The sequence below is a fragment of the Rhinatrema bivittatum genome, chromosome 3 (genome assembly GCF_901001135.1).
Source record: "Rhinatrema bivittatum chromosome 3, aRhiBiv1.1, whole genome shotgun sequence".
NCBI lineage: Eukaryota > Metazoa > Chordata > Amphibia > Gymnophiona > Rhinatrematidae > Rhinatrema > Rhinatrema bivittatum.
Window position 1 is genome coordinate 260,514,918 of NC_042617.1, and position 144,179 is coordinate 260,659,096.

Consider the following 144,179-nt stretch of genomic DNA (forward strand, 5'->3'; position numbering starts at 1 on the left):
TTCAGTTTCAGAATCCGTACATTGGGCTTATGTATGGGAGATCTTTAAAGCTCTCCTAGAGGGTATCCTTAAAATTATTCCAGCCTAAATTCAGCTGTGTAAATCACTATGATCTTTTCTGGGCATTACCGTGGGCCAGGATGACAAAGTTGTAGATTTGTGGAGAGTAGAATTGATACAGAAATTGCTGCTTCCCACCTCTGTTTGATCTCCGACATGGTAACTCGCCAAGTCAAGTTGATAAACTACTTATGGTCTACATTACAGTAACACTATGAAGAACTGATTGTTGTTTGTTTGATTTCCTACATGGTTACCCGCCAAGTTAAGTTTATAAATTACATATTGGTTACTCTATAGTTACTCTCTGTTAGCTAATTCTTCCTGCTCTCTTGTCCTGAATTTGCATTACCCTGTTTTTTGTAACTTCCTCCTATACTTTTTGTTACCCCACGTTTTGCTGTAAAGCGGTTCGATAAGATATTTATCTTGAGCATCAGTATATTAACAAATTCTAAATAAATAAATAAATATTAGAAATCACTTCAGACATTCCTAGGGCTCACTGTGATTCAATGAAAATGTATACACAAGTGGCAGCCCTACTATACTCTGTTGAAATGTAAATATCACATTTGGGAGGAAGAATATTTAGAATCTGTAACTAAACTAAATTATATTTTGACCTCTGCCCCTGTCCACTGTAATGAGAATTACATCTCATTCCTGGTACCCATTAGGGGCAAAGACCTGAGAAAGCTAAAGACAGGACAGGAAACTGTTGGGGGTGGGGGAATTGACAGCTCCCTGCAGTATGAGCTAAACTGCAGGGCAGGAGGCGATGGGAAGCAGAGCTCAGATGCTGACCTGATTAAGGAGAAGGAGGAGCCACAGGGAGGAGGAGAACACTAGAACCAATAAGGAGGAGGAAGAGAGAGGAGAGGGTGGCTGAACAGGGACTCCCTAGCTACCAGGGAAACTGCAGAGGGAATCAGTCTGGAGAAGCACAAGCAGTGGAGTTAAGCAAAGCTGATGTGGCATCGAAGGTCGTGTAGCAAACAACTGGAGGGGATCCTGAGGAAGAAGCCCAACTGGACACAGGGACCCTTACACCAGCTCATCCAGTTCCCATGCAGGATTTTTACCTAATCCCAATAGCTGGACAGAACACCATAGGTCAGCATTTACACAGCATTTAGATGGGATGCATTATCCAATTGCTTTCTCTCCCAGACTCCTCTCCTGAACTAGAAGTATGAATCTGTGAAAAGCATATGCTGGCATTTACACTGCTATGTAGACGTTTGCATGCATCATTGGTGTTCATACTGCTCATATCTGCAGTCACCACATCTCACTTAAATTCATTAGGAACAGCAAATTAGCAGGGAGTAAGATTATGGCAGAGCAGGGCAGACTGTAGGAAAATAGCCCAGGAGATTATTTTCAAAATAGGCCATTGGGTTGTGTGTCCTTTCTGTGCAGTACATGCTTCAATAGCTCCCAAAAGCATAGCAAGTCGACCCCTAAGTACATCCAGTGACCTGGAACCAATATATCTCTAACACAAATTTCATTCACTCATCCCCTTCTCCTTTCCCCTTTCCCCCTTCTCTCTTCCTCACCCCTTCCTTTTTCCCCTTCCCTCCTTCTCTCACTTACTCATCCCCTTCTCTCCCCTTCCCCACCCTTCCTTTTTCCCCTTCACTCCCCTTACCCCTTCTCTCTCACTCACCCCCTCCCATTAACTCTTTCCCTCTCACTCACTCACACCTTACCTCTTTTCTGCTCACTTACCCCTTTCTTTCTCACTCACCCCATTTCCTCCCCTTTCCTCCTTCCCCCTCAGTCACTCACACCCTTTTATTTATTTGTTGATTTTGAATACCATCGTTTGGTGGGACCATCACAACGGTTCCAAATATGATAAATTAATTCAATAAATAGTGAGCATAAAGTACAATTATAATTCATAATAATAAAAATAGAAAAAAAATAAAATTGTAAAATTGTTATTACTGATAGTAAAACTAAATAATATGGAAAAAGTAATAAAATAATTTAAATCATTAAAACATCATAAAAGGATAAAATATAGAATAAGACAAGCATAATAAAATGCATAATATGTTATGTGGGATCTTTCTCCTTCCTTCCTTTCCCTGTCATGTATACCTCCCCTCATTCACAATTCCCTTTCTTCCCTCTCACTCACTCACTCAGAATTTCTCTCTTTTTCTCTCCCCTCCCCTTCCTTTTCACCCATTCAGCTCAATTCCTTTTCTTTCCCTCCCTTCTCACTGAGAAGGGAGGGAAGGGAAAGGGTTGGGGAGCTGAGCTGAGTAAGGGGAAGAGAAGGAATGAGAACTTCTCATTCCCCTTCCTTTCCATTCACTGCCACACCTTGCTTCTCCTCATGGAGCTCTTCTTCCTGCCTATGAGGGATGGAAACCCCATGGCCATGTCATCTTCGGCACTGCCATGGTTCTTTACTTTTGCCTGCGTGAGGTGGGAACCCTGCAGGTGAGTCATCTTCAGCGCTGGGGTTGTCCTTTTGCTCTTCCTCAGATCTGTGCTGCCACAATTCCTTTCTTCTTGCCCACGGGTTCCTATATAGTTTATGAAAACATCATTACCACCACAGTTCTCTTTTTCCTGCATTCAGGGGGTGGCAACCCCATGCTCATGTCATCAAAACTGCTCCGCTGATGTTGCGCCTGAATACAGAGTGAGGCCGCCACAGCAGGAGAGTTTGGGGAGGCACTGTTGTCCACCCCAAAATATTGCTGCCTGAGGCAGCCGCCTCACCCTTCCTCATGATAGAATCACCCTTGACTACAGGGCTTGGGTTCTTCAGTGGTAACATTAATACATCTTGGTGGGTCATCGGGCCTTGAAATTTCTTTGCTGCCAGTCTTCTGCAGCTCCTTTGGCTCCTTCTCTTCCTTAGCTGTTGCGATTCCTCCCATGGCCGGAGCCACGGGAGGACTCTTACCTCTGTCTGCTCCCCTGATGCTGCTTTCTGCGGCCCAGAGGCCGCCATCCTCCCGCAGGCCTGGAGGCCTGCTCTTCAGCAGCAAGAGCTGTCCACCATGCTCCGTTGTGGCAGGAGCTGCCAGCACCCTCTTTCGCGGCTTGGGCCACTGCCCATGCCGCCACTCGACAGGCCTGGAGGCCTGCTTCGCAGCGGCAGGGACACCGCCTTGCTCCGCCTCCCACATCGGGGCCTGCACAGCCCAGCTCCTCCCTGCTTCAGCGTCTGCAGGGCCGCTGTCCAGGGTCCTGCAGACTTCCTCTTCCTGCTCCTCCTAAGGGGCAGGCCTGCAGTTCTCTTCCCTACTTATAAGGCCAGCCAGGTGTGGCCCCCTGGAGATTCCTCCCTAGGCATTGTTCTTCAAGCCCTACAAAAGGGCTCCTTGCTCATTCGGTCTTTGCTTCAGCAAGGGGTTTAGTCCTCCCTAGGACTCCTCGTCTCCAGCTCCTGCCTGGCATCTCTGATTTTCATCCATGGATCTTCCTGATGTTCCGCTCCAGTCCTGATGAACAACTCATGCCTCCGGAGATTCCTTGCTTTTAATCTGCGTTCCAAGTTCCACATTTTATCTACTCCTGAATCCAGTCCCATTTCCGGAGGATCCGAGGGGTTGCTTCACTCCTATGCTATGAGACCTCCCAAGCCTGTCCCGCTCCCCACGTGGTCTGTGACCAGCCTTCAGGCTGAGTAGGGTGTGTAGGGGACAGCGTGGTCCCCGACCATCCTCTGTGCTGTGTAGGGCGCCTGAGGACCTTGCTCACCCCTTCTGTTTCTCCGTCCAAGTCTTCAAGGATTTTCCTCATCTACTCCAAGTCTTCAAGGACTTTCCATGTCTGCTCCAAGTCTTCACACCTGCTCCACGTCTTCAAGGACTTTCCTTGCCTGTTCTAGCCTCCCAGTCTTGGACTGGTTTCACCGCAAGGGCACACACTCTCCTCGTCCCGCACTGGAGAGCTCCCAGTAGCGCTCCATCCCATCGCAGCGCAACATCCTCCTCCTGTCCAGCTCACTCCTTCACCTCTGGCAAGCAAGATGATGGTCCAACTGTTACAAGATATCACCTAACTAGTTTAGAAATAACCAAATAGTTTAGCATAACCAAAAAGATACTTGTTTTGCCATGTAGCAAACAAGAATTATTTAGTAACATTAATCTGATCATGCTGAGAACAGAAGAGGAACATTGTAAATACAAGGCCACATGACTTCTCTGAGCAGTACATTTATTACTGCCTGGAGACAGAGGGTCATTTTCAAAGTCGTTTCCATGGGCAAAACAGTGCTTAACCTACAGAAATGGGCTTGGCATTCTTTTGGGAGCTGTTGACACATGTGCTGCAGGGAAAGTGCATATGAGCGTCAGATACCCCATGGGCTGGTTTTGAAAAAATTCCCTGGGCCAATATTTTTCTGTAACCCTCCTCTGTTTACCTGTGACTGTACCTGTGATTTCTTGGATTCTCCTTTTTTTTTTTTTTTTTTTTTTATTGGCGTGCACTATTCCAAATATGTCTGCTGTGAATTTTCACCTGCAAATTAATCAGTACGTCTTTTGTCTTTTTCTTACTGAGACTTGATGGAAGACTTTCAGACAGCCCAAGGTGTTGAAAGACTACCTTTCCCTTCCTGTCAGGAAATGATACCATTCTACAAAATGGCTGCCACTGCCAGTCAATCCAAGGCTGATGCCACAATAATGGACAGCAGCCATTAAAAATAATTCAGCCTCAGGTTAACCGGTGGCAGTGGGGCAGGAGTGACAGGGGATCGATCCTGCACTCTAAACACCCTGTGGACTCGTGACGGGGTAAGGACTGGGGTGGGGGAAGGTCAGGTGAGGGGGGAAGGGTCCTAGGGACATGTTGCTATATGAGTTTGGTGGGTGGGTGGAGGTTTTTCTTTTAATAAATTGATTAGGTGGCTGGGGGGTCTTTACATATCTATTGAGCCCTCAGAAGGGGAAGATGAGGACACCAGCAGTATCTACACAAATGTTCTTGTTTCATAAACACACACACTGACACACTTACCTGTACTCCCTCACACTCATGCCCACTCATACTTAGTGCACACTCACATCTACTCCTTTAGACACATGCTCTTTCACACAGTTACAGGCCCACTCATACTTACTTCTCTCCCTCTCCGCCTGCCATACACACTCAAAACATAGTCACTCATTTTCTCTCTCTTCTGCTCCAAGCCCACCAGAAGCAATAACTTCCTTCTTCATCTTCTGGCCAATCAGAGTGACAGGAAACTTCTTCCTGCTTTCTGCCCTTGTGGTGGACTGGAATTCTCTTTTTTCTTCTTCCTGCCCATGCGGCCAATGCTCCTTCATCTTTATGCCTGCACAGGCCCAGTGATTTCCTCTTTTGGGGTCAACACAGGCACTTCCCTGCTGCACCCACAGTTTTCTGACGTTGTCCTGGAGACCCAGCAATTCCTCTAAAATTTCCAGACCAAATGCGGAGAGTTCCCAGATATGGGCATTTGCTTAAGTGGGTTTTCTGGGTGGGGGGAGGGATTGTTTTCATTTTCTTTGGTTTTTCAGGGATGTTTGTGTTATTTTGATTGGGGTAATAGGAGAGGGGTTAGAAGTGTGCTGGGATCTGGTTGGGGGGGGGGAGCATGGTGTACTGGGTACGGCTTAGGGAGGGGTCAAGACTGCTCAAGCTGGGCAGATGAAGAGTGCTGAGATTGGGCTGGAGCAGGGTATGCTGGGGTCAGTCTGGGACAGCAGATCAAGATTTGCTGGGGCAGGATGTGTTAGGGTCTGCTGGAGTCAAGCTGGAGCAGGAGTGTCCTGGGGTCAGGCTGGGACGAGGGATCCGAGTGTGCTGGGGAGAGGATGGAGGAATATACTGGGAGTTGGGCTGTGGGGAGGTCAAGACAGTTCCTGAGTAGGGCTAGGAGTAATGGTAAGACTGGGTTAGTGCTGACTAAGCTGGGGACAGGCTGAGGAGAAGGGAAGAAGCTTCTGGAGTAGAGCTGAGGAGGGTGGGAGTACTGGGGGGTTGGATTGGCGAGGAGGAGACAGAATATGGGTCTCTGCAGTGTTTTGATGGGTTTTAGCTAATATATATATATATATAAAATATACTCATGGACCCTATCTTGCGGTGGAGGTCTCATGAGCAGTTGGTCATAGGACCCCTGACTACCTCCAAATACCCTTGCCACTCCATAGTCTAGCTGGTGATTCACCTTTTGTCCAAGTAGGTCAAGAGGTGGCAAGCCCCCTATCTGAAACTTAAGCCTCCGTCATGCCCCCCAGCACTGTAGACTTACCTGGAGACCCTGGAGCACTGCTTGCTCCAGGTGAGGGGGGGGGGGAATACAGAGGTGTGGGGTGCTGAGGATGTGGGGACCAAGCCTGGGCACATCTAAACATCGCTCCTGCACTGCCGCCATTTGTTTGCGATGAGTGCTGCGCTGCAGATGGGATAAAGCCGCGATGGAGGCTGCATCAGCCCCCGGAGGCTGAAAGAGGCAGAATACAACAGAGATACAAAGGGGGAAAGGGGAAATTGCTGAGATCGGGCTAGGGAGGGGGTGAGAATGCTGGGAGAGGAGAGGGAAGAATACTTAGTCAGGAAGAGGAGATAGAAAATTGCTGGGGTCAAGGAGGGGAGGGATGGAAGAATTCTGGGGTCGAGCTGAAGTAGAGAGAGCAAGTTGGGGCCAGAATGAGGAGGGAGAGAAGGCTCAGGTTAGGCTGAATGCTGGGGTCAGGAAGGGAAGAAGAGAAAAATGGCAATGTCGAGTGGAGGATGTGGAAGAACACTTGGGTGGAGAGGGGAGAAAGGGAAGAATACTGGGATAGAATTGGGAAGGGTAGAGAGAGGAGAGGTGTCGATGAAGAGAGTGTGAGAGAAGGAGGGCATGTGTGTGTGTTAGAAAATTCACCTAAAAGAGTTGGGAGAGGGAGGAGGAATTGAGGGGTGAGGGACAGAGAAAAGAGTGAGAAGGGGAGGGAATGATGGGATAGGAGGGGAGAGGGAGAGAGGGAGGAGGGAAGAGGAGCAGGGGACAGAAGGGGTGTTTAAATACAGATATCAATTTGACCAGGTTTGAGCTAGTGTATATATATATATATATACACACTATAAATATAAAGAATGTTTATTGTACATTTTATAAACCAAAAGGATAAAAGTGTTAATACTTTCAAGAATAAATAATCACATTTTCTCTGAAAAACAGAGCACTCGTGCAAACTCTTACAAATCCCCTTGCAAGGAGTACATTTAAAGAACAGTTTCCACTTAGTGAAAGATAATAGGTTTGAATTTTAGCACAACATATATTAAACATTTTTAATATTAAAAAAAACAAAAAAACCCAAAACACTTCTCTCTCTATATATCCCATTTCTAAAACGGTTTCTGCTTTTGAATGTCTAATACTCTGCTGGCTGTGGAGGGCATTACTGTCCGTGCTGATTATCCTGCTGATTTTTTGGATCCCTGCATTTCAAGCCTGGACACAGTCTTTGGAAAACAGAGGCCCTTGATTGGAGTGGGAGTGGGTAAGGGTGTGGAAATGAAAACAGGAAAGACATTGTTGAATTTGTTGGGGGTCTTAGTTGCTTTTCCCAGAAACAGAGATGTTGGGGGCCGATAAGGACCGCTTGCTCCACCCAGTCTGCGATTTGCTCCTGAGCTATCCCTGTCCTCCCTGCTGCCACTTCCATCCCCAAGATCTGTTTTCAGAAGATTTGCTCAGCTAAGAGTTAAGCTGGACAAATGTTTGGAGGGTTAAATTATTCCCCTCCCCGCCGAGCGGGGAAATTTTGTCATCATCCCAACAAAGTTTAACTGCATAAAAGAGGCGGCACTGGAAGGTATTCCTGGGGCATGGTTACATCTTTAGCCAGGCCAGCTAAAGGCTAGCTGGTCAGATAAAATTGCTGCCCTAAGGTTATCCAGATAATTTTAAATGGGCTATTTTTATTCTGGTGTATTCAGCAACACTTTGAGCTGGATGAGTGGCACTGAATATCCAGCTAAAGTTAACTGGATAAAATGATCTGAGCAACGTACCTGCTTGGTGGGTACTTGACCATGGACCTCTTTGTGTTTATCCCATGCATGCGTGAATTCTGCCACTGATTTGATCCTATCACCTCTGCAGGAAATCTGGTCCCGTTATCTACCACCCTGTCAGCAAAAACGTACGTTCTTATACTCTTTTTGAGCGTTTCTCTCTTCCTTTTACTTCACATGACGACTCCTTGTTGTGGAGCCTTCCATTCTATTGAAAATGCCATCCTTTCGCTATCTTAAGGAAGCCTGCTAGATATTTGAATGTTTGTATCATTAACTTTCCTTTCCTTTTCCTTCTTTTATTTATTTATTTTTTTTACAAAGTGCATCTTTACCTTTCCCTCCATTTCCCTTCCCGATGGGCCGATACAGTAAAATCGCGGGAGAGCGGGCGTTTCTCCTGGCACGCGCTCAGGCCACTCTCCTGTACGCACGCTACAGTATTTTAATTTATTTAAATTAGGCCCGGCGGTAAAAAGAGGCGCTAGGGACACTAGCCTCTTTTCGGACAGGAGCGGCGGCTGTCAGCGGGTTTGACAGCCGACGCTCAATTTTGGTCGGTTCTCGAGCCCGCTGACAGCCACGGGTTTGGAAATTGGACGCCGGCAAAATTGAGAGTCCGGTTTTCGATCCGCCAGCCGCAGGCCCATTTAAAATTTTTTATTTATTTTTTAAACTTTCGGGACCTCCGACTTAATATTGGCTGCACATTTTGCTTTCTGAATCGCGCGGGAATACCTAATAGGGCCATCAACATGTATTTTCATGTTGCGGGCTCTATTAGGTTCGGGGGGGGGTGTTTGGACATGCCTTGTGGACGTGCTATTACCCCTAACTGAATAAGGGATAAAGCTAGCGCGTCCAAAACGCGCGTCCAAATGCCGGCTAACAGTGTGCTCCAACAGAGCACACTGTACTGTTTCGGCCTCCTAGTCTCTTGCATTTCCCCTAAACTTTATTTTTCCTTGGATCATTTTCAGAGGTTCAAAATGAATAAGAAAGAGAGAGAGAGAATGGATGAATAAGTATAGTCCCAAAGAAAGACAGACAGACAGTCACCCTCCAAGCACATCAGCCTCTTCTGGATTACCACTGTGAGACAGCTGAAAGGCAATCGGAGAAGGGCTGGATGCAAATCTTTGGTCTTCTTTCAATCTATTCGAGTGTGCAACTGTGTAATTCAACTTCGTTGGCTGCAGATGGCAGTGGCACCACTCATATATTAAGGTCACAAAAATCCCACGCAGTGGGATCGAGACCCAGGCTAAACACTGAAGACACACAAATGGCTGCACTTTTTTCAACAAATAGTTTGCTGGTTCTTGTAGTTCAGTAAATGTGCACTTGGAATATAGAATTCTGTCTTGGGGTAAGCTTCAGAGGGTTATGCAGCGTGGTGGTACCTCCGTTCACTCGCAGAAAACAATCTCCATGAGCAGAAGGGTTTAAAATATCATCATATAATATTGCACAATAAAGTACGTGCTTGGGAGCGGTGGTGTTCTTTTCAAAAACTTTGCTAACTTTCGGTTAGCATTCTTCTTTGAAGTTGTTTACTGGACTGTTCAGCTTGTGCAGAGTTTTTTTAATCCGCAGGGCAGTCAGTCTGGCGGAAGGGCTCTGGTACCAGCACTCTTTCATGATTTTAGCTAAAGCTGACACAATCTGAGGGAAAGAGAAAAAGTCCACATCAGAAAGAGTTCGAATGCAGCATCATATAGGGAAAGCGCTCTCAGAGAAGTGGGGTACACGGATAATACTATAAAGAATAAGGAGTTTGGCATGGAATGGTTAAGGTTGTATAATAAACCATGTGGTTGTCCTTAGTCTCTCTTAGCTATCCCCTGCCTAGGGAGTGCTCGCTGGGGCAGATTCACCCCCATTAAAGATTTAAGAACATAAGAACATCAGAAATTGCCATGCTGGGTCAGACCAAGGGTCCATCAAGCCCAGCATTCTGTTTCCAACAGAGGCCAAACCAGGCCACAAGAATCTGGCAATTACCCAAACACCAAGAAGATCCCATGCCACTGATGCAATTAATAGCAGTGGCTATTGCCTAAGTAAATTTGATTAATAGCCATTAATGGACTTCTCCTCCAAGAACTTATCCAAACCTTTTTTGAACCCAGCTACACTAACTGCACTAACCACATCCTCTGGCAACAAATTCCAGAGCTTTATTGTCATTGAGTGAAAAAGAATTTTCTCCGATTAGTCTTAAATGTGCTACTTGCTAATTTCTTGGAATGCCCCCTGGTCCTTCTATTATTCGAAAGTGTAAATAACAGATTCACATCTACTCGTTCAAGACCTCTCATGATCTTAAAGACCTCTATCATATCCCCCCCTCAGCCGTCTCTTCTCCAAGCTGAACAGCCCTAACCTCTTCAGCCTTTCCCCATAGGGGAACTGTTCCATCCCCCTTATTTTGGTTGCCCTTCTCTGTACCTTCTCCATCGCAATTGCATCTTTTTTGAGATGTGGTGACCAGAATTGTACACAGTATTCCAGGTGCGGTCTCACCATGGAGCGATATAGAGGCATTATGACATTTTCTGTTTTATTAACCCATTCCCTTCCTAATAATTCCTAACATACTGTTTGCTTTTTTGACTGCTGCAGCACACTGAGCAAACGATTTTAAAGTATTATCCACTATGATGCCTAGATCTCTTTACTGGGTGGTAGCTCCTAATATGGAACCTAACATCGTGTAACTACAGCAAGGGTTATTTTTCCCTATATGCAACACTTTGCTCTTGTCCACATTAAATTTCATTTGCCATTTGGATGATGAGAACAGTTAATGAATTCAAAAGGGCATGGGCCAAAAACTGAGGATTCCTAAAGGCTTAAAGAAAGGAATGGTGTAGCATTTCTACATAGGGTGACTTGCATGGAGCGGCAGTAACTACATATGAAACTTGCTGGGCAAAGTGGAAGGACAATTTGATCTTTATCTGCTGTTATTACTATGTTGCTATATTATGTTGTTAAGATAAATATTCATTTCTCTTGTTAAAAGAAAGACATTGCGGAAGCCCTGTATATCCCAAAGATGATGAATAAAACTTTACATGAATTTTCAGGTCTCGTCACCGCTGCGCAGCGTGGAATACTTTAGCAACTTCATAACAATATGCAGAACCCACGTTATCCTGTTCAGAGCTGCAGAATCAATTTCCTGCTACCATCATCATCTGTCATAAGGAGCAGTTAGAGGAGAAAGAGGGCCCCAGCAATTCCAGAACCAGTGGCCCTGGAACAAGGAGGAGATGGGGGATGAACCAAGATCCGTCTCAGGTTCTTAAGGAAGATGTTGTCTCAAGAAGCCTTTGATTTATGCCTAATTTATATAAGAACATGCCATACTGGGTCAGACCAAGGGTCCATCAAGCCCAGCATCCTGTTTCCAACAGTGGCCAATCCAGGCCATAAGAACCTGGCAAGTACCCAAAAACTAAGTCTATTCCATGTTACCATTGCTAATGGCAGTGGCTATTCTCTAAGTGAACTTAATAGCAGGTAATGGACTTCTCCTCCAAGAACTTATCCAATCCATTTTTAAACACAGCTATACTAACTGCACTAACCATGTCCTCTGGTAACAAATTCCAGAGTTTAATTGTGCGTTGAGTAAAAAAGAACTTTCTCCGATTAGTTTTAAATGTGCCCCATGCTAACTTCATGGAGTGCCCCCTAGTCTTTCTATTATCCAAAAGAGTAAACAGATTCACATCTACCCGTTCTAGACCTCTCATGATTTTAAACACCTCTATCTTATCCCCCCTCTGCCGTCTCTTCTCCAAGCTGAAAAGTCCTAACCTCTTTAGTCTTTCCTCATAGGGGAGCTGTTCCATTCCCCTTATCATTTTGGTAGCCCTTCTCAGTACCTTCTCCATCGCAATTATATCTTTTTTGAGATGCTTAATCATTAAAATTTCTTTAAGCTTACCGGGTACGTTTTTTGTTAAATCTAGTGTAGAACTCTGGTAGCTGCATTAGTTCTGAAGGAAGATGGAGTCTGCGCAGGTTGTGATACCATGATAGGACCAACAATAAAAGGATGGTGTAGTGGCTGAGTTTGAGACTAAACAGGCTCCTTCTTTTCAGACTTTATTTGATTTAGATTCCGCTTTTTCAGGCACTTCAAAGCGGATTACATTCAGGTACTGGAGGTGTTTCCCTGTCCCCAGGGGGCTCACAATCTAAGTTTTGTACCTTAGATGTCATCAAAAGCTTATGCACACTACAACATCTTTTTGGTTAAGTCTAATAGGTCATATTTTGTTCCTTGCCATGTATAGCTGATAAAGCATATAAGGGTTGAAGTGCGCATTGTGGTCTTAGCTCTGTGGAGGAATGGGGGTGTGCTTGACATGGGCAGTACATGTAATGGCAAAGACATGAATAATGTTTAATGATGCCCACCACTCTGGATTTGTGATTATGAGTGTGTCTTGGACTCAAAAGCACTTGTGCTGTATAAGAGGATTCTAGGGGAGTCATGTGGTGTGGTGATTTTATTTTATTTTTTTTTTTTGGGGCCTCCGACTTAATATCGCTATGATATTAAGACTGAGGGTGTACAGAAAAGCAGTTTTTTCTGCTTTTCTGTACACTTTCCCGGTGTTGGCCAAAATTAACTCCTGCCTTTGGGTAGGCGTTAATTTCTGAGAGTAAACTGTGCGGCTTGGCTGCACATTTTACTTTCTGTATGGTGCGGGAATAACTAATAGGTTCATCAACATGCATTTGCATGTTGCGGGTGCTATTAGTTTTTGGGGGGTTGGACACACGTTTTCCTCGTGTTATCAGGCTTATTTGGTTTGGGGTAGTAGCCGCCGTAACAAGCAAGCTACTCCCTGCTTTTTTGTGAAAATGCAATTACTTTTTTCCACATTTCCTCTTGCCGTTGAAGCTTAGAGCAATGTTGGAGTCACATTAACCACGTGTATGTTTATTGAATAAGGGTATTATCTCCAGGTAGTAGTCGTCATTCCCGCGAGCCACCCACTCTTCATCCACGTTCTCTAGACTTTATGGATCCACAGTGTTTATCCCACGCCCCTTTGAAGTCCTTCACAGTTCTGGTCTTCACCACTTCCTCTGGAAGGGCATTCCAGGCATCCACCACCCTCTCCGTGAAGAAATATTTCCTGACACTGGTTCTGAGTCTTCCTCCCTGGAGCTTCAAATCGTGACCCCCTGGTTCTGCTGATTTTTTTCCCCGACGGAAAAGGTTTGTCATTGTCTTTAGATCATTAAAACCTTTCAAGTATCTGAAAGCCTGTATCATATCACCTCTGCTCCTCCTTTCCTCCAGAGTGTACATATTTAGATTCTTCAATCTCTCCTCATTAGTCATTTGATGAAGACCATCCACCTTTTTGGTCACCCTTCTCTGGACCGCCTCCATCTTGTCTCTGTCTCTTTGGAGATACGGTCTCCAGAACTGAACACAGTACTCCAGGTGAGGCCTCACCAAGGACCTGTACAAGGGGATAATTACTTCCCTTTTTTTTACTCTATATTCCTCTCTCTATGCAGCCCAGCATTCTTCTGGGCTGCAAAGAAATTAAAAAAAATAAATAAATCTCTATGCAGCCCAGTGTCATCTTCTGATAATTGTAAGGGGCATGAGGTATATACTGAATAAGATGCTGATAATGGTGAGCCGTGGAGAGCACTCCATTTTAGGGAACCTGGTTTGGAGGTATTTGTGTTCTGCTGGAACGGAAGGTTTTGAACTTGATTTTCACTATTCCCTTGACACCTATGTAACCCTTAGCAGGGTGTCTAGTCCCAAAGGCACACAAACTTATTTATTTTCAGGGGCTGCTCTGGCTAGTGCTCCTCCCATGGCTTGTACTCTCTATCCTAGAGGTAGATTCTTTTGATGGGGGAAGCTCTCGCTTATGGCCCGGTCAGTGGAATGTCATTCCCTCTGTCTGCTGATAGCTGCAGCATCCCAAGGGGAGAGATGCTGGGAGAAACCAGGCAGGACAAGGCACTGGGTGTTAAAAGTTTATTGATTTGTTACAAGTTCAAATTAAAGTCCATTTTATATGCAGTTACATCTGAATGTAGTACAGATAGGGGTGTCTCTCCTAGGTAGGTGTTCTGTACTTCAGCAATCTGAGCAGAGCTCAAAAACTCTCCCAGCGGCCTGCTGGGGAATCCTATTGGGAGGTCCCCTTGAGCACAGTCCTTCCTGAGCCTTCAGCTCATTCTTGAATACCCAGCTCTGTGTCCTGGTCCCATACGGGTACGATCCGGATTGGAGTCTCCGGGTCTTACTTTGTCTCCTTAGTTGTTTTAAAATGGTGACTCCTTGTGCAGAAAAATCTTAGGATCGAGAACCTGCTACACTAGCCTGGCTTCCAGTGAGGAGGAGTGGTTTAAAAAACCTCCTCACAACAAGAGAGAAAATTACTTCCTTAATCCAAAATCTTCCCTTGACTAGTATTTTACCATCACACTGAAGGGGTGAATGGGCTCACTGGTCTTCAGTCCTGGAATGAGTGTAGGGTCAGTGCTAGTTGTTTTGTGGCCCTGTGCAGACAATTATTGTGCTGTCCCCCCCTCCCCCCAACTTCATTCAGTCTCTGTCTCAAGCCTGCCAAAAAAAGCTAAGCTCCTTCCAACGATCGAAACTTTAAAACTAATAAGGATAAAATAATTAATTTTTGTTTTCCAGTCACTCAGAGTGTAGTGGATTAGTGAGAGAGGGATGCATAAATGTTCTCCTCTCTCTTACACATATGCTCATATGCTCCCTCTCTCTTACACACATTCTCAGACTCACACGTTCCCTTCTATATATACTTGTTCATACATGTTCCCTCTTACATACACACAAAAGATTCCTCTCTCCCTATACATGCTCAGACACTTACACGCTCAAAAACACACACATGTTCAGACACACGCATGAAGACTGCTTAGACCTAACACCTATTGTATAAGCGTTATACAAATAAATAAATAAATAAGAACACCTTAAGCTTCAATACCTCAACCTTTAATATAAACTGAAGAATTTACTTCTCAAAAAAACTTGCTACTATTTAGACCTCTTATTCCATCATCCCTAGAGTTTGCATCTTTCTCAGTGCTTCCTCACACACAAGCTCCCTCTTTCACACATATTCTCAGACACACACACACACACACACACACACACACACACACGCACATACTCTGCTTCTGCTCAGACACACACATACCCACACCCACATGCTTACACAAGGCCTCTCCCAACTGACCTGGCCCTCCACTTCTGCTGTGGGGCAGGCTGGGAACTGCCTTGAGCTTTTTTTCCTCCTGGTCGCCTAGAACCATCATCCCTAGAGCTTGCATCTGTCTCAGTGCTCCCTCACACACACATACATGCTCAGACACATACATGCTTACACCAAGGCCTCTCCCAGCAGCCCTGGCCCTTCACTTCTGCTGCCAGGTTGGGAACTGCCTCGCAGATGTCTTTCCTTCTGGTTGCCTGGGAACCACGTGGTCCTGCAGGCTGCAGCTCCTCATCTTGGCCGAGAAGCTCTCTAACTCATCTGGGCGTGCGGCCCTGCAGCTCCTCATCTTTGCTGTACAGCATGTTGGGAACCACTGCACAGCTGGCGCCCTGCAACTCTCTTATTTGCCGTACAATGGGTTGCCAACTGCCATGCGGCCCTAGAGGTCGGCTCCTTTGCTGTGTGGCAGGTTGGAAACTACCGCAAAGCCCTGCAGCTCTCTCATCTTTGCTGCGTGGTGGGTTGTGAACAGCCACATGGCCTTACGGCTCCTCCTCTTCTTCACTGCGGCCCTGCAGTTCTTCATCTTTGTTGCAGGGCTTTGTGGATCCTCCTCCTGGCAGTGTCACCAGCAGCTCATTCAACTCTGTAGAATCCCTCAGGTTGCCACCCCCGCAAGGCCGCTGTCCTGTGCAAGTGCACGGCTTGCATAGTGGGTTGTGGCAGCCCTGGCCGAGAGTCCCAAAAGGGTTCTGGCAAAAATTTCCTTACTGCAGCTAATAATAGATAGATCCCTCTGGCAGGGAGGGCACAGAGTAGGTCCACCTCAAAAAGCAAAAAGCCTTACCAGAAGGTTGACACCAGACATCTTGCACTGTGTCTAACCAAAAACTAACCAGTAATCACATCCCTGATAACAAAATGGCAGGATTAAATACTGTAGGATTGAGGCATCCAACCACAGCCCTCTAGATGGGAGAGACTGATGGAGGATGGATGGAGGATGGATGGCTCATTGATAGTCCAAGGAAGCAAAGAGGTAGGCGATCTATGATACCGTCAGGTGAGTACAAAAAGAATAGATGCCTTAATCTTTTTCAATACTTTATTGATGCAGAGACGTTTCAAATCAATTGATTTGAAACGTCTCTGCATCAATAAAGTATTGAAAAAGATTAAGGCATCTTGGCTCATTGATAGTACTGAAATACCTAGACTGGAACTTAGGGATATATATAGTGGCATACTGCAGGGTCTGACCACACCTAGGTTACTTAGTCTGATCACTATGATTTTGTGGTCGATCATGTCAAATGCAGCAGAGAGGTCAAGGAGTATCAGGAGACCTAAAAGAACATTTTCTTTACCTGCTAATTTTCGTTCCTGTAGTACCATGGATCAGTCCAGACAGTGGGTTGTGTACCCCTTCCAGCAGATGGAGTCAGAGCAAAATTGTAAGGATGGCCCCTTATAGGTTAGAGTGCCCTCTGCGTCCCTTCAGTATTAAGAATATCCAAGCCATTAAGAACACCATGGGATGGATCATGAACAGATAACATTAAAACCGTAAAACTAGGACTGAGCATCAAGGTGGCCCAGAAACTTGCAAGCATGAACTAGTAGGCACAGAACAGAATTAGGCAAAAAACCAAGCAGTAGAGCTGAGAGCAATCGGATTCCCAGATCCTTAGGGAGGGCGTCTGGACTGATCCGTGATACTGCAGGAATGAAAATTAGCAGGTAAGGAATACTTTTCTTTTCCCTGTACGTACCCGGATCAGTCCAGACAGTGGGATGTACCAAAGCTTCCTACACAGGGTGGGCCTCTGATAGCCCAGCTCGAATAACCTGTGCACTGAAAGAACCAAACACCGGTGACTGTACATTCAAGCGATAGTGACATGCAAATGTATGCAACGACTTCCAGGTTGCTGCTCTGCAAATTTCCTGAGGAGAGATGGACTGGCTTTCCGCCCAAGAGGTGGCTTGAGCACGAAGTGAATGAGCCTTGACACCTACTGGAGGAACACGACCCGACCCGATGTACGCGGCAGAGATCGTGGCCTTGAGCCAATGCATAATGGTGGCTTTGGAAGCCTTGTGCCCCTGGTTGGGCCCGCTCCAAAGGACAAAGAGGTGATCCAATAAGCGGAACTCGTTAGTGGCCTCCAAATAGCAGAGAAGGACGCGCTTAACGTCAAGGCGTCTGAGGTCTCTGGAATCAGTGTTTGAAAAAGACGGGAGTTCTACCGTTTGATTCACATGAAAAGTGGACACCACCTTTGGCAGGAACGCAGGAATCGTGCACAGTGATACTCCAGTGTCGGAGAAACAGAGGTATGGTTCCCTGCATGACAGCATTTGAAGCTCCGATATCCTCCAAGCGGAAAAGATAGCTACTAGGAAAACAGTCTTAAGAGTGAGATCTTAAGGGAGGCTCCTGACAATAGCTCGAAAAGTGGACCGGCCAGGATCCAGAGGACCAAATTCAGGCTCCACGAGGGTTAGACACAGTGGGATGGTGGTTTGACATGCTTCGTGCCTCACAAGAACCGAACGATGTCGGCATGAGATGAGAGAGGAGCACCATCCAAGTGACGCACTAGGGAGCCAAGGGCCACCACCTGGACCCGAAGAGAATTGTAGGCCAAGTCTTTGTCAAGTCCCTGCTGCAAAAAGGCGAGGATATTAGCGACCGAAGCAAGCCTCGGGTGAACCGGCACGGGGTTACACCAAGTCTCAAAAACCTTCCAGACTCGTACATAAGCAATGGAGGTAGAGGGTTTGCGGGCTTGGAGGAGGGTGGAAATCACCGCATCAGGGTAACCGCGCCATCTTAGCTTGTGCAGAAGCGATCTGCCTGGTCGAAAAATACTGGTCCTTGACGTAGCAGGTTTGGAAGCTGAACTAGTCGCAGAGGTCTGTCTATCGTTTTGTTGATTAGGTCCGCCAACCATGGTCTGCGTGGCCACTCTGGTGCCACGAGAATCACCGGCCCTTGGTGGGCCTCTATTCGTCGAAGTACTTTCCCCACCAGGGGCCACAGAGGAAACGCGTAGAGAAGGAGGTTTCGCGGCCAGGGTAGAACCAGGGCATCCACTCCCTCCGCGCTCTCTTCTGCGACTGAAGAAGCATGGAGCCTTTGCGTTCCATTGAGTAGCTATGAGATCGAGGTGAGGAGTTCCCCACTGACGGAAAATCATCTGAACTGCTGCTTCGGACAGTTCCCACTCTCCGGGATCCAAGCGTTGCGGCTCAGGAAGTCCGCCTGAACGTTGTCTACTCCCGCTATGTGAGAGGCTGCTAGACAGGCGAGGTGGACCTCCGCCCATGCCATTAAAATGTCCGTTTCCAGGGACACGTGATGGCTTCTGGTCCCTCCTTGACGGTTGACATATGCCACAGTCGTCGCGTTGTCGAAGAGAATCCGTACTGCTAGGCCCTGGACCAGGGGGAGAAAACGTTGCAGCGCGAGGTGGACCGCTCTGGTTTCTAGATGATTTATTGGCCATCGTACTTGGTCGCAAGTCCATTGACCCTGCACCAACAGACTCTCTCACTCGGCCCCCCAGCCGGATAGGCTGGCATCTGTGGTGACGATCACCCATTGAGAGATCTCCAAATCCACTCCCTGCAATAAGTGGTCGAGACGAAGCCACCAGAGCAGGCTGGTTCCGGCAATGGTAGCTGGGCTTGAAAATCACGAGAGACTGGCTTCCAGCGAGAGAGCAATGCACGCTGCAGCGGACGCATATGAGTGAAGGACCACGGAACTAAATCTATAGTGGAAGCCACAGAGCCCAGGACCTGGAGGTAGTCCCAAGCCGTGGGGAGTGGAAGGCAACTGAAGCGCTGTACTTGAGTGAGGAGGGCTTGCGCCCTGTCCTGCCGAAGAAAAACCTTGCCCAACCTGGTGTTGAAATGAGCCCCTAGTAAATCTATTGTCTGAGAAGGGGCCAAACTGCTCATCGCCAGATTGATGACCCAACCGAGAGAACGGAGGAGCTGGAGAATTCGGCCAACTGCTTGCTGGCAGAGATCCTTGGACTTCGCACAGATAAGCCAGTCTCCAGGTAGAGGTGGACCAGGATGCCTTCCTTCCGGAGTGCCGCCGCCACTACCACCATCACCTTCGTGAACGTGCGCGGCGCTGTCGCCAGCCCAAATGAGAGCGCCTAGAACTGGAAATGCAGACAGAGGATCTTGAAGTGGAGATAGTGCTGGTCGTCCTGGTGGATGGGTATGTGTAGGTAGACCTCTGTCAAGTCCAAGGAAGCTAGGAACTCCCCCTAGTGTACCGCTGCGATCACGGAGCGCAAGGTTTCCATCCGGAATCGGAGAATCTTGAGGTATCTGTTGACCATCTTGAGATCGAGGATGGGCCGAAAAGAACCTTCCTTCTTGGGGTCCACGAAGTAGATGGAATAGTGGCCTGACCCTTGTTCCTCCAAGGGCACCGGGAGGGTGGCCCCTAAGTCCAGGAGATGATGCAGTGACTGGCGAACTACGCATTGTTTGGACACTGGTCCGCAAGGGGAGAAGACAAACCGATCTCTTAGAGGTTGAGCAAAGTCTAACATGTAGCCGTGCTTTAGAATATCCAGGACCCATTAGTCTGATGTGATTTTGACCCACTCCTCCTAGAAGAGGGACAGCCGACCCCCTATCTTGGGTGTCAAAGAGTGGGCCGGCAACACATCATTGAGAGGACTTTGCAGGAGCACCTTGCGAGAGACTATCCCTGGATGATCTTTGTCCCCAAAAGGAATGGGACCAGGATTGTGACCTGGAGGAGGGAGTCCTCTGTGGGAGAGTCCGTGATTGGCGGAAACGACGTTGTCCCCGGAAGCGGGAGCGAGTGGCAGTGAAAGACCTGGCACTGCGAGGATGATCCTTGGGTAACCTGTGCACCTTGTTTTCACCGAGGGATTTGATGAGCTGGTCCAGTTCATCCCCAAACAGTAACTTCCCCTTAAAAGGCAAGGAGCCCAGCTGAGATTTGGAAGAAGAATCCACTGACCAGTTGCAGAGCCAAAGCAAACACCTGGCAGAGACTACCGAGACCATGGACCTGGCCAGCACCCGAAATAGGTCGTAGAAGGCATCTGCCCCATAAGCTATGACTGCTTCCAGGCGTTCTACCTGCTGAGCCTCCTGCGGAGAAAGCTCCTGGGTACCGAGAAGCTGCCGCACCCATCAAAGACCTACTCTTTGCTTAAGGGAGCTACAGACAGCTGCCCTGATTCCCAGAGCGGATACCTCAAAAACCCTTTTGAGGTATACCTCCAGTTTGCGATCCTACATGTCCTGGAGCGCTGCACCCCCAGTGACGGGGATAGTTTTCCGTTTTGTGACCGATTTGGGGACCTTGAGCAGATCCAACGAGTCTTCAGGAAGTGGTACAACTTGTCCATCGCTCTGCTGACCTGTAGAGAAGTGTCCGGAGTATCCCACTCCCGTGACAACAACTGGAGGAGGATAGGGTGAAAGGGAAACGTCTTGGCTGGGGGATGGAGGCTCGCCAGGACTGGATCTCCCTTTCTTGACGTTGTGCTGGGACCCGAAGTGTCTTGTGGGGCCTCAATGTCCAGTTCGTCGAGCACATGGGGAATGATGGGATCCAGCTCATCCCTTTGGAAAAGACGTAACACACGAGGGTCATCACCCTCGACTGGCGTGGACGGGGCGAGGTCGTCCAGATCAGGGTCTGAATCCGGATCCTGGTTAGGGAGATTGGGACCGGACAGGTGAGCGACCACCTGTACCCGGGAGGATCCTTGAGGTAGAGTGTCTGGCACTGGGGGTACCGGCCCCCCAGCAGGCCCCCAGGGGAGAGCGGGCCCCGGGTCTCGTGAAAGCCCTGGAGGTTGTAAGGGAGCCCCAACGTTCCTAGGCCCTTCTATCCTGAAAATCTTGGCAGGAGGAGGGGCGGAGGCAGGATCTATTGTGCATCAACAGGATAAAGTCCGTAGAGAATGGTGGGGGTGGGGCTGGTCCCAGTGGGGGGTTCTCCGAAGGGTGGTCCAAAGGAAGCTCTGGTGCTGGGGGGAAAATCGCAGGAGTCAAAATTGGCGGCGCCAGAGGAAAATCGCCCTCAGGAATGGAGTCAGGCTGCTCCGGGGCAAGCAGAGAAGGAGGCAAGATGGCCGCCGTTCCCGCGACGGCTGGGAACGGGGCTGGCCTGTCTAAGGTCAAGCACGCGATGAAAAATGGCCCCCTGGGCTCGAGGTGCCTTCCCTGCTGGGGAGGCAACGAGAACATAGGCCATTGCGGGAGAGCCGCGATCCGAGCTCCCTGCAGGCACAGCATCGCGCCGGGTGCGGCATCGGAGGGGAAAACAGGGGCCTTCAAGAAACTCCCTCTGGAACGGCAGCAGCCACAGGCAAGCCTGCGCTGGCAAAGTAAGGGGGGGGGGGGGGCACAGAGGAACGGCGCCTCTCTGTGAGGGCTGCTCTGAGGGAGACGTCTCAGAGCAGCTGGCCAGAGGGTGAGAGGTTGGACCACCAACGTGCACCCCAGCCTAGAGAAGGAGGAAAAGAGGATTCCTGTGAAAGAAAGAAAGAACAGAACTTACCCCAACCAAGCTAAAGACAAAACAAGGAGGGAGTACCCAAGTCCTGACTGCAAGTTTCACAAACTAGAAGGAGAATCCTTCAGAAAATCCTCTAAGCTAGAAACTCCTTCTTTATAATTTTTTTTTTTTAAATGATCCATCCCAAGATAGCAATTTAGTAAGGCAAAGGTGTGACCTTCCTCTGCTGGAGTCAGAGTAATACAGAAGGGACGCAGAAGGCGCGCTAACCTATAAGGGGCCGTCCTTACAATTTTGCTCTGACTCCATCTGCTGGAAGGGGTACACAACCCACCACTGTCTGAACTGATCTGGGTTCGTACAGGGAACTTACCATGGTCCATATGCCATCTAATAGGGAAACTAGGACAGTTCCTAGCACAAATTCCTAACTGGGTTGGATCTAGTTTGTTAGTTTTCTCTAGGTAGTCCAAACTCTTGGTAAGTACAGATTCCAAGAGTTTGGACAGTATAGGGCAGGGGTGCTCAAACCAGTCCGCAGGACCTCCCCAGTCAATTGGATTTTCAGGATATGCCTAATCAATATACATGAGAAATATTTGTATACATAGGAGGTAGAATATGCAAATACATCTTATGAATATTCATTAGTGATATCCTGAAAACCTGACTGGCTGGGGGTGGGAGGGTCCCCAAGGGCTGTTTTGTGCACTGCTGGTGTAGGGGTGTTTATATTGAGCAGTAGCTGGCACCTTTTTAAGTGTCTAGTGAAGGTATTTTTTAATATAGGATGTACATTATGAAAGGTGGAAGGAAGGCAAAATGATTACCAGCATGGTTAAAAGGTGAGGTGAAAGAGGCTATTTTAGCCAAAAACATAATCCTTCAAAAATTGGAAGAAGGACCCATCCGAAGAAAATAGGAAAAAGCATAAGCATTGTCAAGTTAAGTGTAAAACATTGATAAGACAGGCAAAGAGAGAATTTGAAATGAAGTTGGCCGTAGAGGCAAAAACTCATAATAAAAACTTTTAAAAATATATTCGAAGCAAGAAACATGTGAGGGAGTTGGTTGGGCTGTTAGATGACTGATGGGTTAAAGGGGCTCTTAGGGAAGATAAGGCCATTGCAGAAAGACTAACTGAATTCTTTGCTTCTGTGTTTACTAATGAGGATGTTGGGGAGATACCAGTTCTGGAGATGGTTTTCAAGGGTGATGAGTCAGATGAACTGAACCAAATCACTGTGAAGCTGGAAGATGTAGTAGGCCAGATTGACAAACTAAAGAATAGCAAATCACCTGAACCAGATGGTATGCATCCTAGGGTTCTGAAGGAACTGAAAAATGAAATTTCAGATCTATTAGTTAAAATTTGTAACCTATCATTTAAATAATCCATTGTACTTGAAGACTGGAGAACGGCCAATGTAACCCCAATATTTAAAAAGAGCACCAGGGGCAATCCAGGAAACTATAGACCAGTGAGCCTGTCTTCAGTGCCGGGAAAAATAGGGGAAACTATTCTAAAGATCAAAATCATAGTGCATATAGAAAGAGACATGGTTTAATGGAACACAGTCAACATGGATTTACTCAAGGGAAGTCTTGCCTAACAAATCTGCTTCAATTTTTTTGAAGGGGTTATAAATATGTGGATAAAGGTGCACCGGTAGATGTAGTGTATTTGGATTTTCAGAAGGCATTTGACAAAGTCCCTCATGAGAGGCTTCTAAGCAAATGAAATAGTCATGGGATAGGAGGCGATGCCCTTTTGTGGATTACAAACTGGTTAAAAGCCAGGAAACAGTAGGATTAAATGGTCAATTTTCTCAGTGGAAAAGGATAAACAGTGGAGTGCCTCAGGGATCTGTACTTGGACCGTGCTTTTCAATATATTTATAAATAATTTGGAAAGGAATACAACGAGTGACGTTATCAAATTTGCGGATGATACAAAATTATTCAGAGTAGTTAAATCACAAGTGGATTGTGATACATTACAGGAGGACCTTACGAGACTGGAAGATTGGGCATCCAAATGGCTGATGAAATTTAATGTGGACAAATGTAAGGTGTTGCAGATAGGGAACAATAACCCTTGCTGTAGTTACACGATGTTAGGTTCCATATTAGGAGCTACCACCCAGGAAAAAGATTTAGGCATCAAAGTGGATAATACTTTGAAATTGTCGGCTCAGTGTGCTGTAGCAGTCTAAAAAGCAAACAATGTTAGGAATTATTAGGAAGGGAATAGTTAATAAAATGGAAAATGTCATAATGCCTCTGTATCGCTCCATGGTGAAACCGCACCTTGAATACTGTGTAGAATTCTGGTTGCTGCATCTCAAAAAAGATATAGTTGCGATGGAGAAGGTACAGAGAAGGGTGACCAAAATGATAAAGGGAATGGAACAGCTCCCCTATGAGGAAAGTCTGAAGAGGTTAGGGCTGTTCAGCTTGGAGAAGAGACGACTGAGGGAGGATATGATAGAGGTGTTTAAAATCATGAGAGGTCTAGAACAGATAAATGTGAATCGGTTATTTACGCTTTCAGATAATAGAAGGACTAGGGGGTAGTCTATGAAGTTAGCATGTGGCACATTTAAAAATAATCGGAGACAGTTCTTTTTCACTCAACGCGCAATTAAACTCTGAAATTTGTTGCCAGAGAATGTGGTTAGTGCAGTTAGTGTAGCTGGGTTTAAAAAAGGTTTGGATAAGTTCTTGGAGGAGAAGTCCATTACCTGCTATTAATCAAGCTGACTTAGAAAATAGCCACTACTATTACTAGCATTAGTAGCATGGGATCTACTTAGTGTTTGGATACTTGCCAACATACCTGGGAACGTTTGACTGCCAGTCACCCTGAGATTACCATGGATTAGCGGGGGGAGGGCAAATGCACAGTGGGACCAGATGCTCACAAATTGGCTCTCATAAACACTCTTACATATTTACATTTACTTTCACTTCTCAATCTCTCACGTTCTCACATGTCCATTTACAACTTTACTTCTGCCATTCTCCCACCAACACACACTCACTCACTCACATCTCTCCCTCTTCCATACACACATGCCCACTCACTTTCACACCCATGCTCACTTGCACTCAGCTCTCTCCTACTCACCTACATACACTCTCAGATCTCTTCTTCCTACACAAATACACACTCACTCACTCTCACAGACATGCTCATTCATTCTCTCTCCCCCCTTTCAAAACACACTAACAACAGCAGACTCTAACTTGGGCTCCTGGAGCAGCAGCAGCCTCTTCCTTCTCCTCCTGTGCTGCGGAAGTGGATGCTGCCTGTTTCTTACTCCTCGTTTGATGCACGGGCAGGAAATCGCAATGTTGATTGACCAAGGCAAACAGGATGGGGCGGGCAAGTGGCTGGAGACTGGAAACAGGTTGTGCAGGAGCAGGTGGTGTCATGAGGAAGTGAAGTTAAGAGTTAAAAAGGTCCGGAGATGGTAGAAATCACTGTCAAGTTCCTCCTTTTTCAGTCGCGCAAGACCAATGACGTTTCTTTCTTCTTTCCGGGACCAAGCAGATTGGTTTTGCTGCAGCACCCGGAGATTTCCGGTATTGGCCCGGAGAGTTCCCAGGTATGCTTGCCAAGTACTTATGGCCTGGATTGGCCACTGTTGGAAACAGGATGCTGGGCTTGATGGACCCTTGGTCTGACCCAATATGGCATGTTCTTATTTCTTTTTTTCCTGCAACTTTTTCTTTATAACACAACCAGCAGTCACAGAGGGGAAAAAACAGAGAAATACCTCCCCACCCCCTTAGATCAATACAACAAACACAGACACAGCAGTATAGAAAGTAGTTTACAGCGAACTTCCACCTTCATCGGGCCTTTTTGGCCTAACATGTAAACTCCTGTATTGTTGTTTGTTAGCATCCCACAGCCCTTCCAACCATGCCTTATCAATATCCATGTCACTTCTACACAGCAAAGCATAATGGATATACTGGGTGAATGAAAGCAAAGCTATTGAAAAAGGATCTGGAAGGAGATAGTAGCCATGTAAGAATAATGATTAGCACTTTCAGCTCCACAAATAAGCTGTGAGAGATGCCTATTTAGGACTGCAAGCCTCCATGCAATTACTTCCACAGCTCTGAGAAGACTGCTCAGGCAAAGCCTAACTAGGAATTATCTTTGAAAGACAGTCTAGGCCTTTATAAATTGCTCTGTAAGGCATAGGGATGTGAACTCATTTGAAACAAATGAGTAAAATACAACAAATGATATTATTTTTGTTTCATTTGAGGATCCCAAAAAACAAATGGTAGGGTCCCACAAATGAAACAAATGTTCAAGTCGTTCATTTATGTTTCCCATTCAAGTCTATGGCTCTGAACTGCTGACTGAAAAAAAAGCAACTGGAAACTATAGCAACCAACTTTTGCCTGTGTGACCTCACGGCCTTGTCAGGGATGGAGGCAACAGGAGCTCTCTCCTGAGAGAGAGAAAACCACTGTTCACTTTCTCTCACTTCTGCTACAGCTTGCCCTACTTTTTGTTGCTTTTTTCCCTTTGCCTAAAGAAAGCAAGCTTTTTTTTTTCTGCCTCCTTTCCCCTCCCCCGCCTTCTGGTCACTTGCAGAAAAAGGCCAACTGCTCTATCTAGTCTGCCCAATTATTCCTGTCCAAACTGCCAAGGATATGTCCCAGCAGTTGCTGGACACGACCTAGAACATGGTTAGCCTACCACCTCCCAGCTCAGCCTTGGGGATTTGAGGAGGTTCCGGGTGGGGTGGGAGGAGAGAGGGTAGGGGATCCAGATAGGGTGGGTGGGCAGAAGGCCAAGAGCCAGGCCTTTGATTTTAATATCTGGTGGAAGGCCTTGGGAAGCCCTCTGGGAACAGGGTAATACCTACAGTACCTGAATGTAACCTGCTTTGAAGTGCCGAAAAGCAGATTACATCCAAACCATTGCCTGTCACGATTTACTGCTCAAATTGGAAAAAGCCATGATTTCACCTTCCTGAATAGCAAATAATTTGCTTCCTTTTGCACCTGCAAGTTAGCAGAATTCCACAGCTCTAGACCCATTACAGAAAAGATCCTTTCCTGAAATGTAACTTTATGAATTTGTCAAACTGATGGTATCTGTAATAGAACCCCATGTACAGATCGTAAATTGTGAGCGTGAGTGTGTGTGGAGGGGGTTTTGAGGCCTACTTAACGGAGATTTTTTTTTTTTTTTTGCACTTAACAGGCTAAAAAACTTATCCAGTCAGCAGAGGGAGTCATTTAATCCCCAGATGTGTCTGCTAACTCCTGAATGTAGCTGGACAAATCCTTTTGAATATGGGCCTCTTTAATTTTTAATTTTTTTTTTTTTAAATAAAGATAACGGGACAAATCTGTGTCTCTTGAGAACATCTTTAGCACTATGACTATGCAATACTCACGGTGTCAGAATGCCAGTTGTTGGGAATTCTTGGCCTCTGTTGATCAGTACAAACAACCTTCTTCATGTCTTCAAAGCTTGGATCGCTTGGGACAACATCAAAAAAAGGGGGCTTGTACTCTTCCACCATCCCTGCAGAAAGCAACATTTGATCATGATATTAATATAGAGGAAACCACAACAGCCAGGGATCCCGGCACCAGTCTTGCAGGTTTATTTCTGGGTGCAGAAAACAGAACATTGGGCATAATTTCTTTTATTTATTTGATTTATATTCCATCTTTCAGATACTCCCAAGCGGATTACATTCAGGTACTGTAGGTATAATACTCGGCCTGAGGCAGAACTGCATGGAGAAAAACAAAAAGGCGTCCCTAGCGCCTCTTTTTTGACAGGAGCAGCGGCTGTCAGCGAGTTTGACAGCTGACGCTCAATTTTGCCGGCGTCTGTTCCCAAACCCGCTGACAGCCACGGGTTCGGAAACCGGACAAAATTGAGCATCCGGTTTTCAACCTGCAGGCCCATTTTTAAAATGTTTTTTTTAATTTTTAATTATTTTTTACTTTGGGACCGACTTAATATCACCAGAAATTAACGCCAGCCTTTGGGTAGGTGCTAATTTCTGAAAGTAAAATGTGCGGCTTGGCTGCACATTTTACTTAGTGAATTGCGCGGGAATAACTAATAGGGCCATCAACATGCATTTGCATGTTGCGGGCACTATTAGTTTCAGGGGGGGGGGGTTGGACGCTCATTTGATGAGTTATTACTCCTTACTGAATAAGGGGTAAAGCTAGTGCGTCAAAAACGCACGTCCAAACGCGGGTTAACAGTGCACTCCTCCGGAGCGCACTGTACTGTATCAGCCTGTATGTGATTGTGCATATAGATTTGCACGATAAGTCCAGCACCAACTTGCTTATATTGCTGTCCTCTGTATTTATCTCAAGAGTGCTTAAATTTGGTGTGGAAAACTACAGGCCCCTCTGTAATAGTTTTATACAGCGGTTCAAGCATGCAGGATATTAGCAAGCACTAAAAATACAAGCTAAGGGGGGGCCTTCAAAGGAAACAGAGGGTGGGACTAAATGGTCAGCTTTCCAAATGGAAAAAGGTCATTAGTAAAGTACCACAGGGATCAGTACTGGGACCTGTGCTGTTTAATACATTCATAAGTGATTTGGAAAAGGGAAAGAGAAGTGAAGAGGTCAGATTTACAGATGACACAAAATTCTTCAATGTTGTTAAAATGGCAGTGGATTTCAAGGAACTGCACAAGGACCTTGTGAGACTAAGAGACTGGGCATCTAAATGGCAGATGACATTTAATGTGGAAAAGTGCAAAGTGATGCCCATAGGAAAAATAATCCCAACTACAGGTGCACAGTGTGGGTTCTGTTTTGGGAGTCACTATCTAGGAAAAGGACCTTGAAGGATAATACATTGCAAATCCTCAGTTCAGCATGTGGAAGTGGTCAAAAAAGCAAATAAAATGTTAGGAATGATCCAAAAAGGAATGGAGAATTAAACAGAAAATATATTCCCTCTCTATCAATCCATGGTGTCACCATATCTTGAATACTGTGTGCGGTTCTGGTCATCTCATCTAAAAAAAAAATATATAGCGGAACTAGAAAAGGTACAGAGGAGGGCAGCAAACATGATAAAAGGGATGGAATATCTCTCCTATGATGAGAGGCTACACAGGTTAGGGCTCTTCAGCTTGGAAAAGAGGCGGAACATGATACAAGTGGGCCTCGGGAGTCTGTGCCCCTTCACATTTGGGTCAGGCCCCCATTCCTAGCGGCAGGGTCACTGCAGCAATTAGATGTTCTGGAGGCATTAGAATCACTGCCAGTCCATGATAAGTAAATAAATTATCCTCTTGAGCTTTGAGAAGGCTAACTTGAACAGGGAAACACTACTGCCCTTAGGCTAGACATGTACATTTTGAAGCCATCAAAGTATTTTTGTTTACTTTTGACAGGTAATTATCACCCCTACTCTCAGCCCCTTAAAGGGTCAGGAATGCTTGGACTGTGTGGAAAGCTGGAATCTTGTTTACATAAAGCAGCTCTGTTAACCACATACAAAGTAAGAAAAACAGCGTAGACAGGGTAGGGAGAGCGTGAAGAGACAGGAAATACAGAATGTTGCCAGAAATGAAAAGGGTTTTGTAGCCACTACCTTGAAGATTCCACATAAGATAGGGTAAGGAATGGGGATGGGGCAGGAGTTGGTCTTCGTACCCACCCATGGTAACCTTGGGCTCCCCCCCCAAAAAAATTCAGTTCTGGCTACGCCCCTGGTTTATAAAATCACAAGTAGGGAGGAATGGGTAAATAAAGGATGATTATTTGCCCTTTCAAATAAAACTAAAAGAAGGGAACGCTCCCTAAAACTAACAACCAGCAGATTTAAAACTAAGAAGCAGATTTAAAACAAGGAATAGAAAGTACTTTTTCACTTAGGGCACAATCAAGATGTGGAACCTGTTGGCAGACGATGTAGTTAAATTGACAATATTATTAGCCAGGCAGACTAGGGAAGACCATTGCTTATCCTGGGAGAGAGTAACAAGAAATGGATATACTCTTTAGGATCTGCTGGGTACTTCCCAGAAATCTGATTGACCACTGTCAGGAGACAGGATGCTGAATTCGATGGACCTTGGTCTGACCCAGAATGACATTTCTTATGTTCATCAAGTAGTTTTGTAAGTTAAAGCCTGGGGACCAGATGAATGCTGTCTCCACAACCTGTTTTGGAGTTTCAGCTTTTCCTGCACCGGGGTCAAGTTGCAGGGGTTCCTGAAGTTACTGCTTTCCTTTGCCAGCATACCAGACAGCACAGGAGCAAAACATTGCTTAAAGAGATGAGTAATAGGGATTTAACCTTGGGGTACCAATACCTGTGCTGCATCACAACGCAGTTCCACTGAAACAATACTATTTCAAGTGCCTATGAATGCCATGAATTTATTGTTAATTTTTAGGAGGAAATTTTATCTGCCTGCATTGTTGCTCGGTACTTTTTTTTTTTTTTTTTTTTATTTATACTTTATTGAGTTTCTCAAACATTTTTTACAATGAGAGAAAAGGTATAATGTAAAAAGAGCAGGCAGATACATCCACATTTAAATCAAAATAAAGCAAATACTTTTCCTCTTTTTTACATAAAAGTCCACTTTATAGGGGAGATTATTTAAGAAAATAATATAAGCTCGGTACTTTTTAACCACACATACTCTGTAGCTTTTTTTTTTTTGGGGGGGGGGAGGGGTTTAAAGGGAAGCAATGTAGGTACTTTAAGAGTGCATTAAGGGGATGACTTTCAAAGCGTGCCTAGAACTGTAAAATCTGCAGGTACTTGTTTCATAGGGGAAAATGTTCCCTTTGAGAACAGAGTTGCACAAACTCCCTGCACAGACCTGCAGCCGCTGTACTTGCGGGAGATGGTTTCCCAGTAACACCATGCACACACATTACGGGTTCACCTATGCTCAAAGGGGGTTAACACCGCCCTGACGCCATGGTCTGGCACGACGTGCATACTTTTATATCCAGAAAGGGAGGGCCATTTTCAAAGATCATCCCTCCCCTTTGTGCACCTAAAACACTGTTTTATGAGCAAAAAAGGGCATTGAAAATTGCTTCTTATTTGCGTGGGTGGTGAATGGAAGGAGGTGGCAAAACAGCGCACATACTTTTGAAATGCCAAAAGGCACATACATGCATTTTTTTACTCCCCCGACATAAACGTGCCAAAAAGGGACACCCCCTTTTCAAATGGAACTAAAAGTTTGCGTGCTGTGAACCCCCTCCGTGCACTTTTTAGCTGCTGTGATGAGGGCAGCGCTCAGACAGGCTGTGGAACTTGTCCTCATAGTCTATAATTTATTAAGCTGAAGCAAATCCCTCCTTATGAGATAATCAAGACAGTTGTACTCCATCCTCAAGTTCCTGCTCTTTCTTCTTGAGATTGTACTGTACCAACTGCACTGCTCTGGAAAGGCCCATCCGTGCTGCGCTCTGTGGTCCAATTAATTCTCCATCCTTCCCCAGTCTCCAGAATATGAAAGTCAAGCTTGTCACGTGGCCGTGTCCCGGAGGCCCTTTCCTGGAAAACCTAGCGGACACTGCATGGCAATTTTCCAAACCCTGCCCTAATGCTGCTTGTTTTCTAATCAGTCTGGAACAAACAAGGAGCTGATTGAGTTTGAGGCCTTCCTTTAATCACAAAGCTGGGCGCTGACACCAGATTGCAGTGTTTATAATTTACAACTTTATCGTCTGCGAAAAACTAGACCAACTGAAAAGCTTCTCACTCACAGCCGTGATTAGTGATTATTTTCTGCAGAGAGAGCCAAGTCCGTGCTGGAAACAACGAGCTTAGATGCAGCCTGAACTTGGCTGCTTCTGCAAGGGGTTTTCTGACTGTGGATCCCTTCCTAAATAACGTGCATTCATTTTCAAACGTCCCGCACGACTTGTGCCACAAACGCGTGCAATTTAAAAGAAAACGGACTTTCACAGTGAAAGCTTATCCCACCAAATCTACCCTGCAGAGTTACACCTGCTATTAGGGATGCACAGAATTTTCCTGGAAATGTCCGTGCAGACAGCTGAATTTTTACAACGTGCACACGAAAATCCTAACCGCTGCCCTCCCACTCTGCTGCCAGGAACGCTTCCCCTCAGTCCAGGTGAACCTGCGGGCAAATATGACACATGCACGTGAGTTTACTCGCACATTAGGTGAGCAAGTTTGTAAAAGACCATTTCTGCACCTAAAAACACTGTTTTACAGTGAAGTCCCTTTGAAAATTACCCCCAAATGTATCTAAAATCGGGGAGGAAATTAATGCTCAGACCTGTGGGGTCCAAACACAAAAAGGGTCCCCTCCCATGATAAAACTCTTGAAAAATATATATATTTTTTTGCCATGTAGAATAGTTAGAATAACCCCGTATTCCATTGTTTACTGGCATATGCTAAAACTTAGCCAATCAGGTGGCATTTAAAGGAGGGGCACCTCCTACTTCCTGAGGAGGAGGAGGAGATCTGGAAGAACTTGTTTGGTGATCAGGGCTTTAAAGAACAGGAGCACAACAGAAAGCCAAATCTCTCGTTCGCAAATGAATTAAATGAAAATGTTAATCATGGCTCGTTTATTTATTTATTTATAGAATGGGTCTGCTTTAAGAAACGTGGTCCTCAGGGTTCTCCTTTGTAACTTGTGGCAAAATGGCATTTTGCTAGAAGTAGGAGGGGGGTATTTATATTTATGCTTAAAATCTGAAACAAAATAGAGCAGCCGCCCATCAGAGTGTAAAGGGAGGGAACCTTCCAAAGCTCAGCTGCTTCCAAGCCCCATGAGTGCTCTGAAGCACCTTCAAGGTACTTTTCAGACTTGGTCGGTTTTTCTTTGAAAATTAGCTAGGTTAGGATACAGAGGTCCTCACCGACTCTGCACCTGCTTTACAGTCCATGCAAGAAAGCCCAATTGGGGATTTGAAAGCCTCGTCCCCCATACGTACTTTTCTTCCTCCAACCTGCCCAGGGACAGCCACTATCTCCCACGGCTCCAGCCAGCTGCCTTTGTGGCTCGATTTAGCCGCTGGCTAGGGCAATTTTCAGCCCCAGAGATTTACCTGGGTAAATCCCTTTGAACATTTCCCTCAAAATGAAAAGCAAAGCACAACATAATATTTGGTATTAAATGTTTGGTTACTGATTGACTAAAATGCTAGTGCCATCTCAACCAATAGGAATTGTGTCCGTTCAATAATATAAAAATACAACAACAAAAATCAGCAAATGCCTTCATGGTGTGGTGGCAACATGTCTGGTTTCAAAATGGCCGTCAGATCATCTTCTGCCTCTTTCTATTCATTTGGAACAATAAGGATAACGTCAGCTTTGAAACTAGAACATGGGGGGAAGCTGACAGTCGCTTTGGAGTGCATGGTTAGGAGTGGGATATCTTCAAAGGATACTGGCAAAAAAGGGGTTGATTAGAATCTGAGGCTGATTTTAAAATCGTTGCTCGCGCAAAAATGGCCACATACACATGTACCTGGGCTGCACGCGAGCAAAACAGGTTTTAAAAGGCTGTGAAGTACGCACATATATTCCCATGCACGCGTCACAAATAAGAGGACGAAAAAGGTGTGGAGCATGGACATTCCCAGGCGGGGCCAACAGTTACGCGCATAGCTCCGTATTTTAAAATCAGAAACTGCGGGCTTGCGTCGGCTTGTTATCCGCATAACTCTACTGCTGCTCTGGATGAGAAGTAAGTTTGTAGATATCTCAAGTTTTAGGTCTTACAGGAAGGTGTCTGGGTCAGTTGGGGGGGGGGGGGGGCGAGCAGGATGAGGAACCAGAGGGGTCTGGAAGACCTTGTTATTGACTGGGCAAACTGGTGAACTAACTGGAAAAACTGTCTTGTCCTTTGCCTACAGACGCGTGTAGAAGCTGGGAAAGTCTTAGGAAAGATACGGGAAATACGTTTTCTTGAACAATCTCTTAAGATCGGGCGCATATTTATGCGTGGGAGGGGTATTTAAAAACATGTGCCCAAGCACGTGCACGATTTAAAACTGCAACATACGTGTGTGTATGGGTGAACACGTGCTCATTTTAAAACTATCCTGCATGCCAAGAGAGAGGTTGTGATATAGGCAGATGTAACCCAGGTGCATTTAAATAAAGAGCAGATAGAGATAAATAATTCCAAACTACCAATTTTAACTGCTTGGTGGGCTTTGAATACAATTAAAAAACATACAGGAAGTCCTCGGACATAAGTCACAATTGGTTCCTGAAAATTGTGTCTTAAGTCAAAACAACTTAAGTCAAAGCCACTTTTCCTATAGGAAACAATGTTACACATAGGGGATTGGTTCTGGTACCAAGACCAGATTTCTCAGTTTTCACCAAAATAACTGCTAGGCTAAGACAAATGCTTGCAATTTTCATAGGACAGATTGGTTTGCCCAAATGCTAGCATTTTAACAGGAGACACTGGTTCCTCAGATCATTCCTCCCTCTGCCTTTCCATTTGCCATTTTCTTCCTCTGGAACTCATCCTCCTTGCAATGTACCAGTCACCTTTTTTCTCTTGACCTTCAAGTCCTGTAAGAAGGCAACACTTCTTCAGAGAAGAAATGAAACCAGAAAATCTCCAACTTCAGTGCTAAATAAATGACTGACTAAAGAATAAATATGAAGGAATTTTGTGCTAGCAGGTCTGCAGTTGTAAGTAACATGTCCTTGATTCTAGTCACTTTGCCTCATCAGAAGCAGCTTGAAAGTGAGGTGTCCTGAATCTTTGAACACAGTGAGTGCAGAACCGGCAGGCAGGCAGCAGCTGAGTAGCGATTGCAGTGTGAGAAGCGAGCTTTTTCCAGCGGGGCACTGATCGCTGACATTGGCACCCCATTGCCACCAGGGCCTCAAGCCGTATTGCAAAGTGAAACCTCTGTCAGTGGTCCAGAGCAGAGAGTACACGTTCAACAATGTAAGTCAAGGACATTGCAAGTTAGATACCATAAGGATGAGGACTTCCTGTACTTTGAATTTTGTATGTGAGAATGCCAGAAGATTAAAAAAATAAGATTAAAGAGTTGGAACGTATGGACCTGAACAAAGATGTAGACAAGCAGGCATCTCAGAGACCTTGTAGGAGGAGGATAACCAATGCGACACTGTTATACCAACTACAAATTATATTGAAAAGGGACTGAACATTGAGGTGACCAAATTCTTAGGTGACACAAAATTATTCAAAGTCATTAGATCACAAGTTGATTGTGAGGAATTGTAAGATGATCTTAAAATGCTGGAGTATTGGGTGTTAAAATGGCAGAAGAAATTTAATGTGGACACGTGCAAAGTGATGCACATAGAGCCCAACTTTCAAACATGTCTATGTTGCCCCATATCTGAGTATGGGGGTAATTTAGGAAAGCATTTTATAATTTGCATGTCCCCAAAGCACATGTCTATATTTTAAGCACATGAAAGTATGTGCATACTGTTTCGCATGTGCACACTTCTGCTTTCTCAAGGTCAGGCTCATTGCAAGATATAGGCCCCTGCCAGAAAACACAACTTTTCAATGGGGGACATGTCCATGTTGGCAGACCTCATTGCATGCAATGAGACCCTCCTCTACCCCATCTGTAGGGTGTGCTGGATGGCAGTGGATGTGCAGTGGTAGTCACAAAAACAAATAGAGTATTAGGTATTATTAGGAAAGGAATGTAAAATAAAACAGGATGATATAATGCCTCTGTATCGATCCATGGTGGGACTGCATTTTGAGTTTGTACAATTCTGATTGTCCCATCTCAAAAAAGATATAGTGGAACTTGAAAAGGTAAGGAGAAGAGTGAACAAAATAATAAAGGAGATGGAATGGTTTCCCAATAAGGAAAGACTAAACAAATTAGGGCACTTCCGCCTGGAGAAAAGACAGCTGAAAGGAGGTATGATAGAGGTCTTGAGTGGGATGGAACAGGTAAACAGGGAACAAGTAGTACTAGGCCTAGGAGTAGCCTAGTGGTTAGAGCAGCAGGCTACAAACCAGGGAAGCCAGCATTCAAATTCCACTGATATCTCTTGTGATTGTGCAAGGGATGTACATTGCCTCATGTACAAACTTCAGAGTGAATCCTCAAAGGAGTTACATGCATGAAAATAGAATAAATGTGCGTAAGGAGTTTATATATGCTATTTTGTAAACAAAAAAACACACTTAGAGGTAGATTTTAAAAATATACGCTGGATTTTATAAGATACGCACGTAGCCGCGTGTATCTTATAAAATCCGGGGTCGGCGCGCGCAAGGGGGTGCACATTTGTGCAACTTGCATGCGCCGAGCCCTGCGCGCGCTGCCCGTTCCCTCCGAGGCCGCTCCGAAATCAGAGCGGCCTCGGAGGGAACTTTCTTTCTACCCCCCCGCACCTTCCCTTCCCCTACCTAACCCACCCCCCCCCCCCCGGCCCTATCTAGACCCCCCCTACCTTTATCGGAGAAGTTACTACTGCCTCCGGGCAGTAGTAACTTACGCGCGCCGGTGCGGCAGGCCCCGACACAGGCCGCTGTATCGGGGCACTCGGCCACACCCCCGGACACGCCCTGATCCCTGACCAGCCCCCGACTGCCCCTTTTTGCAAGCCCCGGGACTTACGCGCGTCCCGGGGCTTGCACGCACCGCCGAGCCTATGCAAAATAGGCTCGGCGCGCGCAGGGGGGGTTTGGGGTAGGTTTTCGGGGGGGGGGTACGCATGTACCCCTTTGAAAATCTACCCCTTATTTTTTGTTTCATGCGCACAATTACCTGTGCAAAAAAGCGACAGTGTAGTGGCATTCTGAGGCAAGGCCAAGAGGAATGCATGTAAATTGCTATTTTGTAAGAGAGTCATGCAAATTCATTAGGCGACTTATTCGTGCAATCTTGCTAATTATCTTGCGCAATTGATATCAGACCGTCTGCTCTTAGTTGGGTGGGAGATCTGGGGAGAATTCAGGTGAAGAACTAGGAGGGTGTCAAAGACCTATAGAAGGAGTGGGTGAACTGGGGGAGACATTGTCAAACTAGTGATTTCAATTATAGATGCATGCTTTAAAATATATCAACTTCTGCGTTTAAATCAGGGTTTTACAAGAGCAAGTTATATATTTTTTTTCGCATATAAAATATATGCGTGTATGTTTATAAAATAGGTAGGAAAGGTGCATGCTTTAAATGCATTGCAGGAATTTGCACACAACCAAAAATGCACGCATATGTTGGAAGGGGTAGGCTTATGCGTATTTTATAACCTACGCATACCTGATGTACACAGGTTATAAAATACTGTAGTAGATCTCTGCCTGGCCATATACGCGCGTATATATGGCCGTGCAGAGTTGTTTGAAAGTTTATCCTCCAAGATTGTAAGCCCTCTGGGGATAGGGAAATACATACAGTACCTAAATGAAATCTGCTTTGAAGTGTCAAAAGGTGGAATATAAAGAAAAAAAAAGAAATATCAAATTTAATTAATAGGTTGTATATTTAAGACAAACCAGAGAAAGTATTGTTTTCACTCGGTGCACAATTAAACTGTGGAATTTATTGCCAGAGGATGTAATGAATGCAATTACATAGATGGGTTTAGAAAGGGTTTAGATGGATTGCTGGAGGAAAAAGTCCATAAACCATTATTAACCATGTAGACTTTGGAAAGCCACTGCTTATCCCTAGTTATGAACAATAAGTATAGATCCACTCTTTGGCATCTTGCTGGGTACTTGTGACCTGGAATGACCGCTGCTGGAGACAGGATGCTAGGCTAGATGGACCTTTGGTCTGACTCAGTATGGCATTTCTTATGTTCCTGCATATGATCCAAAAGCAGCAATTTCAAAAAACCACAATTTGAGAATGCACATACATTCTCCTACACAGATGAGACAATTTCTCTGAACTCATTTGTCACACATACTTTGTGGTATAGTGAATGTTACTAGAGGGAAATGAATCACAGCTTTTTGTTGGTTAATACTTAACCACTGAAATGGATGTCTTCCAGCAACGGAGGAGGAAGACTTGGTGGTGGGATCGGAAGAAGGGACTTAAGTTGTCTTGTAAGTTCATGGGTCATCTCTGTATAAATTTAAATGTTCTTCTTGAATAATAAGCTATTGACTGCTGTCATGATACCAGAAACTGGCACTAGGTCTTATTACATTGGATCACATGGCAATCTATATTAAGCAATAGCCCTGCTTACTTTATTTAAAATATAAATTTGTTTCCTAGTTGGCTAAATCTCTCTGGACTCTTTGTTCAAAAACATAACACAGACAATTTAAGGTCTAGTGATCACTGTATAATGTGGTTCAATTTTAAACTCAGAGCTGAACTGAATAATCACTTGGACTGGATGGTACACATCCCGGAGTGTTGGAAGAACTAAAAAATGAAATTGCAGCTCTGCTATTAGTAATCTGTAAACTATTATTAACATCAGCTACAGTACCTGAAGATTGGAGGGTGGCCAATATAACCCCAATTTTTAAAAAGGGTTCCAGGGATGACCCAGGAAACTACAGATCATGAGCCTGACATCGGTGCTGGAAAAATGATTGAAACTATGATAAAGAACAAAATTGCTGAACATATAGATAGTCATACTTTAATGAGACAAAGCCAACATGGATTTAGCCAAGGGAAGCCTTGCCTCACCAATCTGCTACATTTTTTTGAAGGCGTGAATAAACCTATGGATAATATTTAGCCAGTTGATACCATTGATATATCTGGATTTTCAGAAAGCGTTTGCTGAAGTATCTTATGAGAGGATCTTGAGGAGAGGAAGTAAATGTTCTATTGTGGATGGAGAACTGGTTAAAAGATAGAACACAGAGAGTAGGACTAAATGGTCAATTTTTTCAATGGAGAAAGGTGAATAGTTGTGTGCCCTAGGGATCTGTACTGGGGCTGCTGCTTTTAACATATTTATAAATGACCTAGAGATGGGAACAACGAGTGAGCTGATCAAATTTGCTGATGATACAAAATTATTCAAAGTTGTTGAATCAGAAGAGGGTAGTGAGAAATTGCAGGAGGACCTTGTGTGACAGAGACTGGGCATCCAAATGGCAGATGATATCTAATGTGGACAAGTGCAAAGTGATGCACGTAGCGAAGAGTAACTCAATAATAGCTAAATGGTGCAAGGTTCCAACTGGGAGTCACTGCCCAGAAAAAAGATCCCAGCATTATCGTGGATACTATGTTAAAATCCTCTGTTCAGTGTGTGGTGGCACTCAAGAAAGCAAATAGAATGCTAGGAATTATTAGGGAAGGAATAGAGAATAAAAGAGAGAACATCTTAAAACCTCTGTATCACTCCACGGTGAGTCTGCACCTTAAATATTGTGCGCAATTCTGGTCATTGCATTTCAAAAAAATAAAGTGGAATTAGAAAAGATAAAAATAAAAGAGTGTGACCAAAATGATAAAGGGGATAGAATGATTCCCATATTAGGAAAGGCTAAAGAGGTTAGGTAGCTTCAGCTTAGAGAAGAGATGGCTGAGGGGAGATATGATAGAGATCTATAAATTAATGAGTGGAGTGGAATGGGTAAACGCGAAATGATTGTTTACTTTTTCAAAAAGTACAAAGACTACGAGCCACACGATGAAGTTATTAGGTAATACATTTAAGACAAATAGGAGAAATATATTTTTACTCATTGCATAATTAAACTCTGTAATCAGTTGACAAAAGATGTGGTAAAAGCTGTTAGTATAGCTGGGTTTAAAAAAGGTTTGGTCAAGTTTCTGGAGGAAAAGTCCATAAATTATTAAGGTGGAAATAGGGAAATCCACTGCTTATCCCTAGGATAAATCTCAGAATCTATCAACATTTTGGGATCCTACCAGCCATGTGTGACCTGGACAAGCTACTGTTTCCAATACTGGGCTTGATGGACCTTTGGTCTGACCCAGTGTGGTGAATCATGTTATGTTAGGACAAGGATCAGGACTTCAGGATGGCTGACTTTAAGATGAGTGATTGTATAAAGTATGGGCAGGGAACTTCAGTCCTTGAGTGCCACAAGCTGGTCAGGATATCCAGAATGAATATGCCTACGATACATTTATGAGTAATGGAGATAGAGCATACAAATGCATCTTATGAATATTCAAGTGTGGATATCTTGAAAATCCAACTGGCTTGTGGCACTTGAGGACTGGAGTTGCCTGCCCTGGGATAGAATAAGCCTCATTAGAAGTCCAGAATTTGACGGCTGGATAACAACCATGGATGACAATAAGAGAGACTATAAAGAGAGCCACAAATTTCTGCATAAATCAGAGGGAGAGAAGAAAAAAAAAAGAGACTAACATCATAAGTCTCCAGGATCTTCTGGGGAAACCCTGGGATGTCTGCTTTCTCTCCTGCTTCCTAGGCCTGTCGGAGTCTCCTGGCCTCATGCAGTATGGTCTTGGCAGTCCACAGCACTGGCAGCACCCATCATCAGTACAGAACAAAAAGACAGATGCGTGCACCAGGGGATAAACATTGTTGTGCAGTTTGACCATCTTAGTGGCAGCTTCTCTTTTCACGTCACACAGGAATCTGGTACTGAGAGGCTATCAGAAGAAAGGCTTCCGTGGAGAATGATGGTGGGAATATGCAGAGAGACAGCTGCGGAGGGGGGAGAAAGTTTGAAGTAGAATGGGTTGTAAGCTGACTTGGCTCATTTCTCAGCTGCAGAAGAAGGAACAATATCCTGCAAGCACTCAAGCTTATATGGCTGACAGCTGGGAAATATTTCTAGAGTAATGTAAATGGGCAACTGGGCAGGCTGTGTAGGCCAAATAGTCCTTATCTATTGACATCTACTGTAATATTTTCTCATAATTTTTACATTTGTCTAAAAGATGCAGACTTCTTATTGAGGTCATACTCTTTTTTTTTTTTTTTAAATCCCCTCTTCAAGGTCACTCTTTGATATATTTAAAAATACAAATAAATGCTAAACGTGTTAGTAGCAGGGGCGGTTCTATAACGAGGTAGGGTGAGGTGCCGTTTCAGGCGGTAAAATTTTTGGAGTAACAAAAAGTGCCCTCCAAAATGCTCAGTGGCTGCTCACCTCTATCATATCCCCCCCTCAGCCGTCTCTTCTCCAAGCTGAACAGCCCTAACCTCTTTAGCTTTTCCTCATAGGATGCGGCGACCAGAATTGTGCACCTTGATTACTGTGTAAAATTCTGGTCGCCGCATCTCAAGAAAGATATAGTTGCGATGGAGAAGGTACAGAGAAGGGCGACCAAAATGATAAAGGGAATGGAACAGCTCCCCTATGAGGAAAGGCTGAAGAGGTTAGGGCTGTTCAGCTTGGAGAAGAGACAGCTGGGGGATATGATAGAGGTGTTTTAAAATCATGAGAGGTCTAGAATAGGTAGATGTGAATAGGTTATTTACTCTTTCGGATAATAGAGGGAGCACTCCATGAAGTTATCAAGTAGCACATTTAAAACTAATCGGAGAGAGTTCTTTTTCACTCAATGCACAATTAAACTCTAGAATTTTTTGCCAGAGGATGTGGTTAGTGCAGTTAGTGTAGCTGGGTTTAAAAAAGGATTGGATAAGTTCTTGGGGGAGAAGTCCATTACCTGCTATTAATTGAGTTGACTTAGAAAATAGCCACAGCTATTACTAGCAATGGTAACATGAAATAGGCTTAGTTTTTGGGTACTTGCCAGGTTCTTATGGCCTGGATTGGACACTGTTGGAAACAGGATGCTGGGCTTGATGGACCCTTGGTCTGACCCAGTATGGCATGTTCTTATGATCCCCTGCCTCCTGATACATATTTAGCTAAACGTCAGTGGGGTTCCAACCCCCTGCCAGCGAACAAATAGGAGAAGACCCTGCTCGCTGCCAGCAGCAGGAGGAAGAGGAGAGGCTTCATAACTATCAGTGGTAGGAGGAAGAAAGCAGGCCTCAAGCGCCACCAGTAGACCCCATCCCACTGGCAGTGAAGGCAAGAAGATGCCCATGCGTGATACAATCGGAGCAGGAGGAAGATCGGCATAAAGGAAGCGCTAGCCCCGTGATTTTTTAATACCGGCACAGGAGAAGGAGCAGCAGCTGAACGGGCTCCCTCCAGGTCAAGGTCACATCATACACAGGCCTCTTCTTGTCTTTGCTACCAATGAGATGGGGTCTACTGGCAGCCCTCTTCTTTTTATTTCGTCCGCCACAGTCCCCACTCCCCTACCTGTGAGGGCCAAGCCTGGGCAAGAGGAAAAGAAAAGACTTTGTGGCTGCCGGTGGAGCGCCAGCGGCAGGAGGAAAGAAGAGGCCCCCAACTGCCTGCTGAGCTCATCCCTCTTATTGCCACAACTGAAAGGGGAGATTGAGCCTGATGGACAGCATGTATGGGTGTGTATGTGATAGAGCATTGGTTTGCATGAGAGAGAGCATCAGTATGTGTATGTATGAGATAGTATCTCTGGGTGGGTGTGGGTGTGTTTGCACGCATGTGTGTATGAGAGCATGTGCCTGTGTGAGCATGTGTATGGGTGAAAGTATGTATATGTAGGCGAGAGCATCTGTATATGTGAGAGCATCTGCGAGTGTGTGAGAGACACCATCTATGCATGTGCCTGAGAGCATGTGTATGTATGAGAGGGCATATGTTGTGTGTATAAAAGAGCAAGTGTGAGAGCGGGTGTATGGGTAAGAGCATGTGAAAGTATGAGATAGAGCATCTATGTGTATGTGAGTGTATGTATAATCATGAAAGAACTTGTGTGAGAGAGAGAGGAAGGAGAAAATTACCTCGCTCTCCCCTGTTCCCCTCACAGAAATCTCAGGGTGACCGGAAATCAAAAGTTCCCAAGAATGGAAAGCAGGAATATTTTATTCTTACTAGTTTTAATTATTGGATACTATTTAATGTGATTGCTAGTATGAAATATTTTATTGGTGTTTGGGAAATGTTTTTATATGAAATTTAATTACTGGATGTTCTATTCATAAGCTGTTTTGAAACATTTATTCTTTTTATTAATATGGTTTTACTGTTATGATTGTTTTATATTTTTTGTTTGATGTTTTATGAGGAATGGAATTTCTATTTTGCCATTGTTGCACTTCATATAGGCCTGTATTTATCAAAATGCACTAAATATCACCTGTGCTAGAAAAGGGGCATATTTTATGGTAATAAAACATTGCCAAATCTCATCTTCGAGTGAGTTTCCTCACTCCGAGGGTCATCAAATCTTCACAAGAGAGCTGTTCGTATGTCTCACTTTGAATGTCAAAGTGGCCCCTAAGCCCCTATACTTATACCTAAACCTCACCTCGAGTTACTAGGTGGGCCTCCCATAGAGATATAAATACGTATCTTGGGTGAGGACATTATGGCTAGTGTTTGTTTCTCTCTCTCTCAGCTGGTGCTCTGGGAGCACATCACAAAATGCAATGAAGCATGGCGTAACACTACTGAAAAAGATATAGCTAAAATCAGCATTAAAGCCGTGCGATAGGACTTTGCAAAATGGTTAACCCAGCCCACTCCCGCCCCTAATCCCTCCTCTTTTTCTGATTTGCATCGCACCATACGTTATGGTGCAATCGCATGCATTAACGGCGATAAGCCCTTAACGCCTGCAAAAACGCCTTATAGCATTTTGATAAATGACCCCCATAGTTTGGCTTGTGCTTTCCAGTTCAGTATTTGTCTACATGTTTGTTTATATTTTATAATCTCTTTATTCTGTATTGGGAGAGAGTCTGTATGTGTTCTGCATGTGTGTGTTTGGTAAATTCATTGCAGATTTATTGTGGGTTTCTTATGTTGCTTTACCTATTGTTTGGAATCTGCCTTTGTAATTTTTTGTAACATTTAATTTGTTTGTGTTTTGTACTTTTAGAGATTTTGTTGATTGTTTTGCTTTTTGCTGATTTTATTATGTGCGTTTATTGTTATTCACTAAGATTTTTGTATTAGTGGACTACAAAGTTTCAAAGTAAATAAATAAATAGGCAAATAAATGTGTGACTGAGGTGAGATATCCTGCTAGTGTGAAGTTTGTGTAGGGATCTATAGTAGCCTGGCTTGTTCTGTTTTCCTAATAGGAAGTGTATTGGTGTTTAGGGCCTGCTGTAATATTTGACCCTGGCGGGGTGAGGTGGGGTGGGGCTGGGGGAATGCCATTCTCATCGCTCGCCTCAAGCAGCAGATTCTCTGCAGCTGTCCCTGGTTAGTAGCACTTGTGTCTGATGACAAACAGCACACGAGTACACCAGATCCAGAATAACAGGTTGGTGGGGGGAAGGGGGGGGGGGGGCTCAGTAGTTGGTTAATCTGATTCAAGAGTGAAATAAGCAAAAATAAAATCTGAATGATAAAAATAAAGGCTCGATCATTTTTATTGGTTCTAACCGCTGATTTAATTATTGTTTTAAAAAATATTGCATTCATACTTTAGAATGAATTTATTACAAGCTGGAATCCAAGAGCAAAATAAGTACGTACACACGCACATGAAAAAGTGTAGGGCCAGTGTATATGATTGCCATAGCATCATCTAGCGGTTGATGTGATTGCAGTACATTGGCAATTTCTTACCGTTAATGACCGTTCTTCTGGCAATTTCCCACAGCACCAGGCCGAATGCCCAGACATCTGTCTGCTTGTAAGATTCAAATGAGTCGGTGCGGATTGTTTCATCCAAGACTTCAGGCGCCATGTATCGTTTGGTGCCAACTCGAGGGTTGTTTCCAATATCTAAGTAATCGCTGGTCTGAGAATGCATCACTGCTAGACCTGCAAGAGAGCGGAAGAGCCCAGCACTATTAGCAGAACCTCAAATTTGTCAGCAAAATTCTGAAAGACCGAGATTTATATCCCACACACTCTAGCAGCATAAAGGGGGTGGGGGCCAGTTAGGAATGGTTGCAGGGGTTTGAAGGCTCACAAGCTAGATTTTCCCAGGGAAACACCCCACAGGCTTTCTTTCTGACAAATCAGACCAGCGGCACACGACAGGTACTTAGCATCCTCCTACATGTGCAACCGCTTTGAAGCCACGTGCACGTGTGGAAAATCACACGGGGCTTGCAAAATGAAAGCCCTGTGCCTACCTTCCCTTCCCTGATCTAACCCTGCCCCCCCCCCCTTTTTTTGTCACAGATAAAAGTAGTCTCAGAGTTGACAGTGTGAGTACTTTTACCTGCGGGGAAGTGTATATTGTGTGTGTGTGTGTGTAGGACTGACTTTCGGCAGTCCCATTTCTGCAGATAAAATGCTGTTTAACCCATAAACATTACTTTGAAAATTGCCCTCCAAGAGCCCAGTATATTTAATAAGTAATACTTAAAACACTTCCAATGAGGCCCATTCTCACCCAGATCTGCGATGCAGCACTGTTTATTCTTCTTAACCAAGATATTCCTGCTCTTCAGATCCCGGTGTGCTATGGCGGGTTTCCCCTGAGTTCCAAAAATCTCAACATGAAGGTGCACGAGGCCACAGATGATGGAGAGTGCCAGCCAAAGGCACCCCTCAGGATCCACTGTGGTCCTCTGAAGGTATTCATATAGAGAGCCGCTCTCGTGATAATGTGTGATGAGCCACAGCTGGGTGCTGGAGTTCCTCGACGTCATGTCGGAAGCAATAAAGCCTAGAAAGAAGCACAGAAAATATTCATCATGTCGCTTTACGGAAAACATTTCTATGTCAAATAAAACGAACAGGTGTATAAAGTACTTGCTCTGTCAGTGAATGCTACACGGAGAGCCTCACTGCATTAGGATCCACCACACTCACACAACCATTGCCCTTTTAGCAGACCTCTAGGGGAGTCTTTTGCCATATTGCACCAACGTTATTTAACAATATCTCCTCCGACATGCGCTTAGTGAGTGATTATAAAAGCTTTAGGAAAGCATTCAAAGCTCACTTGTTTAAAGAAACTTTTAGACGATGTCCTATATTGTACTGTATTTTAATTTGTTTTTATGGTATGGTATGTTGCTTTAGATCTTAGTATGTTGCAATACTTTGGTAAGAGTGCGGAATATTAAGAAGTTGTAAATATATAAATAAATCCTCCATAAGAAGTGCCAGGCTGGGTCAGAACAATGATCCCATCCAGCCCAGCACCCTGTCTCCCACCATGGCCAGTGCAGGTCACTTGGAAGTAGCCGGCAGGTTCCCAATGGGAAAATCCATTCCATGTTGCTCTCACCCAGAAGAGGTGGCAATCTCCAAGTCTATCTAGCTAATTTGTTATTGGACCTGTCCAGATCTTTCTATCCAGCTATTGCATTAGCCTTGACAAATTCCACAGCTTAATTGAGCGTTGACTGAAAAAGTGCTTAATTTAAATCTGTTATTAGTTAGTTTCATGAAGTGTTTCCACCCCCCCCAGTCCTAGTACTATCTCTGAAAGGGTACATAACTGTTGCCTATTAACTTGCGATTTTATAAAAAAAATCTTTTGTATCCCCTCTCAGGTTTCTCCAAGCTAAAGAGCTTAATCTGTTGAGTCTTTCTTCGTCAGGAAGCTATTCTATCTCTTTTATCATTTTTTGTTGTCCTTCTCTAGTATCTTTTCTTGGGATGGAGCAACTAGAGCTGCCTATGAGAGCGAAGATGTGCTTGCACCATGGATCCATTCCAAGCAATTATGATATTCACAGTTTTATTCTCTATTCCTTTCGGAATAATTCCTAACCTTCTAAATGAAGGTAAGTAACCCTTGGTTTCCTTACCAAAGGAATGTGCTAACTTGCTGGAGAGGTTCAGAGAGAGACTTAGTAAGCAGAGGGTGGATTTTACTCCCCCATGTGGGAGACTAAGATGGTGTAGCTTTAGCCTTTTTGACCACCAGGCAATGTTGTAAGGCGTGGAATGTTTTACTTGGATTTCCTGAAGGCAGGAGCTCTCTTGTCTCCTGTTACTTATTTTTCTGACTTATCCCAGAAGAACTGTCTGTTTTTCCGTTTTTGTGGGTCAGCTTGTCAATCAGTCCTACTTCTAATTGATTTTTGCTCTTTTAATCCAGTTTTGGAGACTTCCATTGCGAGACCCCTTTTGTGAGGATTAGGGTGTCCCTGTGTATGGTTGAATTAAGGGAAGGAATGAATCTGGCAATATTCTATCGCTCCTCCAGGGAGTAAACTTGCCTGTGATCCGATGCAGAGGAGTTTTGATCTTTGTTCATCTGCCTCCATACTCCAGCAAAGGTTGTTTTTGTTTTCTTAAAACACACCAGATAGTGTGGCGCTGTGTTATTTTTGCTGGAAGGTATGAGGAAACCTCCAAACATCCCAAGGGCCTTAAAAGACTTTCTCCCCTCCCACCCCCCTTCGAGGGGTATCTATTTGCCCCACTGATCCTAAATGTGCCCCAGAGTTCTAGAAGCTGGTGGAACAGGAACCGCATACATTTTTAATTGTTATTTCTGCTCCATGTCTGATCTGTTTGGTTTTTTTTTTGGGTTTTTTTTTTTTTAAAGGAGTCGCTCAGTGACAGAATAATTACCACATTTGTAAACCTTCAGTAATTTCAAGAAAAAAACTATTTATTGAATTGGCGGTTGCTACTTACCCAGAATATTCTCATGTCTCAGCAGCACTGTGTTATAAATTTCTGTTTCTCGAAACCACGACTGTTCATCTCGAGAGGAAAAAATCTTCACTGCCACATTCTCTCCCTGCCATATGCCTCTCCACACTTCCCCATATCTTCCTTTTCCTGCCACATAACAACAGCCCTGCATCAAATTCCTTAGTGGTGCATTCCTTGCCTTGTGAAGGTGACATTTTTCATTTCATATATCTTTCTTTCTTTTTTTTTTTTGTCATTTCATTTTGTTGTTTATTTCATTTTAAATGGAAAAAAAACAAAAAAAAAAAGAAAAAAATAGCCCCAAAATGAAATGAGAACCTTTCAAAGGTGTGGCCTTCTAGAAAGGCTGCACATTTAGAGAAGGAGAGAGGATCTTTATCATCCACACCATAGCACCTCCCTGTGAGGCTGCTCAATGGTTGCTTCCTGTGTCTACAGAAGACAGAGACCCTTAGAGCAGTGGTTCTCAACCTTTTTTCCCCATCATGACACACCTGACAGATGATGCGCATGTGCATGACACATTACACGCTACATCTAACAGATATACTAAAAAAAAAAAAAATCCTAGATATTTTATTGTTGAAAATGATGCAGGTAAAAGGTAATTTTTTAAAATTTCAATAACTGCTTATAAATTATTATTAAATGTTATTTTTTTTCCACAAACATTTTAATCTTTGCTTACTGCATCAGTGAGAAATCTGGGACCGATATGCATATGTAGCACACAGTTTTTCAATACAGATAAACTCTCATGCCTTTTACTATCAACCTCAGAAAGTTCTGACCTCTTCTGGAGTTTATACAGAGCAGATTTAGGAAATTTCCCCTTTCAACTCACCAAACAAAAATATATTCAAATCCTAATATCCCCTCAGTAATAGAAGTTCAGAATCCCTTCCCTGCCAGCCACTTTGTGAAATAACTTGAAAACCTGCTAAAAAGACATTTAGAAATTATATAGCATACCAGCCATACCATAAGAGTACTAACACCAAGGACTTGAACAGCAACAACCTTACCTATGAAAAGCAAGACTGCAAATATAGAACACAGTACACTTACTATTGGAAAAACAACGCAAGCCAGACTGTTATAGATCCCTACACAGAAGCTACATCCTAGTTAGCAGAATCCTTCACCTCTGTCAAACATGCAGACTGACTCTTATCTAATGCAGAATAAAAGACAATAAATTATGAACAAGCATACAGAGAAAAACAAACTTCAAGAAGCATGGGGGAGGGGGAGGTGCGGTGGGATACAGCATGCCTGCAACATTTCTGGCTTGGATTGGTGGATTGGCAGGAAACACCAAAGAATATAAAAATCAATATAGCCACCAACAACCTTGGAATATAATGGAAAAACTGCTAAATATTTAAGTCAAAAAATATATTTGAAAAAATATATATAAGAGAGCGGTGGTAGTTTCATACATATGCTGTTTTTGGTACCATATAGGTTACCCAGCATTATTCAAAATATAATCATTATCAAACCACCGTCTAGCATAACTTTTTAAAATTTGCAGTGCCACAACAAAAAGGTTTTGAATGACTTTTTTTTTTTTTTAAAGAAATTTGTAACTTTCAAATTCTTAAATAAATCGCCATTCAATACAACTATATTATGTTCAACATTTCTAGATTAAATCACTCATAGTCTTATAGCAAACCACTGTTGCCTAGGATTGCGATGTTTAAATTTGATACAACCATAAGAAGAACATATTCAAGCTTGTTCCCCAGATGGACCAGATGGACCCAGATGGACCATTAGATGATAGAGGGGTTAAAGGGGCTCTTAGGGAAGATAAGGCCATTGCAGAAAGACTAAATGAATTCTTTGCCTCCGTGTTTACTAATGAGGATGTTGGGGAGATACCAGTTCCGGAGATGGTTTTCAGGGGTGATGAGTCAGACGAACTGAACAAAATCACTGTGAACCTGGAAGATGTAGTAGACCAGATTGACAAACTAAAGAGTAGCAAATCACCTGGACCGGATGGTATGCATCCTAGGGTTCTGAAGAAACTAAAAAATGAAATTTCTGGTCTATTAGTTAAAATTTGTAACCTATCATTAAAATCATCCATTGTACCTGAAGACTGGAGGGTGGCCAATGTAACCTCAATATTTAAAAAAGGCTCCAGGGGCGATCCGGGTAACTATAGACCAGTGAGCCTGACTTCAGTGCCGGGAAAAATAGTGGAAACTATTCTCAAGATCAAAATCGTAGAGCATATAGAAAGACATGATTTAATGGAACATAGTCAACATGGATTTACCCAAGGGAATACTTGCCTAACAAATCTGCTTCATTTTTTTGAAGGGGTTAATAAACATGTGGATAATGGTGAACCGGTAGATGTAGTGTATTTGGATTTTCAGAAGGCATTTGATAAAGTCCCTCATGAGAGGCTTCTACGAAAACTAAAATGTCATGGGATAGGAGGCGATGTCCTTTCGTGGATTACAAGCTGGTTAAAAGACAGGAAACAGAGAGTAGGATTAAATGGTCAATTTTCTCAGTGGAAAAGGGTAAACAGTGGAGTGCCTCAGGGATCTGTACTGGGACCGGTGCTTTTCAATATATATATAAATGATCTGGAAAGGAATACGACTAGTGAGGTTATCAAATTTGCGGATGATACAAAATTATTCAGAGTAGTTAAATCACAAGCAGACTGTGATACATTACAGGAGGACCTTGCAAGACTTGAAGATTGGGCATCCAAATGGCAGATGAAATTTAATGTGGACAAGTGCAAGGTGTTGCATATAGGGAAAAATAACCATTGCTGTAGTTACATGATGTTGGGTTCCATATTAGGAGCTACCACCCAGGAAAAAGATCTAGGCATCATAGTGGATAATACTTTAAAATCGTCGGCTCAGTGTGCTGCAGCAGTCAAAAAAGCAAATAGAATGTTAGGAATTATTAGGAAGGGAATGGTTAATAGAACGGAAAATGTCATAATGCCTCTATAATCGCTCCATGGTGAGACCACACCTTGAATACTGTGTACAATTCTGGTCGCCGCATCTCAAAAAAGATATAGTTGCGATGGAGAAGGTACAGAGAAGGGCAACCAAAATGATAAAGGGGATGGAACAGCTTCCCTATGAGGAAAGGCTGAAGAGGTTAGGGCTGTTCAGCTTGGAGAAGAGACGACAGAGGTCTTGAACAAGTAGATGTGACTCGGTTATTTTCACTTTCGAATAATAGAAGGACTAGGGGACATTCCATGAAGTTAGCAAGTAGCACATTTAAGACCAATCGGAGAAAATTCTTTTTCACTCAACGCACAATAAAGCTCTGGAATTTGTTGCCAGAGGATGTGATTAGTGCAGTTAGTGTAGCTGGGCTCAAAAAAGGCTTGGATAAGTTCTTGGAGGAGAAGTCCATTAATGGCTATTAATCAATTTTACTTAGGGAATAGCCACTGCTATTGATTGCATCAGAAGCATGGGATCTTCTTAGTGTTTGGGTAATTGCCAGGTTCTTGTGGCCTGGTTTTGGCCTCTGTTGGAAACAGGATGCTGGGCTTGATGGACCCTTGGTCTGACCCAGCATGGCAATTTCTTATGTTCTTAAGGAGTTTCTCCGAAACCTGGCCAAGTCAGGACTTTAACAAGCGTGGACGCTATAAGCTAAGTAGATAAAGCACGGTGGTTTGCTTTAAGACTATGAGCGATTCAATCTAGAAATGTTGAACATAATATAGTTGTATTGAATGGCGATTTGATATAAGAATTTGAAAGTTACAAATTTCTTTATAAAAAAAAAGTCATTCAAAAATAATTTTTGGTGAATAACCCTGGGTAACCTATATGGTACCAAAATCAAGCGAAAACAGCACATATATGAAACTACCACTGCTCTCATATATATATTTTTTTCAAATATATTTTTTGACTTAAATACTTAGCAGTTTTTCCACTATATTCCAGGATTGAAGAAAATGCAGCAACAGGGAGCGGTGATGAGGAATTTTGAGTTCCAGCTCCTTACTCTGCCCTCTCTTCAAGCAGCAAACACATGAGGCTGTTATAGAAAGCAGAGGCTTGCTATGTCACATTTTTGGTGCCACACCGGTGTGTCCCGACACATTGGTTGAGAACCACTACCTGAGTTGAAAGTCTAAGGGAGAGGAGTGGTTTTTCCCCCCCCCCCCCCCAATTCCCTTTTTCCTGAAAAACTTCTAGACCCATTTCAGTGGGACATGGATTTGTGGATATTTAAGAGACTGAATGATTTTACCTTTGGAGGTGACAGAAGAATCTTTATTTTGGATCTTCAGTTGTAGGAAAATTTCTTCACCCTTCCTTTCAAGTTTTTGCTTCAGAGATTTTTTTTTATTTCCCCATCTGATTCACTCAGTGTTACGATTCTGCTTGTGAGCTAATCTCACAAGCAGTCTCTCACCTTTGCAGCGTAGCCCAGAGGCCACTGCTGCCGTCGCTGCCATGAACACCACTGACCACTCCTCCTTTCACGTGGCCTGGAGACCACAGACTATCCCCTTCTATGCGGTGGGCCGGCCGCCGCCGACACCAGCCATCCGACGCCATTTCTTGCGGCCTGGGAGCTGCTGCCATCTTCACGGCCCGGAGGCCGTCGTCGAGCGCCACCACATTCCTCTTCGTGGTCTGGAGGCAACCACCGGGCCTTCCACGCGGCCTGGGAGCTGCCGTCCTCTTCTCTTCAGCAGCCTGGAGGTCACCTTGAAGCTCCTCTTCCGTGGCCCGGAGGCCGCCATTGTCCGGGAGCTCTGGCGCGGCCTGGAGGCTGCGCCGGAGCTCCTCTTCATGTGACCTGGAAGTCGCCATCATCTTCAGTCTTCTCTCTTTATGCAGGAGCCGCCTCAGATGCCTCCGGCCTGCTTCAGCTCCTCTTCATAGCATGGCCACTGTCCGAGGTCCTGCCTTCTTCCTTAGATGTGGGCCGTGCCTCTTCAGGCCTATAAAGGGCCAGTCCTTCTGGCTCCTCCTTGTAGTGTCACCGAGGAGTTTCCTCTTCAGCCCTACAAAAGGGCTCAGCCTTCAGTCAGTCTTCACAAGGAGTTGGTCATGGAGTCGAACCTCTCCTGGATCGTCAGTTCCAGCTCTTCATTCCAGGAGTCCTCTATGATCCTTCTTCACTTCTTCAAGGCACTCTGTTCTTCGTTGGTCCTCTGACTTCATCCATGGTTCCTGAACCTCCGTAGTCTTCATTCCATGTTCTGGTCTCTCGTCGGATCCCGTCCTCTTGTCTTCAGATGTCCCCATGTCCTGACGTCTCCCCATCTCTGGATGTCCTGACGTCCCCTTGTCTTCAGATGTCTAGAAGTCTGGCTTCTGATGTCTTCATCTGTCATGTTCCGGTCATCCCCGTGGTCTCCTCTCTAGAAATTCTCTGATGTCCAGATGCCATAGATGTCCTGATGTCCCGAGGAACCGGTGTCCATTCATAACTGATGTCCTACATTCCAACCCTGATGTTCCAATTCTTGCATCTGTTGTCCTTTGTCCGGTTCTGATCCTGAAGTACTGTCCCATCCTCAAGCTCCAGGTTCAGTTTGCTCACCCCGATCTTTGTCTTCAGCTGACCTTCCTGGGAGTAAACCCGTTTCTATCTGTTGTCCGAGTTTGTGGCTGGAGCCCTCTTCCGGAAGGATCTGTCTTCGAGCACTGCCCGGATTTCTCCTAGTTCTTAAGCCTCTGTCTTTGTCTGAGTATCCCGAGTCCTTATCCTCGCCTGAGTCTTTCCAAGTTCCAAATCCTCATCGGAGTATCCGGAATCCTCACCTGACTCCAGAATCCACTTCTGATCTTTACCTATGTCTGAGCATCTTCTGTCTGAGTTCCATACCATCACACGTCCTCGTCTCGTCTGAAGTCCCAAGCTCCACGTGCTTCTTTCATATGAGCCTCCGAGCTTCCTCACCTTCTTCAAGCAATCAGCCTAGTCTAAGGCTGAGGTCTCGTCTTGTTCCAAGCTTCAGTATCATCGCCTGTCCTCGACCTCTGTCCATCCTGCCGCATCTGCCGCTACCCAGTGGCAGGTCCGAAAGGGCTATCGAGTGGCCGGAGGGCTACCCCAGAGACCAGCATTGTGTTGTTGGGTCTCTACCGGTGCATGCAGGTTCGGCAGAAGTTAAGACGTGGTCAGCCTGCTCCTCCCATGCTGGGGTATATATCTTGCCTGCTGCGGCGCTTCCACGGAGCTCCTCTCTGCAGTTGCATCATGGTCCATGGGCACACATCCCCCGGAATCGGGAGCACTCCCTAGCGCTCCCTCCCACAGATTCCAATACTCAGCCTGAGAGAGTCAGTGACCACATGGGCAGAAATCTTGGAGAAGGTGAGGATACTTATCCAGTTATCCAGAGGAAGCAGGAGAGAGGAGAAATAATGGCATCCACAAGGTGCTTACTTATAAGCTTACACCCAGCCGGTTACACTAGAATCTCAAGGAGATAGCTAACCAGTAACAAAGAGAGAGAAGTGAAAGAAAGGATCCAACCAGAGCTACACCATTACTCAGGCACTGTTTACAAGGAACTCTAAATTGGAGGCAGCGTCCATTGTGCAGACAGTTGGTATAGCTGTTAGAAGCCCTAAAATTTCAGAAAGGAATAAAGGGGACCCCTCCCCCCCCAGCAACAGAAAGGAGGGGGCCACACATAGTTGCTGTTTCATGTATTCGTTTCTGGATTGTGGGTTTACCAAAGGAAAAGTGTGTTCTGCATCAGATCCATTTTACTGTACAAGTGCTTCAGTTTATGTTGGAACACCAATCAAGTGTCCCGCTGGCTCTTTTGAATGCACTTGGTGGCTGATGCACCTAATGCCTTGGACCCTGGAGGATATCCTCCCCTGATAGAGAATCCACTGGGTGGGTCTTGAAGAGAGTGGATTGTAACTGTGCGTGTGGCTTAACCTCAATATCTTTGGGGGCTGACCCTGTGAATCTTAAAGATTTCCCTAAACTAAGGGTTATAGAAAAAAACCAAATGAAACAAAAATTTCAGTGTGCACCACTGCTAATTCAACTCCTTTTGTGTGCATAGCTTAAAAATCAATACATTTATATGTCCACTTAGCCAGAGTTGTGGTTAGCCTATGGCCAAAATGGCCTTGACCATAGGTGTCACTGCTCAAAGGCATTGGCGCCCCACCACATGATTAACTGAACTGCGGTGTGGGCTGGTGGTGCCGAACAAGCATGCGCTCTCTCTTTTCCACCCCAACCCTGGAGGGCACTATAACCGAGTCCGGCTGCTTCTGCCCCCCTGTGCGGTGGCCTCTTTCCTCTATTGAGTCTCCACAGAACCGTGCCTGCAGAATCCAGACCCCAACAAGCCCTTTATCGTCGAAGTTGATGCTTCAGATGTGGGTGTAGGGGCTGTGTTAAGCCAAACAGGAGACTCGAAAGTCTTACATCCCTGTTCGTTCTTCTCACGAAGATTTTCTCCTGCCGAGAAAAACTATGGGATCGGCGATAAAGAGCTCTTGGCAATAAGAAAGTGCTCTTTTGGGAGCACGATTCCAAGCTGGCTGGCCATCCTGGCCAACGCCGTACCCTGCTCAAGATACAGGAGCTATACTGGTGGCCTACTTTCAAAAAGGATACCTATTCCTACGTGGCATCCTGCACCAATTGTGCTAAGAACAAACCTACTTCTGGACAACCGTGGGGTCAGATGCAACCACTGCCAGTTCCAGATCAGCCCTGGTTGCATATCGCTACTGACTTTGTAGTCGATTTACCTACTTCCAGAGGAATGAATACCATCTGGGTGAGAGTGGATCAATTTAGCAAGATGGCACATTTTGTGGTGCTTCCTGGCATACCTTCAGCCTTGGAGCTCGCAAAGTTCTTCATAAAGTACATATTCCGTCTCCACGGACTACCTTCTCACATCATATCTGACCGTGGGTCCCAATTCACGGCACGATTCTGGAAGGCCTTGTGCAAGTTGTTCGACATCACTCTAGACTATACTTCAGCCTACCACCCGCAATCGAATGGCCAAACAGAACAGATGAATCATATTATGAAGCAGTTCATTCGAGCCTGTGTCACGTCACGACAGAACAACTGGGCCAAATTGCTTCCATGGGCTGAATTCTCCATCAACTCTCATCCAGCAACATCTACTGGATTGTCACCATTTGAAGTGGTTTAGGTTCGTTCCCCAACACTGCCACTTCCACTGAAGCTCTCAGTAACGTCCCCAGCAGCTCATTCTACTGCTGATATCATCCATAATCTATGGGTTCAGACAAAGGACATGATGATCAAAGCAAGTGACCGTGCTAAGAAATAATACGATGCGCACCATTCGCAAGCTCTAGTCTTCAAGCCAGAGACAAGGTCTGGTTGTCAACCAAGCACCTCAGACTTAAACTACCCTCCTCTCGGTTGCTCCTCGCTAGTGGGACCATTCCCAGTCCTTCAACGTATTGGCAAAGTCACCCTACCGTCTGAAGCTACCACCTGGTCTCAACATCCTAATGCTTCCATGTTTCACTTCTGAAACCACTCATACTCAGCGAATTTCTTCAAACCTCAAGATCCACTTGTCATCAATGCAGAAGATGACTTAGAATTCAAAGTCAAAGAGGTCCTGGATGTTTGTAAAAGAGGCAATACTTTTTGAATATCTTCTGAAGTGGGAAGGTTTTGGCCCCGAAGAAAACTCTTGGGAGCCTCAGACCAATATTCTGGACAAAGAGATGCTTCGTCAGTTCCACCTCACGCATCCTTCAAACCCCAAGCCTGGTACCCGAAGAGGAAATCGCCCTTTGAAGGGGGGGTACTGTTTGCAACCGTCGCTGCCCGACGTCTCCACTACGCCCACCTTACCTCTTTGGCGACTCCCTCATTGCCTGTTGGAAGGTTGGCTGCCGTGGCGTCATCTTGCCGTTCCCCTCCGGTGTCCCCGGACCAGCTGGACGCTGCACACCGCTATGTTTCCCAGCAGCCTAAGGGCACGCGAGCGGCACGGCCCCGACTCAAGTACAGCAGTGGCGCGAACCTCAGGGGCGTCCCCTGAGGTGACATCATCTTCACCGGATATTTAAGGTCTCTGAAAACGCTAACGTATCGAGTTAGCAAGGGCTTTTCTCCAGGTATCGGCGGATGGATTCGCTCTCCCGCATACCTTGCTACTCTGCCTCCTCGGACTTTCCAGGGGTACCCGCTCCTCGGGGGCCTCGCTTTCTCTTTGCTTTTCAGATCGCAGTCTGGAATCGGCACTCGCTCCTCGAGGGCCCACGTTCCCGGACTTGCTATTGAATATCACTTCTGCCAGGAAGTCATCGCTGCCTACAACACCAACGAGTTACCATTGCTCTCTCAGAACGTTCCCTGGAACCAGGTACTCGCTCCTCGAGGGCCTACTTCATTCCAGCTCCTGGGCTGCTAAGAGACTGCAGTGTGAGTGTTACCATCAAGGTTCTGTTCCTGAACTCTGCATACTCTTGCCTACTCACTGTATTCAGTTTCTCTACAGCTCAGTTATCCAGGATCGCTTGTTTCCAGTATCTGAGGGACTACAGCCCAGCCGGGCACTTCCAAGCTCAACTACTGCCACCTCTGGTGGTTCCATATACTGTTAATAAAAGTACCAGTGTGTGTCTGTCTCCATACTCTGAGCCTGACCGGTGGTTCCTCTCGGGATTTCCCCCCGGGGGCGTGGTCATCTGCCACTGGCCAAGGATCCACCCACAACTACCATGAACACTAACACAGAGTAACGTAGTTGCAAGCACGTCACTGCTTTAGCCATTTCCACTGTGGAGGGCTGGGAAGGAAGGCATTTCTTCTGTGGCAGGCCCAGAGATGAGAGGAACCTCTGCAGCGTTCCACCCCCCAGGAAGAGCTGCCACCCTCAGTCCCCAGCCCCGGAGTCGCCACTGCTGTCGCCCAGTCTGTACCCAGGGAGAGAGAGATTGCAGCTGCTGCTACCTGCCCGGGAAGGGGGAGGGAGGGAGGGAGGGGGATTGGGCAAAAAGGCCAGAGATAAGAGGAGGTGGAGGGGGGAGAAGGAGGAGGTGGGGGAGAAAGTTATAAAAGGAGAATAATGGCAAAAACTGTAAAAAAAAAAAAAAAAGTTGAGCAGACAGATACAGAGTTTCTCCCAGCTCCTAAAAAATTTGGCTGGCACCTAAAGTTTTTGAAAAATGTTCCATCCTTTCCATTTGTCTGTGCGGTGCTGTGTGGCTTTTCTGGGTGTGGTATCTCTCTCTCTCTCTGGCTATGCAGTGTGTGTGTGTTGTGTGGTCTATCTGCTTGTCTCTCTCTCGGGTGTCTGGGTTTTGTGGCTCTCTCCTGTGCACGTTTGTCTGGGGATGGTGTTTCTGTGCCTCTGTCTGTGTTTGATAGGTCTGTCTGTCTGTGTTTGGATGTGGTAGTGTGTTCCTGCTTGCATCTGTCAGTGTTGTGTGTAGTTTGTCTCTGTGTTATGGAGGGAGGGGGGTGTCTGCTCTCTCTATATCTTTCTGGGAGTGGGATATTTAGGTTAGTTTATTATTAGTTTGATTAATTCCCTTTTACAAATCAAAGTGATGTACAATAAAAGGATTAAAACACAATAAACAAACATCAATGAATAAAATCTGTGTGCGTCCCTGTCTTCCTTTGTCTGGGGTGTGGAGTTTCCATGTCTGTCTGGATGCGAGGTGTCTGCCTCTCTCATGTCCATGTTTGTGTGCGAGTATGTGTGTGTGTGCGCATGTGCTTGCTTCTTTCAACAGCTCCAGAGAACAAAATGGGAGGAATTTGAGCTCCTGGTTAGCAGTGTGGCTCCCTAGTGGTTACACAGAAACAGACATGATGGCAGAAAAGGACCAATGGTCCATCCAGTCTGCCCAGCAAGCTTCCCGTGGTAGTATCTGCTGCACCATGCAGGTTACCCCCATGTATCAGTCATTTTTGCTTGACGTGAATTGCTTATGGACTTGGCCACAGAAGCAGTCCTGTGTTTTTTTTTATTTAAATGTCCGAGCATCAGTATCCCAGACTAAAAAAAGTCAGGGTTCATGTTGGTTGTCTCTGAATCCAAATTTCTCTTTCAATTCTCACCCCCTTCTTTCGAAGCAGAGAGCGATGTTGCAGTTGCATTCAAAGCATCAAGGCTTATTGGTTAAGGGTAGTAATCCCATGCCTTCTGTTAAGTGTAGTAACTGCTACTCTGTGCTGGTTACCCCATGCTCATCAGTTCCGCAAATCATAAAAGTCGGAGCCCTCGTTGGTTGCTGTCTAAATCTAATTCCCTTTTTCCCTTGCCATTGAAACAGACAGCAATTTTAGAAGTACCACAAAAGTATCAAGGGTTATTGGTTAAGGAAGTAACCACCGCACCAGCAAGTTACCCTCATGCACACTTTCTTCATTTCCTTTAAGACTTGGCTATAGAAGCAGTCCTGTGCTTTTTCCCTTTTGTCTGCATAACAGTATCCCAGACCATGGAAGTTGGAGGTCTCAGATGTTATCTGAATCAAATTCCTCTTATCCATCTGCCGTCTAAGCGGGGAACAATGTTGCAATTGCATTAGAAGCATCAGAGCATGCTGGTTAAGGGTAGCAATCTCCATGCCTTCTGCTAAGGGTAGTAACCACCATACCAGCAAGTTATTCCCCTGCATGCTTATCTCATTTCTGTCCTCTAGCCTTTAGAGATCCGCAGTGTTTATCCCATGCCCTTTTGAATTCTTTGATTGTTTTCTTCTTCACCAGCTCCTCCATAAGGACATTCCAGGCCTCCTCCACCCTCTCTGTGAAGAAATATTTCCTGACATTGGTTCTGAGTCATCCCCCCCTGGAGTTTCATCTCATGACCCCTAGTTCTATTGTTTTCTTTCTAATGGAAAAGGTTTGAATCCATACATCATTGAAACCTTTTAGGTATCTCCTTCACCTCCTCTCTTCCAAGATATACATATTCAGATCGTTCAGCCTCTCCTCATAGGTCTTCCAATATAGATCCCACACCATTTTTGGCATCCTTCTCTGGACTGCCTACATCCTGTCTGTTCTTTTTGTGATACGGGCTCCAGAACTGAACACAATACTCCAGGTGAGGCCTCACCAAGGACCTGTACAAGGGCATCATCACCTCCTTTATCTTACTGGTTATTCCTCTCTCTATGCAGCCCAGCATTCTTCTGGCTTTAGCTATCACCTTGTCACATTGTTTCGCCATCTTCAGATCTCCAGACACCATCACCCCAAGATCCCTCCTTGGTCCGTGCATATCAGTCTTTCACCCCCCCCCCCACCCCCCATCACATACAGCTCTTTTGATCACTGCATCCCAGATGCATGACTCTGCACTTCTTGGCACTGAATCACAGATTCCAAATCTCAACCACTCTTCCAGCTTTCATAATTCACTTTTCATTCTCTCTGCTCCTTCAGGCATGTTTACTCTGTTGCAGATCTTAATATCATCCACAAATAGACATACTTTACCTTCTATCCCTTCCGTAATGTAGCTCACAAAGATATTGAACAGAACCGGTCCCAACAGTGATCCCTGTGGCACTCACCTTAACACGGCTCTCTCTTCAGAGTAGGTTTCATTACATGCTGTATCCTATTGGTCAACCAGTTTGTAATCCACACCACCACCTTGGCACTCACTCCCCAAGTTTCTCATTTTATTCGCAAGCCTCCTGCGCGGGACTGTATCAAACGTTTTGCTGAAATCCAAGTAGATCACATTAGGCAATCTTCCTTGATCCAATTCTCTAGTCGCCCAATCAAAAAAATCAATTAGATATGTCTGACAGGACCTTCTCCTAATGAATCCATGTTGTCTCGGGTCCAGCAACCCACTAGATTGTAGATAGTTCATTATCCTTTCCTTCAGAAGCATCTCCATTAATTTTCCCATCGCTGATGTAAGGCTAACCAGCCTGTACTTTCTAGCCTCCTCTCTGCTCCAACTCTTGTTAAGCAGGACCACCGCCGCTCTTCTCCATGTTGCATTCGTCAGTCTCAGACGGCTTCGACCTCTATGCCTCACCTTTCTTCCTTCTCTCTCCTCAAGCCTTGGGAAGATGGTTGCTGCTGCGTCTTCATGCTGCTCTCTGTGGTGTCCCCGGATCGGCAATGGTGTTCACCATGATTTTCCTGAGGACCTCCTAGGGTGCGCACGCCACCCACGTCTATATCCAAGTCATGGCGGGAACCTCGGGGGCGTCCCCTCCGAGTGATGTCATCACTTCCTGGTATTTAGCCTGCCCTTGATTTGCTAACGAACTGAGTTAGCAAGGATTGGATTGCCTCTGGTCTAAGCTGCTCTGCCACGTCCCAGCTGCCGCAGGAAGCTCTCTCTGCCTTTCGGGGTAATTCTTCACTAACCTGGGTACCTGCTCCTCAGGGGCCCTTCTGCTCTATTTCAGGTACCTATCTTGGGATACCGGGTACTCGCTCCTCGAGGGCCTGCTCTCCCTAATCTGGTGCCTGCCACTTAACAACTTCTGCCTGCCAGGACCTTCAACTATACAGCTTCTGCTTCACTGAGTACTAACCCTTTCAAGTCTGTCTCATCTTCAGCTTCAGCGCTCTGTATCGACATCCGGGACCTAGCCCTGCTACGCCACACTGCCTGTCACCTACTCGAGTGCGAGACTGGTCGTCTCTGCTGAGGACCCCTGGACTACTTCTGCTGGGTTACCTTCACTGCTGCCCGCTCCCCGGGCAGTACCATTAAGCTATACAATAAATACAACTTCTCTGTGTCTGTGTGTATAGAGACTAGGCTAGTACTGCGGTTCCTCACAGGGCTCCTTCCCGTGGGAGTGGCCATCACCGCAGTACCCAAGAATTCACTCCAACACCTCAATCCCATGGCACCACACCCATTTCCAGGGATCTACTGAAAAGGTCCTTGAGCGTGCCTGCCAGCACATTTCTGAGCTCCCTCAGTATCCTGGGATGAACCTCAACCAGCTACATGGCCTTGTCCACTTTCAGTGGTTTAGCAACTTGTTCAAGAGCTGATTAATTGTCAAGAGAATTTGACACCAGGCCAAGAATCTAGGATATCCTTCATGCATGTATGCATATATCTCTCTTTCTTTCTCTCTCTCTCTCTCTCTATATATATATCTATATCTAGATATATAGTGTTGGATAACACTATAGAGAGTTTAGAAGCAGTGTGAATGAAGAATGATTGACTAGGGCAATTGATAAATATATGTCTTACTGTGCCAATTTTATTTTTTGAATAGTTTTGATATTCTTTGCCATTGTGAAATAAAGCTTGCAACATTAAGCATCTTTCAAATCATTTAAAACATTAGTGGTGTTATTTACCCTATTTTAGGGTTCTCTGACTAATTGTATGGATGAAAGGGGGGCTGCAGCTGAAAAGGTTTGCTCGCTCATGCTCTACGGAGCCCTGTACAGTTCAAAAGTCAGCTGTTCATCTGTGCAGTTCAAACAGCTGATATCTGAACCATATGGAGATTGATAGAAACAGAGCCCCACAGTTAAAATAATTGAGCTCAGGTTTCAACCACAGGGCCGAAAGAGAAAAAGAGGTGCTGTGCCCACAGCAGAAGCAGCCAGACCAGGTTACAGATGCCAGCCTGGAAGCTCTGTAGGAAGGTGGGGCAGAGATCAGATGAAGAATGGGGAGGGGGGAGTGAAAGAGCAGGAGACCAATGGGGAACTGAGTGGGGGTAGAAAGGCAGAGGAAGAATGGGGACTATCACTTGTGGGCTTGGGAGGAGATCTGGTGAGGGGAGAAAGCAGGTGAAGAATGGGGACTTGGGAACCAGAATCAGAGCAGGAGAAGAACGAGGACTCGGTGACTAAGGGGGAAGGGCAGAGTGTGGAAAAATGGGACTTCAGGTACAGAGCGTGGGAACTGAGGAAGATCAGGGACTTGGGGATTGGGGGTAAGGAGAGGCTCAGGAGGTCAGAAAATTTGAGATAAAGTGAGAGAGTGGGTATGTGGAGACAGAATAAGGAGAGCAGAGCAAGGAGTTGGGGATGCAGAAATCAGGGACTCCGAGACTGAGCAGGGATTTGAGGCAGATAGTAGGGACTTGGCAATTGAGTGGGAATGAGAGGGGGTGTATTAGAAGGGCTGGAGAAGGTGTGAGTGAAGATGTGAATGACTTGGAATACTGGAGATGGTGTAAGAGGCAGTGGAAAGGAGTTGGATACTGTGACGGTAAGAAAGGGTGGGAATGGGGTTCTGAAGGCAGGGAAAGAGGGGTAATAGGAGCTTGATAGAGGGTAAGAGACAGAAGAAAGGCACCAGAGGCCAGGGAGTGTATGAGTGAAAAGGAAGGAGCTGGGGCTGGTGACAGAATGAAAAGCAAAGGAAGGTAGATGAGGGTTAGGGGGGGAATGGGAAGGGGTGATAGTGGTAGCTAAATGAGAGGTGAAAAGAAGGAGACTAAGGAATGGAAGGTGAGGAAGGAAAGATGAAAGAAATAGTGATAAAAGATTAAAGGGAAAGATCAATGTCAGAGACTGAAGTAGGAAAGGAAGGAAAGAAGACAGGGAGAGAGAAGAAATGGAAAATGGAAAGGGGATCCTGGAAAAGAACTTACAAGAAGACCGAAAAGAGAGCCCCTTTGTGCATGCAAAGATAGGAGGAGGGTCATAGAGTGAAAGATGGCCAGACTGAACATGACCTGGACATAAGGGGCTTGTTTTGTTTATTTACACAAAATAATGCCTAAAAAAGTATTTGCCACATCAGAAATCCCAATGGATTCCCAGTCAAGGATTTGGGGTTTAAAACAAATAAGCGGTGAGTCGTACGCTCTCCAGTCGTATTAGAAGCAGAAGGAAGAGGGACATGCTAATCTTTCTCCACAGTTGTTTGGGTGCGCATGCACATGGGTGTGGGTGTGTACTGATGAAGGCCGATGCGCTCTTGTCACTGTTTGAAAATAGGGCCATAGGAGATCAGGAGAATCCTTTGTAATAAGTGATTTCTTACCTACACATTCAACAAGTGTGATCTGTCGGGCCACAGTTCTTTGGACAAGAAATGGGAGCCCAGAGCCACTGCCAGTGGTGCAGTAATCATCCAATAGATCCTAAGAGAGACAAAGGGAAAATCAAAACAACACCACTTTCAACTTAAATTGCCCAGCACATCACCAAGAAAACACTCAAACCTCTCCCTTTATATTTTCATTCATTGGCGGACAGAGGGATGATAAAATTGCTGAACAATAGTAGTAACTGCAGTAACGTCTCAGGGTGAAGAAGTGTGTGAGCAGGGAGAGAATGATGCCCTCAATGTTTTTGCTTATTTAATGCACAAAAAAGGACTGGCTTGGGCCATCCTGGGGCCTCCGGGACAGTGTTGTACACTGGCCATGTGGGCGACCTGGGCTGGATCTTTGCCTTAGGGGCCTCCATACTCTGGGCTGGCTGGGGATGCTGCAGAGGTAGTGCTCACAGCCCCTGGGATAAGGGGGGGGGGGGAAGGGAGTCCTAATCATTGCACAACAGTGATAACTCGTGCTCAGATTTAGGGACCACAAATACAGGGGTTCTGGAAGGAGCCCAGGCTCGGACCTCCTGGCCGAGGCCTATCGTTGCAGTGACTGGACTAAATGAGTTGAAAGGGGGTGGGGTGTGTAAAATAGGGAGAGATTCCCCAGCTCACAGTGCCATAACCCAATTGAGCTGGAAGTCCAAAGGGAAAGAAGGAAACTGCCAGTCCAGAAAAAAATTAAACACCATTAAATAGAAGGCCCTGACCAATGGGGCAGTGGCATGCAAATCTCTCCCCATGAATATTCGTTAGGGATATCCTGGAAACCCGACTGGTTGGTGGTCCTTGAGGACCTTGCCCACCTCTGGTGTGAGGTTCATGGCTGAGAGGAAAGGCTGATGTATTGGAGTTGGGAAGTGAGGCAGGGGTGAAATGTCCTTTGTTATGCCCTACGATAAAGAAAGATTTATCTTCATTTCTCTCACAGCTCCTGAGCTCTGATGCACTTGATCTTACATTTCGAGAGGAGCTCACCCCAAGCGTGCTGTCACCAACGATTGATGCCTTCAACATGTCTGTATCGCCCAACTCATGAAGCCTGGTCAGGAGTCTTTTCCTGTGATGCCACCTCGCTCTGCAGAAATAGACTGTGACAAGGAGCAGGAGGAGCAGAATCACCAGCAAAGGAATGAGAATCAACTGGAGTTGTTTTTTCGCAGGAGGATCAGGCTCTGTGGGGAGAAAGAGAGGTGATCTGGGACTGAAAGAGGTTTACTGTAAATATCCTCTACGTCTTCTACCTGTCAGGAGAAGGCTCCAGTTTGCCACAACCCCTTCAGGGCCAGGATCTGGATGAAACCTTTCAACTTATGTTCAGGGCCCACCTTTATTTTATTTTGGTTTTCAGTCAGTGACATCTCTGCAGTTTGTCACTGAGACTCCACTCATGGCATCCAATTTAATGATAAAAAAAACAAAACAAAAACCTGTCCGTCCTGTCCCCCACAAAAATAAAGAGACCAATTTAAAGTTTGGTAGCACATAATGCACTGTGCCATTACCTGTTGCACAAACCTGTGCTCTGAAGATGCCCAGCACCCCAGGGCACATTCCCCCCCTACAGCAGCTGGATTCATGCATGGTGTAATGAGGCCAGCTGCTTTAGTCTCCGCTGGGCAGAATTGCTTTTAAAGCAGTTTCTAGAGCAGGGCTCCACAAACGCCGTCCTCAAGGGCCGCATCCCAGTTGGCTTCCCAGGATTTTCAGCATGAATATGCATGAGATCTAATGGCGTACATTGGAGGCAGCGCTCATAGAACAGGCCTCATGCATATACCTGGTGGCAATCCTGAAAACTAGACCGGTTGGCGGCCCTCGAGAACAGAGTTTGGGTGGGGAGAATTCCTGTTCTAAAAGGACAAGAGACTTCTGAAAGATGACACTGAGGTTCAAGCACACCTGGGAGGGAGTGGGGGAAAGAGATGAGAGAGAGGCGTTTCCCTTTTATTAAAATATATTTTAAGAAGGAAGAATATGTAAGTGGCAATTTAAGTCAGTGTTTCCCAACCCTCTCCTGGAGGCACACTTAAATAGGTTTTCAGAAAATGCATGAGAGAGATTTGCACCCACCAGGTCTCCAGTTATTATGACCACCGGCTGCAGCAAGCCGCGACCGGGGCCGTTCACTCACCCTAGCACCAGGGCTGACCGCCGATGCTGAGGCCGGCGTCGGTGGTTTCTTCAGAAGCAGCGGCTGCTGCCTCAACATGGCCGCGGCGTCTTCCCCGCGCGGCTAAGCTCCGCCCCCTGAAGTTCCCTAGGGCCGTGCGGGCGGCTGCAGTCTTCATTTAAAGGAACCCCTACAGGAAGTAGGTTGGTTCCTTCCTGCTAGCCCCAATCTTCAGGGAACTATTTAAGGCAAGGTCTGAGCCTTCAGACCTTGCCTTGGCTTCTTGGCTCCTATGTTTGTTCCTGATCGTGGTTCCTGCTTGTTTCCTCCGTGCTTGATCTCTGGACTGGCTGCTGTACTTTCTTGCTCTCGACCCCTGGACTGGCTACAGTACTTTCTGGCTCTCGACCCCTGGACTGGCTGCGGTACTTTCTGGCTCTTGACCCCTGGATTGGCTGCTGAGCACTTTCTGATCCTGGCTCTTCGACCTGCTGAAGGCGTCAGCGTCTGCTCTCTCGACCTGCTGGAGGCGCCAGCTATCTGGAAAACTAGACCTGCAGGAGGCGCCTGCATCCAGATTTTCTTCAACCCTAGAAGCAACTCTTAGGACTGGCCTCGCCTTCCGACAGTGGGCCTTACGGACATCGCCGGACCAAGGGTCCACTCCTCTAGTCATAACACCAGTGTTATACAAATCGGTCTCATGCATACTCTTTGTGGCAATCCTGAAAATGCAACTAGTGAAATGGTAAACCGACGTAAGCAGTACAGAGTTCTAGTATCTGTAGCGGAGCTGAAGAATCGAAGGCCTCTACATGGGTGGTGAAAATGTATATGTTGGACCAATGTAAGAATTATCTGCAGGTGATACAGGGCTCATCCTTTCATCATCTAAAAATGACCCAGCATCACCTCAGGATAATTCTCATGTTAGTCCAATAAACAAAAAAAAGGTTTCACAGGCTGCAAAGAGGTTAATTTTTAAAGGGCTTGATATTCAAACATAGCCATGTAAGCCGGATCAGATTTATCTGGCTAAGTTACAAGGAATGTTCAGCCCGACTATGCTGCTGAATATCCCTGATTAAATCACTACTTAGCTGGATTAAGTCCACTTTGGGTAATTTTAGACCCGTTATTGAGCAGGTCCAATTTATCCCCCAGCAACCCACCTAGGTCCCGCCGGCTGCCAGAACCCAAGAGCTCAACTTGCAGGAAAGGTGGCTGGTATAGGTCAAGTTCCAGTGTGTCCCATCACAGGGCGCATCCGCCAGCTGTCGGCTGCTCTCCGAAATGCCCATTTTCCACCCACCACTTAGCCAGATAAGTGTTTATCCGGTTACGTGGCGGCTGCTAAACATGGCCAGATATTCAGCCACCTCTACTTAGCTGGATTAGTGGTTCTGAATATTGACCTTAAATTATGTGCCTAAACCCTTGAACGCCTTTAAAACTGACTAGGGCTATGAGACTATATTTAGACTCAAAGGTAGGCGGGGCCACCGGGGGCATGGAAAGTAAGCTGGAGATGATTTCCAGACCTAAGTGCCTAACTTAAACACCTACATTTAGGTGAGTGAACAGCAGGTAGATGCCTCCATTTCAGGCAACTAAATTAGACCAATTTTTATCCTGAAATTTTGGATGCCTAATTTCAACTGAAATTTCACTGAAATTTAGGAGATTAAAAACTGAGGTGGCCAGGCCAGGCACTCTGCTTTCTTTGAATATTGGTCTGCTTGAGGCCAGCTTCCTCCAGTACTAACAAGGTTACTGCTAGTACTCTGTGTTGTTTATAAATATGTTACACAGTGTAAAAAAGGGCCTGGTTTGTTTTTTTTTAGATTCAGATATTCAGAGACGTTTTATAGCCCTGTGGACCAGATTCTAGAGAGCCCGTATGCAATATGCACAATGTAGACTTTTGCATGCGAGTTTAGGGGTCTGGCTCTCCCCACTGCAACGAGGAGATGGGTCATCCAGCAGCACTTCCTCTGCATTGCGACATTTCAACCAAAATTATATAGAGACCCACTGAAGACATGAAGCAATTCCATTTAGTCCATTCAGCAGTAAAAAAATAAGATGCCCCTTGAATGCACGGGACAATACACCTCTGGCCCATGAAGGGTTCTGCTTACCCAAACTTTCTCTCGATAGACAAGAGACCATGAGGAAAACAAATCCTTATGTTCCATGCACCTTTTGGATGCTAATTTTTACAATTTCCTACCCTCCCTTTTTATTCTAGAGAAAGCATTGCAGCATTTTTGTCTGTGCAGAGTTACAAAGGATTGGCATTAGAAAGATAAAAGAAAAAGAGGGACACGGTACCGGCCTGGTGGATAGTGAGGTTGCCATTGCACATATCGGCGTCACAGCACTTGGTTGTAGCAGTTCCTTGAACCGTGGACTTGCACTGCTCCATCAGGTGCTCAGAGAAGCAACCCTTGGTCTGCTTGGTGAATCCATCTGCGTTCTCTATGGTCACAAAGCACTTCCGTCCCCGGCAGGTATCTTGGGTGCACCCTGGCCCGTCACAGATGCACTGCCATAGATCTTTGGGAATGAGAGAGAGAGAGAGCGGCTTAGATCTAGGATAGGAATTTTGCCAAGAATCCCAAAAGACTTGTTTACTCCTCAACAGTCCGACTCAGTCGCATGAAATGCAGGAGTAGTGACGACGTCACTCAGTGGTTTTTAAATCATACACAGTTATCCTTCCCTTAAGAGGAAGAATGCATGGCTGGTAAAGGCAGAATTTCCAGCCAATAACAATCAAAAGGGTCCAAGTATTTGTTTCACTACAGTCAGGATGATTAGATTTGACTTTGAAAGAGCTTAGAGAATGAACTGGGGAGCCAGAATAACTCACTTACCATTTGCAAGACATGTTGGGATAATCAGAATTGCCATGGAAAAAAACCAGCTGCCGCCTTGGAGCATTTTCACTATAAAAAAAAAAAAAAAAAAAAGCATTGGTTACTTGGTTAATCTGCTTCAGTAAACATTGCACATTTCATAGTGGAGAATAAACAGATTAGGGATTATGATTTATCAAGAAAACATTCAGTGGGATGAGAACAGTATGTCCACCATGGGGCTTGTGCTAAAAAATGTAAATCACCACAATTCCTGTAACGTTTGTGAAATATATAATTCTGAGATCCTTTCCTTCCACATCGGATTCTTCTCTCTGTGTTAGAAAAGGGTGTATGACGGGGTATGTACCGAGACTCTTATATGGTGGAATATAATAGGAGGAAACAATTTGGGATGTGCATTCTATTTTCCTGAATAGGAAAAACGTGACAAATGAGTCAAGTTTTGGTTTGGTTTGTTTCAACTGAACCAAAAATTTTACTCATCCAAAGATTTTCAGATGTTTAATTTTTGGATTTTGCTGCTTCTTTGCTGGAGTAGCTGCCAGCCTCTGGAATCTCCCCCTTGTACCAGTGATATAAAATTGTTATGTCAGGAGGGCCTGCCAGCCACCTGGTATCCCCCTTGCACCTACAATGTAAAATTGTTATGCCAGGGGAACTGCCAACCTACCTGCAACCCCCTGTACACCCCACCCTCAGGGTTGGTGCAAGAGTGTTAAGCACTCTAGATAAGTGATGATGAACTCCCGTCCTCCAGTGCCACAAACAGGCCAGGTTTTCAGGAAATCCACAATGAATATGCATGGGATTGATTTGCATGAGATTGTATGCAAATCTATCTCATTCATATTCATTGAGAATATCCTGAAAATCTGGCCTGTTTGTGGCACTCAAGAACTGGAGTTTGCCATCACTGCTCTAGCTTAGTGCCTCTCCTCCCCCGCCTACCGGTTACACCCTCCACACACAATTTTAAAAAAATTGCATTTATAAAAAGATTTTACATGAAAAACAACATGTATATTATATTTATTTATTTATTTATTTATTGTTTTTGTTATACCGAGTTTCATGATAGGCATCACATCAACCCGGTTTACAAATAACAAGGAGTGTAAAGCATAACGTAACGTAAAAACAATATTTTCAATAAGAACCTTGAACTTTAAATACAGTGAATCAGAAAAAGGGAGAGGGAAAGTTACAAAAAACAAGGAAAATAAACTTGGGATGGAAGGGGAGAAATTGAACAGCACAATATTTACATTTCAGCCTATTGATACATTAGAATAGCAAGTGAAAAAATAAGACTATGAAACGGTACATAGGTAATCAAATGAATAAATATGACAGTTGTGAATGGTAATAGTATGATAAATATTCAGCAGGAATTAGTGAGAGAGGGTTTGAGGTTTGTTGATTCGTGTTTACATTCCATTATTGCATACGAGTTAGTGCTAGTGAGAGGAGGTTTTATTCAAGGCTTGGAAATGCTTTTTTGAAAAGCCAAGTTTTTAGTCTTTTCCTAAATGTTAAAGAGCATGGGCTCTTGTCTCAAATCAGGGTGGGATCGAGTTCCAGAGAGCTGGACCTGCCTGATGAGAAGGCTCTGAGACTCAAGGATTTATGTTGGTAGGTTTTGGCCTTTGGAATTTTGGAGTGACTCTTTGTAGTGTTCCCTGATAGGCCTGGCGGAGGTGAATTTTTTAAGTGGTATTTGTAGGTCAAGTTGCGTGTGTTGGTTGATAGTTTTGTATATGATGTTAATGGTTTGTACATGATTCTATAGTGGATCGGAGCCAATGGAGGTTTTTGAGAATAGGTGAAATGTGGTCAATTTTCCTGGAATTTGTAAGGACTCTGGCTGCAGAGTTCTGAACCATTTGTAAAGGTTTGGTGTAAGAAGCTGGGAGGCCTAATAGTAATGAGTTGCAATAATCTAGTTTGGAAAAGATTATTGCTTGCAAGATTGTTCTGAAGTCCTGAGTGTGAAACAGCGGTTTTATTCTTTTCAGGATATGTAATTTGTAGAAGCAATCTTGGTGGTTTGGTTAATGAATGTTTTGAGGTTGAGACGATTGTCTAGGATGGCTCCTAAGTCTCTTACGTGGGTTGATTGAAGGAGTGTGGGTGGTTTAGGAAGTGTGTTATTGTTTTCCGGTGATATGAAGCAGGAATTCTGTTTTCGAAGCATTGAGTACAAGGTTTAGACTGTTGAGGAGAAGTTTAATTTCTAATAGGCAACTGTCCCAGTATTCCATTGTTTTTGAGATTGATTCTTTTATAGGGATTACGATCTGTACGTCGTCTGCAAAAAAGGAAATGTTTCAGGCTTAATTTTGTAAGTAGTTGGCAGAGTGGTAGCAGGTAGACATTGAAAAGGGTTGGGTGAAAGTGATGATCCTTGCGGCACTCCTCTATTAGAAGGGTGGTATTGGGATCTTTATTATGAATTTTGACTCTGTATCCTCTGTTTTCTAGAAATGTTTTGAACCAGTTTAGTGTGGCACCTGTTAAACCAATGTTTGCCAGCTGTTTTAGAAGAAGGGCGTGGTTGACGTTGACGTTGACGTTGTGGTGCCAACCAAAAAAACCCTGTAAAGAAGAAACTGGAACCGATATGATATTAGGCCTATAGTAACGCATGTTGGGTGTGGGCTTGGCTCTCAATAAACTGAGAGTAAAACAAAATTACAACAACATGTAGCAACCTCCCATACCGACGCAGCACTAATGCCAGCACTCAAGCAGTAACAATCCTACCTATGAAAAGGAAACACTCCAAATATTACAACGGCCCTAAAACACCAATGCACCTCTTATTAGGAAAACAGAACAAGCCAGCCTGCTATAGACTCCTACACAGAAATAACACACTAGCAGATTACCTCACCTCAGTCACATATGAAGAGCACAGAGAGACCCACACCAAATACAAAATAAAGAGACCGTAAAATAGAAACAGAAATGTGAAAACAAAATAGTGAACTGAAAAACCACAAGCAGCCAGACTGTGTATACAGTGCAACAATGAAAAAAGAAAATCACCAAGCCTCATAAAATATCAAACAATAACATCAAAAAATATAAATCTTTAATCATAACAGCAAAATCAGCCTAATAAAAAGAAATATTTCAAAACAGCTGACAAAGAGAACAGTGTCCAAAAACTGAAAACTCATAAATATTTTCCAAATACCAATAAAAATATTTCAGTACATCAGACACATCAAATAGCAGCCAAAGCGATAGTTAAAACTAATAAGGATAAAACTAAATTAACCTCTCTTCTTACCGGGGAACCTTTGATTTCCAGAATTGTCATGGATTAGCAGTCGCTGGAGCACTGTTGCTGCATTCAAAGTTTTTCCTCTCTCTCTCTCAACCACAGACGCATGTTCTTTATACACATGCTTGAATCATAAATACATACATGCTCTCAATCACACTCACAGACACACACACACACCGCTCGCTCCATTCGTTTTGAATCTCAAACGCATCTGCTATCAATCACACTCCTAGGATCTCTCCATACATGCTCAATTACACACACACATATTTCACTCACTCTCCCCCACCAGCACATGCACAGCAGCAGCCTCTTCCTCCTTCAAGCTCTCAGGCTCCAGGCCTCTCTTCATGTCTTCTACTGCATGCGGGATGGCTTCTTCCACAGCCCTCTCTCCTCTTTTTTTTTTTTTTTTTTGGCCGCAGGCGGAAATGGTCCTCCACCCGCAGCCCTCTCTCCTTTCTCTCTTCAGCTAGCCTAAGGGTCATGCTTGTGGTTTTTGGTGCCCCCCTAAGGGTTGGCGCTGGTAGTTAACCACCTAGTTCAGCTAGCGGACATATCGGCCCTGCCCACCCCTTTCAAAATGTTGGGTAAGATGCGCCACAACACTCCTCTGACTCCTGCCAGAAGCCAAACACACACCCCACCTACCCAAAAGTGAACCTCAATACCAAAATCTTCCATCCCAATCCCTTCCCCCCACTCTCAAAAGGTTCCACTTGAAAGGATCCAAAATCTAGCTGGCAGGACATAAGCTTTGGTCCTCTTGGCTAAGCATCCGGCGTGTTAGAGTGAGCCTGTATGTACACTAACAGAGCTGCCATCAGGGAATGCTGGATGCTTAGCCGTGAGGACCGAAGCATGTGTCTTCCCAGTTAGCCTTAGATTCTTTTCAGCTGGACTTCTTGGGAGAAGGAGGAAAGGGAGTGTTTCGTTAGTAATTTTCATGTCAAGTGGGTGAGGTGTCTAGCCCAACATTTTCACAGGGACAGGGTGCAAGGGGGGGGGGGGGTGGTAGCTTCCCCTAGTATAACAATTTAAAATCATGGCTGCAAATAGCGTGCACTATTTACCAAAACAAACCAAAACTCCCCCATGGAAACAAACCAAACAGAACCAAAATGAACTGAAAACATTTTGCCAGCACCCCCCCGAAAACAATTCTGTGCTGAGTTTCTGTGGCTGGATCCGCTCTGCAGTGTTCTGCTTTAAGCAGTCAGAGCCAGCCTGAGCAGTAGGGAGTCATGAGCTTTCACTGCTGGGATTCCCATATCAGGCCAGCGACATCAATCCTCATAGACATTTCATCAGTTCAGCTCTGCCAAAGGTCTCGACTGCTCTGTGCGGACAAATTATTTCTGAAAAAACGGAGTTGCCAACGTAAACACGGTAGAGAGACTTCAGGCCTCTCCAGCTCTCTTTTCTTTCGTTTGGATCTATTTCTAATTGACGAGACCCAGAGTCCACCAAGTCCCCAGCTTTCTCCTATATTGTCTAAAACATTCCTAGCATAAATATTGATGCCTTTTGGTTTCCTGCAATTCTTTCAAAGCCCCCACCCATCTCCAGGCCAGCCAGCAAAGGAATCAAGATTGTTTAAGATTTTAGCCTTGATGGGAAAACAGTGTCACGAAAAGTGGGCTGAGCTGAAAAAAAATTTGCCTGAGACCAGATGTGAGATCACTATACAAAAATAACTTCTATTGTCTCCCCTCCAACCCTCTCTAGGGAAAACTAAACCTTAATACAAGTATTTCTCATGAGGGATTTACTGCTCCAGAGGGGCATAGAGCTAATGGCTGCTGCTGCTTGTTCTAATTAGGAATTATTAGTTTGGCTCCTTTATCTGTGGCATCATTGCACAAATTACACTAAATGATAGAAAAAAAATCTCACTCTCTAGATGGCAGATAATACTGACAGGACTCATCTAGTCTGCCCCCTTTCCTTTTCCTACTGCAGACCCTAATGGTCTCTGGCTTTTCCACTGTCAAGGACAGGGTTGGCCAACGCTGGTCCTCAAGGCCTGATTTTTATGACATCCCACAATTAATATGCATGAGATAGATTTGCATGCATTGTCTCCATTTCAAGCAGATCTCTCTGTACATATTCAATTGTGGTATCCTGAAAAACCAGCCTGTTTGTGGTGCTGAGGACCAGGGTTGGCACCCATGGTCAAGGATCTTCTGTGTTCAGTCCCAGGCTTTCTTGAATTTTGAACTATTTTTGTTCTCCATCTCTATTAGATGCCCGTCCATCCTTTCTGTGAATAATATTACTATTATGTATGGCGGCTTGCGAGGATTGACCCGCGAGCCATCTCACTTATCCCAACACTACTGGCAGTCCTTCATGCCAGAATGCTGCCAGCTCCCTAACTCCGCCGAGCACAGCCAGAGGATGTAACCATGCCGCCTTTCTCTGGCTTCCCCTAGGTGCCCACGCACCCGACCTCTCTGCTCCTTAAGGGCCCCGCAGCAAGAAAGCAAGCCCTGGCACCCTTTGATCACATCATTGGCCTTCCCTCTATTTTAGATGCTTTTTGGGAGCAGTAGATGCCTCAGCCAATGGGTCTCCTGTAGTGCCTTGTGCCTCCAGTGCATGTTGCTTGTGTTCCTGCATTCCTGTGTCCCTGATTTGTGTTGCCTTATCCATCTGGTCCTTGTCCTTGATTGCCTTGCCCTGTTCTCATCTCTGCCTCCATCTTCCATGTCCTCCCTTGGCTTGATCTCCCGATACTGACCTCTGCTTGGACCCAGATCACTTCTTGCTTGCTGCCTGGAACTGACCACATCTTGTCTGCTACCCTGCTCCAACCTCTGTCCCATCTCCAGTGTCTGCTACCCTGCCACTAGCTCTGACTTCAACCTGTGTTTGGACTATCATCTGCCTAATCACCCCAGAACCCACCTAGGTCCTGACGGCCGCCAGAACCCAAGAGTTCAACTTGCAGGGAAAGCTGGTGGGTATAGGTCAATGTTCCAGTTTGTCCATCACAGGGCGCATCTGCCAGCTGTCGACATGGGCCCTAGCGGGTTTGCCCACCAAGTTGCACCAACCACACCACAGCTTTAAAGGCCAGAGAGGCCATATTTCTTTACAATTTCCTTATGTTCCTGCTAAATATATTCCCCTCCTCTCCTGATTCATAACAGGGAACCTTGTTCTATAACTTCCTTTCCAATGAAAAAAAACACTCTTGTGGGTATTATACCTTTGTATTTATGTGAATGCCTTTATCAGGTGAAAGTTAAACTAATATTAAATAAAGCAATGAAATCAGACAAGATATAGCTCATGATATTCAGGGAGCTTATGGGAGCTGGCAGCACCACAGACAACCCTATTGAGTCATTTGATGGAGAAAAAAGCAGATCTAGAGGACTGAAGATGGGAAGGATTAAGTGGGAGCGGGGAGTAGGCTGGCAAAATAGGCTAGTTAGCCTGACCTTGTTGGAGGAGAAATTAGCGGACTCATTATCAAAGGAAAAGCCTGAAATATCTGAAGTCTAACGTATTATGGCAACATGGATTCATCAGGATGCTCAACAGGAGAAAGTAATGTCAACAAATCTGATAAACTTTCTTTCCCAAATGCCCAAGTAATTAGATTCCACCTCACTCAAGCAAATTAGGCAGCATTAGGGGTGGATCCAGGGGTAAGCAAACTCTAGTCTGTGTGGACACCAATTTGCCCAGGTTTCAGGATATCTGTCATGAGTATGCATTAGATAGATTTGCATACAATTGAAGCAGTGTGCATGCAAACCTATCATGTATATTCAAGAGGAATATCCTGAAAACTTGAGAGGGCTGGTGTCCATGGTGACCATGGTGTCCATGGTGACAGGAAATTGCCTACCCCTGAATGGGTCTTACAGTGGGTTAGAAACTGCACTGATAGGCAACAGGAGGTGGTGGTAAACAGAGTTCACTGCAAGAGGAATGTGAATGATGGGGGGTGCCAGAAGCATCAGGCCTCAGGTTACTGGATCTTCAATTATTTAAAGAAGGTTCATTAAAGGAAAAGCTTTTTCAGCTTTCTTTAACACATGAGGTCCATGAACAAATAAAGTGATACAAAAAACCTTTTCGGCCCACTGACTCTTAAAGGAAAACACTGTTTTGATATTAAAGTTGCATACAACAAAATGACAAAAACTGTCCCCTCTCGTTTACCCTGCTCCTAGATCAACTGATCCCTACTTGCTTCAGAAACCCTGTTTTCAAAGAGGTACTCCCATTAAAACCAGCTATGCTTCGTATTCCATAATGAGCACTGCGCTCATCACAACGAGGAGTTTTACATTTCACCAAATAAGATTCTCCAGGTTGGCTGAAACAAGACAGAGCATTTTTGGTGGCCGCTCCTATTTTTTGGAATTCCCTCCCTGAAAGCCTACAAATGACATCTAACTCGAAAAACGTTTAAGTCTATGTGCAAGACATTTTTATTTCAATGAGCTGTTGACTGATATGTTTTATTTATTGGCAAGCAAGGGTAGGGCCATTGGACATGTTCTTGAGTTGTTACTGTCTCATTGTATTGATTTATGCTATTGTCTGTTTATATTGCTTGATTTTGTGTTTTGTTTAATATTATCTATTTATTGTTTTAGGTGTGATATTGTATTATGTGTGTTTTTATGCGAGTCTGCCTAGAGCTTTGACAGGTGGTGACAATTTGTTTATTTTATATTTACATTTTTTGACACTTCTAAAGTGGATTACATCCATGTACTATAGATATTTCCCTGTCCCCAAGGAGCTCACAATCAGGGATGATAACTTTCAAACTGGCACATGGGCACACATGTGCGCATACACATCGGCCTGCACCCAGGGACACGGCAATTTTATAACATATGGGTGCATATGCGCGCATGTTATAAAATACCCTGGCTGCACGCACGTGTGCCAAATTTTAACTGGGCACGCACATGTCATAGGTCGGGAGATTTTAAAAGTGGCGTGTACCAACATCATTGCTAGTTAAACCAGCTCGTCCCATTTGCCCAGTTAAGGGAGAGGTCCTCCAAACTCCCCTAGTTTAATACCCTTCACTCCCCTCCAGTTAGCCCCACCCCTTAACCCCCCCCCCCCCCACCCCCCCCCCCCCCCCCCCCCCCCCCCCGCAGATCTGCCTATTTTTCTTTATTTTATAATTCGCACCTCCTCCATAGCAGAAGTAAATTTTCGCGGCAGGGGATCTGGGCGTGCGCCCAGGTGCCCACATCTCTGGTTCATGCCCCGCCCCTTTTTGAAAACTTTAAAGTTGCATGCTCGCCCTGCGGGAGCTACACGCATATCTGGGCGGGCTTTTTTAAAATCAGTGAGGCTGTGCGCGAGTCCAACTTATTTGTACAACCCCTAATTCATGCGTGTGCCGGACTTTTAAAATTCACTTTTAAGTTCATACCTGAGGCAACGCTGGGTGAAGTGACTTGCCCGAGGTCACAAGGAGCAGCAGTGGGATTTGCACACTGGCTTCACTGGTTTGTAGCTCGCTGTTCTAACCACTAGGCTACTCCTCCACTCCATATGAAGTTTGCAATAAATAAACAGATAGAAATGTTGGTTCACCCAGGACACCACACTCCAGAATTCCATCCCAAGAACCTTCAGCTTGCAGTCTTCAATGCAGCTTAAACCACCTGCAAGCTGAGTGCCAGCGTCTTGTCTATTGATTTCTGCTCTGAGATTTTCTATTCCTAGTGTATTACTATTTTCCAGTTCCCACTGTCCTGCTATCAGGACTGGCTTAGACGGGATTTCCAGCTGGGGGCCCAGTGTTTGGCCTCTGAGCCACCATAGGGCAGTGATGACAGTACATTAAACACAGATGAGGAGATCTTGCATTGACTGTTCGCAGAGCAAGGAGCTGTGCCCCCCGGAGAACCACATTATTCCCAGGGACTAGAAAGGAGGAGATTTCCGGGAACACTTTCTAGGTCCAAATACTTGAGGACCGCTGAGCTGCTGTTAATCTCAGATACTGTGATCCATGAAAACTGCCATGTTGCGAGTACTTGGCTATGTTGATAAGAATACCTGAGATCTGACCTGAGGAACTTGACCTGTCTGTACATGTACAGATCCCCTTGGGATCTCCACTAGATGGCCCTCGTCTAGGAACATGGGGGGTAGGAGTTAGGAGAGGAGTGTACCATGTCTTACAGCACACCCTGTTAAGGTTTGTCTAAAATTGGGAGCTCTGAACGGGAGTTCAATGTGGCATTTTTGTTGGATTTAGAAGAAACGTAACTTTCTTTGGTTCCTGGTCTCTGGTAGGCCAGGCCTCACGGTCTGGTGTTCCCAGAAGAGGAAGGAGGCGGTTATAACCTGCTCAGTCCACAATCTGGCTGGAGAGGTTGCCACAGTGTTATTCTGTGGATTTACTTAAGGAAAAAGTATTTACTTTTGAATTTTAATTTTTTTTTTGTAGTTTTGTTGATTCCCTGGTCCTTAGTCATGGGGGAAAATCCCCCTGCTTCTGAGAAGGATCAGGACAAAGGAAGATCTGCTGTTCCCTCTCAGACCCAGGAGATGGAGAGTGGAGTGTCTGTTTTAGTAACTGAATATTTTTGTGGAGATTTTTTTTCTTTTCTTTCAGGAGAAAACTGGCTGCCACTCTTCCTGACCACGTGTGGGGAAAGAGGAGGAGTTTATTTTCCCCACTGCTCTGGACCTTTCATCTGAAAGATCCTGATTACCATTTGAAGAGGAGTAAGTATTGGTTTTTTCATCTGGAGACCCCCACCGAAGGAGTCATTGCCCCAGAGCAAGAGAGGAGATTTGGGAGTTTGGAGACTCTGAAATACATCTAGGGCAGTGGTTCTCAAACCTTTTTCGGTTGGAACACACCTGACAGATGATTCTCACATGTGTGACACACTGAACACATGACAGTCATGGGGCTAAATGTAAACATGCACTCTGTATCCACAGGAACCCCCTGATCCCCTAGCAATGACTGCAGAATTGAACTAGGACATTCCCCGTACAACTCACCATAGAAAAAAAGATGTTCTGGTTCTGGTACCATCTCAGTAACAGCAATACTAACTCCCTCTACTACCAGGCACAATAGTCCTACTTACACACACACACACACACACACACACACAACCAACCATCACCAAATACAGAAAGACCACAAATTACAAATATGAACACAGAAACCAGAATGGAAACTCAAAAAAGCCACTCTGCATGCAGTGCAAAACTGGAGAAATGGAAACTGAAATATAGCACCTAACACAGCCCCAGGATCTGCAATAATGCACACAAACTAATTTGCACAAAGTTACACCTGTATTATTGAACACACTCAAACAGTAATAACCCTATCTATGAAAAGGCAACACTACAAATATTATACCAGGCCCTAAACACCAATACACCTCCTATTAGGAAAACAGAACAAGCCACAACTGTAATAGACTCTACACCAGAAACTAGAAGCTTGCAGAATACCCTTACCTTAGTAACACATACAGAATACAGACAGACTCTCACCAAAAACAATAAAGTGACCATAAAGTTAATGTTTTTGTTTTCCATTGTTGCATTGCATACAGAGCATGGCTTCTGCTATTTCCAGTTCAGTTTTTGTCTGCCACATTTCTAATTATACATTTCTCAAGACATAAAATAATTGTAAAACTATGGACCAGCTGCAGCAGTTCACTGCATGGCTGAATTCTCAAGATTCGAACCTCCAGTTTACTATGATATATAGCACTGAAGAACTATCCTTTTTGGATATTCAGGTTCTGAAACAAAGTAACAGAATTAGAAACATCTCTGTACCATAAACCATCTGAAAGAAATAATTTATTACATTATTTCTAGCTTTCAACCTACTGGTTTAAGAAATAATGTACCAGTAGGTCAATTTTTAAGGATTTGAGTAAGTGATTACTTGAACGGGGTTATCCTTTGACATCATCAGAAAAGTTTACAAAACATGCAGAATGGACTAGGCTTTTACTTGATAGAAATACTTCTACCAAATCATCTTTAGTGTGTGTTTTACAATATTCTCCCCTAGGACAGCAGGATGGTAGTCCTCACAGATGGGTGACATCAGATGCAGCCCGGCACTGAAAACTTTCTTCAAAGTTTCTAGAACTTTGACTGGCCACACTGAGCATGCCCAGCCTGCCACTATCCGTGTATCCATGCGAGGGCCCTCTTCAATCTCTTTTTTGACGTGAAGTAACTGCCTCATGGTGGTGGAGCTACTGCTCTCACAGGCCAATTCTGTAAAGTGCGCTCGGCCGTGCGCACTGTTTAACAGGGGTTTGACCGCGTGATTTCAACGGGCGTCTATAACCCCTTGTACTGTAAGGGGTTTAGCGCCTCGAATAAGCGTGGCCAAACCCCCTGAAAACTATGCATGTTGATGAGGCTATAAGTCAGTTCAGCCCAATTCCAAAAGTAAAATGTGCAGCCAATCCGCACATTTTATGCTCAAAAATTTAAACACCTGCCCAAGGCAGGCGTTAATATGAGCAACCCGGAAAAGTGTACAGAAAAGCAGAAAATACTGCTTTTCTGTACACCGTCCGACTTAATATCCTAGCAATATTAAGTCAGAGGAACAAAAAATGTAAAAATAAAATAAAATGTGTCGGACCAGTCCAGTTAAGAGAATGGACGCTGAATTTTACGGTGTCCATTTTCCTAATTGATCGCCGTCAGCGGGTTCGAAAACAGATGCTCCTAATATTGAGCATCTGTTTTCTTGAACCTGCCAAGAGAGCCACCTCTCCTGGGCCAAGGAGGCGCTAAGGGGACGTAATAGTCTTCAGCGCTTCCTCTTAGCGTGACCCCTCGTTTAAATATAGGACTTGCACGCCCAGGAGAGGTGGCTGGGCATACGTCGGAGATCAGGTGCTCAACATGTAGTGCCCACTCTCCTGCGTTTTTGTTTTTTTTTTTTTTTTACAGAAATCTGCCTTTAGTTTTTTCTCAAACTACTGTATCCAGTTTTTTGGCTTGTCAGCGTCGTGTCCCTCTTTTCCGGTCGGTGCCCTGGCCAATGCACTAGTAGGTCTCTTTTCCCCCCCTTTGTTGCGGGTGATTCCTGGCATGTCGCCGACGGCCATTGACTGCTCGTCTGCAGTTTTTCATGATGTTGTCCGGTTTCGACGGTGCCCCCAGTACCCGTGGACCATGTCAATTACTGATCTGCATGAGGTTTGATCCTCCTGCTGGGGGGCAGAGGATACGCGGACGTCATTTGTGCGATCAGGTGATCCCCAAGGGCCATCGTGCACAGCTGGATAAAATGGAGAAACCTTTTAGGCCCAATAAGTCTGCTCCATCCACTCCAGCATTAAAGGCATCGACACCTAGGAGCCGTTGGATACACCGCCCCTTTCCATGCCCTTGGCAGGCCAGTCTCTCTCAAGAGGAGCCAGTGATAAGCAGTCTCCGGTGTCGTCGTACTCCAAGGCATCGGGCTCTTCAGCTTCCTCGGTGCCAGGGAAAGACCAGGCTGAGCATCGCGAGAAGTTCAGCAAGCATAGTTACCAGTCGCCTTTGGCGCATGGCTTCGGATCTGGTGTGGCATCAGCGGCTGCCATGCCGCCACTGAAGCGACCCCGTGAAGAGGAGTCGTCATCCTCTATCAGACCCGGGAGTCTCAGGCGTTCCCCACCAGCATTGGTGCTAGACACCAAGCCTCCTCGGGGCTCCAAGGAGGCTCTGGTAATGCCTTTTCTGCCATCTGTCCTAACTTTGCCAGACTTTCAGAAGGAATTGGACCACAGGGTTCAGATGGCAGTGCTCTGAGCCCTGCAGGGTATTGAGCCGCCTCTGGCATCGGCCCCCATGCCGGTGCCAAAACCTGCACCGTCTCTCTTGGCGCCCCTGCTAGAGAGAGTGTCTGATGTCCTGCTAGGTGTCCTTCTGATGCAACTGGTGCCTAGAGGACCATCGGTTCCTCAAGTGGTCACCGATGCCCTCCTATGGAACGATTCCCATATTGGGTCCTCCAAGGAGGAAGATTTACTATGACCATCAGCACCTTTGGGTCCACTTGCCCCAAGACTGGAGTTCCTGATCCTGTTCCTGGGCCATTGGGGATCTCGGTGCCTTTGGTGTCCTCGGGGCCATCAATTGCCCCTCAGTGTCAAAACCAAGAAGCTTGGACAGGGGCATCCATGCCAGCTACCAGGGGGCCCTTAGCGAGGAAGAGGCCCCCGTATGATCCCTGGGGTGATGATACCACGGAATCTTTTTTCTGAAGACTCCGGTGAGATCCTTTCGGAGGCTTCGCCCTCCAGATGAAAGGCATTAATCTAATCCCAGAGGAGACCTCCTCCTTTGCGGGCTTTGTCCGAACAATGGCTGAGGCCATCCCTTTTCAGCTCTTCACAGGAGAAGACACTCAGCCTAAGATACTGGAGGTCCTCCAGTTGGTTGATGCCCCAAAGGAGATAGTGGCTGTCCCAGTCTATGATATTTTTAAGGAACTTCTCCTTAGGATCTGGGAACATCCTGAATCCATTCCTCCCATTAATAGGAAGGCGGATGCCATCCATCTAGTCCAACTCGCACTGGTGTTTGAGAGACACCATCTCCCACACCAATCCATGGTAATGGATTCCGCTCTCAAAAAAGCAAAGCACTCCCGCACCCACACCTCTGCCCCCTCCATGCAGGATCACAGGGTGCTGGATGCCCTAGCTAGGAAGGTGTATCAGGGCTCATCGCCCGTATCTCCTCCTACCAATTATATATGACCCAGTATAACCGGAACCTGTGGAAGCAGGTCCAGGAGCTGTCAGAGTATCTGCCACAGCAGCAACAGGATGTGTTCCCAGCATGGTACAGCAGGGTCTGGAGGCAGGGAAACATGAGGTGAGGTCCACCTACGATGTTTTTGAAACAGTAGCGAGAATGGCTGCAGCAGCTATTGGCACCCACAGGATGGCCTGGCTCTGCGCTTCGGACGTCTGCCCGGAAGTCCAGGAAAAGCTGGCAGACCTACCCTGTATGGGAAAGTATCTCTTCGGGAATAAGGTCAGGGACAGGGTGGCCCAATTGAAGGGCCACCATGAGACCCTTCAGCAATTGTTGGCTAGTACTTCTGACCCACCAGCCTCAGTAAGGAAGTCCTCACGGCAGGGCTCGAGGAAATCCCTTCATCAGAGGAAATGTTATCCTCTGGCCTCACAGGCTCATACACCTTGCGCTTGTTCCAGGGGTCGTTTCCGAAAGCAGCGGACACCCAGACCCCAGCCAGCCACCCAGCAAAGCACTGCTATGGAGTTCTGACTGGGGGAGAGGGAGCGCGAGTCAGTTTGCCATATCCTCAGCATCCTGCCCTCCAGTCAGGGGCAGGCTGAGTCATTTTGCCCCCAGTAATATCGGACCAGTGAGTTCTATCATTCACCGAGGGTACTGGCTGAATTTCAGGAATGTCACTGCAGACTTTCCCCCATGTCCATTGTGGGTTTTGTCTGCTATTCAGGAAGTTCTTTTGACAGAGTTTTCCGCCCTGTTGATGGCAAGAGCGGTAGAACCCGTTCCCCACCACAGCAAGGGCCAAGAGTTCTACGCTTGGTATTTCCTAATACCAAGAGAACTGGGTGCCTCCACCCTATTCTCAATCTGAGGGCTTTGAACAAATTCCTGCAAAAGAGAAAGTTTAAGACTGTTTCATTGGGTACTCTGATTCCACTCCTCAGAGAGGAGACTGGCTCTGCTCCCTTGATCTGAAAGATGCCTATTCCCACATAGTGATCTTCCTGAGTCACAGGAAGTATTTTCGCTTTGTGTGGAAAAGGACCACTTCCAGTATTGGGTGTTACCATTCAGCCTTGCGTCAGCCCCTCGGGTCTTGTACCAAGTGCCTGGGCAGTGGTTGGGGTGTACCTCAAGGCGTCAAGGGGAGCATGTGTTCGCCTACTTAGATGACTAGCTGATCAAAAGCGTCTCCCAACAGGTTATGTCTGTACATCCAAGTGCTGCAATCTCTGGGATTTGTCATCAATTACCCCAAATCCCACCTCTGCCTATCGGCCTGCCTAGACTTCATAGGAGCCAAGGCATTTCTACCCTGCGATCGGGCGTTTGACCTGTCGTCGCTGGCGAGTATAGTCCGCAGCCGCCCACGGATTTCTGCTTGTCTGCTGCTTCTTCTTTTGGGTCACATGGCTGTGTCTGTCCATGTCACCCCGTTGGCCTGCCTGTGCATGCGTGGAGTGTAATGGACCTTATGGTCGCAGCGGCAGCAGGTGTCCCAGGACCTCAAAGTGCATGTCTCCATCACACTACTCCTTCAGGTCTCCCTGTTCTGATGGGAGAATCTATCCAACCTGGAGCAGGGTGTCCCTTTTCAGGTTCCCCCAACTCAAGTGGTGCTTACCACCAACACCTCCCCCCTAGGCTGGGGGGCGCATGTGGATGACTTCCACACGCAGGGATGGTAAACTGCTCAGGAGTCTCAGATGAACTTCCTGGAGCTTCATGCGATCCGTTATGCCCTTTGGGTGTTTCGAGACCGCTTGTCCCACAAGGCAGTCCTGATCTGGATGGCAATCTGATTGCAATGTGGTACATCAACAAATAGGGAGGCACTGGATCGTTCCTCCTCTGTCAGGAGGCGGTGCAGATTTGGTTCTGGACTCTGTCGCAGGGTATGCTCCTGAGGGCTATGTATCTAGCTGGTACAGAGAATGTAGTGGCGGACCGTCTGAGTCGTGCATTCCAGCCACATGAGTAGTCCCTGGATTCACAGAGTTCCTCAGTGGATTTTTCACCTCTGGGAAACTCCGGATTTGGATCTATTTGCCCCCCCCCCCCAATTGCAAGGTGAGCAAGTTCTGCTCCCTGTTCAGGATGGATGGACTTCCAGCTTCAGATGCCTTTGCCCGACATTGGGGCACAGGTCTCCTGTATGCGTATCCTCCTCTTCCGCTGTTCATGAATACTCTCTTGAAGCTCCAGTAAGACCGGGAGACCATGCTTCTCGTGGCCCTGTACTGGCCCAGACAGATTTTGTTTCTGCTCCTTCGGAATCTATCAGTCAGGGAACCCATCAGTCTGGGGACCTCGCCCGATCTGATAATGCAGGATCTGATAATGCAGGACTGCACCATCCAAACCTCCGAGTGTTAGTATTGAAGGCCTGGATGTTGAGTGCTTAGTGCTGCAGCCCTTAGACCTCTCTGACGTCATTTCTCAGGTGTTGATAGCTTCTAGGAAGCTTTCCAACAAGAAGTCTTACCAGATGAAGTGGAGAAGGTTCGCCGTCTGGTGCAAGGGGCTTGGCTTCGATCCCTTCGCCTGTCCCACTCTGAAGTTGCTGGACTATCTGTGGTACCTCTCTGAGACTGGGTTGAAAACCACCTCGGTGGGGCCCATCTGAGTGCCATTAATGCTTACCAACACAGTGTTGCTGGTATACCCATCTCGGTGCAGCCCATAGTAAGGCGATTTATGTGGGACCTGCTTCAACTGAAGCCCTCCCTCCAGCCTCCTGTTTCCTGGGACCTCAATGAAGTGCTGGCGTGGCCCATACAAGATCCTTTCGAGCCTATGTGCTCCTACGATCTGAAGTTCCTCACCTGGAAGGTTCTCTTCTTGGTAGCAGTCACTTTGGCTTGTAGGGTTAGTGAGCTTCAGGCCTTGGATAGGTATCCACCCTACACAAAATTCTTTCATGATAGGGTGGTCCTGCATACGCATCCCAAGATCCTCCCTAAGGAGGTTACTGATTTTCATCTCAATTAGTCTCTCGTTCTGCCCATCTTTTTTCCAAGGCCCCATTTGCACTAGGGCGAATGGGCTCTACACACAGACTGCAAGAGGGCCTTAGCTTTCTATTTAGAATGCACAGCAAGTCACAGACAGTCCACTCAGCTCTTCATATCTTTCAACAAGAATAGATTGGGAGTTGCAGTGGGCAAGCAAACTCTATCCAATTGGCTGACAGATTCTATACCTCCTTCTGCTATGCACAAGCGGGCTTTCAGCTTGAAGGCCATGTTAAAGATCACTCTGAGACCTATGGCGGCATCAGTGCCCCCTTGTGGGCAGTCCCCGTTGCCAAAATTTGCAGGGTTGTGACGTGGAGTTCTCTATGCACATTCGCTGCCCACTACTGCTTGAACAAGGATGATCAACAAGACAGTAGCTTTGGACAATCTGTCCTTCGCAACTTGTTCCAGGCTTAAACCCAACTCTCCCTGCCTAAGGCCCATGGTTTGGATTCAGGCTTCTCCCTATCTTACCAACAGCACCGCAGTAAGTTTTTGTGCCCGTTCGGTGTTGGTTGATCATACTTGTACCAGGGAGCAGCTTGTAGCTTGGTATTCACCCATCTGTGAGGACTACCATCCTGCTTGTCCTAGGAGAAAGCAGAGTTGCTTATCTGTAAGGTGTTTTCCTAGGACAAGCAGGATGTTAGTCCTCAGGAAACCCACCTGCCACCCCATGGAGTTGGGTTCTTCTTTTGTTTTATTTTATTTTTTGCTCGTGAATTCTATATTACGAGACTGAAGATGGACCCTGCGAGAACGCGTGGATAGTGGCATGCTCAGTGTGCCAGTCAAAGTTCTAGAAACTGACAAATGTTTTCCGTGCCGGGCTCCATCTGATGATGTCACCCATCTGTGAGGACTAACATCCTGCTGTCCTAGGAAAACACCTGTTACAAGTAAGCAACTCTGCTTTCCCACCTAGCGAGTATAATTACTTCTATTATTTGTAAGCACTGGCAGTTATTAGCACTATATCCAATTTTTGAGAAACCTCCTCTGTTGCATATAAAAGAAGTAGAAATATTAAAGACCTAGTTGTACATTCTTTTCTACCTTTAGAAATACCTTCAATATCAACCCTTATCAGTGATCACAAACCGTGTGGAAAATGTAATTTTTGTGACCAATCTATTGTTGGCGCGCAATGGACTGAGCCAGTCTTGGGAAGAGTAATTAATCTTAAAAGCAGTACTGACTGCTCACCTACCCAATGTTGTGTACTTTTTGCAGTGCCCTTGTAACAAAGTTTATGTCGGCCAAATAAAATGCTCTATAAAGATATGATTAACTGAGTACAAGAGCTGTCTCAACACACGTAAAATTCAGGCTCTATCATATCCCATTATTTAGCGCAAAATCACAAATTTGAAGATCTGAAATGGGGTATTTTAGGACATGTTCCCAATGGGGTAGATTTTTAAAGGACTTAGCTCTGGGACTAAGTACGAGTCCTGCATTCAAGGATAATACCTGAAGAGGTGCTACACTCTCAGAGGTCCTGAGATAGATCGAAAGACTTTGAACTGAAAATCCTGAAATTGCAATTGGATCATTCTTTACTTCATCCCCAAACTGTACATTTATTAAATGGCAAATTTAGTTAATATTTTTCTTTATTTCTCTCTTAGTATTCATTGCTGTATGCCCATTTCTTTGTCTACTCAAGCTAATTTTTCTAAAGTTTTTTTTTTCGACTCACTAGTTTCCTCCTGCACCTTTGGGCTTCCAGCTCAATCAGAACCAGGCCTTCTTATGCAATCACCATAGAATTCCCCCCTCCCTTATTTTAAATCCCCCAAAAGAACCTAAATGTTCTTTGGCATGGCAGTAAAGGTCCTGGGCTGGAGACCATGCACCAGGGCTCTTTCTAGATCTGTGTGCAGGGCCCCACTGGGATCCCTCTGAAGGTGTGGCCTACTAGAAGGGCTGTGTGGTTAGAGAAGGGGTGAGGAATCTACCATCAGCATCCCATCAGGTTGATACAGTAACGTGCGGTTAAAGATTCCCCGTCTGTAACGTGCTGGGAGCGCACAATACAGATGAGTAAGGCGATCCAGCGATACAGTCTCCAGTTTCACGCGTCCTTAGCGCTTCGTAAAATAGACACATAACCCTTTCCGCACGCAGCATGTATATGATGTGTAAATGAACGAATTAGCTGTATAATGAAGGAATTAGCTATTCCCCTCCGATACTGTAACGGGCGCTGATATTATCTCCTTAGTAACCCGCTGTTTTGCCGTGGCCTTAACGTGTTAGTTTACCGCCTCCCCCTAGTAGGTGTTAGGACTGTGAGTCTAGTAACAAATCCATCGACACCGCTTAAGATACTCAAAAACAATAAAACACAATTAAAAAAAAAGCGATACAGAGATGATCGAGAAAATGTAATGCTGTGGGACACATAAAACCTGTCAGAAAAAAAAATAAAAATTTTTAAATACCTGTCGGAGGGCCGCGTGGGTCCAGGCGGCCGGCGGGATCCGGGGGGCGGGTGGTCGCGTGTTAAATCTAGGCCGCGGGCGGGTGGGCGCCTGTTCCAGGCGGCGGCGGGTGGACGCGCGTTAAATCTAGGCCGGGTCGCACAGACGCGCATTCATCCAGGCGGAGGAGCCGGCTGCTTTCGCCGCATTCATTCACTGCTGGTGGGGGCTGCCGGCAGCCCCCACCGGCAGTGAATGAATGCGCGCCTGTGCGACCCCTGCGATTCGGCGCTCAAGGCGTGACGTCACGACGCCCGACGTCACGGCATGTGACTGCCTTGAGCGCCGAATCGCAGGGGTCGCACAGGCGCGCATTCATTCACTGCCGGTGGGGGCTGCCGGAGGCAGCCCCCACCGGCAGTGAATGAATGCAGGCTCCTCCGCCTGGATGAATGCGCGTCTGTGCGACCCGGCCTAGATTTAACACGCGACCACCCGCCGCCGGCCGTCTGAAACTAACGCGCGTCCACCCGCCCCCGCCGCCTGGAACAGGCGCCCACCCACCCGCGGCCTAGATTTAACACGCGACCACCCGCCCCCTGGATCCCGCCGCCCGCTGACCGCCTGGACCCACGCGGCCCTCCGACAGGTATTTAAAAATTTTGTTTTTTACACTTCCTGGTGCCTGTCATTTCAAATGACATTTGAAATGATAGGTACCAGCGCACCCAGGTTACTGTATAGGCGCTGTATTAAGCGCCTATACAGTAAAATGGGTTGCGCGGGCATAACCCTTCCCTAATGCTTCACAGCCGCGGCATGCATTTGCATGCAATTAGAAGAGAGTATCAGGCGCTAGGTCAAGAGAACTGTGCGTGCGGGGAGGAAGGGTGCGCCTGACACTACCGCACTGTTTCTACCGCGGCCTTACAGTATCGAGCTGTAAGTGAGGCTACTGCAATGGTTGTTTCTTGTGTGTATATCACAGGAAGACCCCTAGAGGTGTTGTGGATTTTTGTGTGCAAAACCTAAGGGAGAGAAGTGCTTTCTCAGGTCTCTTTCTGTTTGGAGAAAAGCGTAGGCCCAACTCAGTGGGATAAGGATTTTGAGAGACTTTCTGATCGATTTACCTTTGAGATTAGAGAAGATTCTTAATTTGGAACTTCAGTTGAAAGGAAGTTTTTCTACCCTTCCATTCCCCCTTTTTGTTTGGAAACTTGTTTATTCCCATCTGGTTCTCTCAGCTAGAAAGAGGCAGTGGCCACTGGGCAGAACTGAGTGCTGAGGAGAGGATACCCATCCGTTTTCCCGTGCTGGCTGAGAACCAGGAGAGAAAAGAGGAGGTGGCATCCTCATGGTGTTTTACCCATAGCAGGTACCTAAGAGAGACGTGAGGAGCCAACCAGTAACTTTCAGGTACTATTTACAGGGAACTCTAAATTAGAGTTATTTTTGCACAGTGTCCTGGGACTCCCTAATTTCAAGAGAGGATAGCTGGGACTGCAACAACAGAGAAGAGTTATCGGTTAAACTATTAAAGCATTTGTTTCTGGAGAATGGATTTACCAGATCACTCCTATTAAACAAGTGCTTTAGTAAAGCCTTTTTGCTGGAACACCACACACGTGTCCTTCTGTGTTTTTTTGTGGATGATTTTGAGGCTGTAACTTAGCCCGATATCGAGTATGAGTGGCCTTGACTCATCATAAGCCACCCAAGTTGAGGTTCCATGTGTAATCATAAGCCCCCAAACCCAGCCACTAGGTGTCACTCTTGAGTGATGACCCTCTTCCATCCCCTTAGGGCTGTGAAGACCCAACTTGGGAACCAAACCAGGGACCTTCCACATGGCAGTATGCAGCACTACCACTGAACAACCAGGCCGGCACTATTTTTTTTTAGTTTATTTTTTTTACTTTTATTGTAATTGCAAACTATAACAAAGAAAAATTGCAATTGGACTTGCATATGGTAGAATTACACCTTTGATGAGCTTGTATTCTATTTCTGAACTTATTATGTATGCTCGGGGAGAGCTTGCACTTCACTTTTGAACTTGCTATATGCAAGAATCTTTATTCCTGTGTCTGTTTTAAGTTGCGGTTAAAATAAACCAACCTGTGAACTTGACATGTGCCTGAACACACTCCATCACGGGCTGATTCTATTTTTTGGGCTCATAAAAGATTCTGCAGTAGTGCTAGATGGAGAGATACGTCTCTGCATATGACACTAAGATCTGCAACAGGTTTAATGCTCTAGAAGGAGTAGAAAAAAATAAATGAATGATCTAGAGAATGTTGCTTATCTGGGCTTCTACATAGAAGAATAGTAAGAAAAGGAGCCAGTATGGGAGCAGGACAGAAAGCTGTCAGCAGGGTAAGGAACTGGATGAGCAACAAAATTCAGACTGGTAGTCACTGGTCAATGAAGGTGAAGTGATCAGTGGGGGAACCTCAGGGCTCATCTTGCCAGGCCCAGTTAGCAACATTGCAATGGAACTTGAGGGAAAAATATCCTTATCTTTGCAGATACAAAAATCAGTAACCGGGCCAGCCCAGTGGAAGTTCCATGTGCTGCTGTACAGAGAGAGGACCTGCCTTTGACAGGTCTTCCACTCCTGGGCTCAGTAGGGGGCTGGGGATGTCATAGCGACAGCATTCACAGATCATGGAGGGGACTGGCTGAGGACTGCCACTGCAATAACTGGGTTACATGAGCTGGGAAGGGGATGAAAAATAGGGGTAAAAACTCCTGGGGAGCTGTAAATGAAAAAAACTGGTCCAATAACAAAAATAATCCATAACAGGGTACACACACCAGGACAACCAAAACAATTTAAATGGGAAGAATGGTCAAGAGGTTTGGAAGCTGTAAAATCATGCATCTGTGGTGCCAAAATCCATTAGCCACTTATCAGTTAGGAAGACAAATGGGAACTGTAAGACAGAGAGTGAGAAGTAACCATCTCAGATGATCTAAGGTTGTCAGTCAGAGTAAAGCAACAGGAAAAGTTAATAGTATACTTGGAGAAATAAATAAAGGTATCACAAGAAGGAAAAAGGAAGTAATATTGTGCTTTTATAGGTCACGAGTAAGTCCCCCAATTGGAGTATTGTGTTCGGTTTTGGGAGTCATACATTTGCAAGGGATGGACATATTGAGAGAAGGGCTTCTAAAATGGCACCAGGCCTCCAGCACAAATCCTACAGAGAAGCTTAGAGCACTCAAAATGCACTCGCCTGAGGAAAGAAGGGAAAGGGAAGATACAATAGAAACTGACATATTTAGTAGGCTTCAATAAAGTAGAGAAAGGTGCAGTTTTCCACTGAAAAGAAATTCAAGGACAAGAGTGCTCGGAGGTTGGGGCTCAGTGGAAGCATGAGAAAAGTCTTAAGAACATAAGAAATTGCCATACTGGGTCAGAGCAAGGGTCCATCAAGCCCAGCATCCTGTTTCCAACAGTGGCCAAAACCAGGCCACAAGAACCTGGCAATTACCCAAACACTAAGCAGATCCCTTCTTTACTGAGACAGTGGTAGATGTCTGGAATAACCTACCATTTGAGGTAATGGAAACCAATAAAGTGACAGAATTTAAGCATACTTGGTACAGGTATAGAGGGGCAGTGGAGGGCAGAAGGGCCTTGGTGTTGGTTTAAGTACAGGAACTTTATAGGCTAATTTACCTAGACTAGTAGAGGACCAAAGAGGAACAACAACAAAACTGACTTGGCTAAGCAGTAGGCGGTCAAGCTTGTGCATCTGGTAGCTGACAAAGTACATCCCGAGCTAGACCAGTATAGATGGGAACAACAGAGTAAACTAAATGGGCCAATTCACCCTTATCTAATATCATCTCCTATGTTACTGTAAGGGATATTCTAAAGTTTAATGTCAAAATCCCAGAGTTATGCATCCTGGGCTCAGAAACCCAAAGGTGCATGCAGGATGGGGTGAAGTGCTGACACCCACTCCAATTTACACAGGCATCAATTAGAAACCCAGGATACAGATAAAAGAAGAATGCCACAGTGCTCACTGTCCCTTCCTGATGTACTATAGAAAACCTTATTTGATCTCTGCCATTTCCTTCACTTCTCCGCATCTAATGATCCTCCAAGCCTACCAGCGCTTTCTTGAATTCTTCTACTGTTTTTGCCTCCACCACCTCTAATGGGAGGCTGCTCTATGCATCTCCCGCCTATTAGAAGAAACACTTCCTTGCATTACTGCCTGTTCTATTCCCTTTTGACTTCATATCCTGTACCCTTGATTGGAGCTTCCTTTCCATTGAAAAATGCTTGCCTCTTATGCATTATTTATGCTCTTGAAGTACATGAATGTCTCTATCGTATCTTTTCTTCTTTCTTCTAGATTATGTGAGTCTCACCTCACAGGACCTATGGGGGTAGCCCTGTTCTGAACACTTCTACTCTGGGGGATGCAGCCTCCAAATTTGGACACAATACTCCAGATGAGGTCTCATGAATATTTTTGTACAGAGGAATTAACACATTCCAAGAGTTTTAATGTCTACAAGAGGAACAGGAATATTTTGCAGGAGATCTAGGGGTAATCATAGCTGATGATCTCAAGTCTGCAAAAAAGAGTGTAACAAGGCAGTGGCTAGAGCAAGAGGAATACTAAATAATAAATATGAAGAGGAAAAAAACAAAGGAGGTTACTATCTCAAAACAATTGTCTTTTATTATCTATGTTTGCATTTTACATCGTGCCAATAATTCATAAACTGGCTCCTTTTTTGGATAAATCAGACGTGGTAACGCTATCTAGTGCGTTTGTTTTTATCTTGCATCGATTACTGCCATTCTTTGTATACAGTCATTACAGAAAGTAATCTGAAACAAATTCAGTTACTTCAAAACACTGAAACAAGAACTGTATTTGGTACTTCTTAAGTTTGATCATATCTTTCCTCTACTCCAAGAGCTACTTTGGCTGCCTGCTCGTTGTAAGATTATTTTCAAGCTGCTTTGTCTCACGTTTATTATCTATGGGAAAACCTGATTATTTGGCTAATCTTTTAATGCCCTACAAGGCCACAAGAACTTTAAGATAGTTTCGCTATTACAGGAGTGGATCCTTGGGCCGGCGGAGTAGGGAACCAATGGGGAGGAGCCCCAGAGGGCCCTTCCGACGGCAAGTGAGGCTGTAGGAGACCCAAGACCCCAAAGGACCTTCACCACTACCAGCCCTCGTTCCCCGCAAGCTGTGCCCTTGGGTGCCGGCTAGATTTACGTGGGGTCTCAGGCCGGTGGTGAACTAGAGTAGGCAAATGGCATACCTTGTAGAGAAGCTGGCAAGGGTCTCGACAGGCAGCGTAGTCAGGCAGGCAAGGGTCTTGGCATGGAGAAACAAGAGACAGGAAACAGGTATCAGACGACGGAGGATCCAAACAGGAACTGGAGCCAGGAGTAGCCAAGGCAAGGCCTGAGAAGCAGGTCCTACCTTAAGTACTTGCAGGTTTGGAAGGAGGAGTCCGGGCCCCTCACACGGTGATGCCTGAAAAGGGGTCAGGTGGCGCGCGCATGTCTGGGAAGTCGGGGGGGGGGTCAGGAGGAAGGCCAGAGCAGGTGCCGCCGGCGTGCCGTCCTGCACGCGGCGTTGGCGTGGCGGTCTGGAGGGAGGGCCGCAGCGCCGCTTGCTGGCCGCAACCGCTGGCCAGCAAGCGAAGTGGAGTTGGCCGAGCTGGTAGGTGGGGGGAGTCTGGCTGCGGGCCTGTTCGGCCGACATTCGCAACATCAATTGGAGAAGATGCCATTGCCATGAGAAGTTACTTTGGAGGGAACAAGCAATGTACTTTTCAATATCAGGCCCCCTTTAGTATAAAATTATTTGCAGCTGGATCTTTGTATAAACAAATTTTGATTGACTATCAAAATGCTTTTAATTTGCTTTTTGGAAAGTGTTTATTCAGTTTTTTAGGAAATTTATTTAGTTTTAGATAGTTTTTAGTTCTATTTTGTTTGTTTTTAGATTGCTGTTTTGGTAACATTTTATTATTTTTATTTTATTGTACACTGTTTTGAAAGTATTGAAAATCAGTATAACAAATAAGTACCATTATTACTATCAGTATCTCATCCCTAACTGTATACCGTTCTTTTGCATTTCTGAGCCCCTAAAGCATGACTACATTTGTTTGCATTAAATCTTAGAGGTGAATTTTAAGACATGTGCGCGGGCTCACGTGTATGCCTGTTTGCTGGCTCGTGCACATGGACGCAGCGATTTTATAACATACGCGTGTATAGACACATATATGTGCGCCTGTTATAAACTTGGCTATACGAGTTCATGATTTTATATTGACGTGCACATGTGCGTGCAAATGCCGCCTTGATCGCATGGGGGGGGGGGGGGGCGCGGATTTTAGTAGATGCGTCCACCAACACAATTATCTGTTTCCCCAGTTTGTTCCAATAAAGGAAAGGACTTCCTAACCCCCCTAGCTAACTTGCCTCCCTTTTACCCTATTAGTCCCAACCCTTAAAACCCTGCTGACTTGCCTAGTTTATTTTATTTTAATACTTACACGCCATCCATAGTAGAAGTAAAGTTATGTGGTAGGGGACCCTGGCTCATAAATACTTAGGTGCAGACTTCATGTTACAGACTCAGCCCCGTCCATGCCCCACCCCCTTTATTGAACTTTATGATTTGTGCGCATACCGGGAGATACGGATGTACTCGCACGCTTTTTAAAATCCGCATGTGCGCGCCGGGCCGAGTCACGCACATATCTCCCGACTTTCGGGCACATAGGGCTTTTAAAAGAGAAATCAGGGAAGCAAACCAACTTGGTAGTGCAATAATAATGGGAGAGTTCAATTACCCCAATATTGACTAGGTAAATGTAACATCAGGACATGCTAGAGACATAAAGTTCCTGGATGTAATAAATGATTGTTTCATGGAGCAATTGGTTCAGGAACCAACAAGAGAGGGAGCTATTTTAGATTTAATTTTTAGTGGAACGCAAGATTTGGTGAGAGAAGTAACGGTGGTGGGGCCACTTGGCAACAATGATCATAACATGATCAAATTTAAACTAATAACTAGAAGGGGGACAATAAGTAAATCTGCAGCTCTAACACTAAATTTTAAAAAGGGAAACTTTGATAAAATGAGAAAAATAGAAAAAAACTGAAAGGTGCAGCTGCAAAGGTTAAAAGTGTTCAACAGGCATGGACATTGTTTAAAAATACAATCCTAGAGGCGCAGTCCATATGTATTCCGCGCATTAAGAAAGGTGGAAGGAAGGGAAAATGATTACAGTCATGATTAAAAGGTGAGGTGAAAGAGGCTATTTTAGCCAAAAAAACATCCTTCAAAAACTGGAAGAAGGATCCATCTGAAGAAAATAGGATAAAACATAAGCATTGTCAAGCTAAGTGTAAAACATTGATAAGACAGGCGAAGAGAGAATTTGAAATGAAATTGGCCATAGAGGCAAAAACTCATAATAAAAACTTTTTAAAATATATCCAAAGCAAGAAACCTGTGAGGGAGTCGGTTGGACCATTAGATGACAGAGGGGTTAAAGGGGCTCTTAGGGAAGATAAGGCCATTGCAGAAAGACTAAATGAATTCTTTGCCTCCATGTTTACAAATGAGGATGTTGGGGAGATACCAGTTCCGGAGATGGTTTTCAGGGGTGATGAGTCAGACGAACTGAATGAAAACACTGTGAACCTGGAAGATGTAGTAGGCCAGATTGACAAACTAAAGAGTAGCAAATCACCTGGACCGGATGGTATGCATCCTAGGGTTCTGAAGGAACTAAAAAATGACATTTCTGATCTATTAGTTAAAATTTGTAACCTATCATTAAAATCATCCATTGTACCTGAAGACTGGAGGGTGGCCAATGTAACCCCAATATTTAAAAAAGGCTCCAGGGGCAATCCAGGTAACTAGAGACCAGTGAGCCTGACTTCAGTGCCGGGGAAAATAGTGGAAACTATTCTCAAGAACAAAATTGTAAAGCATATAGAAAGACATGATTTAATGGAACATAGTCAACATGGATTTACCCAAGGGAAGTCTTGCCTAACAAATCTGCCTCATTTTTTTGAAGGGGTTAATAAACATGTGGATAAAGGTGAACTGGTAGATGTAGTGTATTTGGATTTCAGAAGGCGTTCGACAAAGTCCCTCATGAGAGGCTTCTACGAAAACTAAAAGTCATGGGATAGGAGGCGATGTCCTTCCGTGGATTACAAGCTGGTTAAAAGACAGGAAACAGAGAGTATGATTAATGGTCAATTTTCTCAGTGGAAAGGGTAAACAGTGGAGTGCCTCAGGGATCTGTACTTGGACCGGTGCTTTTCAATATATATATAAATGATCTGGAAAGGAATACGACGAGTGAGGTTATCAAATTTGCAGATGATACAAAATTATTCAGAGTAGTTAAATCACAAGCAGACTGTGATACATTGCAGGAGGACCTTGCAAGACTTGAAGATTGGACATCCAAATGGCAGATGAAATTTAATGTGGCAAGGTGTTGCATATAGGGAAAAATAACCGTTGCTGTAGTTCCACGATGTTAGGTTCCATATTAGGAGCTACCACCCAGGAAAAAGATCTAGGCATCATAGTGGATAATACTTTAAAATCGTCAGCTCAGTGTGCTGCAGCAGTCAAAAAAGCAAATAGAATGTTAGGAATTATTAGGAAGGGAATGGTTAATAAAACGGAAAATGTCATAATGTCTCTATATCGCTCCATGGTGAGACCACACCTTGAATACTGTGTACAATTCTGGTCGCCGCATCTCAAAAAAGATATAGTTGCAATGGAGAAGGTACAGAGAAGGGCAACCAAAATTTTAAAGGGGATGGAACAGCTTCCCTATGAGGAAAGGCTGAAGAGATTAGGGCTGTTCAGCTTGGAGAAGAGACGGCTGAGGGGGGATATGATGTAGGTCTTTAAGATCATGAGAGGTCTTGAACGAGTAGATGTGACTCGGTTATTTTCACTTTCGAATAATAGGAGGACTAGGGGGCATTCCATGAAGTTAGCAAATAGCACATTTAAGACTAATCGGAGAAAATTCTTTTTCACTCAACGCACAATAAAGCTCTGGAATTTGCTGCCAGAGGATGTGGTTAGTGCAGTTAGTGTAGCTGGGTTCAAAAAAGGTTTGGATAAGTTCTTGGAGGAGAAGTCCATTAATGGCTATTAATCAATTTTACTTAGGGAATAGCCACTGCTATTAATTGCATCAGTAGCATGGGATCTTCTTAGTGTTTGGGTAATTGCCAGGTTCTTGTGGCTTGGTTTTGGCCTCTGTTGGAAACAGGATGCTGGGCTTGATGGACCCTTGGTCTGACCCAGCATGGCAATTTCTTATGTTCTTAAAAATCGACCAATTAGTTGCCAGATTTCTTTACCAGTCCTCAGATTTTGTTCAACTTCATCGGGAGTCTCCACTCTGTGTTGCATATATTGGGGTGGGGAGGCGCGGACAGTCACAATAAAAGCACAAGGACACTATCCCGAGGAGTGGGACGGTGCTGAGAGTCTCTTGAGAAGTAGGAGGGCGCAGCCCCGAGGAGCGGGGGAAGCTCTAGAGTAAACTCCCGAGTGGTAAGGGTGTTCCAGGGGGGCAGCCCCGAGGAGCGGGGAGCCTTGAAGGGTAGGACTTCAGGAAGCGCAGGGCCAGCTCGAGCAGCGGGGGAGGCCAGGAGACTAGGTCCCCCATGAGAGCGCCAACTGGCCCCCCAAGGAGTGGGTACCAGACAGAGTCCAAAGTCCAATGGAGTCCAATAGTGTAGCCACAGGAACTCGGAACAGGAGCTAGTAGAGACGCACGGAACTTGTTGCCAAGTCGGCTAGCCTAGGGTGAAGGCGGAGCTTAAGTACCTTGATCCGATGACATCAGCAAGCAGGGATGCCCCCGAGGTTCCTGCCGAACAGGCTTCAAAGGAGGGCCTGGAGACAATGCAGCTGGCAGTGGCATCTCGGCTGCCATGAAGAGCCATGGGGACCGTGGCGGTAGAGATTGGCCTGTGCCGCGAGCAGACCCGGGGAGGCCTGGAGAATGGTGCAGGATGCAAGTAAGCGCGGTCGCGGCATAACACATGGTATCTAAAGCCTCAGAGGTTTGTGACGTTCTCAGATCTTTTTATGAACCATTGAATACAGATGAAGTAAACCAGACATCAATAAGGACGACGGGCAAAAAAGGAGCTGCGAAAAAAGGTGCGCTTTAAAAAGGGCGATGATTATTAAGGGCGCACCACCTTTTTGACTCTCGCCCTCTGCCCGCACCTCCATTTAATGTAGCTTCAAGGGGGGGGGGGGCGGTGCTCCCTCCCCCCACTCGGCGCTCCAGGAGGGCATCTGGGACTGGCACATCAGCCCCTGCCACCCGGCAGCGCGCGGCCTCTCAAACTGAGGAAAGGGGGCGGGCTGCCCTCTGTCGCCCCTCCTATATATTCTGACCATTGACCTCCCTGCTTCGGAAAATTGATACTGCTGAGAATATTGATGGTTTCAGCCGAGGGAACCAAACCTTTAAACCTTGCTGACGTTCCTTACTAAACCAAGGGAATCTTTAGGGAAACTACCGGAGCTTCAGAATCTATTTGGTCAGTTTGCGTTTGCGGGTTTAAAAATTAATCAAGATAAATTTGAAGCTCTGGATGTTTATAGGAATATGAAAGATAATGGAAATCTGCCTGTCCAATTAAGTTGGGTCGAAAGGGAAATGAGATACTTAGTAATTAAAGTTCCATCCAACATTAACTTCATTTATAAGGTCAATATGAAGCCACTACTTCAGGGTATGGCTAAAGCACTAGCACATTGAGGCACGCTGCCTCTCTCTCTCTCACAGGCAAGATACATTTACTTAAAATGATGGAAACACCTAAATGGCTTCATGTCATGCAGATACTACCCGTATGGATAACCAGGAAAGATCTTAGAGAGGTGGATAAGCTTCTCAGGAATTATCTCTGAAATGGGGAAAAAAGGGCAGAATTTCCCTGCGAATGTCATCCAGGACAATCTCTCAAGGGGAATTAAACTGGCCTGATTGAAGATGCTATCATTTGGCACGTATGGCGAGGCACATTGCAAACTGGATCTGCGACACCTCGTTTTCCCACCTTGGGAGCATTTAGAAAAAGGTAGTTTGGGCCTATTTCCATAAACGTTTTACCCCAAATAGGCGAGAGTCTAATCCCAAAAGAACTGAAAGAACATCTATTAGTGAACTCGTGTAGAAAAGCTTGGGTAGCTCTTTGCAAGCTACTAGACCATCAGGGCAGAGTTTCGTCTCTTGTGTTTTTCTGCGCTAACCCTCTCTTTCCCCCTGGAGTAGACAATCCTATCTTCCAGAAATGGTATGGGAAGGGATTTAAAAGTATTCAGCAATTATTTTTTGGGGAATACTTTAATCATTCACAGTTTTCAGGAACTACAAGAAAAATACACATTATCCCACAAAGAATTCTTCATTTATCTGCAGCTATGTCAAGCTCTCTGGAATCTTCTAAGGATTAAGATTCTAATGGGAGGTTGAGGGAGTTCTATTGAAGGGGGATATGATAAAAAAAAAAAAGTCAGTTGCATGATTTAATAGAAGTCTGAATAATATAAAATTCACAGGGATACTCAAAGAGATGCATGCCAGATGGCTGGGTTTTTCTTTATCCCTTCCACAGGGGTAGATTTTAAAAGGTGCGCGTGGGCGTATACGTGCGCGCGCTACCCGGCGCGCACACATTATGCCCGATTTTCTAACTTACGCATGCAGGCGCGCACAAGGGGGTGCACAATTGTGCACCTTGAGTACACCGAGCCGCACTGCCTTCCCCCGTTCCCTATCCCCCACGCTACCTTCCCTGCCCTTACCCCTCCTACCTTTTTCTTTTTTTCTTGTTTCAAAATTTACTTCAGCCCTGGGGCTGAAGTAAGTCGCGTGCGCCGGTCGACTGCCAGCGTGCAATCCCCAGCACAGCGGCAAATGGCCGCTATACCAGGAGCCTCTGACCCCGCCCTGCCCCTTCAGTAAAGCCCCAGGACTTACACGCGACCTGGTGCTTTACGCGCATCACCGGGCCTTTTGAAAATAGGCCCGGCGCGCGGAAGCCTTTGAAAATCCGGCCCTTATCGTTTTACTCACATCCATGAGATTACAAAAAACATAATTTTAAGGGAAACACAATATTAAGTAAAATTGTTGCAAAAATTATCACAAGCAAAAAAAACTTGTAAGGTAGAAATATGTATCTCAGATATATGCCTAAAATCCAACATAGCTAGTTATTTTCATGAATTTTGGACGTATCCAAAACTTTGTAGATTATGGTCACAGGTAAGGGAGATTTGTATTAAAATACCCCAAGAGGCACACCCAGGAGATTCAAAAATCTGGCTATTTGGATTCTTTGATGACACACTTTCAGGGCTTGGCTCCAGAAAATACAATAATATTCTTAGATAAAGCAAGCTTAATAATGAAAAAGGTAATTCTCTCCTCCTGGATAGGCAAAGAGGGTCCGCAAATAGTGCACTGGCATTCCAGAATGGTAAAGCTGCTTAGATTTGAATACCTATCGGCTAAAACAGGATCGGAAAAAAAGATATGCACAGATGATAGAAATCTGGCAAAACTTCATAGATTCTCTCTCTCCAATAGTATGTAATGTAATACTTAACTTATGATACTGAACTCAAGCATATGTATGACAACATTAGTAAGGCTGAAATGAGAGAAAATTCTGATTATAAATGCTCAGTTTACTGCAAGTGTAAATAACTGTTAACGAGATATGGAATTGCGATCAGAACTCAGTCTCAATGTAGGGCACGGTGGGGGAGGAGGGAGAAACGAAGCAGCGAGTACAACCATGGGATTTCTTTGCACTTGATTTTCCTCATTGATGTTTCCCATACCTATCATATTCTTAACTCAGCTAGAGTAACCTGTTCATTTAAACCTCTCACTGATGGTTCTGTTTCATCGCTTTGAAATTAACAAGTTTGAACAAATGGGCCTGGTTGTCAGGATATCCACGATGAATATGCACGAGAAGGATTTGCTTGACTTACCTCCATTGTATGCAAATTCTATCTCAAGCATATTCATCGTGGATATCCTGACAACCAGGCCTGTTTGTGGCTCTCGAGGACTGGAGTTGGCCACCCCTAGTTTATCCTATCTGGTTCCACAGCCTTCTCGTCTGTAAATAGAATAGTATATACCCCCTCTACCGTTTATACTCCTGATTGGGTCCTGAGGTCTTTCTACTACCCTATTTCAGGGAATACTGACTAGAAATGTTTGGGAACAACCATGTAGTGATATAAGTTTCCCGGAATAAACTTTTATTAAAAGTAAAAAATGATTTATTCATATTGCCGCCTCTTCCTTTTCACATTTTAGTCTTACAATCCCATCCCACATTTCCTGCTTTCACATACATATGGAGGACAATTTTAAAAGCCCTCCTCTGCCTGGTTAAATGTATGGGAGCTACTCAGCACGCTCCCTTTTATTCCCTGTTAAAAAGAGAGACATTTTGAGGGCAGGGGAAGGGGTATGTTTAGGCTGGGTAACGTAAGCAGCAAAAATGCAGACGATTTCCAAAATGTGTTCTTCCCCTCCCCCCCCAATAACTTTTGAGATCCATATTCAGTCACTGGCTAAATTGCAAAGTTAGCCGGATAAACGTATCTTGCTAAGTTTAGAAGTATAGTCAATAATTCAGCCACACTATTGAATATAAGCCGGTTAACTTAAAAGTTATCCACATAACTTTATCTGGCCAACTTTAGGACAGGTCTTTGGTGAGATCAGACTTAACTAGATTAGTTATGAGAGTTTTCCAGATAACTTAACGCAGTTCCTCCCCTGAAATGCCCTCTAAACGCCCCTATTTTCTCCAGCTAAATTTTAGCCGGATGATAAGATATCTGGCTAAATGTCACTGAATATGAACTTGTGTTTTGTATCCCATTTGACATAAACATTCAAGACATATTAGGAGATCTAAGGGAATCCTGCCAGGGGTCATTTCTGTTTGCATATACACGCGTGTGCATGGACATACATTCTGGAAAGCGTGCTCCGTTAGTTCTGCATGGAACTTCTAGTTTCTATTTGCTTTTCTAACGTAAAAAAGTTTATTATCTTTCCTTTAGCCTACCCACTGTATCTCCGTCAGGTGCTCTCCCATTTTAGTAAAGTTGTTACTTCTGAAATCCAGGAGCCTGACCTTTGCATGCTCCCTCTCTGTTTCTGTTCTTACATTAAATTGCCCCGTTTAGTGGTTACGGAAGCTCTGGACTTTAGAAACACTTTCTCTATTTGTAAGTGCCAGGTTCACTGAAGCCATTGTTAATTGTATTATGCTTTGCTTAGGTGTTTTTCAGTTGCAATAAAAATAAAAAAGAATTTTGTTTTGGTTTTTTTTAATTTTGAAGGCAATTTTCCAAAGCCAGGAAATCTGAGAAAACACCAGTTTACCTGGGTAACTTGGGCTGCCTGGCCTGTACCTGGGATCAAACACCGCTTATACTTTTTAGTCAGGTATGCAGCAGGCGGAGCCAGGGCAGGAAATAACGCATGTAGATCGCATTTTCAAATCTATGCGCGGGGTGGGGGGGGGGGGGGGAGGGGAGAACACAGGTGGCAAGCACCGCAGGTGTTTTTCCCGGGGGGGATGGTTTTCAGAGGGAACGTGAGCGCGTACTTTCCCTTTCAGAACAGGTGCAAAGCCTGTGGGTTAAAAACTACCCCCGCAGAAAGTATCTTAGACCTGCCATGATAAATATTCTGCATGCTGTTGATACCCCTTACTGATGAAAAGATGGATTTCTGAAGTAAGCAAACGTGCTGAGGCTCAGCGGACAATCAGAAAGCAGGATTCATGCACTACTGTTTTTGGCCACTCATGAGGTTCATGATGTACCCATACCATCTCTAAATAAAAAAAAGGCTTTTGTAGGTACGTAACCTCTGGGCTGGAATCCCACTAGGGGGTCACAAGCGCCATGCCTCAACAATTTATTCGTTGCTAAAGCCCTCTTAAGCTATAGGTTTTACCCTTGAGTGTCCAGAGATTCCCTAACGGGGGGGGGGGGGGGAGATAATTCTTCTAGGCCCTGTGCGTTGGTCAGGTCTCAGGCTAGCATTAATGTCAGTGGTAAGCAACACTGATAATCTCAGCTGTAAGTAGCAGGAATAAAACACACTGGCACCTGAGGTGGCTTCCAATTTAACTTTTACTGATAAAGAATGGAATTGACTCACAAACATTTTTTATAGCTCTTGGTACTACAAATCCTTACACTTAGACCTTCAATAAATTTGTAACTGTAATCTTCCAATAATTTTATCCAGTGTTTAAAGCCAATTTCAATTGATAATTTAACTCTGTTCCAACACAATTGTTGAGGTAGGTATTAACTTCCCCCTAATAGTTGGTGGAAAGGATTTAAACCTAGACATGTTAGTGCAAAGTCCCAGTCATCATACTTCTCCTGTAGTTACTCCTCCTTCCTTTATTTCATCCCTGGATGGTCCCTTGGAGACTCCTCTCCTCCCTTGAGGATCTCCTTGAGATAATCACAGAATATGCCTAGATGGTGCTACTGGTCTTCTCCTCGCCTTCCTTACTGCTTCTCCTCAGCAATGACTGTAATGTCATTCCTCCATGAGGTCACTAATAGTCCCAAGGCTCTTCCTCTGTGAAAGACCGAGCCCCTGGGGAAAAGGGGAAACCAAAGGAAGAGGCAGGAAGGGTAGAAAAAGCTTCCTCCTCACCACAAAAATAAAGTTTCCAAAAATCAGGGGGAAAAATAGGGGGAAAAGGTGCCCTAACTCCTCCCCCTTGACCAGCTTCTCACTCCAAGAGACCCAGGGTCCTTCCCCACAGAAAGAAACATAACAGGACAGCAAAGAGACATGTTGCACCCGAGGAGAGTTAACACACAAAAAAAAAATCCACCCATGAAAATGGTGGCAGGGGTTTAAACAGGCTAAGAGCTCACCGTCTCACTCTCTCACACGGGGGAGCCCCATCCCATACTAATGTTAAGTATCTTCCCTCCCCCATGAGTTCGACCATCCCTCTTAGTAGAGATCCTTTAGGTTCTCTGAGACATAACATACAAAAAAAAAAAAAGTATCATCCAGTTTTTCCTGGAACCAAAATAGCAACAATCCAACACAATCTTAAAAGAACAGAAAGTCATCCTGCCAATGAATTAAAGAATCTGCATCCGTGGGTCAGTCTCAGGGCTGCATCTAGGAGAACGGAGATTGTGCGGAGACTCGGGGTGCATCTTCCAAAAGGGTGTAGATCAGTGGTTGCCAAACCTGTCCTGGAGGAACCCCCCCCCCCCCCCCGGTTTTCAGGATATCTGCAATGAATATGCATGAGGGAGATTTGCATGCACTGTCTCCACTGCAGGCACATTTATCTCATACATATTCATTGCAGATATCCTGAAAACCTGACTGGCTGGGTGTCGTCTAGGACAGGTTTGGGAACCACTGGTGTAGATTGAATTGACAGACATGGTATTGAGTGGTAGAACTGTTATTGCCAGACACTGGGCGAAAGGAAAGGTACGTGCAGGGTGAGCACCAGGGGAGGGGCACTTCCTGCTGTCCGGTGGGACTAACTCTCTAACTATGGTACCGATCAGCGTCCAGCAAGCAACTGGACAACTCCAGAGTCTCTTCAGCTCTGCTTTCTGTCTTCTCCTCCTCACATTTATCATTGGTTTTGATGATCCTCCTTGCATCAGCACCAGCTTCTCCTAAGTAACCCCATCCAGCTGTTCTTGCTGCCCTTTCATGTGCAGCTGTCACTCTTTTCAATTGCCTGACCAGAATGGAAGGCTTGCCTGACAATAAGATTTTGAAAATAAACAGATGGGCAGGGAATCTGCAGCTCAGATGAAAGGAGAAAGCCTTCTTCTTCTGCCAGAAGTGAAACTCCATGCCACCGAGCCAACTGTCTAACCCCTCATCCTAAGCTAGCCCAAACAGCTTTTTTTTTTTTTTTTTTGTGGCACATGGGGAACAACAAAAAAAACAAACAAACCCCAAAACTGTCCCGCAGCCGAATATCTCCAAAATATTCTGTCATCTACAACATAGCTGAAGAGTGCTGCACCCGAGAGCTTCACCTGAGAACCCCAGCTCTGCCTCCTGAGTCTGACAGCGGATACACGACGGGGATTAAGTGCCGACTGCTGTTAATAACGCAGTTTCTATACTTTGGCGAAGGAAGGAAGAGATGCTGCGGTAAAGGCGACGCTCACAGGGAATGGGGCAGGGTCCGGGTTTACCTGGGAGAAGGCTGTGGAGGCTCCGTCCGGTCAAGTCGGGGGCTGCTGGCAAGCCCCTTACTCGTCTTCGGAAGGCTTCATTTTTCCCCCAGCCCTTTCCTTCATGTCTGCCCCGTGTTCAGCCTCCACTTGCCCTTTGCTTCCGACGGAGAGGTTGGCAGATCAGAGCACGGCTTTGTACTCCACCGAGTCTAGTTTCCTCTCTCTAAACAAACAGCTGAAGCTTTTTTTTTTTTTTTTTCTGGCTAACAATCCCAGTACTTCCTGTTAGTTTTTTTTTTTAACTCCAGGATGCAACACATGACACAGTTCCTTTTTCAGGGTCCCAGTGGCCATAAATACTAAATGTCATAGCCAGGCAGTAACAGAAGACAAAACGCCACCGCTCTAAATGTGCCCTGTGGTTGTGAGGGCGGGTTCCAGGCAGCAGGGAACAAGGAAGATGGAGGTGATTAGGGGCTTTGAAAAAACAAAACAAAACTGTTCATTACAGACTTTTTCTCTCTTTCATGTAATAATTTAGAGGCTAGACGTACTAAAGATCCCCCCCCCCCCCTATTTTTTGTCTAACGAAAAAATGCTTAGTACTATAGCCCATAATCAATCAATCTTTGTTGTACGATGGATGCATTTTCTTTAAATTTTAGTTTTGATTATAGAGGAAAATCCTTTTTTTTTGGGGGGGGAGAGAGAGAAGCAAGATTAATTCCTTTGATGACTCCACTGAAATCAGTCCTGCTTTGACGCCTCACCATCCTGTCCCATTTGTGGGATATCGGAATCCGTGTTTCCTGTATTTTGATTTTGTGCCAGATTGCAACCCCTTTTTAATTTTCCTAAAAAAAACACTTGCTTCTGCAGTTCTGGCTTCATTTCTCCCCCCACCCCACATCTTTATGTTTGGATGCTCCCAGACCCCAGCTCATAGAGCAAGGGTCCTCCTCATCAAGCTCCTCCCGGCCCTTGCAAAAAAAATGGCCATCCACAAGACCAGGAGGCAACAACTGGACGAGGAGGTACCCATGGACCAAGAGGTCCTGATCCGGGCATTGGGGGGGGGGGGGGGGGCTGCTGTCTTTGAGCAGAGAACTATGTTGCTGAGTGGACACCTTCATCAACTAGTGGGCACTAAATAATGAGCTCTGCTCACCCCCACCCCCGCTTAGGTTTTGCAGCTATAAATTTCATTTTTAGTTTTCAGGCACGTTATACTGGTTCTCTTTTTATATTAGTCTGCTCACAGGACCCAAGATTGAATGTAATGGCCTGATGTCACCACCAGGCCTGTCTTGCCCCATTGCATCTACAGACTTGCTAACCTGATTTTCTTAAAGCAATTGAACATACAGGTCTTTTAGATGCAATGAAATAAACCCAAAACTGATTCAGCATCTCCCTGATGACCAGAGATCTTCTGGCAACTCTACCTCTAATTCCCATCTTCGAAAACCCTGGAGCCATGCATAAAGGTTTCCAGGGAACTCCCTACAGCTCAAGTGACCCCTTTATCCTAAGCAGTGAACTTAGGGAGCTGTTTCAAAAACACCTTGATAAAGCTTCAGGAAATTTGGCCAGCAGATGTTGCCAGAGCAGTAAGCCTGAGGGAGGCTACACAGTGGAAACTCGTTGCATACGCCTGATATCACCACATTGTGATAAGATGAAATATAAAAAAATGCAATGATATTACTTAAAACTACTATATTCACATACTTTAATAACTGCTGTGTTTTCCCTTCCTCATTGCACTACCAATTTAGGGTTAAAATAATAAGAATTGCTTCTCATGGAAGGACAAATACTAGAAATTAGATAGAAAAACTGGAGAAGGTACAGAGATGGGTGATGACAATGAAAGGGGATGGAATGGCTCCCCTACGAAGAAAGGATTGACAGCATGGAGAAGAGACAACTGAGAGGGGATATTATAGGAGTTTACAAAATAACAAGAAGTGTGGAACATGTTAACAGGGAATTGTTATTTACCTTTTGAAATAGCACTATGGGTAGAGAACGCTCCATGAAACTTAACCGATAGAAGATATAAAAAAAAAAAAATTTGAAAAAACTTTTTTTTTTCCAGTAAATGCACAATTAAGCTGTGGAATTTGCTGCTGGAGGATGTGGTCTAAGTTAATGGCATAGATGAGCTTAGAAAAAGATTTGGGCAAGTTTCTGGAGGAGAGTCCATTAACACTTATTCGTGAGGCAGGCACAGAGATGGCTACGTCCTATGTCTGGGAATGAGCAAGAAGGAACAGGTCTCCCACTTAGGATCTGCTGGGTACTTCCAAGTGTCCTGGACTGGTCCCTGTCAGAAACTCGGTGAGGCATTGGTCTGACTCAGCACTGCATGTCTTACGCTCTTGCTCTTTCATAAAATTACAACTGAGATTCCTAGTAAATGATTCGAGACTTTACTAGTGCAGCACTGCAGGTCAGGACCAGGGTTTATCCTTGGCAGGAGGAGGATGACGGGGCCCTGCACCTCTGTGGTAGCCCCATCCAGGCTTGGCAAAAATCTGGGGAAATCAGGCGGCCAAAAGAATTGCTGCTTTCCAGCTGAGCTCAATCTCATTCAGTAGAGAACAGGGAACAGGAGGAGAGGAATGATCCTGGAACAGACAGAGCAACAGGGGAATAATTTTGGGGAAGTTGGACTGGGCTGAGGGGTAAAGATAGGGTTATCAGCTGAGGGCATATGTCTGTGTGTGTGAGTGAGAGGGGAAGGGAGCAGTATTATGTGTGGCAGAGAGAGAAGGGATTAGTGCAGGGTGTGTGTGTGTGCTAGGAACGGTCCTAGTTTCCCTATTAGATGGCACGTGACTACTGGTGGACTGTGGTAAGTCGGGTCTCCCGATCCTTCTTGATCTCTCTGCTGCGTTCAACATGATCAACCACAAAATCATAGTGATCACACTAAGGGGGTCAATTTTCTATTGCTCATCATGTGCGATAAGTGGCTATCGCACACGAAAAGTCCCTTTCCGCAATCAGGCAACCTCAAAACAGTCACGTAAGCAGTGGTGCTCACACACTTAGACTATTACAAAGCTATCTACACAGGACTACCTAAAAAGACAAAACAGCCAGCAGATAATATATTTATTTAATAAAATGATAAATTGCATGAACAGTAAAAATACATTGGAAGAGGTTCACAACATGACATTCATAATTTAAAACAAATACAAAAAAATAAAAATAATCTAAAATGAAATAAAAATAAAATAAAACTCAAATCTAAAATAACTGTATAACTCTCCGCTCAAGCAGGACCAGATTTATATAATCGAGCACCTGTAGGCAGTGGCGGGGTGGGGGAGGGGTCCAACTCCCACCTCCACCCAAATGCCATCAGTAGTACAGGAGATTATGAAGAAGAGAAGGTGAGGAATACCCGATTGTCCTATCTGCTTTGGATTCATGGACTCTTGGACCAAGGTGGAGTTGGTGTAATCTGCAGGGAGGAGCTCTGCAGGTCCCCACTGTCAGCAGGCGGACCTGGATGAGGCAGAGGCCCAACTGGAGCTTCGCCTCTACCAACCTACGTTCCCTCTTGGGTTGAGCCTTTGGGTGCAGGGGCCAGCAGGTCTTAGATAGGGGCCTTTGCTGTCGATAGAGAGATCCATCAGTATCACAGGGTAGGAGTAGAGGGAAACTAGACGGATCTGGAAGAAAGCAATGGTTGGTGGCAGGAGGCATCCAGGAATGTAGAGGGAGTCAGGCAGTGGTCAGTGGCTGGTGGCATTTAAGAATGTCCAGAATGCAGGCAGAGGTCAATACCAGGAATCCATCCAAAGGGAAGGGTGACATGGATAGTCAGGGCAGGAAGGCAAGGTGCAGAACAAACAGGCAGATGAGGAGATGCAGAAGAACTAACCGCAGGGACTGATGAGGAACAAGAAGTGGAGAACAAAGACACAGGAACAACTGGAACTGAAGATGATGACAAGGACTGGGGAACGAAAACACGCTGGAGCAACCCATGCTACATAGACAGTAGAGAGACCTCTTGCCGAGGCGAGCTGCTGTTGAAAGTCTGCCCTTTTATAAGGCAGTTTTTGACAACGTCATTTCTAGGTGCCACAGGGATTTTCCCGCCACGGTATCTTTAAGGAAGGAGAAGAGGGAGGGTGCGCCATGTGTGAATCAGCGGCAGCATCTCGCCGCAGCAAGGAATGGCCGACAGCTCAGCAGAGGTTGGCGGTGGCACCCTGCCGCATGCGCTGGCAGTGACCTACCACAATTCAGGCCGGCCCGGAGGTAAGAGCGACAGTCTGTGGGGCCGCACACGGACCACAGATTGCAACATCTACTTCCTCGTCTTTCTGGTTCTCCCTCTTACTTCTAAGTTGTGGCGGCATCCAGCTCCAGCAATAGCAGCAATACAACTCTAAAAAGAAAGTTTAGCAAGGGGCCTCTTGCCGCCAGTCATACTGTCAAGGTCTTGTGCCCCCTTCTCCCCTATGGGCTTCCTGTTACTATGGAAACTCATGCAAGGGGCGGACTACTGCAGGGCCTTGAGAACGTGACTGGCAGCAAGACGTGTATTGCTGCTAGTTCTGGAGCTGGATGCCACTGTGATTCAAGCAGTCATGTGAGCAGCAGCAACATCCGGCACCTATCAACATTTGCCACCGGAGGCAGTTGCCTATGTTCAAGCCAAAAGCAACTAGCTGTCCCACTCCTCAAACCTCTCTGCCTAAAAAAAATCCAGGATCAGAACTTTTTTTTTTATTTGTAATTTTTTACTGCTGTCAATCATGAACAACAACAAGTAGTATCAGCAAGAGACAAAAAATGGAACAGCAGTGTACATCTTATCTTATATCATAGTATACATAGTGCATAGTTCCCCCCCCCCCCCTTCATGCTACTCAAAGAGAATAATAGTAATGGCAGTTCGTGAGTAGCATCAGAACTATAGAACACTCTTCACCCCTACCTGCAAGGAATCCATGAATACACGGATTTCTGATGCAAACTAAAAACATGGCTATTTACTCAGCAGACAAACACCTTGTAGGATAACACATCACCCCTCATCTTCGTGTCAACTCACAAAAACCAGGGAGGATAGCGTTCAAATAGCTGGGCACGTGCACCTGTATCTGCATGCATATGACATGCAGATTATAAAATACATGTAAATGCACCTTGCAACATGTGCGTGCAGGCAATAAAAAATGCACTAATATATATATTGCATTATCTGGATAAGGTCTGACTTATCCAGCTATGTAGTGGCACTTATCCACTACGTAGCCAGATAAGTCAAAAATGCCGCTTTTCTTACTAAATCAGATAGTCAGATAAGTCTAAAAAGCACAACTTATCTGGCTAAATAGCATTTTAAGACTTATCTGGATTAGTGGTGGCTTTGCTGCCACTTAGCAGGATAAGTTAGAACTTGTCCGGATAAGTGTCACTTTCAGTATTTAGCTGGGTAAATTGGAATCTATCCGGATAAGTAGCACACAACAGCGATACTCGCATATTTTTACGTTTGACTTTTAAAATATACATGTGAAGATTTTACCTACGTAATTTACGAAGTTACCAGTTTTATCAATTAGCTTACAAGTTCACTCAGTCCATCTGCAGGTCATTGAAACGTTCCTGGCTCTTCAGCCTCAACTCCCCCCATTTCACTCAAACCCCCCATGCAGTTAGTATTTCACTTTTAAGATGTTTATTATCATTTACTCCAGATACAGAGCAGGTGTAAATATGCATGAGTAGGCTGCCAAATTTACATGCGTAAATTGCTTATAAAATAGCAGCTTACTTGTGTAAATGTTGGCCATACCTCGGAACACTTCTGATCTGCCCCGTTTTACATGTGTAATAAGTTACTATAAACCAGGTTCCTGCCCCCATGAGTTTAATCTTCTGTTGGAGTTGCATTTGGATCTGAGTGATATGTTTTGGACCTGTCAAAAAAGGGGTTTTCAACCCTGCAGAAACTGCAAGCCACCACAGCCAAGATAAAAGGAATATAAAAATACGTCAAAGACCCCTGTGTACCCTCCTGTGAATGAAAATGTTCTGCAAGAACCAGCATCCAGCACTCACAGTGTTAACAAGTTGGGAAAAGGGCTGTACTGTTGAGCCTGCCCAGAGAACAGCACTACATAGGCAGCAGAGGAGGAAGGCAAAGGAATGGTGGGAGACCATTTAAGTGTGCCCGCCTTGGTCCAGACTATGATTTATTTTTGGGTTCGTAGCCTGAGTGGGGGATGAGACAAGATCCCTGTTACCATAATACCACAATTCTGTGCCCTTCCCAAAAAAACTCTCACTTGTGGCACCACAGACCAATTGTGGCACCACAGACCAATTAGAATCATCACACCGGAATAAAACAGTATTTAATCATTTTACTAGTATTATGTAAGTAGACAGTAAATCCAACCAGACCACAAGGAATGCTGGAAGACCCTTTAAGATAGAAAAGGAGCAATTTGGTTGGCTCTGTCTGTGTGTGGGGGGCACCGATAGCCAGGAGATGGAGCCAGGAAGAGAGGAATGCATCTGACAGCCCTGCAATCGGTTCTTCTCATGAAGAGCCAATTATTGAGAGGGAGAGACAGAAGTTTGCACTCTGAGGACATAGAGAGACAGACAGCTGTTCTTTCTTCATAGCCAAGCTACATGTAAAATCCCAACAAGGGAGTCCCAACAGAGGAGTCAAGAGCTGAGAGACTTCCTTTTAGAGATATCCAGGCCCAGGAGCACATGGCTGGATCACCCTCCCAAGACACTGAGTTAAGTAATCTCAACTATTCACAGAGTGCATTTTAGCAGAGGAGGGAGAAGGTTTTTTCCCTTGCCTTTTGTCCCCAAATTCAGTATCTCATCTTAATCGCTTAAGCCAAAGTCAAGCATAAACTCTTGCTGGTAGGTACTGGGACCCTGGTCTTTCTGTAAGAGTCCGAAACCAGGCTTGCTTTCTGTTTAGTATCAAGTAAAGCATTTGGGAAGTTTCCCAGGAGAGAGACCTTTCACACACTACAGTGCTCATCTATTTGGTTTGACATCTAGCCAGCTCCACCATCAAGAGGGACTTCATTTTGTTGTTTGTTCTTTTCCGCACAATTTTATGTTTGGGACAGGGTGAACTCTTTACAATCTGGTACCAGTGGGGTGGATCTGTTCCCCTCCTCTTTTTTTTTTTATTTTTTTTTTTAGACATTTTATATACCGTCGTTCCATGTATAGATCACCAACGGTTTACAAGATAAAATTCATAGTTATTCATTCAACAGATAAACAGACAAAACAAAATGGTTTGTTATGATGTTGGAATTCATATGTAGGTGTTATGGTTTTGAGGTGTTTGAGTGGATTCTTGGGTTCTGAGGTGATGACCACTCCCATGGGGAGGAGCCCCATGAGGAACCGCAGTACTAGGCTAGACTCTATACATGCAGACAGAGAATTTGTATTCATTATACAGCTGGTGGTACTGCTCAGGGGGTGGCAGCAGTGAGGTAACCCAGTAGAGTAGTCCAGGGATTCTCGGCAGAGGAGACCTGTCCCACACTCCAATGATGGTAGGCTGCGCTGGGTAGAAGAGAGAGTCCCAGATGTAGACTCGCAGCGCTGAAGCTGGAGGTGAGACAAGCTGACAAGGTTAGTTTACTCACTGAATAGATAGCTGTATGTGATGAAGATCCTGGCAGGCAGAAGTAGTTGGATTGCAGGCACCAAGGCCGGGAGAGCAGGCCCTCGAGGAGCGAGTACCCGGTATCCCAGATAGGCACCTGAAATAAAGCATAAAGGCCCCCCCGAGGAGTGGGTACCCAGGTTAAAGGTGAATGACCCCGGAGGGCAGAGAAAACTTCCAGCGCCAGCAAGGAAGCAGCAGAGCAGCTTAGACTGGAGGCGTTCCAATCCATTCACGAACCTTGCTAACTCAGTTTGTTAGCAAACGAAGGGCAGGCTAAATACCCTGATGGCGTGACGTTACTCTGAGGGGCAGACCCCGAGGTTCCCGCCATGATGTGGATAAAGACGTGGGTGGCGTGTGCACCCTAAGAGGCCCTCAGGAGAAACATGGTGAACACAGTCGCCGTAGCCGTTCCGAGGAAGCCAGAGAGAGCGGCATGATGACGTGGCAGCAGCCATCTTCCCAAGGCTTGAGGAGAGAGAAGAAAGAAAGGTGAGGCACAGAGGTTGAAGCCGCCTGAGACCGACGGATGCAACAGTAGGTATTAATTTCCATCTATCTAGAGATGGTTTCTGGGGCAAATGGAATTACGACCACAACATAAGGCAAGGAGTGCTGGTAATCACAGATTACAAGGCAATTTTCACTTCTTAGTCTGTGGGTTGTTTAAGAATTATGCATGCTGTCATTTGATTTATTCTTCATGCTGCGATCATCATTTGTGTTTCTTGCCTTTTATCGGGTCCATTTGAGTATTCAGGGGTAAAGAATTTTTGAAAGCTGTGTACTTCACTGCTTTACCCCCCAGCCTCTCTCTTTTAGTGTTCCTTATTTATTTATTATTTTTTTGCTATCCATATGAGCATGTTGGCTGCCCTAGTTAACAGGCCATACCCAGTGTTGTTTTTGCATTGCTCAATATAAACTAAGAAAACAGCAAGGTCAATATTCAAAAGCCATTTAGACAGTTAACGGAGGCATTTTGGGGAAGGCCAGAGTTAGCTGCATTAAGTTATGTGGCCAACGCTGGTCGTTCTATAGTGCTGTCCTAAAGTTGGCCGGATGTTCTTGTCTGGCTAATTTTAAGTTAACCAAGGATATTGAGCGGCACGGTCATGCCACTGAATATCCCCGTTAAGTTCCCTGGGATTTTTGCCCTCTGCAAGTTTATATTATACTTCACTACTGTACTCCTCCCATTTAATGTTCTGGTTGGATTTACTGCCTACTTGCACAATACTAGTAAAAGGGCTAATTACTGTTTTATTCTGGTGTGATGAGTTTATCTGGTCTGTGGTGCCACAAATGAAAGGTTGTTGGGAAGAGCACAGAAATGTGGTATTGGGGTGACCAGGACCCTGTCTCATCTCCCACTCAGGCTATGAACCTGAAGATAAATCATATTAGTAAATATAATTTGTCATATGGTACTCCCCACCCCAGGTATAGAGGTAATTTATAGTCCTGACCAAGGGGGGATCACACATGCACAAATTTATTCACATACTCTCACTTAAATGTGTATGTTTGAGGTTTATAAAACAGTATATATATGTTGAGTATTTGCTAATTACATGCATATGTGCTATTTTGTACATGCACAACTCTTTGAAAATCTACCTTTAAATGTAATGACACATTATAGTGCATACACATTAGTAATACTCCAAGCATACACTGGATGCAAATAATTGCTGTATTAAGCAAATAAGATGTTCTTTGTAAACAATTGCAGAATTAAGTGAATAAGCTGCTTTTTGTATACCATAAATTAACTATTCTACTTTGTAAATCCTAACTGTCATGGACTGTATGAACGCACCATGATAGGACCACAAAGATATTACAAAGATCTAAAAATTCTAGACAGATCACTACCAATTGAGAACTGACAAAGATGAAATCAGGGTCATGTTTCCAGGTCACATTAAAAAAAGAAACAAACACCACACCTACAGGCCGATTCAGTAAAGTCCGCGGGAGAGCGCACGCACAGGCCACTCGTCTGTGCATGCGATTCAGTATTTAAATGATGCCCAGTGGTAGAAACAGGCACTAGCTCGTCCCTAGCGCCTCATTTTGGCCCGAAGTGGCGGCTGTCAGCGGGTTTGACAGCAGATGCTCAATTTTGCCGGCGTCTGTTCTCGAGCCCACTGACAGCCACGGACTCTGAAACCGGACGCCGGCAAAATTGAGCATCCGGTTTTCGACCCGACAGCCGCGGGCCGACTTCAAATTTATTTTATTTTTTTTTTTACTTTTTTTATTCTTCGGGTAAGTCGGAGGGTAAAAACTGCTTTTCTGTGCACTTTTCCGGTGCCTGAAGAAATTAGCGCCTACCTTTGGGTAGGCGCTAATTTCTGAAAGCAAAATGTGCGGGTCTGAAAGCAAATGTGCGGGTTGGAAGCGCGTTTTAGGACCCTTACTGAATAAGGGGTAAGGGAAAACGCGCGTCCAATGTACTGTATCGGCCCGCTAATGAGTCAGCAGGGCCGGCAAAAGCATTGATGGGATAGCCGTGGGCCTAGGGATTCGGAAGTGGGTGGGGCGGCAGAGTAGCTTGTAAGGGCTGCAGTTTTGAAAGGATGGACGAGATGAAAAGTGGCACGGGTGAGGCACAGAGCTGGAAGGCATTTTCCGTTTTCGGGTATGTATTTCTCTGAGGAACTGGGGATATATATCTTGTGGAGAGAGCAAGATATCACGTGACAACATCACGCCTAGGGCAGCTGGATCCCTTCCACCAGCACTGTGAGTCCGTACTTGCTTAAACAAATCAGCTAAGCATCTGGTTTTGCCGTGGATCATTACAGATTGTTCATAGAAACATAAACGGCAGACAAAGACCATATGGCTCATCTAATCTGCCCAACTGTCTGATTTATCTAGCCCTTACCATTCTTATCCCTCCCTCAGAAATCCCCTGCATTTATCTCAAGTTCCTGGAATTCAGATGCCATTTTTGCCTCTGTATTCAGTTGCTGTTTGCAAGAATGGGTTTACCAGATTTTTGGTGGGTGAATCTGGGACACTTGTTCCTCATAGTATCAGCAGCGAGCGAGCAGTTCATTGGCGGGGGAAGGGAGAGAGAGAGAGAGAGAGAGAGAGAAGTCCAGTGGACTGTCCCCCAGGGAAAATTGTAGTAATCTACCCTGAAACTATACTATAGCTAAAAGAACATTATCTAAGTTTTGCTACCACAAAATATTTAGGTCCCAGGACAAAAGTCTCAGGACGGGTGGGTACGTTCTGCATAGAAGTGAAGGAATTATGCACAAGAATAAGCCTATCAGGCCAACAAAATCCGGCTGTTCCCAACATGTAAATTCTAGGGGGGGAAATATGCCTGGGTCAGACTCTGAGTTGTGTCCCAAGTTATTTGTTATTAATATTCCCTCTCAAGCAAAAAACGTTTCTAAGCTTTGGCGACTCTGGCTTCATTTTCTGATTCAGTGAGAGCCTCTCTCTCTTTTTTTCTCATTCTCTGGTCTTGTCACTGTTCTTTTATTTTTCTCTCTCTTTCTGGTGTCCCTTTTTCTTTTCCATTTCTCTCTCTTCCATTGTTTCTATCCTTCAGCAGTGGATATTTTAATAAATACCTTCTTTTCCTTTTCTGTCTTTCCTCACCCTTCTCTTCCTCCTTATCTCCTCCTACTACTACTACTACTACTATAGGGCTTCTAGGCATAGGTGTACAGATGCATACAATAGAGAGGCACCTGCGGTGTTAGTAGCGGAAGTCTTGCACAGGGCCTGTGGGCCTTGAGTGGCACTGCCCTTGTACAAGTTTCTGGGGTAAAAGGAAGCCCTGCACAAGGAGGGATTGGGGCTGCTGCAGGGCCTGTGAGCTTGGCATTGTCTCTCTGGCTCTACACTGGCTTTCATTACTAATGCCGCTGCCAGGAGAGGGCTGAGTGTGCACGAGCCGGTGGAGATTGCCACGGCTCCTCTCCCCTCACCCACCACTGAACCTAGCCAAAAGGAAAAATGCTGCCCCTGTCATCAGCTTGCCTGCTTTTCTCACCACTTGTCACCCAGGCCCAAAGGAAACCGTTGCTACTGACCTTAATCAGGGGGATGTTTGGAGAAGGGACTATTTGTAGAGAGGGATCAGATGCAGGAAGGGTTTTGAGGGTTGGAGAAGCTGGAAAGGGATTAGTTATGGAAGGTGAGAGAGGGGAATATAAGAAGATTGATTGGGTGGATGTAAGAGGAGATCAACTGGTGGGGGATGTGAGAGAAGGGCTGGAGGGGAAGAGATAAGGCTGGGAGGTAAAAAAAGAGAGGCAGAGAGATGGGATCACATGGATTGCGGTGAGGGTGGGAGCGTGGAGGGGGACCACACCTTTGCTAATTTGTTTTGGTTGTCCTCTGGGGTCTTGTGAATCTTCAATGCTAGAATGAGGTCACGTTGGCTGAAAGTTTGGGGGAACCCTGTTCTATGCTCTTTCCTCCATTTCTCATCCTTTTCCTTCTATATTATCTCTTTGGATTCTTTCCACCCCAATCAGGGTCCTCTCTCCCTACATGTTCTACCAGCCTCTGTCCTCCTCCTCTCCCTCATCCTCAGTCCTCTCCCCTTCTTCCTCTTCCCTCACTTGAATCATTTCTCAGTCTCCTTCTTCCCAATACCTAGTCCTTTCTCACTCCATCACCCACTCTCCCTCTCCCTGGCCCCTATGCCATGGATTGAGGAGATGATGGGCACCGATCAAGAAGTTTGCTATCAAGAAGGAATATTTTTTGAAAATGTAAAACCGGTGTCTGAAGTTCACAAGGGTCTTGTGTTCTCTTGGCTTTGCCCAACCGTAAAATCTATCCCCAGTATTTTCCCCATCATTAGGCACTGGGAGTGGGGTTTACATTTTTGAATCCTCCCCTTGCCCAAACCCCACCTTTATTTTTTTTTGGGGGGGGGGGGGGGTTAGGTTTCTTGGGGTATATAATCCCGAGGAGCAGGTCCAGTTCTTTCGTGAGTTAGGAACAGACGAGACACAAAGAGACAGGAGCTGGAGATGCCTTCAGGATCTCAATCGAGTGATTTTGAAGAGATTTGAAGAAGATTTTTGAAAGGATTGATCGGTCCAGAGGGAAGGGCATTCTCCCCGTGTTGCAAAACACTGGGTCCAAGTTCTTTTTGCCCAAGGTAGCAGGAAAGCAAGGGTGAAGAGAAGAGTGAGCTCTGGCCACAAGAGTAAAGCTGAGGTGAAGAGAAACAGAGAAGCAAAGTGTAACATGTTTTCGGATTACAGTTTTTGGCGTAGTGAACTCTTGGGATTTTTGAGTGTGACTTGAGCATACCTTTCATAAGAATAACAGTGCAAGAGAGATGGACAAGGATAATATATTTTTTCATTGTGGTAATTTATTTGATGCTGATCCTTATTTTTGTGCTCTTGGCTCGGATACTTTTCTTTAAGTTGCAGTAAAGACTTTAAATTTGAATGCCACTTTTTTGCGTTCTTGATTTATTCCTGGTAACCATGCCAGGGGCTCTGGAGTTTAACTACTCCCCCCTCCCCATCCGGACTCGGACCTGGGCCCATGGCACTCTGAATGTTGTTTGCAGCACAAGACAGGAACGGGCTACACTTGGATCCCTGCAAACAGATATTAAATCAAACATGAAGGAGTAGGAAGTCAGTGGACTGATGAGCTCTCTTCAAACTGTTTATGTGACAGTGGATGAGATATGGATGTAGTCAGTGAATAAGGGATTTAAGCAGGAGTCTGCTAGACTCCTGGGATGCAAACTCATAAGAACATGCCAAACTGGGTCAGACCAAGGGTCCATCAAGCCCAGCATCCCGTTTCGAATCCAGGCCATAAGATCCTGGCAAGTACTTGAATTCTCTCTTTGTCCTGGGATAAGTCATTATGGGATCTGTTCATTAAAATATGCGAAGTTTGGTCAATCATTGAATCTCATTGACAAAATGTAAAATGCCTTAAATCTTCTGCTTTTTTTTTTGTGGTATTTACTACAATTATGTAAAAAATAATGAGTTATAATGCAGACTAACTTATTGCATTTAAATGGACCTAGTGTCCAATGTGATTTATTGGTCTAAAGTTGCTTTTTTTTTTTTACCATCTCAACTAATTTTGCCTACATTTACTTCGTGAGAACACAGATGCCGAAAGCTATATATGGCAGCGAGCAGAGGAAGGAGACTATCCGAGGTTGGGGCTGGCAGCAAGCAGGGGAATCCAGGAGACAAGCTGAAGTCAAGCCAGAGGAGCAGTCCGAGGAGCAGAAGGGGAGCTGGATCAAGAACTGAAGCAGTTCTTGATCCACACTACCCATGTGGAGCTGAGCTGTTGCTGGGGAATTCTGGGAGGGCTGAGCTGCTCTTATATAGAGAGTCTTCTGCTGATGTCATCAGATGGGGCCGCGGTTGAGTTTCCCGCCACGGTTCCTGGCTCCCGACGTCACGCGTGCAGGAGATCGCCCCCGGACACCCGCTGGACCCCCAGGGACTTTTGGCCAGCTTGGGGGGGGCCTCCTGACCCCCACAAGACTTTCCAAAAGTCCAGCGGGGGTCCGGGAGCGACCTCCTGCACGCGGGCCGTATTGCCAATCTTCAAAATGGCGCCGGCGCTACCTTTGCCCTGTCACATGATAAAGGCAAAGAGCCACCGGTGCCATTTCTCAACGCAGCCGTGGCCAGAGAGCTGGAGATCGCGTCGGGACCCTCCCACTGGACCCCAGGTAATTTAAAACATTTTGGGGGGGGGGGTTCGGGAGGGTGGGGGATTTGTTTTAAAGGTTCGGGGTGGGTTTTAGGGTTTTTTGGTGTGCCGGTTTTCCCGCCCTCCCCCGATTTTTAACGATTTTAAAAAAAACAAAACACGACGATAAGATTTCCCTCCCCCCCCAGCCAAAATCGATCGTTAAGACGATCGATCACACGAGTCACACCCCTAGTGTATATTCAGTGGTGCAGTTTAGGGTCGCCAACGTTTCCCCACAGATCACGACTGGACCCTCAAGGACTGAGAGCAATGTTTATTCCCTCCTCCTCTTTTGCATCAATTTTCATTTTTTCATATCATGCAACGTGGAGCCCATATGGTATTAGGCCTATTGTCACATGCATTGGGTGTGGGCTTAGCCCTCAGAAACTTATGAGTAAACAATTACCATTACAATATAGTAAATTCCCATACCAAAAACAGGACTAACTGCCAACACTCAAATAGTAACAACCCTATCTATGAAAAAGCAACACTGCACATATTAAACCAGGCCCTAAGATAGCGAGCGTGGGGGGATGCGGTTGCTTGCTCTAGAGAGACGTGAGCCCTTGGACCATGGTGTGGGTAAGAGAGGAGTCCCAAGACACACACCATGGGAGGTAAGATTGTCCAAGCATGGGCTGGAGCAAGACTGGACCAGGATCGAGATGTGGAACATCTGAGGAACTGGAACAAGGCAGGATCAGACCTCCACTGGACCTGCACACACTGGTGAGACCCAGCAACACAATGCTGGTCTCAAGAGTAGCCCTCTGGCCACTCAATAGCCCTTCCAGACCCACTGCTTGGGAATGAGTGCGTGAGGCCAGACGGAGGCTGAGGGCAGGAACATGACAAGACATGGAACTGAGGAACTTGGAATACTCAGACGAAGACTTGAGGAACTTGGAAGACTCAGATGAGAATTCAGACACTAGTACAGGGTGAGTATGCACTGCAGTAGGCCCTATACAACCACCAGTGGCTGGTTGCTGACCACGCCAGAAGCGAAGTAGACTCCAGATGAGAAGATGAAGACTTGAAGCTGGAAACATGACGAAGATTCAGGAAAGGCCTGCACCGAGGCGCGCCCTACAAAGCCGTCATGGCTAATCACGACCCACACTGAAGTGGAGCAGGCTCTGGCTAGGGCATGGACAGAAGCAGGAACAAGGAACTCTGAAGACCGGGAACAGGATTCAAGACTCGGGAACAGACCTCGGCATTAAAAGCAAGGGCCTAGTTTGTATTTGTTGTGCAAGATTCAATTACTTAAAACCTTAATAAAAAAAAACTTAAAATTAAAAATAAAATAAAATAAATAAAAGCAAGACTTGCGCTGCAGACATGAAGACAGGCCTTGTGCCACGAAGCGCCCTACACATCCCCCCCATGGGCTGGTCACAGACCACGATGGTGGCATGCCAGGAAAGGTAGACGAGAAGGAAACCCGGAAGCAGGACGAAGAGCCAGAGACTGAAACATCAGCACCAGGAAAACCAGAGAGACGACAAAGGAGTTCCAATGAAGAACAAGACCAGTAACATCAAACATGAAGACCAACAAGAAAGGTGGCGACCACAGAGAACCTTGCATGGGCAGATGACTGAGGATCCATGCGAAGGTGTCGAGGAAGTGACGAGCCCTTTTATAGGGCTAGACATGACCAGGAGTGATGACATCATCCCTTGGGGCCACAGGGCTTTTTCCCACTGCTGGCCCTTTAAATAAAAGGGCTGAGATGCGGGCACGTGCGCCTATGCAGGGCCCAAGAAATGAAGGAGGTAGTTGGCATCGATGGCATCCCTGCCGCGAGAAGAAGAGAATCAGCAGCAGCTCCCCTGCCACACGGGGAGGCAGGGTTGGCGGTGGCTTCCCCTGCAGCGGGAAGAGTAGGACCGGCATCCAGCCGGCAAGCGGCAGCAATGGCAGCTCTTCTGCCACAACGATGGACAGGCTTGTGAGCGGCTCCAGCCATTTAGATGCGCGAGTTCACTGGAGAACACGGCGACAGCAGCGGCACAGCACTGCAGGCCGCACAGGAGGCAAAGTCCGGTGGCAGCTCCTCAGCTGCGGAGATGGGAGAGGCCTGCGGCAGCATCAGCCCAGGGTGAGTGAGGCTGCTTGCGGTTGGGGCCCGTGAGCAGTGGGGCGCAACAACAGCTCTGTTGCCTGTTAGGAAGTACTGTGCAGCAGAGTCAAGAGGAGGAGGAGGAGAGGCCCAGCTGTAGCGTCCTCAGTGTGTTAAAAGCAGAAAAATAGAGTGAAGGATCAAAGGCATGCAAGGGGAGGGGTGAGAGCATACTAGGGGCAGTGTTTTTTTGTTCCAATATTTAGTCAAACACCGATTTGATTTTGTTTGCATTGGGGTTTAACAGCTAAAACCTAAAAACAGAAGCCCTAACTATAATCTATGCTCAAGGAGAGTTAGTAACTGAGTTACTGAAATCTTGTGGTGACATTAACTTGCATATTTGTGCTATTACATCTGTGTTAAAAATAAAAAAAGTTAAATTATTTATTTAAAATATTTATATACCGTTTTACCAATACAAGATTGACAATGACAAATCAAAAGGTTCAAATAAAATAATAAAATATCACTGCTTTTTAGTGAATACACTTCCATTTCTTTTCTTAATTTAATGGTGGCTAAACCAGATTAGTCTTGGGTTTTCTCCAGCTCTAATATGGACATGGGCCTGTGTTTCTTAGGGAAATGAGAAGGTACAAGGCAGTAGATATAGAATCCCTAGAACCAACTCTGCCAGTCCATGAAGTAGAGCCAACTTGTAACTATGAAACAGAGAATAAAAGAAAGGTTTGGCATAGAAAAGCGTGCTAAATAACACTGATACCCATCAATGTCGCCACATCTCAAAAAAGATATAATTGCGATGGAGAAGGTGCAGAGAAGGGCAACCAAAATGATATCTCCTACTAGACAACTCTGGGGTACATATTTAGTGGGATGTTTAAAATGTTAATGCCTCTCCTAACCTCTTAACATTTTATCCGTCAAAACTTGTAAACCGTTATGATGGCGAAACCGAAAATTGGTATATAAAACTCGATAGATAAATAAATAAGGGGCATGGATCAGCTCCCCTATGAGGAAAGACTAAAGAGGTTAGGATTTTTCAGCTTGGAGAAGAGACGGCTGAGGGGGAATATGATAGAGGTGTTTAAAATCATGAGAGGTCTAGAACGGGTAGATGTGAATAGGTTATTTACTCTTTCAGATAATAGAAAGACCAGGGGGCACATTTAAAACTAATTGGAGAAAGTTCTTTTTCACTCAGTGCACAATTAAACTCTGGAATTTGTTGCCAGAGGATGTGGTTAGTGCAGTTAGTAAAGCTGTGTTTAAAAAAAGAAGGATTGGAGAAGTTCTTGGAGAAGTTCATTACCTGCTATTAATTAAGTTTACTTAGAAAATGGTAACATGGAATAGACTTAGTTTTTGGGTACTTGCCAGGTTCTTATGGCCTGGATTGGCCACTGTTGAAAACAGGATGCTGGGCTTGATGGACCCTTGGTCTGACCCAGTATGGCATGTTCTTAAAAGGAGACTCACCTGTGTGGTGAAGGGAAATTTGCAGTTTTTAAAAATGTTTTTCACTGCAAGTACTTAAGAGGGTTGAATTTTCAAAAGGATTTACGCACATGAAATCTGGTTGTGTGTGCATAAATGGGCCTTTGAGATTTGTCCAGGATAGGGAGGGGTTGTGGTTGGTGCATAGAAGTACACACAAGTGATGCTGCATGTACTTTTATATGCACCAGAAAGAGGCATTTGGAGACAGGGAATTGAGGCAGGTAAACTACCATTTCATTTTTCGAAAGTGTGTGTGTAAATCTACACACACACACACACACACACATATCTACAGCTGCTGAGGAGCAGGCGTAAATGTGCACGTGTATGCCGTGCTGGGCTTTGCACTAATTTTCAAAGTGGGCTTATGCGCACAAGTCTGCTTTGAAAGTTCGGGCTAAAGACTGTGTGTACTTTCTACCCCCAGACTTTAGTTTGACGTGGGCTATTATTCAATTAGATTACCCTCCCCTTGCCTCTGTCATGCATTTGTCTCCTGTCATCTGCTTTTGAAGCTGTTTTTCTGGACAAGTGGAATGTCTCAGATTGCTGTTCACACCTGCCTCTCTTTCTGTCCCAGAATAATTCTCTTCAGCATCCTCTCTTAATTTTCTTTCTTACAGATCAGCAAACACTTCAGTCGCAGCTTGTGTAGTCTCATGCCTTTCCAAACTTCACCCTCAAGGTCAGTTGCTATAGGTTCTCTTGCCTTTACCTGGACATGTAAATTATTCCAACACCAAAAGGAAGCTCATTGTAGAAAGATCTTTTCATGCTTTGAACTCACTAGGAAAGCTCTAAGGACCTAAAGGTGGAAGGGAGGGAGACAAGGAGATAACGACATTTGCCTTTGTTCGTGCAGGTGAACGCTTTCATATTGAAAACGAATTAAATCGAAGCATGATCTACTTTTTCCTCAGGCATTTACATTTTGGTGTACATAAGAGAGTCATACTGAGGGCCCTGCAGAGTTAAATGTTGCTTCAAGGGCTCAAGCGACACTGTCAGTGCCTAAAGGTGTACTACCAAGACTACAAAACACATGGCCATAATTATTAAAAAGTTTGCAAAATATGCATTGAATATTCTGACGGCCACCGGGGGGGGGGGGGGGGGAAGATAGTTAACAATGCGAAACGATGGTTAACCTTACTTACCTGTATATATTCTTCACTTTTCTGCGGAGTTACTGGAGCTGCTGTGGAAGAAACTGTTGCAAAATCTCCTCGCCAAGCCGATCTGCAGGTGAAGTCCTTATCTGACAGCAGCAGGTTTTCATGAGGATGCCGAACTGGTGAGTGGCAAAGCCTGGCCCTTGTCACATCGAGCAAAGGCTTGAAGCTCAGTTTGTAAAAGTCTTTGCAGCCCGGCTGGCCAGTAGCCACTGCTCCCTGGAGAACAGAGACCGCCTTGGGGCACCCGATCAAGCTCGCTGGGGCGGCAGCAGCAGGTCGGAAGCGTTTAAAGTAAGAGAGGGGGAAGGCAGCTTTCCCCCCACAGCAGCCTTTTAGGATTTCAAACTCATTTCCCGTCTGCCCAGGGGCAGATGTCAGAGCTCCAGGCTAAGGCCTCTGCTCTGCCCAATAGAATTGTTCGACACTCCCGAGTGTGCCGAGGCAAGGAGCAGCCAAAAATGGTTTCTTATTATTGCTGCCTCTTCCTGCCTGGCTCTGTCCCACGACTTTGCCCTCATAAAGCGCTTCCTATTGCAACACACAGATTCTTTTTTTCTAAAAGGCTGGGGTTTTTTTTTTTAAACTGTTTTCACTAATCCACTGTTTCTATGGCAACATCTGTATCCTCTCCTCTGTTTTTTTTCCCCCCAGACTTCTTTACTCTGGGTTAGCAAAAAAAAAAAAAAATATATATATCAAATGAAACAAAGAAACATTCCTGAAAGAAGGCGGGTGAATATAATTGTATTTGTACCGATTATGCGCTATATACATTTTATAAATAAATATAATTGAAAAGTAGGATGGTCTGTGGAGTACATTTTCAGCCTCATTGTAATCTCTTCTCACACTTATTCTCTCTTCTTCATTGATGTGCCTCTTTCTGGATGACTTCATGCTCATCTGGAATAGAGGCAAGGGAATCATATGGGATCTCGGCATGGGAGAAGTGCATGAAATCGAAAAAACAAATGTGCATAGGTAAAAATAAAAACATGCTTTTTGGCCCTTTTGAAAATATTTTTGGCCCATATAACTCCATAGGAAACAATAGGGAATGGTACTTTTTGTCTTAGAAGATATATGGATTGTGTTGAATTTCTTTAAAAAGGTCTTCTCAATGTTAAAGTCCAAAGATGATAATTGTGGTATCTTAGCTTGTCACTTGGGCTAGCCATTACTCCAAGGTTCCCAAACCTATCCTGGGGACCCCACAGTCAGTTGGGGTTTCAGTATATTCACAATATACTGAAAACCATTACATTTGAAAACCATCTCACACCCTCTAGTTCTCCCTATCTCAAGACTTCGTCTCCCCAATGCAGCGCTTTCGGCTAGCTATCTGCCATTTAAGTTTATTAAATTACTGCTGTCTGTGATTGACAGGGAGAGAACTGTCTTGATTGAATCAGTCTCTGTGACTGACAGAAACACACCAGCCACTAGGAATGCTGTTCTGTCTGTGAAGCCTGGAAAAGGGCAGGGAGAGAAAATGAAAGATATTCTTTTGGGATTTTGGTCTGAGGATCAGCTGAGCAGATCACAGAAGCTGCACTCCTAGGCTCTCTGGATCCATTCAAGTTTAATAGTAAAGATTATGGGATCAGCTTAGGACCCGTGCCCTTGTATATCTTGGAACCCTGTCTGAAAAATAAATGGGCAAGTTTCTATAAGTTCCAAGTGACTGATATTTTGTCACCTGCAGTTAAATTGCCTTACATGTTGTATGTCTTATTTTGGAGTTGGTTGTACCTCTCTCTGGGGCCGATGTAATAAGACCCGTGGCAAAACAGGGGAAGCATCTACCTAAGTTGGCCGTCTGATGCCCAGAAAAGTGCCTAACTAAGCTGGCCACTCGGACACTGAGCTAGGCGTTTAGCTAGGTGGCTTCCAGGGCGCTCAGACACCGACATAGGTCCCCCGAATCGGCACTGACACTTAACTCGTGCCCTAACCGTGGCGGTAAAATACCTGCACTAGCTCCCTGCATTGCCTATGGTTAGCTAATCGCCTCATTTGTTTGCCGTTGGCATGCATTCACGCAGGAAAACCTGTGGATCTGTAAGCTCTTTCATATGCGCTTTTTTCTCGTGCACAAAACCCTTATTACATCCCCGTATAGGGCTTTGCGCAGGAAAACGCACGTACGGACATGCGTACATGCGCGCACAAATCCGCGGCAGCTTCGGCGCACCTTATTACATGGGCCCCTATGTCAGTAAAAGGTGGACAAGCTGTACTAATTTATTACATATTGTTCTGTCTAACATGATATGTTTGTTCAACTGATTTAAAGTCTCTTGGTATACAAATTAAAGGATAGTACATCTGGGTGGAAAAGCACGCACCAAAATAAATATACCATAAAAAAACTGCAGTGTTTCAGGTAGTGGCCCTCCCCATGCAGCCTTTAGCGAAACATGGTCCGTGTCAAGGTACCACAGCGTTTGTGATTATGTTTTGAACATATTCTGTCATCAGTACATTTTTCATCCGTGTGATTTATTTGTGGGGCAGTCCTTTTTCTCTTTTTCACTATACCTCTTAATTTTTCTGCGGTTTATAATAAATAATGGGCCAAGGGGAGATCTTCCTCCGTTCCCACATGGTCTCAAGGAGCTGCAGAAAGGCCTCTCTCTCTTCCTACCTGCCTCTGAGGATCCATGGGAGGGTCTACGTCTTTTCCCTTCCCTCTCTGAGGATCTTTGAGAAGGCCTGCTCCTATCGCAAGCCGTTGCGGGAGGCCATTCCTGCCTTCCAACCTGGCCCAAATCCTACCCAGAAGCACAGTCAGCCATGCATTTTACAGTGAACCATTTTACAGTATGTACTGCATATCTATAATCTATCTATCCTTATATATATGGATCAATTTGCAAAGAGATCTAATCAGCTAAGTAAGGACTTAGCCTTTGAAAATTGGGCTGAGTGGATAAATTTATCCACTCAAATTCTGGGCAAGCCCAGGTGGGGGTTAGGTTGCCGGGGGGGGGGGGGGGGAAAGTTAGGAGGCTAAATCCAGGCACTGCCACAGTAGCTGTAAATCTTGCCAACCGGATCCCCCCCCCCCCCTTCATTCCGCCTGATTCTCAAAGTGGTGGGGGTGGGGTCAGAGTAACGCCGAACACCGAGCCAGCAGGAAGAATCAGTCCTGCTGCTAGCTTGGCTGGGGGCACTGTGGTGAGTTTTAGGGCTGTTCTAAGGGGTGCAGGTGGTGGTTGCAGGGACAAGGAGGAGATAATAATTTTCAAAGGGGGAAGGAGGGGGATCTCAGGGAGGGAGCAGCTGGCGTCCCTGCATGACTTGTGCTTTCTGGTGGGAAGGAGAGGAATCATGGTGGGAGCTGTAGGTCCCCCACACATGACTTGAACCTTAAGGTGGAAAGGAGAGAAATCAGGGCATCATCGACCCTGCTGTATTTTGGATTCCAGCTGGCAGGTGGAAGGGGCTGTTGGCCACACACTGAGTTTCTTTTGGGCTGGTGAATGTTGGCTACAGTGCTGCAGCTAAGCTATAGTCAACATGGCCTCGGCCATAGGCGCCAGTGCAGAAAAAGCGCTGCAGTGCGGCTCTCCAGGATGCAGGCCACCAGCAGTGCAGGAGGACCCACATGCCCTTGGCTTTTCCCAGTAGGGAGCAAGGGTAATTTTGGAAGGGCCTCCTCGCTGTTCTCTCCCCCTCCTATGCAGCTCAATGACTTTCTGTTTGAATTGCATGGGTTTCCATAAGTACGAAGCCTGCACAGTTCAAACCAAAGCTCATGGAACCATGTGGGAGGGAGAGGCATGGCACCAGTGGCTGGAGGAGCTGCAGAGTCCTGCCAAAGTTATACCGGGGGGGGGGGGGGGGGGGGGAGAGAAGCACAAATTCCAGGAAGTGGGGTGAGATGGGGCAGAATGAGGTCTCAGGGAAGGGGTATCCGATAGAGGAGGGTGGGAAGAGGAGGGGTGGGGAGGTACATAATAGGGCAAAGGTGGAAAAAGGAGGGAGGAGGGGGAGAGCTTGATGGAGAAGGGAAAAAGGACGGGAGAAAGGGGTACGTGATGAGGATCATTGGCGGGGGAGGGAAGAGAGATCAGAGTAGAGGAGTAGCCTATTAGTTAGAGCAGTTGGCTGTGAACCAGGGAAGTCAGGGTTGAAATGCTGCTGTCTCTCCTTGTGACCTTGGGATAGTCACGTCGCCCTCTTTTGCCAGGTATAAATTAATTCAAGTTTTCTTCCCATTCTGTTTCTATGGGGAAAATGCTTAGTAAATAGGCCCCTTTAGATTGTGAGCCCTCTGCGGGCAGGGAAATACCTACAGTACCTGAATGTGATCCACTTTGAAGTGCCTGAATACAAATAAATCATTCGGAGGGTGATTGTGATAGAAGCATTATTGTTGGGAAAGATGAAAAGAGATGCAGATAAAAGGGGGGATCATTGTCAGGTGGGGTAGTGAGGTCTGAAAGGGGAATAATGGGGGTACAAGGATGAGTTGAGGAATGAGAGGGGAATCAGCTAGGGGTGCGAGAAAGGGAATTGAACTGGAGGGTTTGTCTATCTGTGTGGCTGATAGAGGGGGAGCGGGTGGGGGAGGGGAACAGTGTATGTGTGTATGCGAGGTGGACACGGCACCTCAGTTTTTGAGGTTACCTGGAGCAGCACCAGGAGCAGTGGCTACTGCAGCCAGGAGGACTCAGAGCTGTAGCGGAGAATAGGTAGAGGATTGGGGACTGCCGGGAGGGAGAGAAAAGCTGTTTGCTGGAGGAAGAGGATGAATCACTGGTTGGGATGGCTTAGAGTGTCTGATATATGTATATGTTGGAAGAGGGGACACACAGAAATCTCATTAAGATATAGTGAGAATATGAGTGTAAAACGGCCACCCCCTTCTATAGTGGACTTGAGGTATTGTAATTTCATGAACATTTTTTTTTCTGATTTGTTATTGATTTTTTTGTCCTTTTAGGTTATTATGGTATATGTTTTGACATTTCCTTAACTCTTCAGTGTATCAGATAAAATAGTAAATTTTTAAAAAGAATGCCTCCTCATCTCACAGTCTTCAGTTTCCTGGAAAGGCTGTAGGGGAGATCCATGAGATTTATGAGCAGGAGGGTGATGGAGAAGGACCCCTTCCTGCTCTTCAGTTTCAGGGGTCAGCCCTGCAGTTGGTCTACCTCAATTTAGGAAAGAAGAAAGTAGCTTGCTGGTCCCTGGCATACCTAAAGATTGAGAAACAGTGCATTAGGGGACACCACAGCTCCTTTCTGATGCCACAGAAGCAGAGTTTTGTTTCTTTTCCCTATACCGGCTGCCCCACTCTCTCCTCCCAAGACGGCCTGCAGGGCTGAAGAGCAGTGGTTGCACCCCCACCACAACCTGTGGTCCGACTGGTCTGAGAGTGGAGACAGCAGCCCAACACTTCTAACCTGCTCCTGCTGCTGGCGCCTCTCTCTCTCTCCCATGCAGTTTAAACAGCTGATCTATGCAAGAGAGAGAGAGGAACCTGTGGCAAGAGAAGGAGAGAAGCTTCAGAATCCACTTTCCTGCCAATTGGGCTGTGTGGGGTGGGGATGGGAGGGCTTGGAAGGTGACAAAGTGAGGAAGAGGAGAGGGTTTGGAAGGTGAGGGAGAAGATGGAGGAAGATGACAGTTGGGGAAGTTGGAAAGTGATAGTGAAAAGAGAGGGGAAAGTTGGGGAGGTGTAAGATTGCGATGGGGGAATTAGAGGGGGAGAAGGAGGAATGACATCTAGCTATGAGTGTATAATGAGGCAGAGATAGAGACAAGACAGGAAAATATCAATGTCTGAGAGAGATGAAGAGGAAGAACTGAAGAAGACAGAAAGAAAGAGAACAAACTGAAAATGGACAGGATACCCTGAAAAAGAGATAGGAGACCAACCAGAGGAACACAGAAAAAAGTGATTAGAAAAATGTCTAGACATCAAAGATAGGAAAAAAAGCATTTTATTTTCAGTTTAGTGATTTGGAATATATCAACTTTGAAAAATTTGCTTCTCTGATATTTTTGTATTTTGCAAGTATAGGAAGAAATACATTTCTGGTTTTTATTTCTTTGATGTTGCACTGCATGCAGAGTCTGGCTTCTTGAAGTTTTCATTTCAGTTTTTATTTGCATATTTCTATTTTTAATTTGTGGTCCTTAATTCTGAATTTGGTGAGGATTTGTCCATGTTCTGAATATGTGACAAAGGTGAAGAATTTTGCTAATGTTTAGTTTTAGTGTAGAGATCTGTAGCAGTCCAGCTTGTTCTGTTTTCCCAGTAGGAGGTGGCTTAGTGTTCTAGGGTCTGTTACTAAATTTGCAGTTCTGTCTTTTCTTGGAAATGTTGTTGCTGTGTGAGTCCTGTTTGTGAGGTGAGCCCCAGACTCTATGTGGGTTGAAAAGCAAAAATGTTCCAGCAAATAGTGTAGTGGACTCAGGGGCAAGGGCTGTATTTATTATACTGGTGTAAATCGCCTGAAGTAGTGAACTGCTATATGGCATGGTCACATTAAAGGCGCAAGTATGTAAGACTAAAGATATTTCCTTAAAATAATTAATAAATACAGTTTGCCCAATGTTGTCTCCCAGGTAATTCACAACAAAATAATTAAAATAAAATGAATATACAAAATTTAATTAAAAAGGGAATTGTTTTTACTTTGCAAGCAGCGAAGTGCCCAGACACGCATTTTCTTATGTTGGGCTGCTCCTGGGAGAGGGAGAGTGAGAAAGAGAGCTTAATAGTACCTTGGTAGAGAGTCCATCAAGCTAGGGTGAGAGAACATTATAGAAATCTCATCTTTGTGTGATTTTCCTCACTCAAAATCATGTCAAATCTTCACTGATGTGTAATGTGCTGTTCATATGTCTCACTGTGCATGTAAAACCAGCCCCCAAACCCTAGACCACCACCAAAACCTCACCTTGAGTTACTAGATTACTCTCCTATAGTGGTACATATAGATGGCAATTATGTGTGCCACACCAGAGGGTCTCTCTCTTTCTCATGCCAGGAAAAAAGGTGTGGTTATTTCTGGCCCCAACTCCTCCCCTTTGAATAAATTTGCATTCATGACACAATAAATAACACAGGTGTTAGGGCAATAACAGCCTAACACTTTTTGATAAATGACCTTGAAAAATAGTAATGTTCAGCTTCAAAATTTGTTATATTTCAACAGTTACCCAGATAATTATGTAACTGGTTCCCAGAAAAAGAGATCATCAAAATTATTATTATTATTTATTTGCTTTTGTTGTTATGGTCCGGGGCCGTGCCCCGGTCCCTCCACCTACCTCGGGGCCTGCCCGGGCCGCAGGAACTTCTCTTCAGTCGTTTAGGCCCAACCTGGCTCCTGCCGTGGCTCTCCCTTCACGAGGGAGACGCCGCCGATCCGACACGCTTGGCCCCACCCCATAGGTGCGCGCGCACGCGTGGCTCGAGCTTTTAAAGGTGCCAGCGCGGGAAGAGAGAGGACAGCCCTCAGATGACGTCAGATGCTGCAGGGTATTTAAACCCTGCAGCTTGGCCTAAACCTCATCTTGCAACGAGGTTCACTCTTCTTTGAGTTACTAGTTGCTGCCTCAGGATCCCTGATCATCTCTTCGGCCTCAGTCTTCTGGTTTTTGACTCTGGCTCCATTCTTAGACTTCCGATTCAGCTTCCGTTCCTGGCTTCGTCTTCGGCTTCTGACTCCTGGCTTCCGACCTTGGTTCGTCTATTGACTTCTGGCTTCAGCTTCTGTCCTTGGCTTTGTCTTTGTCTTCTGACTCCTGGCTTCTGACCTTGGCTCGTCCACTGACTTCTGGCTTCAGCTTCCGCCCCTGACTGGACTCCGGCTTCTGGCTTCTCTTCATCCTCAGGCATCCAGTTCTTCGCCCACTAGGAGGTCTCGCCTAAGTCCCAGCAGCTCGGGTCCTCACGGGCTCCTCCCGGGGGGACCACGGGCTTCCAAGGGTGAAGTCTTCATCGACCTCCTGGTGCCGCCTGCTTCCCGGGCCTGTCTCCTCAGATCCTCGGTCATAGAGGAACTCGCCTAAGTCCTAGCGGCTCAGGTTCTCACGGGCTCCTCCCGGGGGACTGCGAGCTTCCAAGGGTGAAGTCTTCCAGGGCCTCCTCCTCAGCGCCGCCTCCTGACTGCGATGTCCACTGTGGGTTCCCACAGTGCATCACCATCCGTCTCAGCCGATTCAAGTGTCCAAACATGTAACATTTTGTATACCGACATTCGTTGGGGTACATCACATCGGTTTACATGTTGGCGTGGAGAAATAGTAGGACGAGCGTGTCTTACTATTTTACATGGAGGAGGCAAATATAAAATATAAAAAATATCACAAACAGCAACAACTTTTCAGATAAGTAAAATTTTTTCTCTCTTACTATGTTTTTGTATTTCAAGTAATATATCTTTTTGTATAGTTTCTTTAAGAACTGATTCTTTGTGTACTTTATCTTTCAACAGTGTCTTGAGAAGAATTCCTTCCTCCAAATGTTAAAGGACTCTTTTCAGGTAAGTATTGCTTGTATGTAAATTCTACTCTTTGTATTTCCTTTTCTTTATGTGTGTCTTCTTTTACTAATTAATGTCTTTCTCTTTTAGTGCACTCTTAGCTTAATTTCCCTCAATGCAGAAGCTTGAGGGCAGGGCTGCCCATTCGATGGTGTGGCTTCAGGAACCCAGGATGTACAGCAGCTTTTGCTGTTAGAATTCTATGCTGGGGTTCAATCTTAGAATATGTAGCCTGTAATTCAAACTTTCATGTCTTGTCCAGGTTGTTTCTGAAAGGGACCTACTATGCTGTCTTTATAAACTTAGGCCTGGATTTATCAAAATGCACTAAATGAGTGTGTTTTATGGTAATAGGCAGTTTATCACAAATTATGATAACTTTTTCACACTACCATGTTTAGTGGGTGAGAAAGAGAAGCCATAGTGCCCTCATCCTAGGTAGGTATTTATATCTCTATAGGAGGCCCACCTAGTAACTCGAGGTGAGGTTTATAGTGTAGGGGTTAGGGGCCACTTTCACATTCAAAATGAGACGTCAGAACAGTGCTCCCTTGTGAAGATTTGCTGGCCTTCGGAGTGAGGAAACTCACTCAAAGATGAGATTTGTGCAATGTTCTCTCAACCTAGCTTGATGGACTCTCTACCTGGGTAACATCAAACTAGGTTGAGAGAACTTTGCACAAATCTCATCTTTGGGTGAGTTTCCTCACTCCGAAGGTCATCAAATCTTCACAAGAGAGCACTGTTCTGTTCGTACGTCTCATTTTGAATGTCAAAGTGGCCCCCTAACCCCTACACTAATACCTAAACCTTACCTTGAGTTACTAGGTGGACCTCCTAGAGAGATATAAATACCTATCTAGGATGAGGGCATTATGGCTTCTCTGTCTCTCTGTCTCCCTCTCTCTTTTGAAAATCCGGCTCTATATGTATGTCTGACATCTTAGTGGACTAGATCTCTAGCTATATAAAATAAATAATAATTAATATCCCTTTCTAAAAAGCACTACCTTCCCTGTCAACAACCATTACAAATATTGTACATGAATATTTACAACTGTATTATATTCTTATCTCCTTTCCTTTATCTACAAGAAAGACCAGCCTTTAGGAATGTTCAATTCTGTTTTCTCCTTTATTTACAGGAGGATTAGCCTGAATTTTATAGGACTTAGCTCTCTAAGAATTCTTCTTTAGTGTAAACACTCTAAACAGCATTAACTTGCTTTCAAATAGCAATAAAATTTGCGGTTTGATAATTTTTTATAGTTAGGTAAAATTACTTTTCTTATCTTTCCTTTAAAGATTTCTATAAGTAAAATATTATTTTCCATTCACACACACAAAAGCCTATGTATTTTCTATCTATTTTGGGTATTTTTAACTTCTACTAAACTTCAAATGTGGGCTCTAGCAGTGCTACTCCACTGCTCTCAGCACAGCTTCAGTCAAGATCTCTGACGTTCTAAACTGTCAGATCCTTTTTTTTTTTCAATCATGAAAAATAATACTTAATCTGATTAAATATACTATATAGGACCTTAACATTTGAATATAACTCCTTTGGTATATATGAATACATCAAATAAAAAAAATAGAAATTATCAAAATCTTCCTTAATAGAAGTAAATTTGAAAACATTTTTGTGCTTAGTCTAAGAGTTTGTGGGCCTCATTTTCTAAAGTATCACAGGCCTGCGATACTTTAGGTAATGAGAGGCGGGGGGGGCGGTCCTGAGCTAGCCGGCAGCGATCGCACCGCCGCGGTGCGATCGCTGCCGGTTTCGCACCCAGTAGCGCCACCATAGAAGGTGTAGCTATTGGGCGCGAGCTAGGACGCGAAAAGGGCCTTACCTTTTCGTCGTCCGCGGCGTCTTCGCGGAGTCGGCCCTAGTGACGCCCCGACTCCTCCTCTTCCGGGGTCGACTCCGCCCCCATCTTGGTATCGCACGCAATAAGGGACTTTTCGTGTGCGAAACATCCCTTATCGCGTGCGATCCGTCTGGAAAATAAGACCCTGTGTTATTCTTCATGCCTTCTTATACCTAGTTACAGGTAGCAGTTTGGTTTTCGTGGAGTTACTATGGTAATTCCATGGTGAAGGCTTTAGAAAGTTTGAACATGTACCAGTTTTGACGGGACAAATCTTTTTTTCCTATTGCTTTTAATAGCTCCTAAGAAATCTTATTGATCTAAATAATAATAAATTGTTCTAGAAAATTTAAATAAAGTAATTAAATGTATAAATTTTTGTGCTAATGGTTTGAGGGTCAGATTAAATAAAGAAGGAGATAGAGGGCACCCCTGCCTGGTTCCTCTAAATATAGTAAATGGCTCAGAAAGAGATCCATTAACTTGTATCTGAGCTTTGGGTTGCTTATGTAATGCCAATATCCAATTAACAAATTGTTCGGGGAAACCATAATGATTTAGGATCATATATAGATATTGCCAGGAAATCCAGTCAAATGCCTTATCCACATCTAGGGAAAGGTCAGCTCCAGTGATTTTCAATTTCCCAGCCAACAGATTAATTTTCAAAGGAGTTACACATGTAAATGTAACTAAAAATTGGGCCAACACAGAAAAAAGTGCGGGAGAGCTGGCAAGCACCTGCTCTCCCGACGCACGCACAGGCCACTCTCCTGTGCGTGTGATTTAGTATCGGCCTGCATGCAAATGAGGGCCCGCAGTAAAAAGAGGCTCTAGGTACACTAGCGCGTCCCTAGCGCCTCCTTTTTGACAGGAGTGGTGGCTGTCAGCAGGTTTGACAGCTGACGCTCAATTTTACCGGTGTCAGTTCTCGAACCCGCTGACAGCCACAGGTTCGGAAAACGGACGCCGGCATAAATGAGTGTCCGTCTTCTGACCTGCAGGCCACGGGTCAATTTTTAATGTTTGTTTTTTAATTTTTAATTTTTTTTTACTTTTGGGGCCTCCGACTTAATATCGCTATGATATTAAGTAGGAGGGTGTACAGAAATGCAGATTTTTCTGCTTCTCTGTACACTTTCCCAGTGCCGGCTGAAATTAATGCCAGCCTTTGGCAAGCATTAATTTCTGAAAATAAAATGTGCGGCTTGGCTGCACATTTTACTTTCTGAATCCCGCAGGAATGACTAATAGGCCCATCAACATGCATTTGCATGTTGCGGGCACCATTAGTTTGGTGAGGGGGTTGGCTGTGCGTTTTTGACGCGCTAATACCCCTTACTATATAAGGGGTAAAAATAGCGCATTGAAAACGCACGGCCAAACCGGGGCTAACAGTGCACTCCGCCGGAGCACACTGTAATGTATCGGCCTGTATCATAGCAGTTTTCAAAAGCCATTTGCTCAAGTAAAGTGCATTTACGTGAGTAAATCCTATGGAAAATTCAATAGCATATATTGGAGCTATTTCCAAAAGCCCACTTACACGAGTAAAGTGCATTTACTCCAGTAAAACCCAGTTTTACACATGTAAATGCTTTTTAAAATCAGGTCCCACGTGAATTATATTGAGCAATCGTCTGGTGTGTGCAACAGATGTTCTGCCTTTTACAAAACCAGTCTGATTCGGATCAATCAACCCTGGTCACTTTTGCTAGGATTTTGATATCAGAATTTATTAAGGAGCTTGGCCTATACAAACCACAAAGCAAGGGGTCTTTTTCTGGTTTGGGAATCAATTAATGTGTGCATCTAATAAAGTCCCAGAAGAAAAGACAGAGGTAGTAATGAAATTAAAAAGTTCCTGTAAAAGAGCAAGCAGTGTCTCACGAAAACATCTATAATATTCCAATGGAAAACCATCCAGTCTTGGACTCTTCCCTGCTGCTAAGGACTTTAAAGCCTGTACAATCTTAAATGTCATAATTGGGCTCTCCACTTGAGCTTTGAACTCATCAGGGAGCTGGGGCAATCGCATAGAGTTCAGAATTCCTGTACAACTATTCATAAAATAATGTTAAATTCCTACAACATCTGCATATTAGAATGTAAAAGAAGGGCATTAATAGTGAAGGAGGAGCATGCCAGTATTGAGCATGGCTTGTTACCCCGCTCATAGTACCTTTCCTTAGTAAAGCGAAATTTTCTTTCTATTAGCAAAGCTTATATTTTAAATAGCTCATCTCTAGCAAGTTGTAGGGTTTTTGTTATGTTTTTGTAAGCGTGTGAAACCTGGGCCGAGGTGAGAGGTGTCTCCACCCAGAGGGAAGAGCCCTGTGAGCCTCACCGTCAGTAGGCGTGGTCTCAGTAGTCTCGGACACAGCTGTAAGGTAGAGACTTTATTATGAAGGAAGGAAAAGCAAGCTTGCAGAGTGGGAGGTGTAGTTAAGTACAGTTCTGAGCTGAGGGATATACCCCCAATGTGAAGATCCGGTAGTGGCCCACAGAGCGGGGTACGCCGAGGGTGTCTGTTCGGTGGAGATGATGAGAAGGTAGTCTGAGGTGCAGGAACCCGGAAGAGGCTCCTCGAGATGGTGCAGTAATAATCTGCAGCGCAGGGTATACCGGAGCGACTCCTACTGGGGAGGATATGGTAGTGGCCCGAAGCACGGGGTACACCGCAGAGAATCCCACAATAGGTTTGGTAACGTTGAAGTCCGTAGTCAAGTACTCACGAGAGGTAATTCCAGTAGAGTGTCCCGGGAACACCAGGCAGGTCGGCGGTGACTGGCGGAGGCCGCCATTCTTCCTAGGATTGACAGTGCAGCAAAGAAAGAGGTGAGCATAAGTGGTCGCAGCCGTCTGCGACTGACGGGCGTAACAGCTTTATAAGTCTTAGGAGAGCAGTCCATCTTATTTTGATGCTCCTAGTTTAAAATCACCTGAGTCAGTTCACACTGTTTAGCTAAGTATTGTTTCTTTTTATGATTAGCAAAAGATATAATGTTTCCCCTCAAGACCACCTTTAAGGGGTATGTCTCAGTTCAAGAGTTGCTAAATGTGATTAGAGGTTTTAAATTTATTTAACAGATGCCTTTAAAAATCTATGGTTTTTAAATTTGATAACTGGGTGTTTAATAATTCTGTATACAATCCCATGTATATAATACCACTAATACTGTAAACTGTTGTAATTTCTTGTTTAATGCCCCTGCGGCTTGTTCTCTATCCTTCTATGCTTCTCTCTCGTTCTCCCCTCCCAAGTTCCTTTGCCCTGTTATAATGTAATTTTCTGCTCTGCTGTTAATATGTGAACCGGTGTGATGTCCCCACTAACGCCGGTATATAAAAGTTTTAAATAAATAAATAAATAGTGAGTGAATGACTAGCGGCAGGACTAAAATTAGTCAATCACTAAAAATCTGGGTTAATTTGATGTTATTTTAAGTGATTAATTAACTTATTTTGAAGACTTACCGTCTAGTGGGGGTGATAATCTACATATCAAAAAAATAAGATGAGGTGGGCACCCAACTAGTTGCCCAGGAACCAGTATTCTCACCTTCTCCGATCAAGTAAGTGACCATTGCAAATTCACAATTCAAACACTGACAAAGAAATACTGGGGTTCATAGTCAGCCACTGTGCAGCTCAGCTAGTTAGCCGGGTAAAGCTATCTGACTAATTTATCCTGCATATTCAGCAGGCTAGATTAGCATATTCAGAATATACCCAACTATCGTAAAGTTAGCCAGATAAGTCTATTCAGCTAGCTTTAGGACAGGTCTATAATCAGTTTTAGTCGGATGACTTATCTGGCTAACTCAGCTCCTCCCAGTTATGTTCCCGGAACATCCCTAACTTGGCCAAATTATAGCCAGATAATAAGTTATTCAGCTAGAATTTAGCCGGATAAGTGCTCAAATATTAATTTAGCTGGATAATGTCTGACTTAGCTGGCTAAATGCTTCTGAATATGGACCTCACTATATTTTACTAGCTCAAAGAATCAAAGTTTATTTTCCCACAGCTCAAACAATTCTAACATTGGCAAATATTATTCTTTATGAGTTCAGAGACTCAAAGTCTATTTTACCACTATAAAACCAGTTCTGACACTGGCAAACAAATAATAACTTTACAACTAGCAGACAATATAAATAACTAGTTAGAGTTTAACCCTCCAAGAATTATTTTTTAAATTTTGTTTTAAAATTAAGTGCTTCTTCTCAGCAAGTCCATACTTGCCACCAGTAAATAAAGCCGATGCATCAACTGTCAGCACTCCCTCTTCATCCTCTTTAGCATAGCCCTTAAGTCTGTCTTTTTCAGAAATAAATAGTTTTTGGTACTCATAAATCCTTTTTACATCTTCCCTGGTCACAGGAAGGAGTTCCTCACACTTAAAATCCATGATTCCTCCCAGGTGTCTCACTAACACTGCTGGAGCCATTAGTTAATGCCTGCTGCCTGGAGAAACTTTTGATAAAGTTTGATAAAGTTTCTGGAAAGAGCATAACATTTATGTCAGTGTTACCAGGCCTGGTCTGGGCCACAGACAAACACCACAGCAAGGATATCCAACTCCAAAGTGTATTTTCTGAAATTAGACAAAATAGTGCATATGGGAATGTATAAGGCAGCTTTCATACAAAATATAGGTGCATTAGCTCTACTTCAGAGGGGATTATGAATAATAAAACAAGAAGATTTAGTCACCCACCCTAGAAAATGGCATGCTACCTATTCACAAAAGGGTGAAATTTCAGAAGATTTATGCATGGAAAAAGGGCATGTACACGTATTTGTTGAGCATGTGCGCATAGCGCACATCGAAATTTCCAAATGGTCCACGTACGCGTGTATAGCAGCTTTGCCGAGTAAATATACAATGCAAGATTCTAAATCTGAAAGACTGGACTTGAGGAGAATAGTCCCTAGGAAGTGTGGTGAAGTGCGGGATTATTTTTGTATTGAAATGTCAGCCCCAGGATAAAAAGATCCTCTTTATATTACACAGGACATGTTTTAGAAGTATTATGCGTGGGAAAGGCTCAAGTTGTTGCTCAGAGACTGTAGAAATGTTTTGCAGAGTTTCAGCAAAGCACAATAGCACACTTAAGCTGACACCCTCTATTCATGTTTTGTGTCGTGTGTTCCTTGCATAAATGCATACCTTCTGCATTTTGTCTCATTGGTCTCACACAGCACAGTGCATATTCACAGTACTCAACAGAACAAACAATCAGCAGATTTTAAATATTATGCTGTATGAATTTTTCCCGAATATGGGATATTTTTGGGAACTTATGGGGCAAATTTGTTGGGTATGAGACTGCCTGAATGTGGAACAAGTCTGGCTGAATTGTTACAAGAAAAAAGAAGTCCTGTATTTATCTTTGTGTAACCTGCCATCTGATGGGCAAAATAAGTATGACACAAGGGTAAATTTACAAAGGCTTAATCACATGTAAAAAAAAGCAGTTAAGAGAATAGAATGGCTGAATCTACATAGGTGGATTATCAACTAACTAAACGTATAGACTTATTTCTACACACACATTCTTTTAGATGAAATAATAAAAGGCATTCCATGGGGTGTTTCAGATGCATAGTTGAAATATGCATACATTTAATTTTCAATAAAGAGCGCACATACTTTCTTGACAACCCAAAAAATATAAGAACATAAGAGATTGCCATGCTGGGTCAGACCAAGGGTCCATCAAGCCCAGCATCCTGTTTCCAACAGAGGCCAAACCAGGTCACAAGAACCTGGCAATTACCCAAACGCTAAGAAGATCCCATGCTACTGATGCAATTAAGAGCAGTGACTATTCCCCAAGTAAACTTGATTAATAGCAGTTAATGGACTTCTCCAAGAACTTATCCAAACCTTTTTTGAACCCAGCTACACTAACTGCAGTAACCACATCCTCTGGCAACATATTCCAGAGCTTTATTGTGCATTGAGTGAAAAAGAATTTTCTCCGATTAGTCTTAAATGTGCTACTTGCTAACTTCATGGAATGCCTCATAGTCCTTCTATTATCCAAAAGTGTAAATAATCGATTCACATCTACTCGTTCAAGACCTCTCAGGATCTTAAAGACCTCTATCATATCCCCCCTCAGCCGTCTCTTTTCCAAGCTGAACAGCCCTAACCTCTTCAGCCTTTCCTCATAGGGGAGCTGTTCCATCCCCTTTATCATTTTGGTTGCCCTTCTCTGTACCTTCTCCATTGCAACTATATCCTTTTTGAGATGCGGCGACCAGAATTGTACACAGAATTCAAGGTGCGGTCTCACCATGGAGCGATATAGAGTCATTATGACATTTTCCGTTTTATTAACCATTCCCTTGCTAATAATTCCTAATATTCTGAAAATCTTTGTAAATGTGTGTATATATATATATATATTGCAACTTATTAACCAGGAAATATACATTATATCTGCCCACCAGATATTAAAGGGCTAATTACATTGCATCTACTTTCTGCCTTCATTTGAAATGACAGAGTATGGATGTACCTTTGAACTTTGTTTCCTGAAATGAACGTTGAATTATTTGCAGTTGAAGATTATAGAAGAAAAGAGGAGATAGAGACTGTTTTTTCTTCCCTTCCTCTGCTTTGTATGTGTGATGTTCCTATATGTAAGGTTTCAGTGACTATCCTGGTATACAGGTCCCACGTGTTCTAAAGAAGAAGATTTCCTATTGAAACAGAAGAAGAAAGAAGATTGATAAATTGCTAATGGAGCAGCAGCTACCTCCCCTAACAGAAGGCATGGGGATTATTACCCTTAACCAATTAGCTTTCATGATTTTGATGCAACTCCACTTCAATGGTGGGGGGAGGGAGTGGGGAAGTGGAATAGGATTCAGACAACAGCCAATGTTGGGCCCTGACCTTTATGGTCTGGGGTACCAGCGATGGATTTAGGAGTTTTCCATCCCTATGTACTCTTGTTGCTGTTGTGCCCCCTCCCCCCATCCTGGTAAGGTTGTTACGCAGCGGGTTTTTCGTGTGCCCTTGGACCTCGGCCTGACCCCAGACGAATCCAGGACCGAACCGAGGGTTGGCAGCGTGTCCCAGCATGGCGGAGACATGGTCTTACCCTCTTCCGGACCTGCATGCTCCCGGAGTCAACAAGATGATGTTGGTAGATGAACAGTCATCCAACCATTCCCAGCCCTTTCGGACCTGCTGCTTTGGATCGGCAGGGAGCAGCAAGTCGGACAGAGGAAGAGGGCAGACGGAGGCCTTGTGACACAAAGACGTGGAGACACTGGATGAGGGTCTAGGAGACTCTTGACGAGACAAGGAACTTGGAAGTGTCAAGACGAGACGAGAAGCTGGGAAGGTAGACATTGGCACTGTCTCTCAGGGCTCCCTACACAGCCCATCTACACGGGCGGACCCAACGGGCTGGTCGCGGACCACCCTGTCCCACTGCGCGCCCTACACAGCCTGAGGAGGCTGGTCACAGACCACGAGGAGAGCGGAACGAGCGCAGGAAGGAATCCAGCTGAGGTGAGACTCCGATGACGGAGCCGGTGTCATCCGGAGAACCTCAAGAGCTGGCAGGACATGAAGGCTCAGGAGCGCAGGACATGAATCCAGCTGCAGGCAACTCCACTGACAGAGACGCGTCACCCGGAGAACCATGGAGCTGGCAGGACAAGAAGGCTCAAGAGCACAGGAGAACTTGGAAGGCACTGGAGAAGAACATCAAGGAAGCGAGATGTCAGGAGACGAGACATCAGGAGACCTGGACAAGGACCTCAGGAGACGAAGACATGGCACAAGAAGCAGACGAGACATGGAGCTCCAACGATGAACAAGAAGGACCTGACGGAGTGCTGGAAGACCGGGATTCCCAAGAGTGAAGTAACTCCGATGCAAGGCAAAGGCAGAATGCAGGAACAGCCCTTTTATAGGGCTGATACAGGAAACAGTCCTTAGGTGGGGCCCAGGGCATATCCAGCTGTGGGCCCTTTAAATCTTGAAGGGAGGTGCGGCTGCGCACCTAGGAGCAGGAAGAGGAAGCTGTGCAGGCCTGTGGACAGCGGCCCTGCACCGACGTCGACGTAGGAGAGCAGGGCTGGGCCGAGGAGCGGGCCCAGACATCAGCAGCGGCTCCTGCCGCTGCAGGAGGAACCAGGGGCGGCTCCGGCTGCCAGGTGAGCCTGGGGACTGCGGCCTCTGGCCGCGAAGACCACCACGATGTTGGCGGTGGCTCCAGCTGCGAAGAACCACGGCGGTAGGCCTGCCGCGGCAGGGAGGAAGCCCAAAGTCTGTGGCTCCCGCCGCCGGGAAGAGGAAGATGATGGGCGACCTCTGGGTCGCTAGAGGCCAACTGATTCCACGGCTCCGGCCGCGTAGAAGGCCCGACATCGGCGGCATCCGGCCGCATCGGGGACAGCAACGTGAGGTACCTGCTCGCGGGAGAAGCCTGCGGGCAGGATTCATAACAAAGGTCAGCAACTGTGAGCAGGAGGTGTAAGGTAGAGACCTACCGTTTGCTGTGGCAGCTCAGGCATAGATTCTGTGGCAAAACCTGGAAAAACCTCAAGCACATTGTCAACCATTTCCATCTTTTATATAATAACAAGTAAGTAATTTGTCTGTATAATTTATTTATTTTATTGGGTCAGGAAAAGGGATCTTAAGTATTAGTACAGGAAGGAGGATGGTCAGGGATGGTCAGAAAAGAAAGGGAGGGTGAGAGGACCAGGGAGGGGAAGAGGAAAGGAGGAGGACTAGCAATGAGGTGAAGAGAAGGTGAAAGCATTGGGGATAGGAGGGAGGTGTGTGAGAGAAGGAAAGAGGACAGGGGATGGAGGGGAGTATAGGTAGAAAGCACTTGGGATGGGGGAGGAGAGGTAGATAGGACTAAGGATGGGGAGGATGAGAGATGGGGAAGGTAGAGGAAAGGGGGAAAATCATGAATCCGGGATAGGAAGAAAAGAGGGGGAGGGAGGGTAGTTCTGGGGTTGAGAAAAGGGAAGAGAGTGTAGGACATGTTGGTGGGGGGGGGGGGGGGGGGGGGTTCCAGGATCTGGAGAGAAGGGAGAAGAAAGAAGGAAGGGTGGTTCCAGGATCTGGGGGATAGAATCTGAGATCAAGGGAGAGAGAACTTGAATTGCAGTGGGAGGGGGGGGGGGAGGAGAGGAGGTAGCCCCACTGTGCTCTGGTCCTGCTCCCCTTTACAACTCCTCTCTGACCTCTCAGTCTGGCAAACACACACACACACTTCCCCATTCCCCCATCTGATCCACTCTCA

The 144,179-nt window shown here is 45.3% G+C and overlaps 1 protein-coding gene across 2 annotated transcripts; it reads right to left on the reverse strand.

Annotated features, from left to right (window-relative positions):
- Window positions 1-8,875: 8,875 nt before the first annotated feature.
- Window positions 8,876-105,543, reverse strand: ACVRL1 (activin A receptor like type 1). Of its 2 annotated transcripts, XM_029594527.1 has the most exons (10): window positions 105,326-105,542; window positions 68,479-68,550; window positions 67,934-68,158; window positions 64,465-64,661; window positions 63,424-63,523; window positions 47,436-47,582; window positions 45,229-45,504; window positions 44,451-44,648; window positions 27,297-27,427; window positions 8,876-9,747 (listed from the first exon to the last, which is right to left on the reverse strand). In XM_029594527.1, the coding sequence occupies exons 2-10, from the start codon at window positions 68,543-68,545 to the stop codon at window positions 9,613-9,615; spliced, it is 1,476 nt and encodes a 491-aa protein (XP_029450387.1). In that variant the 5' UTR covers window positions 68,546-68,550; window positions 105,326-105,542; the 3' UTR covers window positions 8,876-9,612. The 2 variants fall into 2 exon arrangements, with proteins under 2 accessions (XP_029450387.1, XP_029450388.1); XM_029594528.1 differs by lacking the exon at window positions 47,436-47,582 and having other exon boundaries at window positions 105,326-105,543.
- Between the last annotated feature and the right edge of the window lie 38,636 nt (window positions 105,544-144,179).

Coding starts and splice junctions, on each gene's coding strand:
- ACVRL1 (XM_029594527.1), bottom strand. CDS start 68,545: ATGCTCCAAGGCGGCAGCTGGTTTTTTTCCATGGCAATTCTGATTATC. Junction 68,159..68,478: donor CCCAACATGTCTTGCAAATG/GTAAGTGAGTTA, acceptor TCATTCCCAAAG/ATCTATGGCAGTGCATCTGT. Junction 64,662..67,933: donor CCTCACTATCCACCAGGCCG/GTACCGTGTCCC, acceptor TTCTCCCCACAG/AGCCTGATCCTCCTGCGAAA.